This window comes from Callospermophilus lateralis, chromosome 2 (genome assembly GCF_048772815.1).
Source record: "Callospermophilus lateralis isolate mCalLat2 chromosome 2, mCalLat2.hap1, whole genome shotgun sequence".
NCBI lineage: Eukaryota > Metazoa > Chordata > Mammalia > Rodentia > Sciuridae > Callospermophilus > Callospermophilus lateralis.
The window spans coordinates 36,085,213-36,212,426 of NC_135306.1; the positions used below are offsets into that span (position 1 = coordinate 36,085,213).

The 127,214-nt window shown below is 43.9% G+C and overlaps 8 protein-coding genes and 1 pseudogene across 18 annotated transcripts; 7 read left to right on the top strand and 2 right to left on the bottom strand.

Moving 5' to 3' along the window:
* The first annotated feature begins 12,229 nt into the window (after window positions 1-12,229).
* On the top strand, window positions 12,230-13,168 carry LOC143390850 (olfactory receptor 13J1-like). Its single transcript, XM_076843296.1, has one exon. The coding sequence runs from the start codon at window positions 12,230-12,232 to the stop codon at window positions 13,166-13,168; it is 939 nt and encodes a 312-aa protein (XP_076699411.1).
* A 7,887-nt stretch (window positions 13,169-21,055) lies between these two features.
* LOC143385681 (olfactory receptor 13C7-like) lies at window positions 21,056-22,042 on the top strand. The gene has a single exon (XM_076841244.2). The coding sequence runs from the start codon at window positions 21,056-21,058 to the stop codon at window positions 22,040-22,042; it is 987 nt and encodes a 328-aa protein (XP_076697359.2).
* Window positions 22,043-31,427: 9,385 nt separating this feature from the next.
* LOC143385686 (olfactory receptor 13C7-like) lies at window positions 31,428-32,401 on the top strand (annotated as a pseudogene).
* Window positions 32,402-42,460: 10,059 nt separating this feature from the next.
* Window positions 42,461-44,369, top strand: LOC143385697 (olfactory receptor 13C2-like). The gene is made up of 2 exons (XM_076841265.1): window positions 42,461-43,450; window positions 44,274-44,369. The coding sequence occupies exons 1-2, from the start codon at window positions 42,461-42,463 to the stop codon at window positions 44,367-44,369; spliced, it is 1,086 nt and encodes a 361-aa protein (XP_076697380.1).
* Window positions 44,370-45,938: 1,569 nt separating this feature from the next.
* On the bottom strand, window positions 45,939-70,220 carry Tmem8b (transmembrane protein 8B). Of its 9 annotated transcripts, XM_076845817.1 has the most exons (14): window positions 70,077-70,158; window positions 69,483-69,561; window positions 64,613-64,802; window positions 64,031-64,238; window positions 57,692-57,825; window positions 57,099-57,367; window positions 56,156-56,481; window positions 54,862-54,955; window positions 54,548-54,671; window positions 54,332-54,474; window positions 53,980-54,158; window positions 48,838-48,984; window positions 48,556-48,672; window positions 45,939-48,301 (listed from the first exon to the last, which is right to left on the bottom strand). In XM_076845817.1, exons 7-14 carry the CDS (start codon window positions 56,432-56,434, stop codon window positions 47,618-47,620), a joined length of 1,767 nt encoding a protein of 588 aa, XP_076701932.1. In that variant the 5' UTR covers window positions 56,435-56,481; window positions 57,099-57,367; window positions 57,692-57,825; window positions 64,031-64,238; window positions 64,613-64,802; window positions 69,483-69,561; window positions 70,077-70,158; the 3' UTR covers window positions 45,939-47,617. The 9 variants fall into 9 exon arrangements, with proteins under 9 accessions (XP_076701932.1, XP_076701930.1, XP_076701929.1 ...); XM_076845815.1 differs by having other exon boundaries at window positions 48,556-48,627; window positions 69,483-70,167; XM_076845814.1 differs by having other exon boundaries at window positions 69,483-70,167.
* A 144-nt stretch (window positions 70,221-70,364) lies between these two features.
* On the top strand, window positions 70,365-80,061 carry Fam221b (family with sequence similarity 221 member B). 2 transcript variants are annotated; one of them, XM_076843298.1, is made up of 8 exons: window positions 70,365-70,728; window positions 70,820-70,928; window positions 73,040-73,691; window positions 73,846-73,989; window positions 77,887-77,997; window positions 78,209-78,406; window positions 78,596-78,715; window positions 78,859-80,061. In XM_076843298.1, the coding sequence occupies exons 3-8, from the start codon at window positions 73,079-73,081 to the stop codon at window positions 79,038-79,040; spliced, it is 1,368 nt and encodes a 455-aa protein (XP_076699413.1). In that variant the 5' UTR covers window positions 70,365-70,728; window positions 70,820-70,928; window positions 73,040-73,078; the 3' UTR covers window positions 79,041-80,061. The 2 variants fall into 2 exon arrangements, with proteins under 2 accessions (XP_076699413.1, XP_076699414.1); XM_076843299.1 differs by having other exon boundaries at window positions 70,365-70,723.
* Window positions 80,062-82,711: 2,650 nt separating this feature from the next.
* On the top strand, window positions 82,712-85,159 carry Hint2 (histidine triad nucleotide binding protein 2). Its single transcript, XM_076843300.1, has 5 exons — window positions 82,712-82,890; window positions 84,361-84,501; window positions 84,588-84,692; window positions 84,798-84,870; window positions 84,983-85,159. The coding sequence occupies exons 1-5, from the start codon at window positions 82,810-82,812 to the stop codon at window positions 85,072-85,074; spliced, it is 492 nt and encodes a 163-aa protein (XP_076699415.1). The 5' UTR covers window positions 82,712-82,809; the 3' UTR covers window positions 85,075-85,159.
* Window positions 85,160-85,904: 745 nt separating this feature from the next.
* On the top strand, window positions 85,905-88,426 carry Spag8 (sperm associated antigen 8). Its single transcript, XM_076845826.1, has 7 exons — window positions 85,905-86,016; window positions 86,118-87,150; window positions 87,272-87,446; window positions 87,653-87,698; window positions 87,781-87,895; window positions 88,014-88,076; window positions 88,180-88,426. The coding sequence occupies exons 1-7, from the start codon at window positions 85,943-85,945 to the stop codon at window positions 88,372-88,374; spliced, it is 1,701 nt and encodes a 566-aa protein (XP_076701941.1). The 5' UTR covers window positions 85,905-85,942; the 3' UTR covers window positions 88,375-88,426.
* Window positions 88,427-88,594: 168 nt separating this feature from the next.
* On the bottom strand, window positions 88,595-107,203 carry Npr2 (natriuretic peptide receptor 2). 2 transcript variants are annotated; one of them, XM_076845825.2, is made up of 22 exons: window positions 105,746-107,203; window positions 104,706-104,911; window positions 98,095-98,208; window positions 97,654-97,789; window positions 97,324-97,418; window positions 96,977-97,109; window positions 96,662-96,746; window positions 96,046-96,166; window positions 95,809-95,883; window positions 95,524-95,601; window positions 95,204-95,308; window positions 94,990-95,061; window positions 92,904-93,063; window positions 92,592-92,747; window positions 92,344-92,512; window positions 92,051-92,197; window positions 91,468-91,591; window positions 91,198-91,266; window positions 89,585-89,759; window positions 89,416-89,514; window positions 89,052-89,143; window positions 88,595-88,928 (listed from the first exon to the last, which is right to left on the bottom strand). In XM_076845825.2, the coding sequence occupies exons 1-22, from the start codon at window positions 106,410-106,412 to the stop codon at window positions 88,863-88,865; spliced, it is 3,144 nt and encodes a 1,047-aa protein (XP_076701940.1). In that variant the 5' UTR covers window positions 106,413-107,203; the 3' UTR covers window positions 88,595-88,862. The 2 variants fall into 2 exon arrangements, with proteins under 2 accessions (XP_076701940.1, XP_076701939.1); XM_076845824.2 differs by having other exon boundaries at window positions 96,046-96,175.
* Window positions 107,204-127,214: the final 20,011 nt, after the last annotated feature.

Sequence of the window (127,214 nt, forward strand, 5' to 3'; positions counted from 1 at the left end):
AGCATTCTAAAATTGACTACAGTGATGGCTGCACAATTGTGAATGTACTAAAAACCATTGAAATGCACATTGTAAATGATTGCATTGTATATGAATTATTTCTCAATAAAACTATTTCCTCCAAAAAATAAAATATTTCAAATAAACTTGAAAACTCAGATGAAGCAGATAAAGTCCCCAGGACATGCAATCTACCTAAAGTTATTTGAGATGTAATAAAAAACTTACAACCATTTTAAAAACTAAGTCAATAGCTAAAGTCTTCATATAAAGTAAACTCTAAATGCAAATAATTTCAGCTTGCACAAACTCTTCCAGTGTGGAAAAATTTTATAAGCTAGCATAATCTTGAAACCATAACCTAATAAGACCCTGTTTAAAAGGAAAATTATGAACATGACTTATGAATACAGTTCTAAAAAAACATATTAGCAAATTAAACCCAGAAGCGTATGGAAAATTTTATAAATCATGCCAAAGCTTAATGTCTTCCAGTAATAACAAGATGATTTACCACTAGGAAATCAATTAATGTAATCATTATATTAACAAAATAAAGAAGAAAAATCACATCATCATCTCAACAATTGCATACAAAATACTGGACAAAATTCAACATTTATTCATGATTTTTAAAACGTTTAGAGAAAAAAAAATCAAGTAACAACATATATGTCTTCATTTGGGTGGGAAAAATAAAGGGAGAATGTGCGCATGCGTGTCTGAGTAAAAAAGGTCTCCAATGACTGATACCATTAGTGTGCTCAGGAGGGGAAGTAGGTTATAAAGTGACGTGAGCAGGAGGGAGACTTCGTCTGTACATCCTTTTCTACCTTTTAAATATTATACCACAAAATAAACTGCTTATTAAAAATAAATTTTAATTTAACAAGCAGTTAAATTTGTAAAATTCTTAGCAAATTAGAAACAGAATCTTTCTTAACAAAGAATACCTAAAATTGCAAATCATTCTAAATTTGATATTGGAGAAGATTCTGAAAGAGCAAAAGCCTGAAAAAGGAGGCTGGTCTTGCCATTTCTTTTCAACATTATTCTCAAAGACCTTAGCCAATTGAGGAAGCAAGATAAAATGTATACCAAAAAATAAGATTGAAAAAGAAGAAACAAATTTGTCATTACTTGCAGATGATGTTATTATCCCTAGGAAATTCCAAAATAAACTGTAAATTATTGCAATTAATAAGACAGTGTAGTGTCTTATTACTGTAGTGTCTTTTACGTTAGAATCAATAAATAAAAATTAGTTATATTCCAATAAAACAGTAATGAACAGCAAAAATCTAATTTCTAAAAATATTCCCTTTCCAATTTCAAATCACTGAAATACATTGAAAGAAAACAGAAACAAATGGAGCAATATGCCATGTTCATAGACTCGATCTCATAAAGATATCAGCTATTCCCAAACTGATTTATAGTCAATGAAATTCTAATCAAAACTATAAGAAGTCTTTCAAAGTTTCAAGCTGATTCCAAAATATATATGAAATCAAGTCTCTCACAAAAAGAGAATAAAAAGTGAGGGTACTTTTTCTTGCCAAATATCAAGAATTATTCTAAAGCTCTTGTAATTGAGGCAGTACAATAATGTTGCAATAATAGAGCACAATAAAGAACTCAAAAAAGATCCACACTGTCAAGAAAAGTTGATTTAGAGCTAGCATTGCAAATTATCAAGAAGGGTGAGATTTTTAACAAATCTACTGGGAAACTTGGTTTTGCATATAGAAAAATGATACTGTGAACGTTTTCCTGATGTGTGCGAAAACTTTTGAGCTGAGTTCTGAATGAAGAGTCAGACAAGGAAATACCTAGAGTCAGAGGTGAGGGTTCCAGGAGTTTTCCAAGTAGAAGGGGCAATTTTTTTTTTAAGCTATGAATGAGCTTGGCTTGTCATCAGGCAGAAGAGAAGGACTACATTGTTAGAGGAAGAGAGTGTCATGAAGTACATAAGGGAAAGATGGAGGGAGATGATCACCACCAGTCAGGTGGTCTGGGATGGATGACATTGGGTGGAACTGGGTGGTAATGAAAAAGGAGAAAAACAGGCAGAGTCAGCAACATGGTTTGCTGGTACAGTCTGTAAGCCATGTCAATGGAGTAACTGGAAGGATAAGGAAAAGAGATCAGCATAGGGGCTGAGGATGTGGCTCAAGCGGTAGCGCGCTCGCCTGGCATGCGTGTGGCCTGGGTTTGATCCTCAGCACCACATACAAACAAAGATGTTGTGTCCGCCGATAACTAAAGAATAAATATTAAAGAATTAATATTTATATATAGTTTATAACTAAAGAATAAATATTAAGGAAAAAAAATATCAGCATAATTACTAGGATTGTAGCTGAAGGCTACACTGAGCTCTGGAGAGGCGGGAGATTGGAGAGAAACAATAGTTTGTTTTCAGTCAAGTTAAATTTCAATTCTAATAGCTATCCAAGTGGATATGTGATGAAAAGTCTGAAAATGATGATTCTTGATCCATTGTAAGATATTTGTTTCCCTACCTCACTACCTCCCCACCCCACCCCCACCCCGTCACCCCTGGAGTCCTTTGGGAATTTTCTATAATAGAGCTCTGAAATGTGTCTAGGTGTGAGTGATTCAGGGGTTTTGTTCATTTTTTTTTTCTTCAATCTGTGTGGAGGGCTTTTTCAGTCTAAAGAGTAGCTTATTCCTTCAGCTCTGGTACCTTTTCTTCTACAGAGAGAAAGAGAATCCCTGTCCCCAACCCTTATTCTTGTCATTCTATTCAACTGGAGTTTATCTTTCATATCATTTGATATTTCTTTCCACACATTTTCCTTTTTACACTGTGTTTAGGCATATTTTGTACTGCCTTTGACCCTCTGGCTTGAGAGAGATTCTGCTCACCAAATATGTTCATGCATACTCAGCAAATTCACTGAGGTTGTTTGTCTTCATTTCAGCAATCAACAGAATCTTTAATTGGTTTTTCATTTCATATTAAGTTACTGCTCCATGGATGAAAACTCCATGCTTGTCGCTCTGATGGTATCAGTTACACATCTTTAACAGCCTTCTGCATTTCTCAGTGCTATTTCCTCTTTGTTGGTTTGACTTCTCTTTTACAGGGCTTATTTTTCTTAAGTGTGTGCTTATTCTTATTGGTAGGTTTATCTTTTTACTGAAGATTCCCTGTTGAACTGTCTGGGACTGCAGTTTCCATGTTTTGTCTCCCAGAATTATGATGGGGGGATAGCTTCGATGCTGCCTACTCCTCCAAGGATTTCTCTGAGTCTCAGGAAGCATTAATGATGATACACTCAGTTTAAGGGGAAATATCGCTGATGCCCACTACTTCCTGCTGCCTATGTGCTACAAATTAGAGTTCCTGAGCTGTCACCTGATGGGTGCCTCATGCCAATCCTCCTGCTCCTTGTAACTGCTAGCCTGAGCTGGAAATGTCCCCCAAACTGCCCTCCTCATTGCAGTAATCCCCTCCTTCTTTTCTGTTTATTTTTTTATTTGTTTTAATTGGTTACACATGACAGTACAATGATCTTGATATATCATGCATTTGAATCAGATGGGATATAATTTCTCATTTTTCTGAGTGTACAGGTTGCAGAATTACATTGATCATGCAGTCACGTATATACCCACAGCAATAATAATGTCTATTTTACTCTGCTGTCCTAGTAATCCCCTCCTTAATTTGCCTGCGGTTTGCCCCTCCACTCCAACAATCCGATCTCATCTGCTTACCATTTTTCAGGAATCCCTCAACATTGCTGGTTGGCTGGTAGCACTTTTCTCTTGTTTTTCAGGGCCATTAAGAATTTGTTTTTATTTAAGCCTATACACATTCTATCTTTTACAACTTTCCAGGAAGATCTCCAAACAACTGTGAAGCTTCCCAACTGAGCTGGTGCCAGCAATTTAAGATCCTACTTTCTGTACCAAATTTGGGACATAGTTTCCTGATTTGCAAGTTCACTAATATAAAAAGCTAAATTCATGAAATGAAACAATATTTGAGGGTTTGCTCTTGTTGAAACAGACATAAAGATCATGATTAAGCTTAGAGAAGAGGTCCTATCACTGAATGGACTGTTGGATTCTGGAAAGAATGGATTATTTTAACACAGATCACAGATATAGTCCCTTCCCCCAGGATTTTCTAGCAGTGAGAAGCTGGCAGATCCCAAGAAGGCCTACATAGCTGGTGGCACCTAGACTCTGTGTCTACCAGATTCCTAGATCTGTGATCCTGCTGACTAGTGATACACTAGAGCTTTGGAGTCCAGAATTTCACAGCAATTCCAGTCCCCGATCCCAAAGGCTGCAAGAAGTGACCCAATGGCCACCAGGGGGAACCCAGGAGCTAGTCAGGTCACCTCAAGTCAATCCTGCACCCATGGACAAGACTACACATGCACCCCCAAAACACAAAAAAGAATCCAACATTAGGAAAAAATATATATGCTTAGGTAAATCACTTCATTAACATATTAGAAGAAGAACCACATGATCAGGATATGGCAAAAGACCTGGATCAGTGGAGAGATCATTTTGTTGGATGAGAAAATTTGATTTTGTAAAAATGTCATTGCTGTGTCTCAAATTAGCCCAGAAATTAAAGGCAAAATCCCAGATGAATTTTTATGAAATATGAGAAGTTGATTGCAAAATTTATCTGGAAAAGAAAATGTGCAAGAATAGCCAAGAAATTATTGAAAACAGACTGGCAAGAGGGGATTTAGACTAGTAGATAACAATATAAAACTATAAATCACAATAAAATGTTTCTGGAAATTGAAACAGTGTGAGATGAGGACAGCAAGAGAAAATAAAATTTTTCAGAACATATCAGTGGGTGCAGAAAGAGACTCATAAATACCTGTGAAAGTATCTCACAATAAAGGTAGTGCTTTCAAATCAGTGAGAAAACAGTGACCTTTATAACCAAATTTGCTGTCAAAAGTAAATAAGCTCATCCTACCTCAATCAGTGTGTAAATAAATAAGTTCCAGATAAAATAAGAGTCAAATTGAAAAATGAAGAATGAGAATATATTTAAAATCTTGGGAACATAAAGCAAGAGACAAAAAGAAAAAGAAATTTGACTACCCCAAATGCTACAAAAGATACCATAAACAAATAAACAAGGCAAGTGACATAAAATGTTTGCCACAGAGATAATAAACAGAATACACAAAGGACTTCTGAATATCAATATTTTCAAAATTCGGGGAGGGGGGGAAGGCAAAAAAAAACATGAAGAGATAATAAACAATTTTTTCATAGCAAAAAATATAGCCCATGGATATATGCTTAGCGTTCTTGTAATCAAAAAATGTAAAAAGAAAACAATTATATTTTTATTTTCATCCATTATAATGCAAAATTTAAAAGACTAATAATACCCAGAACAGTTAAGGTATGGAGAAGTAGGTACTGCTGTACCCTTGATGGAAAGTTAAACTAAGATATTTTTGAGGGTTATTTGATGACACTTGTAAAAAATTTAAGTGAACATGCCTTTGATCCAGCAATTCTCTATCAAGATAGCTAGCCTAGGGAAGTATTTGATTTGGTTTTTTGTTGTTGTTTTGGTACTGGGATTGAACCCAGTAGCCTTACCACTACACTACATCCTCAGTCCTTTATAAAATTATTATTATTTTGACACAGGGTCTCACTAAGTTGTTGAGAGTCTTTCTAAGCTGCTGAGATTGGCCTCAAACTTTCAATCTTTTTGCCTTGGCCTCCCAAGTTGCTGGCATTACAGGCATACAGCACCACTCCTGGCTAGAGAGGTATTTGGACACGTGTCAAAGAGTTGGGTGAATTCTTTGCAGCATTATTTGCTTGAAAAAAGAAAAATACTGTCTATAACCTAAATGTCTACCAACAGAAAATGCTTAAATAAGCTATAGTATATTCATACAATAAATTATTATGTATTACTTTCTAAAAAGCAAGTAATTATATAGAACTGTCTGAAAGCACACTATGATTTATTAAAAGCAAGTCTCACATATTAAGGAAAGACATAGAAGATTATACAAGACCCAAATAGAACTTTTAAAGGTAAAAAAATACAATTTTTGAGATAAAAATTACATTAGATGACTAAATGCAATATGTTGTCCTGGATTACCTCCAGGAAACAGAAAAAGGATATTAATGGATAAAATGATAGAATCTAAATAAAGTCTGTAGTTTAGTTAATAGTACTGATCATAGCTAATTGTGACAAGGTCAATTTCTTAATTTTGATAAATGTACAATGGTTATATAAGATGTTCACATTAGGAGAAATGAAATGAGAAGAATACAGGAAATCAATGTGCTGTCTTTAGAACTCTCCTGCAAACCTAAACTTTTTTAAAAAATAAAAAAGTCATTTAAAAAGTACATTGGATAGCAGATTAGAACCTACAGGAGAAAATGTTAGTAAACTTGGTGGCCCAACAAAAGACCCTATCAGGTGCTGGGAGATAGCTCAGTGCATGTGCAAGGTCCTGGGTTTGATTCCCTGCAGTGAAAACAACAAACTCTTACAACTCAGTAATACAAAGACAGAAAACCCAATTTGAAAGCGGGCAAATGATCTGAACACATACTTTCCCAAAGAAAGATTCACAAATGACCATTATGTACATAAAAGATGCTCAGCCTTGTTGGTCATTAGGGAAATGCAAATCAAAACCACAAGATACCACGGCACTATAACTAGAATGGCTATTAAAAAAGAAGAAGAAGAAGAAGATAATATTAATTGGTGAGGGTGTGGAGAAGTTGAAACTCTCATAGATTGTTAATGGGAATGTAAAAGGAAGTAGCCATTTTGGAAAACAGTTTGGCAATTTCTCAAAAGGTCACTTATTGAGTGACCCAGCAATTCTGCTCCTAGGAAAATATTCAAAAGAAATGAAAACACATGTTCACCCACAAAATCTCATCATAGTGACCTTATTCAAAACAGCCCGAAAGAAGAAACAACACAATGTCCATCAAAATGTGGAATATCTCTGCAATTGAATATTACTTAGCAATAAATAGTATACTAAATCAAAGAAAGTAGTCACAAGTGGACACATATTTTAGGATTCTATTTATTTTAAATGTCCAGAATAGGCAATTTAAGAGAGACAGTAGATTGGTGATTTCCTGAGATTGAAGAAGGTTTGAGGAGTAAAGCAGAGAGACAACTGATAAGTATGGGGTTTCATTTGGAAGTAATGAAAATGTTCTAAAATTGGCCAGGTGCAGTGACACCTACTTGTAATCCCCAGCTACTTGGGAGTCTAAGGCAGTATATCAGCTTCAGCAACTTAGCAAGACCCTGTCTCAAATGAAAAACTAAAAACGACTGGGATGTAGGTCAGTGTTAGGGCACCCCTGAGTTCAATACTCACTACTGAAAAAAAAAAGTTCTAAACTTGATTGTGATGATGGTTGCACAACTATGTGAATATACTAAAATCTATTGAATTGTACACTTTAATTGGATTTATGATATTTAAATTATAGCTAAATAAAGATACTTTTTAAAAAGAACTATTTAAAAATGTAAGGTGGATGACTCAAAATAATTATGCTGATGCAAAAAAGCTATATACATGTGTGTATATATATACACACATAAGCACACACATATATATACATACATAGTTTTTTTTGTTGTTGTACTGAGACAACCCAAGCACACCACTGAATTATATGCCTAGCCCTTTTTATTTTGATTTTGAGACAAGTGCAAGTTCCTGAGGCTGGACTTGAACTTACTGGTCTTCCTGCTTCAGCCTCACAAGTAGATAGGATTGCTCTTAATTAAACCAGATTTAGAAAAGAGTACATGCTGCATAATTTCATTTACGTAAAATACTAGAAAATACAAGTAATCTAGAGTTACAGAAATCAGATCAGTGGTTGCTGTTTGGAGCCGGGAAGAATGGACCAGCAAGGGCACAAGAAAACTTTGTGGAATGATAGGTAAGTTTATTATCTAGATGGTAGTCATGATTTCATGGCTGTATACATATATTAAAACTCATCTAATTATATGATATGAATATGTGCAGTTGTACATTCCTCAATAAAGCTGCAGCCAAAAAAAGCATACTAAAAAAAGTACATATGATCACAAAATCTATTTCTATGTATAGATCTACATATGCAAATGACTAAAAAAATGTGTATGTGGGTGTGGGTGGGTGTGCATTTTATAACACTGGTTACATTCGAGGAAGGGGGCTGTAGGGGACATGGAAAGGAAGTGTCACTTTTATATTACATACTTCTGTATTTAAATTTTTTTACAAGAATGTTTTATATGTATTACTTTTGTAAGTAAATAAAAAACTAATAAAATTACTTGTTTTTAAATAATTAAATAAAACTTAACAACAACAACACCCAGTTACAAAATAAAATGATGATTTTTATTTTATTTTTGCAGTTCCAGGGAACAAGCTCAGGCCTGAGATCATGCCAGGCAAGCACTCTAGCACCACCAAGCCACATCCCCAATCCTATGATATCGTTTTAAAGAGGCTCTGAAGCCTGCAAAATCATGGACTCTGTAAACTAGAAGGAACTTCCTGAAGGAAACATCAGGATGGATATTCTGAACACAAGGAAGTGGGAGCTGCTGAGGATGGGGGGAAACAATCACTGGCTCCCAAGGGCAGACCAGCTCTGCATTGGCTGAGGGACATAAGGTTCAAGAGTGGACAAATGGGGGGCTGGGGTTGTGGCTCAGCAGTAAAGGCGTTCGCCTAGCACATTAGAGGCCGTGGGTTCAATCCTCACAGAGAAATAAATAAAATAAAGGTATTGTGTCCAACTACAACTAAAAAATAAATATTAAAAAAAAAGAGTGGGCAAATCAGCGTCAGAATGAACAGTACTTCTGCCTCATTGATGATGCTGAGCTGGTTCCTGCACCTCTCAAGGGCAGTCTCTGGTCTGTATAGTGAATATCAGACAGGATGACCTTTAGGGACGTCCTGCTCTGATATTATAGAATTCTGTCTGTGTCTCTTCATCCTGGTCATTCCCCTGCCTCACTCTTTCCAGATTTTGCACTTTGGTAAGATCCTTATGGGAGCTGGACCATCCCCCTGACTCCCAGGAAAGCAACTCTACCTATCATTTGTTCACTTACTCATTCATTTATTTTTAAACTTGTTCATAGAGAATTGCTTATGCATTCATTTAATTGATCATTTATCCATTCATGTATTCATTCTGTGAACACTCCTGGACCAGCACTGACTAGGGACTGACCTGTGAGGATGGATCCCTGGTCGTGAGCCACTTTCTCCAACTTTTCCACGCCAATTAAAATCTCTAAGTAGAGTGTGTAATTGGGTCTTTGGGACATCATCCCTGAAGCACCCCCAAAGTTTCTAAACTGGGCACATTTCTTCTTCTCCTCATAAATTGCCTTGAGAATTGAGCAGTCCCTTGGTACACAGAGAGCTTTGAAAAGTGCCACCTCCATTTGGCCTGCCTGCTCCCCCCATGCTGTCCGTTAGCCAGGATGGAGCTCGAAGCTGCCCAGGCCAGGGACTTCCTGCTTCCTACAAAAACTGTTCAGCCCTGAGCCCACCAGAGTTCTACTGTATCTGACACACTTCAGAGAACACCACCAAATTCTAAGCACTTGGGATATTCTGCTCAATTCTAAAAGCTTCACTTAATTAAATCAACTTTCAAATGCTTCACTGAATTTCATGAGAGTAAATTTTCTGTTTTGGAATCTTGGCTGAAGTATACCCACCATAATCCTTTGCACAGAAGAGGCTCAGGCCAACTTCATTGACCTGTGACCCCCCTAGGGCTAGTCAGAGACTCTGGTCTCAAACCTTCAGAAACATCTTCCAGGTAACCAGGGACACAGATCCAAAAGAGCCTGAAGGTAAGTGGGAAATGGGGAAGTGCAGGTAGAGGAAGCAGTCAAGATTCTGAGGAATAACTGGGACCTTGGCTTCCATTCCCACTCACTGTGTTACTCTGGGTAAGCACCTTCCCCTCTCTGGGCCTGGGTCTTCATATACAACAAGGGGGTAGTTCAGCTAATCCATACAACCCCTCCCAGCTTTGCCAGAGTGTCATCCAAGCTGGGAGAAACCCATGTTTGGCAGCCACCTACCCATTCAGTTTATCCCAATCCCTGGAAGTCATTACAAGACAGGAAGAAGTTGGCTGTGGACAAGCTGGTGCCCTAAATGTGGCCTCTAGAACCTGAGAGAGGAGAAGAAGGAGATGACAGCCCAGTGGGCTGGTAGGAGTGGGCAACAGGCAGAAAGAGAGTGAGAGAGGCAAGCAGCAGCCTAAAAGTACAAATGTAAGACTATGGAGCCCAAAGGAGAAGGAGGACTCCTTATTGGGTCTCAGAGTGACCTCCCAGTTCACACTCCCCCTGACAACTCTAGACACAGTCTGGTTGAGGCCAAACCTTCCACCTGAGGCCTAGGACTAAATCAGAGATCTCTTTTGCTGTAGAAATGGCCCTTAATTCCCAAAGGTAAGATTCAGGGTATAGGGATACATTCTGAACCTGGTGACTTATCATGTGAGAGGAAGGAGTATTCACGGGAGCCACCTTGCCTGGTCACCTGACAGGCAGGAGAGTCCTACTGTACCCTTCAGGTGGTGTGTTAGCAAAAGAAAAGAAGAAATGGGCTTCCCATTACTAGGAGTGTGCAAAAAGAAGCAGGGTGAGGCCAAACCTGGGAAAGTAGAGGGAATTTCTTCCTGGAAAGTATTTGGATTCAGTGACCTGGGAGAATACTTGTCCTGACTTATCCCCTAATGCCTTGGCACATAATAGTTCCTCTCCTCAGTTACTTCTTGATTTTGGAATGGATAAACAAGGGAAGAATGAAAATAGGAAAGAATTGCACACAAGTAAGGCAGAGCAGAACCTCCCCACCCAAGGCTTTGGCCAAGGGTCTCATAGGGTCAAAGGCACCATGCCAGGTGCTCTGAAACATTGAGGAGAGATTGAGTAATGCTGCTTAGCAGGTGAGAAGATTGTGGGGAGGACATTGGAGAAGGGCCATCATCTAGAACCATAGACGTTTGGGGTTTGATGGGAACAATTGTCCCCTCTAAACATGGTGTTGTGGTCATAATGTTGGGAGGGCTGTATTTGAGATTCACTTCTCCAGAGATCGACCGTGTGACCTCAGTTTCCCGGCCTATACCAGGGAGAGCCAAGTTAACCTCTCAGGGCATTTCCATGAGGACGTCCTCAGAGTACACACAGACAAGCAGCCCTGGCTCTGGCCCGGAGGAAATAGGGATTGGGGGTAGGTCAGGAGGTCTGTTAAATTTTAGCTAGAAAGCCCATAATGAAGACAGATTCTGAAGGTCCAACACATACAAAGTAAATGACAAAGCAGGCCCTGTGGGGACAGGTGGATGTGTCCACTGATAGACTTAGAGGCCAGCAGCCCCACTGAAGCAAGTCACAATGTACAATTTGTACATGGAAACCTCAGTACCTGAAGACTAGACCCACTGCTGCAACTGAGGGATAAAGGACGTTGCAGACCATAGGAACAGTGTAAGCAATGGCTCAGAGGTTGCCTGAAAACCAAGAGGACCTTCAGAGACCATCTAGCCAAGGGGTTGTCAAGTGTGGTACCTGTGCCAGCAGCATCGCTCACACCTTCTCAGTCAGAACCTCTGGGAGGGAGTGGTGTCAACAACATGTATTTTAACAAACTTTCCAGGTGATTCTAGTGTTCATTCAAGTTGCAGCCCCTGGGTTCCCAAACTATGTTCACAGAACACTTATCTACAGCAGATTAAGAAGTGTTTTAAAATGGGTACCCAGGGTCAAATCAGCTTGGAGAGCACAAGTTCTACACTGCATTTGGAGGATGCTGAATCACATTAGCATATCAAAGGCTTCCTATAAAGAGCTTTGTTTGTTTTCATTAATCCAGCCTGACCTCAAGGTGATTTTTAAGATTGACCTCCCCCACCCCCCCACCCCCTCACCCCCGCTTCCTTTAACACTCTCTTAGGGAATCATTGTTCTGAATCCTCATTTTTCATATAGGTAAACTGAGGTCTACAGAGGGTGAGGGGATTGCCCCAAAGTCACAGAGAGTGTATCTGAGAGCGGAAGACCCTAGCAATCCACTCCATCCCACAACAGGCTCCGTGAGCTCCCACCACATGTACCCTCTCTCCTTCCATCCCAGCTGTGTGGCCTACCCACATGGAGTCTGTCAACAGGACCGTGGTCTCTCAGTTCTTCCTGAAGGGATTTTCTGGCTACCCAGTCCTGGAGCATCTGCTCTTCCCACTCTGCTTAACCATGTACCTGGTGACCCTACTGGGGAACACGGCCATTGTGGCAGTGAGCATCCTCGACGCCCACCTGCACACACCCATGTACTTCTTCCTGGGCAACCTCTCCATCCTGGACATCTGCTACACATCCACCTTTGTGCCTCTGATGCTGGTTCACCTCCTGTCATCTCAGAAGACCATCTCCTTTATTGGCTGTGCCATCCAGATGTGTCTGAGTCTGTCCACGGGCTCCACAGAGTGCCTGCTGCTTGCTATCATGGCCTATGACCGATGTCTGGCCATTTGCCGACCACTCAGGTACCCAGTGCTCATGAGCCCCCGGCTCTGCTTGCTGCTGGCGGGAGCCGCCTGGGTGCTCTGCCTCCTCAAGTCAGTGACTGAAACAGTCATCGCCATGAGGCTGCCATTCTGTGGCCACCACATGGTTAGTCACTTCACCTGTGAGATCCTGGCAGTGCTGAAGTTGGCCTGTGGTGATACATCAGTCAGCGAGGCCTTCCTGCTAGTGGGTGCCATCCTGCTGCTGCCTGTGCCCCTGACCTTTATCTGCCTGTCCTACATGCTAATCCTGGCCACCATCTTGAGGGTACCCTCAGCTGCCGGCCGCCGTAAAGCCTTCTCCACCTGCTCAGCACACCTGGCTGTGGTGTTGCTTTTCTATGGCACTGTCATCTTCATGTACATGAAACCCAAGAGCAAGGAGGCCCGCATCTCTGATGAGGTCTTCACAGTCCTCTACGCCGTGGTCACACCCATGCTTAACCCCGTCATCTACAGCCTACGGAACAAGGAGGTAAAGGAGGCTGTCAGGACAGTGTGGGGCAGGAGAAAGGCCTGTAGGTGAGAAAGGGAAGGGCTCTGCATGGCAAGGGGCTTGGTGTCGTGGTGAGGTTACTGTATACCAATGGCAATGTGGGGCAGGGCACAGGGTTACATGTACCTTCATCCTAGGATGGAAGCACCAAGTCCCACTAATCCTGCCACAGAATAGCTCACAAATCACCCTTTGCTCCTCGCCTTGCTATGGTCCCAGGCTTTCACTCAGCCTTTACAACCTACTGTCTGGTCTTAAGACTTTTGCCTTATTCCTCCTTCTAATCTGTCCTCATATGGGCATCCAGAGAGCAAATGGGATCATATCACTCTTCTGATGGACACCTGGGATAGGCCTTCAGGACACTGGGGGTGCTCTTCAAGGCCCTCACAACTGACCCCACCTGATGTAGCTCCCTAGGCTTGCACCCCACAGTCTCCCACCTCACAGCCACACACCAGGTAAATGTGAGCCTTGCCCTTCCTTGCTCTCCCCAACTCGGAGCTCTTTTTGGGTTCTCCCCATAAGGCAGCCTCCCCCAGCACACACTACACATATAAATGGACTGCCTGGCCCTTCAGGCTCAGCCCCATGCCACCTTAACCAGGAAGCCACCCCACTCTGTTCCTTTCACTGTGACTCTCCTGTGCTCTTGGTTTCCCGTAATTACTCCAAAACCAGCGAGTGTCTGATACCACTCTGTCCCAGAGTCCAGTCTTGCTTGACCCCAGGCCCCTCACAAGTTTTCTAAATATATAAATGAGCACAGGTGTAGCCATTATATTGGCAGAGCCTAGTCCTCAAGTATGAGCAGAGCTGAGATGGAGTTGGATGACAGGCAAGGCCTAGCCCCTCTGGGAAGGCACAGTAGAAGCAGCAATGATGCCTCAAGTCCAACATCACCACACATGTCTGACCCTGGGACACCAACCACCCAGAGCTGCCCCAGCCTGGAGCCCTGAACTTCCTACTTTAGAAGCAGCAGCAGCAGCCCCCGTTTTCAGTACTCCTACCTAGAAACATCACCTGGCTCTAAGGGAACTTGCTCTTCATCAATCACCCACCCCTGGGACCTAGACTGAAGTGGACTATCTCCTTCCAGGATTGGATATATGTATCCTATTCTTCATGCCCAACCACAGAAGTGTGTTTAAATAAATTCTGGTGAAGGTTCAGTGATGAAATGTGATACAGTCGCTAGGAAACCTATTTTGTGAAGAATTTGATGATGAAATGTTCACAATACAATAGAAAAAAAAGCAGATCACAAGACATCATATTTAATACATTCCTGATTTTATTTTTTAAACGTATCTTTCATAAACCGATGCAAAAAAAGTATGTAGAAAATTCTGGAAAACTATGAAAAAATAGTAAGAGATAATTCCTCTGTGTGATAGGATTACAAATAAGTACTGTTACCTTATTCTTTTCAATATCATCCCATATTTCTGAAATGAATATGACTTTGGACTTAAAAAACATTATTTCTTGCAATAATATTACAAGAAGGAAGGAAGATGATATGTTCGAAGACAGCCCAGGCAATTTAATAACATGCTGTCTCAAAATAAAATATGAAAGAAGAACTGGGAATATAGCTCAAAGATAGAGGGTCCCTGGTGGTGGGGGGTAGTGGGGAGAATGAAGAAAGGGAGGGGGAGAGAGAGAGACAGAAAGAAAAAGAAAGTAATTAAGAAATCTATTTTAAGAAATGGGAGATCTTCTTGCTCTACAAAAGAGGACAAAGGATAGGGCCTGAGCCAAGGGCTGGGAATTGAGGAAGACATAGCAGTTTCCAGACACTTGATGAGGCTGAACCAGGCAGACAGTGAAGCAGACAGGGTGGGGCTGAGAAATATGTGGAGGATGTTGACATATATGTTATATATGTGCAGTGATATTTGGGAAATAGAGATTTAATACATGACAAAATACATTATATATACAATCTCTGGGATTACAGATATGGGTGAGAGAGAGGGAGGACTGTGGGCTGATGCCAGTTTCAGGCTTGACTGTGGGCATTGACTTGCCACCACTGAACCCTGAGATGGGGAAGATGAGCTGAGCAGGAGGGGACAAAGGAGACAGAATGAGTCTGTTGAACTCAAGTGTCCACAGGGCAATCAAAGAGCACTGTCTGTGAACAGATGGAATAAGTGCGAATAGTCTTCCAGTTGTTTACCTTGACCTGTGCTCCTGATAAAATTCCAGAGCACAAATCATAATATAATGTGACAACAGATACCTTCTGCTGTTTATTAAAGTCTGCTTTTCAGTATCTGAATTGTGTGAATTTGTTTACCCTTATGGTGAAAGGACAGGAAGAAGGGGGGCAAGGAAGAAAGAAACCTGTACACACCCACGTGCCTGAGTAGATCCTGGCTAGAAAAGCTCCCTCTCACACACTCTTGGTCTCCACATAATGAAGCAATGGATTCTCTTTTGGTTTGAATAAACTCAGGTCCTGCAGCAATCCTGGAAGAAGACAGCCCACTTCAGTCCAGGTGACCAGGGCTGGTGAAGGAGAGACCCACTCTCAGAACCTGTAGTATCCAGAGGGCTGGACTGCAATGAGACCATCATCAGATTCTCTGTCCAGTCTCTTTGCTGTGGCCACTCAAGGGACAGTGAAAGGAACTTAGGTCCCTCAGATGCCCAACCTGCAACTTTGTGTCATTACAGAGTTTGAACTTTAAATTGGGCAGGGACTACCAGGTCCCTGAGAGCAAAATGCAAGCAGGCTGTCTGCATGGCAGGGGACCAGGACACTAGTCCTTGGGGCCCGTCAGCCTGGCCTACCCCAGCACAGTGCACCTGCTGGTAATGAACTCATCAATTCTTCCATGGCTCCCCCAAGCCTCAGGTCATCTTACCTGGCTCCAGCTCTCTGCATACAATTCTGCCACAGGCCAGTGGTTAGGAGGAGCAATCATCTGGTGTGTGAGTCTCACAAAAGCTTTTTAAAACATTTCAAAGCCAGAATATTTGCTTGGAGAAGGAGACACAAGAATAATAATAATATCATCCACCACTTGCTGCATATTGAACCCAGGCCAGGCTCTGCAGGAAGAGCTCTACTTCAGCTCACTGGATCCTCAATTGACACTTACCCAACAAGGAAATGCCACTACCTCCTGTTACAGGTAAGGAACTGGATTGAGAAAACTGTTAACGAGTGACAGGGATGGGACCCCCAATCAGTGTGACTCCAAAGCCCACCCCAATACCTCTGACACATAAGAGGAAGTGGTGACGCAGGAACCCAGATCCCAGGCATTACAAAATCTGGACCTGTGCTGGGCAGGCATTGCACACCTGTAATCTGCACAATCCAGAGGCTGAGGCAGGAGGACCCTAATTGTAAAGCACAGCAACTAAGGGAGGCTCTAAGAAACTTTGTGAGACCCTCTCAAAATAAAATTTTAAAAATAATAAAAAGGGCTGGGGATGTGGCTCAGTGGTAAATTGCCTCTGGATTCAAACCCAAGTACCAATTAAAAAAAATAAATAAAAAGCTGGACCTAAAGCTTCCTGCCTGTAATGTCTTTTCCTTTATTTTAAAATGATCTGTGAAGCCTAAAATAAGCATTATGTGGGTAAAGTTAGATTTACCAGTCAATGAGATTCATGTGATATTTACCTTACAAAGGAACCCTAGTTTCTCTGACCTCAGGATTGGAGGATTCTAGAGAGTCTGATTAAATGTTTGCAAGGTTACAGAGTCCAGAGGTCACCTAACTGACCAGCTCATTTCTCAGAAAGAGGAGCTGGATCCAGTCAGACTGCAGAACAGGAACAAAGCTAAACAATCAAATCTGGGCTCCATCTACCCACTCTAGGGCTCATTTCATGCTCACCCCACCATTCAAGAGGTGTAAAATTGTGAAATGAACTGAGACCATTACTTTCAGAGCCATTCAGTGTCCTATCATTCTGTGAATCTGGTCTTCTGGAAGACGACAGAGTGTGTGACATTGGCCGAGAGATGCCCTGGAATATACAGTAAAACAACATGGCACCCAAAGGCAGAGGGGCTGCTCAGCTGCTCTAGGCATGTGTTAAGAATACTTTGGGCCAGAGTATTGTGGGCAGGTGTGAAATGTGTCACAGCATTTCACTGCTGGTGGAAGATGCTCCAGGTGTCATTCCCTGGCCATAATAACTGGTAAAGCTTTTGATGGTGGAGCCTCCATCCACCAGGGTCTCTGAGGATAGGCCCCTGAAACCCACAGTGGACATACAGCATGAGAAGGTAAGAAACCTCTGTCATGTTGAGTCATAAAAAATATGAACCTGTGCATTAGCACAGCATAACCGAGTCGTCCTAACCTGTTCTCCTCAAAGTCCTATCCTTTGCCTGGGTTGTAGTCAAAGCTGTTGGGCACCTGCAACATTGGCTTTTCTATACTCAGACTCCTTTCTTTGGGCTGCTTTTATTTGCCAGGAATGTGCCACACTCTGACCTTTAAGCTGCAAGGAAACTCACCATGCCCCTGATGTAGCTCTCCAGAAAGAGCAACTCTTCCCACAGGCAGGAGCCTGGATCACAAGGCTCATCTCCCAGTAATCACAATGGTGGCATCATTCTATTGAAGAGTATGATGGACAAGGAAGTGGGTAAGGAGTGTTAGTCCCAAGGTGAGACATTGGGATGAGATTTTGGGATGAATAGCAGCTCTGGATTTCAATGAATGCTTAGTTCCATTAGAATGGCAATCACTGATACTCCTGGGCAGGGCACTTGGAGGGTGACAGTGATGAACAGACACAGCACTTTTGCTTCAATTGCTCATTATTCAACAGTCTAGTCAGAGAGAATCAGCAATCTAGCCAGAATTCAAGGCACAATGAAATTAATCTGTGTTAATGCAGGGCAACCATCCTGTAGTTTGGGTGGACAGTCCTTCAGAGCCATCAGAATGAGCTGCATGAAGAAAGTGCAGGGTGAACTCAGCCTATAAGAATAAGTAGACAACAAAGGACCGTCTAGCAGCCTTTGTCCCAGCAATGGCAGTAGTCTGGCCAAGCAGGTGTGTGTGAGGGGCTGTGTGGAAGTGAGGCAAGAGGGCAGGCCACAACAAGGAAATGCCACTACTTCTTGCCAGAATCCTCAAATGCCTGCACCTCTCCCTCTTGGGTCTTTGGTAAGAGACCAGAGTGAGGACAGAGATGCATACTCAGGGAATTACCACCTTCCTCTGCCTAAAAAAAAAAAAAGTCAGAATTTGAAATGAACATGTCTGTTGTAAGTGCACACAGAGCTGAGACAGAGCCCTCCCAGGGCTTCTTTCCAGATTTCAGATTTGACAATTGTCTTTATACCCCAGACTCATGGACAATACTGGAGGTCTAAAGCAAAGGAGGAAAGAGATGTGTCCAAGGTTGCTGGGACCCACAGAGTGAATAAATGAATATAAACTCCAGGAGGGTAGAAGACATGACTATTTCTGCTGTACCTGGCATAGGCATCAGCTCGTAGTACTTTCCCAGTGACTATTAGTCAAGTAGGAAATGAAGGACACAGCACACTGGGCATTTCTTTATCTTTGTGACAATCTAAGCCCAAGGAACTCTGCCTTCAAATGTTCATATGGATAATTTAAGGGGAATTACTGACCCAGATTGAGCAACTGCCATGTAAATTGCAGATTACAGAAACTGTCCCTTAACAAGCACCTTAATTCAGGTTAAAGAAAGGAAAACATGCATCAGCCCTCCACGGAGCCCTTGTCTTGAGAGGTGACAAGTACAGGCCAAGCAGGTACCTGTGGTTGAAGTTTCAATCTTCCATCTGGAGCCCCAGTAATATGTGGCTGTACCACCCTGGGTGGCTTACAAGCATGTCCATGTGTGTCTCCTCTGTGCTGCACAGATCTCCGATTTTCAAAGGGAAAGCAGTTTCAGAGGCAGTGAGTCTTGGTTAATATCATACAGCTACTACGTGCCGAAACAAGGAGACCATCTGGTGGATTTCTTAAACAGGCATTCAAACCTATTGAGTGCCTGCTCTTGGCAGCACCAGGTATGGGTAGTGCAGGAAGAAGGGCATATTGTTCTGCCCTCAAGGTGTGCTAGGGAAGGCAGGCAAATCACCTGCCACATAGTAATATAAAAGGATGGCTATGAGACAACAAGAAGGCAGCAGGTAACTCTGCAAGGAACAGAGGAAAGAAGAAAGAGGAGATCCAGAGCTGGTCTCTGAAAAATGAGCAGGGAGGCCCCTACTGGCAAGAAGGGAGGACATGCCTCAATCTTGGGCAAAGTAATATAGAGTTGGGAAAGACATGGTTCACTGGAGCATGGGGCCCATACAAACGGCAGATATGATTAAGCAGGAGCAATGAGAAAATATTCCAGCCCAAAATGAAAGACAGGCTCTATCTCTGTCCTAGTTTGTCTGACTTTACAGACAAACCAAGAGTGAGGGGGGGGAGCGGGAATGCGTTATGTCTACTGAACAATCAAAGTTCAACCTCACCTCCTATTTTTCCTTCACACCAGGGGCCACCTGACCCATAAGACAGTTTTTCTGTCCTAACAACACTATTATGCTTTGGGGACATATAGGCTCCCTCCTGTGAATATTGACGCTGTCCTTTCCCAAGGAGAGCTTGACACCAAGCTTGGCATAGCAGTGAAGGCTGCCTAGCAGCAAGCAGTCCCTGCCCACAATTCCCTTTTCTAAAGCTAGTCAACAACTGGCCACACCAAGGCCAGATTAGCTCCTGGTGTCCCCTGCTGGACTGACAGCTCTGCCAATCACACTTAACCTAAAAAGTAATATGGATGCTGTGGTGCAGGGGCTCTGATCCAGGAAACAAAGTTCTGGGCTCGGCAGGTGGAACGATTTACAAGATGCAAAGCCTCCTGCCTCCATCTTCAGTTTCAGCCCTCATTTTGCCCCCTGAACCCCCAAGTCTTTTCCATAGGCCTTTTATATGAAGGACAGATAAAGAAAGCACACTGCCAAGAGGCTACCTAAGGGGGCACAGGACACAAATTAAGGTTTATGACTTTGAGTATACAAGCAGAATCAGAATGTTTCTAGCATCGACTAAACATAAAATTGCCAGTTCCCAGCCCTGGAAATCTCAGCAAGAGGGCCCCAAAACAGCCATTTTGGGCTTGCCCCAACAGAGACACATAAGTGAGTCACTTGTATCTCATGACCAAGGTTAAATCCTGTGACCAGCAGCTCCACTGGGGTATATATGTTTATGTGTGTCTTTTCAAAAAAAAAAAACACACAATAAATGGTTTATGATTCCTTAAGGAGACAGGGCCATTATCGATTTACACACCCTATGAAGGCAAAATGTACCATCCTCAAGGCCCAGAGGGACACCTTCATGATCATCTATCACATACCTGCTTCTCAGAGATAATCTCACCTCAGTCAAAGAAGACAGTCAGCAAGAGGGATGGGATAGAATTTATTGATCTTATTTTTCTTACTGATGTAGACTCAGCACCTGAAACAATACCTAGCACATACTGAATGAATCAGCAAATGAAGAAATCCGTAATGCTGAGGACATAATTCAGTCATAAGAAGTCATAATGAAGAAAAAATGCTTACTTTAAAAGGTTAGAATACTTTGGATTAAAAACCACAAAATATGTCAAAGATTCTCCTCTGAGAGCTTCAGACAAGAACAGCCAGTAAGTAGTCCAGGAGGCTGAGATGCACCACATCGCCCCCTAGATAAGGTGGGAAGAACTGCAAGCTGGGAGGTCCAGCTGCAGGCCTGAAGGCCAGCCACTCTCTCTTGTACAGATGATAAAACTCGGTTCCATAGAGGGAGGCTGACTAACTGCAAGTCACACATCTACCACCCTTGGTCCCAAACCAGCAAGAGCTTCTTTCCAAAAGCTCTGTGGTCCAGATTGTTAAAGAGCAAAGACGATGATATGGAGGAAACAAACCAGACAGCCGTGATGGACTATGTCCTGCTGGGGCTCCATGGGCACCGTGACGTAGAGGTGGTCCTGTTGGTGCTTTGCCTGGGCATCTACTGCATGAATCTGCTGGGGAACTCCCTCCTCATGGTGCTGATCATGTTGGACCCCCACCTGCACAACCCCATGTACTTCTTTCTCAGCAACCTCTCCCTCATAGATATCTGTGCCACCTCCTCCTTCATACCTCTCATGCTCACCAACTTCCTACAAACCAGAAGTACCATTTCCTTCCCAGCCTGTGCCCTACAGATGTTTTTGACCCTGGCTTTGGGCACTACAGAGTGCCTGCTCCTGGCTGCGATGGCCTATGACCGTTATGTGGCTATCTGCCACCCACTCAGGTACACAGAGCTCATGACTGGGCAGATGTGCATGCAGATGGCAGCGCTGAGCTGGGGGACAGGCTTTGTCAACTCACTGCTACAGTCCATCCTGATCTGGCGCCTCCCCTTCTGTGGCCACAATGTCATCAACCACTTCTTCTGTGAGATCTTAGCAGTGCTGAAACTCGCCTGTGGGGACATCTCCCTTAATGCCCTGGTATTGATGGTGGCTGCAACCATCCTGACAGTGACCCCTCTCTTGCTCATCTGCCTCTCCTACATTTTCATCCTGGCTGCCATCTTTCGGGTTCCCTCTGCTTCAGGCCGGCGCAAAGCCTTCTCCACCTGCTCTGCACACCTCACAGTGGTGGTGATTTTCTATGGGACCATCTCCTTCATGTACCTCAAGCCTAAGGCAAAGAACCCCAACGTGGATAAGATTATCACATTGTTTTATGTTGCCGTGACACCCTCACTGAACCCCATCATCTACAGCCTAAGAAATGCAGAGGTGAAAGCAGCTGTCACAGCTCTGCTTGGGGGAGGTCTGTTCACTAGAAAATTCTCCCACGTTTACTGTTGCCCTTCAACTCTGTCAGTCAACATGAGCTAGCCTATCTTGTAGTAATGGAATCATTAATTAAGTGGCTTAAAACCAACAGATTTCTCACTTATGTCCCAGGTCCATAAGGGTTTGGCTGGGGTTCTGCTCTGCTTCCTTTTATCCACCCTCACCCCCACCACAGGACCCATGATGACAAAGTACTTACCATCTGTAACATGGCTGGGCACCATTATAAAAAGAGAAGAGAAGGTGTCCTTTCTCTCCCTTCACACCCACCTTCTTCCAGACTGTCATTCCAGGGTCCTGGAGTACCTTCGTGCCCACCACAAGACACAGAGTTACCAAGTTTCATTGGTGTCTCCAGCTGCTCCCAAGGCTCTGTCCCTCTAGTCTCTAAAAGAAATTCCTCACATTCCTCATAGTGGTTCTGCCATTGAAGTCTAGCCCCAATTGATCCATCACTCTTTTGATCGAGACCCTTCATGGCTCCCCATCACCACAGCATTAAGTCCAAATCCTTGCTGAGTCTTCAAGGCCCCCAGAGTCTGGCAGCATCTGCTTCTTCAGCCTGACTTCCACTTCACCCTCCACACAGGCTGGCCCATCACTACATCCTCTGCACTGCCCCCACCTCCAGGTCTTTGCTCCTGCTGTTCTCAGTCACACTGGGATGAGTTTTCAAAGCCAGCTCAGACACCATCTCTTTCATGCATTCTTCTCTGATGCACTTTGAGACTGTCCCCTTTATATCCTACAGCACCTTTCACTTTACCTGTCTCATCCTGACATGTGACATTTCCTCATCATCAGAGCTCCTTGGGGGCAGCATGCCACCAGGTCTCACCTACTGCTGTAGCTCTAGGAGGGCTTTCTCTACAGCAGATTTCCTGAACTGACTTGTTACCCAGAAGCTTTGAGCATTGAGCCCAGTGGTGCTGAGTATCTCCAAGCAGTGGCAGGTGGACAGGGGTCCTGGTGTGGTTATGTACAGATAGGTGAAGGGAACAGCAGCATTGCTGGCCTCAGTCTTGTCCTCGATGCAGGCAGGGCTGCTCTGGACCTTGGGCTGTCTCCTGTGAGACAAGTCAGGAGACAGCCAAGGGCTGCTGACCTGCTTGGCTCTTAGGCCCGGCTCTGTCTTATGGTGGTATTCTTTCCACCAGGGATCCCACAGGCACCTCACACTCAACATGTCCAAATCGGAAATCATCCCCAACCCCCAAGTGATGGCACCATCTTTAGAAATGACACCATTCTAAAACAGTACAGAAGATATCACTTATTCTCTGCTTCAATGACCAGACACAAGTACTACAGTCCACTAAGTTACCCAGAATTCATTTAGGATTTGGGGTGTTTTTTCAAACATCATTTTACCTTTCAGGCTCAATGAGGCACTTGCTCCACAAACCATATTTTCAAGTGTATAGAAGGAAGGAAATGACCAAAAGTTTCTGGAAAAGGGACTTGTATTAAAGCCTTCTATCTTTGATAAGGCAGGATACAGAGCATGGGGGTGGGGAGTCAAAGCTGAATCAGCAAATATTGAAGACACACCCAGCAGAATCACTGAGAACTGACTTTCTCCTCTGAAATATTCTATGCTGAACAAAGACTGTGGGAAAATCTAAATATTGTTTCTGGAGTGTGGAGATTTGGGGAAATCATCTGACTGATAGTCTATGACTGATAATGTTCTCCAAAAAAATTCTAAAAAGTCAGTAATTTTTTTTAAGGTAGTAAAAATCCACACTGGTATAGTTCATTCAAATTGCTCTATGAGGCAACTGGTCTCCTGAAACATGTGAAATAATTTTTAGGTTGGTATTTGTTTTGTCAACAAGAAAAAGAAGGCTGAGTTTGGCTCGATGGTAGAGCACTTGCTTAGCATGTGTGAGGCACTGGGTTTGATTCTCAGCACCACATATGAGTCAATGAATAAAGTAAAGGTCCATCAACAACTGAAAAATAATATTAAGAAAGAGAAGTGTTAGAAATAACAGAGAAAATTCGGGGGATTTAACAAAAGAAATTTCTACTTCAAATTGGATTCTTTTAATAAAATTCTAATCTAATTGATCACTTTCCCAGCTTTGGAATTATTTTCTCTACAGAATTTGATATTTTAATAATATAACTACAGAGTTCATTTAAGGCTCCAAAATGAATAAACCAGGCATCAGAGAATGTCCAAACTCAAAATGCAAACTTTGGAATATCTGCACTGAGGATTTAGTGGAACTACTGTCACTCTCTTATCTTTGGTTTCCTAATCCATTTACTCTTAGGAACACTTTTGGGATTTGCTAAGGGTCACTGAGATTTACATGTGATGGGATGACAACAGAAAGAGTAATGAAAAGGAGAGTTTTCAGCCAGGATGTCAGCAATCAGCAAGACTGCACAGCCCAGAATGTGAGTTCTAACTGGGCCTTTGCAGTTTGCACAACTGCCATGCTGGGATTTTTATATTTGGTTTGGTTATATTTTTGATCTCCTGATTGGCTCTTATCTTTGAAGAATTTGGGGAGAGCTGGGAATTTGTCTCAGTGGTAGAGCACTTGCTTAGCATGCAAGAAGCACAAGGTTACATCTCCAGAACAAAAACAGAGGGGGGAAAACGATGCAAAAATTTGGGAAGAACCTCTAACTTAAGGTGATTGTTTCCATACTCCAACACTTATGAAACACTACAGTCATAAGAGAAATATATCAACACCTACTCACTGCTGTGGGTGTGAGGGGAACAACATAGCTTGAGGGACCTGGAGTCACGCTGAGTGAGAATCTAAGCTCTACCATTGACATTTTCCCTTAGGCAAACTACATAACTTTCCTTAATCTACAAAAAAATTAAATGATAAGAATAAAACTGCCTACATTTCATTACAGGATTTGTGATAGTAAATCTGAGTGTCCTCTTGCTTAGACGAGAGATGATTAGTTAACTAGTAAAGTATATTTCTGACAGAGTCAGTGAGTGTGTTTCCAGAGACAACTGAAATGGGGACAGCAAGCTGAAAGTGAGCAGCATGGTCCTACAGACCAGGGCCCCAGATGGAACAAAAGCAGAAGAGGAAGCCACACAGTACCTGCAGGCTCTCTTCTATGAGAGCAGGTGTGTCTGTTGCTTTGCCCATCACCCATGGACATCAGACTGGCTTCTTCAGCCTTTCATCCTGGAATCACCTCCAGTAACCCTTCAGGAGGCTTCCAAGTGTTCAGTATAAAGCCATGACTACATCGTTGGTCCCTCTTACCCTGAGACTCCAGCTTCTTAGCCAGAGGGATTCAGATCCTTCTTAGTTTCTCTGGCTCTCCAGCTTTCAGACAGTCATTATGGGACAATACAGCCTTGATGATGTGAGCCAAACTAATAAATCCATCTTTAAATTCATATATACATATATGCATATATGTATATATGAATTTATATGTACACACACATGTACTTTACATATAAATATATCACATGTCATATATAATATATAATATATTATATATATAATATATATTCTATGGATCCTATTCCTTTAGAGAACCCAAATACAGTGTTAATGTGAGGACTAAAATAGCTGTGTCTGAAACAGCACATGTTCAGTGGACATCATTTTGCTGTTATTATTATTCAAACTCTTTGGCTATACACAAAATCAATTGCAAGTTTGTGGACTGTTTAGGAGTATTTCAACAAGTTTTATGTTTGTAAGCACTGAATTATAAACCTGCTGTCTCTTCCTTGGCCCTCAATAGGAACCTGTTTGCCAGTCCCAGGAGTCCAGTGTCCTAGACTTTAACAGGGACCAGACTGTCAGCTACTGTCTTGGTACTGTCAACTGCAACATGACCAATGCTTCCTCAAATAAACACTGCTGCAGAATAAAACAAGTCTAAACTCCTGAAAGAATGGGAAAGGAGAGGATATAGGGAACCTTCCCTGGAAACTGAATGACTAGAACCTCTCATTTTGGCCCATGTAATAAAAGAATAGGAGTCAGAGAAGGATTCCAGCCAACACCTAAAGCCAGAAGCTCTTCCTTACTCTCTTGCTTCTTGCCTGGTTTGAGAGAGTAGGAGCTCTCTTTGTGGTACCAGGTACTGGAGGCTCCCCTAGCACTCCAACTAGAGAGAAGGTCTTTTGTTTTCAAGTCAATATGCCATTGTATCCAGAAAAGGAAGTGTCAGCCAGCCTAACACTCTGGAGTCAATGCCCAGGATGCTTGTGCCAAGTCCAGGGGACTGAATATGCTCTCCCCACACACTCCACGCTCCTGACACACTGAAGCACTCATGCTAGTTGTGAATCACATTCCACCTGCATGTAGCCAAGAGTGGGCTGGTGGAACAGCTGTTGCTATAGGATTTGGTGAGCAACAGTATGGAGGGCATCTGGCAATGAGAAAGGGAGACAGTGTCTAATATAAAAATAAAGTGAGCCACTATCAGAGCAGGCCTGAAAAGGGACCCAACCAAGAAAAACTGGTATATGTTCTTCTGTACAGCATGGTTGTAGCCCACACTTCCTCAACCAGGGACCAGGCTGGGGAGTCAGGGAGTAGGACTCTCAGTTTCAGCACATTGGACCTTTTCTTTCTCCCAGATGAAAAGTAGGTTATTGTAACATGGACATATGTCTGATCTAGTAATGCTGGACACAAGAGAGGCACTAGTGGTTTCTGTGGTACCCTTGTTGCCAAGACATGAGGACAGTCTGAATCCCTCTAAGATTCCTGCAGTACCCATGGGCAGGCACTCTATGTCACAAGATGACAAGAACAGATGAGATGACAAGATCGCTAGATGTAGAATCTTGGTGGGGCAGAAAGCCTACTTGGAGGGAAATCACATTAATAGACTCACTTTTCTACTTTTTCTGATATCCAAGATGCTGATTCACCAATAAATATTATGGAAAAATCTATAATATCTAATGCTTGTGTGTGAACATTTCTGTATAAGGTGGAGTAGGAAAATTCAGGAGAGGAATCATGAAAATTCCACAATGAGAGTTCAGGGGATTCCAACATAAATCTTGCTGAGTGTGGTGGCACACAGTAACCCAAGCTACTCAGGTTAAAGCAGCAACATCTTTTGATCTCAGGAATTCCAGATCAGTCTGCATAACATAGTGAGACTCCAATCTCAAATCAATAACAACAACAACAAAAATCTAGAAATCTCTGTCAAAATGTATTTCTTTGAGCTGGGATTTTATATTACATTGCCATGTCCCATGATGCCTCAGGACCAAGAGATCCAGACTTACCCACACTTTGTCCAGAGACAAAGAGAAATCCCTTCTGCCTTCCAAAGTTTCCTGTGAGAACATGCAGGTGCAGTTGTACATGACTGCAATCCCAGAGACTTCTGAAGCAGGAGGACAGCCTCAGCAACTTAAGGAGATCCTATCTCAAAATTTTAAGAAATGGAATGGACTGGGGAGGTCACTCTGATTAATCATCCCTGGGTTCAAGTCCGAGTCCAGAAAGAACAACAAACGAATGAAGGAACAAAGGAATAAAGGAAGATTGCCCTTGCCTGTGCTCTCCTAGTGTCTCTCCTGTGCCCACTCAATCCAGCAAGGCACTCCAGAGATAGCAAAATGGACCTGAGTTTCTGAAGCCCAGGCCCCTTAGTTGCCTAACCTGAAATTTTGTTATAGTTGGAGAGTGTGAACTTTAAATTGGGCAGGGACTACCAGGTCCCTGGGAGTAAGAGACAAGCAGGCTGTCTGTGTGTCAGGGGACTAGGTCTCTAGTCCTTGGGGCTCCTTAGTCTGGCCCACCCCAGCCTAGTGAAGCTGCTGGTAATGAATTCAGCACTTTTTCCATGGCTCTCTCAAACCTCAGAGCAGTTCACCTGGCTCAAGCTCTCTCTTACAAGCCAGTGAGTAGGACAAAAAGAGCTGTCAGTCTGGTGTGTGAGACTCACAAAAGCTATCTCAAAGTTAGAATATTTGCTTGGAGAAGGAGACACAATAATAATAATAATATCATCCACCACTTGCTGCATATTGACCCCAGGCCCAGCTCTGCAGTAAGAGCTCTACTTAAGCTCACTGATCCCCAGCTGATAACTCGCCCAACAAGGAAATACCACTACCTCCTATTACAGGTAAGGAACCTGGGTGGAGAACCTGTTAGCAAATGACAGGGTCTGGACACCCAGTCAGTTTGAATTCAAGCCCATGCCAACTCCTCTGCCATACAACATGACATGGTGATCCAGGAACCCCAGATCCAGGCATTTCAAAAGCTGGACCAGAAGCTTCCTGTCTGTGATGCTCCTTCCTCTTTTAAGATATCTGTGCATCATAAAATAAGCATTAAGTGGGTAAAGTTAGGTTTATCAGCCAATGAGAATCATGTGATATGAACTTACAAAGGAACTCTAGTCTCTTTGACCGCACAGTTGAAGGATTCTAGAAAGATTCAGAGAAAATGTTTGTAAGACCACAGAGTCCACATAATTGACCAGCTCATTTCTCAGGAAAAGGAGCTTGATAAATCTAACCTGGTCTAATCCAACCTCAATCAATCTAACCTGAATCTAAGCTGGTCTCCACCTTCCCACTCCAGGACTCCTTCCATGCACTACCCAATACAAAGAAGTTATAAAATTGTGAAGTGAAACTAGACCATTACTTTCAGAGGCACTCAGTGTTTTATTGCTCTGAGAATCTGATACAGGGACATGTCAGAGTGTGTGACATTGGCAGAGAGATGCTAGAATAGCATTTGGAATGTGCTGGGGAAAAAAAGTCACCCAGAGAGAAGCTACTCAGTAATAGCAATGTCTTCCTTCATTCTGGACATACGTTACAAATACTCAGGGTTAGTGTGTTGTGGGCACATGTGAAGTGTGTCACTTCTGTGTCAGAGCATTTTATTGTTGGTGGAAGATATTCCAGGTGTCATTCCCTGGCCACATAACTTTAAAGCCCACATTGTAGAGCCTCCATCCACCAGGGACTATGTGGACAGGTCCCTGAAACCCACAGTGGACATGCAGCATGAGAAGGCAAGAAACCTCTTCATGTTAATTCATAAACATTATGCATCCCTGGGGGCTGGGGCTGTAGCTCAGTGGCAGAGCACTTGCCTAGAATGTGTGAGGCACTAGTTTAGATCCTTAACACTACATAAAAATGAAAAAAATATAGGCATGCTGTCAATCTACAACTACAAAAATAATTTTTAAAAAATATACATCTTTGCATTACTGCAGCAAAACCAAGCCCATCCTTAATGGTTCTCCCCAAAGTCGCATCCTTTGCCCACGTAATGGTCAAAGCTGTTGCTCATCTAAAAAGTATCACATTTTCTATATACAGACTCCTTCTTTATGGCTGTTTCTATTAGACAGGAATGTGCTATGACCTGACCCTTAAGTTGCTAGGAAACCCACCATGCTCCCGATCTAGTGCTCCAGAAACAAAGACTGTCCCTCCAGGTGGAACTGGCCCCCAGAGCGTTTCTTCCAAAAGTATGTATTTTTCTTTTGGGGGTAGAATGAAGACGGAGGGGGGTGATCTCAAGATGAGACGCTGGGATCAAGATTTTTGGAAGAATGGCAGCACTAGAGCTCAATAAATGGTCACTTGCATTAGAATGGCAACCACTGACACTCCTGGGTACAGGGCAATTAGAGGGTGACAGTGATAAACCAAACATAGCACTTTCTCTCCAATTGTTCATATTCAACAATCTAGTCAGACAGAGGGAATCAGCAATCTTTCCAGAATTTAAGGCACAATGAAATTAATCTGTGCTAAAATTGGAAAACCATCAACTGATGGGATGGTCAGTTCTACCTTGTGCCATCAGAGAGGGTGACACACAAAATGTGCAGTGTGAACTCAGCCTGGAAGAATAAGTGGACAAAAAGGGACAGTCCAGCAGCCTTTGTCTCAGCAATAGCAATAGTCTGACCAGGTTGGAACAGGTGTGCATGAGGTGTGGTGTGGAAGTTAGGGCAGGCCCAGAGCCTGCTGCCAGAAGCCTCAAATGCCTGCACCTCTCCCTCTGGGTCTTTGATCAGAGGCCAGGGTGAGGAGAGAGCGGCACACCCAGTGGTTTCCATTATCCCCTGTCTGAAAACATGTGTCAGAATTTGAAATGAACATAGGTCATGTTGTAAGCACACATGGAGCAGAGACATCGCCCTCCCAGGACTTCTTCCCAGATTTCAGGTTTGACAGTGATCTTTACACCCCAGACTCATGGATAATGTCAGAGGTCTAAAGCCAGGGAAGGAATGGATGGTTGCTGAGATTCAGAGAATGAGTACATGAGTGTAAGCTCCAGGAAGGCAGAAGACAAGACTGTGTTTGGCGTACTCTCTGCACCAGGCACAGGCACCAGCTTGTAGTAGCCACTTGACCCCTAAAACAGCTTTCCTGTGCTAACACTACTATTGGGCTTTGGGGACATGAGAGCTCCCTCCTGTGAATTTTAACACTTTCCTATTCCAAGAAGGCCTTGAGACCAGCTTGGCACAGCAATGGAGGCTGCTGGGAACAAACCTCAGCCTCCTTCTTGCCTTTCTAAAACTAGTCAATAACCGGCCACGCCAAGACCAGATGAGCTCCAGGTGTGCCTACTTGCCCGGCATCCCTGCCAATCTCACTTATCCCAAAAAGCAATTAGGAAGCCCACAAGTGAGTCTCTTGGTTCTCTTGACCAGGGATAAATCCTGTGACCAGCAATTCTATTGTACCTCTATATCTACCTCTATCGGGGTACAAATGTTCATGTGTGTTCATTTGAAAAAGCAATGAATGGTTTCTGATTCCTTAAGGAGAAATGACCATAATTCAGAATTACACACCAAAGTGTTCCATCCCCAGGGCCCTGAGGGACACTGGGTAAGATCAGCCATCATACACCTGCTTCCCAGAATGTCACCTCAGTCAAGGAAGTGAGGGTACAACAGAGACAGTGTGGAATCTTTTGTTCTCTTATTTTTCTTACTGGTATAGCCCCAGCACCTGAAACAATACCTATCACAGGGTATGAATGAATCACTAAATGAAAGAATCTGAAACACAGTGGGCATTATTAGGCATAGGAAGTCATAACTGAGAAAAGATGGTTCCTTTGAATGGTAGGAACTCTTTTTTTAAAAAAAGAAAACGTGTCACATATATTTCGTATTCTACTGTCCCCTCTGAAATCCCCTGGGAAGAACAGCCAAGAGTATAGAGAGCCAAGATGTTGCACATTCCCCTCAAAGTCCATAGAACAGCAGAGCTGGGAGGGCCAGATGCAGGCCTGAAGGCCTCTCTCTCCTTATACAGATGATAAAACTCGGTTCCAGAGAGGGAGGCTGACACACTGCAAGTCACACATCCAGCATCACCCTTGGTCCCCACACCAGCAAGAGCTTCTTTCTAAAAGCTATGTGGTCCAAATGAAAGAGCAAAGAGGATGAGATGGAGGAGACAAACCAGACAGCCGTGATGGACTATGTCCTGCTGGGGCTCCATGGGCCCATGACCTAGAGATGGTCCTGTTTGTGCTTTGCCTGGGCATCTACTGCATGAATCTGCTGGGGAACTCCCTCCTCATGGTGCTGATCATGCTGGACCCCCACCTGCACAACCCCATGTACTTCTTTCTCAGCAACCTCTCCCTCATAGATATCTGTGGCACCTCCTCCTTCATACCTCTCATGCTCACCAACTTCCTACAAATCAGAAGTATCATCTCCTTCCCAGCCTGTGCCCTGCAGATATTCTTGACCCTGGCTTTGGGTGCTACAGAATGCTTGCTCCTGGCTGCGATGGCCTATGACAATTATGTGGCTATCTGCCACCCACTCAGGTACACAGAGCTCATGACTGGGCATGCAGATGGCAGCGCTGAGCTGGGGGACAGGCTTTGTCAACTCACTGCTACAGTCCATTCTGATCTGGTGCCTCCCCTTCTGTGGCCACAATGTCATCAACCACTTCTTCTGTGAGATCTTAGCAGTGCTGAAACTCGCCTGTGGGGACATCTCCCTTAATGCCCTGGTATTGATGGTGGCTACAACCATCCTGACAGTGACCCCTCTCTGCTCATCTGCCTCTCCTACATTTTCATCCTGGCTGCCATCTTTCGGGTTCCCTCTGCTTCAGGCCGGCGCAAAGCCTTCTCCACCTGCTCTGCACACCTCACAGTGGTGGTGATTTTCTATGGGACCATCTCCTTCATGTACCTCAAGCCTAAGGCAAAGAACCCCAATGTGGATAAAATTTTCACACTGTTTTATGCCGTCGTGACACCCTCACTGAAACCCATCATCTACAGCCTAAGAAATACAGAGGTGAAAGCAGCTGTCACAGCTCTGCTTGGGGGAGGTGTCTGCTCACTAGAAAATTCTCCCACGTTTACTGTTGCCCTCCAACTCTGTCAGTCAACATGAGCTAGCCTATCTTGTGGTAATGGAATCATTAATTAAGTGGCTTAAAACCAACAGATTTCTCACTTATGTCCCAGGTCCATAAGGGTTTGGCTAGGGTTCTGCTCTGCTTCCTTTTATCCACCCTCACCCCCACCACAGGACCCATGATGACAAAGTACTTACCATCTGTAACATGGCTGGGCACCATTACAAAAAGAGAAGAGAAGGTGTCCTTTCTCTCCCTTCACACCCACCTTCTTCCAGACTGTCATTCCAGGGTCCTGGAGTACCTTCGTGCCCACCACAAGACACAGAGTTACCAAGTTTCATTGGTGTCTCCAGCTGCTCCCAAGGCTCTGTCCCTCTAGTCTCTAAAAGAAATTCCTCACATTCCTCATAGTGGTTCTGCCATTGAAGTCTAGCCCCAATTGATCCATCACTCTTTTGATCGAGACCCTTCATGGCTCCCCATCACCACAGCATTAAGTCCAAATCCTTGCTGAGTCTTCAAGGCCCCCAGAGTCTGGCAGCATCTGCTTCTTCAGCCTGACTTCCACTTCACCCTCCACACAGGCTGGCCCATCACTACATCCTCTGCACTGCCCCCACCTCCAGGTCTTTGCTCCTGCTGTTCTCAGTCACACTGGGATGAGTTTTCAAAGCCAGCTCAGACACCATCTCTTTCATGCATTCTTCTCTGATGCACTTTGAGACTGTCCCCTTTATATCCTACAGCACCTTTCACTTTACCTGTCTCATCCTGACATGTGACATTTCCTCATCATCAGAGCTCCTTGGGGGCAGCATGCCACCAGGTCTCACCTACTGCTGTAGCTCTAGGAGGGCTTTCTCTACAGCAGATTTCCTGAACTGACTTGTTACCCAGAAGCTTTGAGCACTGAGCCCAGTGGTGCTGAGTATCTCCAAGCAGTGGCAGGTGGACAGGGGTCCTGGTGTGGTTATGTACAGATAGGTGAAGGGAACAGCAGCATTGCTGGCCTCAGTCTTGTCCTCGATGCAGGCAGGGCTGCTCTGGACCTTGGGCTGTCTCCTGTGAGACAAGTCAGGAGACAGCCAAGGACTGCTGACCTGCTTGGCTGTTAGGCCTGGCTCTGTCTTATAGTAGTACTCTTCCCACCAGGGATCCCACAGGCACCTCACACTCAACATGTCCAAATCGGAAATCATCCCCAACCCCCAAGTGATGGCACCACCCTCAGGAATGGCACCATCCTAAAACAGTACAGAAGACATCACTTATTCTCTTCTTCAAAGACCAGACACAATTACTACAGTCCACTAAGTTACCCAGAATTCATTTAGGATTTGGGGTGTTTTTTCAAACATTTCATCTTTCAGGTTTAATGAAGCACTTGCTCCTAAACCATATTTTCAAGTGTATAGAAGGAAGGAAATGACCAAAAGTTTCTGGAAAAGGGACTTGTATTAAATCCTTCTATCTTTGATAAGGCAGGATACAGAGCATGGGGAAGGGAGGCAAAGCCGAATCAGCAAATATTGAAGACACACCCAGAGGAATCATTGAGAACTGACTTTCTCCTATGAAATATTCTATGCTGAACAAATACTGTGGGATAATCTAGATATTGTTTCTGGAATGTGGAGATTTGGGGAAATCATCTTATCGTCTACTTAACATTCTCAGTGTTAAGTAGGATTTAGAGCATAAGAAGGGATAGATAGCAAAGACATAAATGTAGGTAACACCCGCAAGCTTTTAGTCCACCTAATACACTTTCTGAATCACTTTTCTTTGAAGGAAAACTGGGTCATATTGCAACTAACGGAGGAAGCTAGATGGCCACAAGGGGGAATTCAAGCCCCTAATGTGAAAGTTCCAGATCTTGGTTGTGTATGTGCAATAATCTGAGGGACTGACCTAAAATTCACCTGTTGCTAGTTAACATATCATTAATATTGTGGTTTGTTCCCCCTGTGTGCATTTCCCAAGGAAAAATAAATTTACACATGGCCAGTAAAGAAAAAATTACACTAAAGTAAACTGTCAATCAAGGTTCCAATGAACCCCAATCCACCCAGGGGAAAAGGGGTAGGTAAAATTATCACAGCCCAATAAAAGTGAACTCCACTGTTTAGTCAGAACCTTGAGCTACTTCGCAGCTCAGCTCACTTTGTTCTCCCAGAATGTATGCTTTTACTTCCAATAAACCTTTGCTTTGCTTGTCAACTTCATAGGTCTTGATCAATTCTTTGTTTGAACATCAAGAACCTGGGCCCGGAAATTTCTGGGGATCCCTGTATCCATGCCAGTAATATCTGGAGTAGAGAGAATTGTGAGATTCTTCTCATTAATATTTTATAGCCGATCATCCTCTAAGCATATTAAAAAGTCAAAGTGATTGTTGAAGGTCATAGAAAATCCACAGGGGTAGAGTTCATTAAAATTGCCATTCAAGGAAATTGTTTTACTGGATTGTGTGGGTTAATTTTTAGACTGGTATTTCTCTTGTCAACAACAATGAAAAGAAGTGACAGAAATGAAACAGAAAATTTGGGGAATTTAACAAAATAAATTTTCACTCCAAGCTGAATTATGTTAATATAATTCTAATCCAAACCGTTCACCTTCTTTGGAATTGTTTTTTCATTTCCCCCTGAGGAAATTTACAGTTTTATAATGTAACTACATAGGTCATCTGAGGACCCAAAATAAGGTATCCAGGCACCAGAGAATGTCAAATTTAAAATGCAAATCTATTTAAACCATGCAAACCTTAGTGGTATATTCACACTAAGGATAAAATGGAATTTAATGTCACTCTCTTATTTTTTGTTTCCTCATTCCATTTTCTTTGGAAACACTTTTGGGATTTGTTAAGGGTCACTGAGAATTATTCTTGATGCTTTGAGGAACAGAACAGGTAATAAGAAGGTGGGCTTGCTTCCAGTATGTCAGCAAATCAGCAAAAAGGTGTGCACAGCCCAGAATGTAGGCTCTAACTGGGGTTTCTCAGATGTGATTATAAGGACTGGAGTAGCATTGTGAAGTATCGGACATTATGAATAAGCATTGCAAGACGGCATGGTTGGGTATCCCCTTCCTGATGGATTTTTATATTTGGTGTGGTTATATGTTCGATCTCCTGATTGGCTCTTTTAAGAATTTTGGGAAGAGCTGGAAATGTGACTCAGTGGTAGAGAGAGCACTTGCTTACCATGCAGGAAGCCCACGGTTTCTAGCACCACAAAAAGGGGGGAAAACTATGCAAGAATTTGGGGAGAACCTCTAACTTAAGGTGATGTGTTTCCATACTCCAACCACTTCTGAAAAACTACAGTCATAATAGAAATTGATCAACACTCACTGTTGTGGGTATATCATAGTTTGAGGGACATGGAGTCAGGCTGAGTAAGAATCTAAGCTCTACCATTCACTTCTTCCCTTAGGCAAACTATATAACTTTCTTTAATCTACAAAAAAATTATAAGAATATAACTTTATACATTTTATTCAGGATTTGTGATAGTAAATCTGAGTATCCTCTTGATTAGATAAAGAGATGATTAGTTAACTAATAAAGCATATTTCCAATAGAGTCATAGAGGGTGTTTCCAGAGACAACTGGCATGGGGGACAGCAAGCTGAAAGTGAGCAGCATGGTCCTACAGACCAGGGCCCCAGATGGAACAAAAGCAGAAGAGGAAGCCACACAGTACCTGCAGGCTCTCTTCTATGAGAGTAGGTGTGTCTGTTGCTTTGCCCATCACCCATGGACATCAGACTGGCTTCTTCAGCCTTTCATCCTGGAATCACCTCCAGTGACCCTTCAGGAGGCTTCCAAGTGTTCAGCATAGAGCCATGACTACATCGTTGGTCCCTCTTACCCTGAGACTCCAGCTTCTTGGCCAGAGGGATTCAGATCCTTCTTGGTTTCTCTGGCTCTCCAGCTTTCAGACAGTCATTATGGGACAATACAGCCTTGATGATGTGAGCCAAACTAATAAATCCACCTTTAAATTCATACATATATACATGCATATATATATACATATATATGCATAAATATGTATGTATATACACACTCTCTTTATATATTCATATGTTACATTTAATATATATAATATATATTCTATGGATCCTATTCCTTTAGAGAACCCAAATACAGTGTTAATATGAAGACTAAATTAGCAGTGTCTGACACAGCACATGCAGTAAACATCATTTTGCTGTTATTATTATTCAAACCTTTTGGCTATACACAAAATCAACTGCAAATTTGTGGCCTGTTAAGGAGTTTTTCAACATGTTTTATGTTTGTAAGCACTGAATTATAAACCTGCTATCTCTTCCTTGGCCCTGGATAGAAACCTGTTTACCAGTCCCAGAAGTCCAGTGTCCTAGATTTTGCCCTGCCCTGGTACTGTCAATGCAACATGACCAATGCTTCCTCAAATAAACACAGCTGCAGGATAAAACAAGTCTAAACTCCTGAAAGAATGGGAAAGGAGAGACATTAGGGAAACTTCCCTGGAAACTGAATGACTAGGACCTCTCATTTTGGCCCATGTAATAAAAGAATAGGAGTCAGAGGACTCCAGCCAACATGTAAAGCCAGAAGTTCTTCCTTACTCTCTTGCTTCTTGCCTGGTTTGAGAAGTAGGAGCTCTCTTTGTGGTGCTAGGCACTGGAGTCTCTTCCAGCACTCCAACTAGAGAGAAGGTCTCTTGTTTTCAAGTCAATATGCCATTGTATCCAGAAAAGGAAGTGTCAGCCAGCCTAGAACACTCTGGAGCCAATGCCCAGGATGCTTGTGCCAAGTCCAGGGGACTAAATAGGCTCTCCCCACACGCTCCAGGCTCCTGACACACTGAAGCACTCATACCAGTTGTGAATCACATTCCACCTGCATGTAGCCAAGAGCGAGCTGGTGGAACAGCTGTTGCTATAGGATTTGGTGAGCAACAGTATGGAGGGCATCTGGCAATGAAAGGGAGACAGTGTCTAATATAAAAATAGAGTGAGCCACTCTATTTTTATATTAGAGCAGGACTGAAGAGAGACCCAACCAAGAAAAACTGGGCAATGTTCTTCTCATGCAGCTTAAAGGATCAAGGCCTGTCTCTGTAGCATGGTGGTATCCCATGCTTCCTCAACCAGGGACCAGGCTGGGGAGTCAGGGAGTAGGACTCTCAGTTTCAGCACATTGGTCCTCTACTTTCTCCCAGAAGACAAGTAGGTTTTGTAATGTGAACATATGTCTGATCTAGTAATGCTGGACACCAGGGAGGCACCAGTGGTTTCTGTGGTATTCTTGTTGCCAAGACATGGGGACAGTCTGAATCCCTCTAAGATTCCTGCAGTACTCATGGGCAGGCACTCTATGTCACAAGATGCCAAGAACAGATGAGATGACAAGATCCCTAGATGCAGAATCTTGGTGGGGCAGAAAGCCTACTTGGGGGGAAATCACATTAATATATTCACTTTTCTTATTTCCTGATATCCAAGATGTTAATTCACCAATCAAAATTATGGAAAAATTATAATACATAAGATGCTTGTGTGTGATATGAACATTTTTGGGTAAGGAGGAGTGGGAAAACTCAGGAAAGAAATCATGGAAATTCCATAATGAGAGTTCAGGGGATTCCAACACAAATCTTGCTGAGTGTGGTGGCACACACAGTAACCCAAGCTACTTAGAAGGTTAAAGCAGGAAGATCTTTTGATCTCAGGAATTCTAGATCAGTCTGCATAACATAGTGAGACTCCAATCTCAACAACAACAAAACATCTAAAAATCTCTTTCAAAATGTACTTCTTTGAGCTGGGATTTTATATTACATTGCCATGTCCCATGATGCCTCAGGACCAAGTATCTCAGGACCCTGAGATCCAGACTTACCCACACTTTGTCCAGAGACAAAGAGAGATCCCTTCTGCCTTCCAAAATTTCCTGTGAGAATACAAGAACATTCAGATGCAGTCGTACATGACTGCAATCCCAGAGACTTCTGAAGCAGGAGGACAGCCTCAGCAACTTAAGGAGATCCTGTCTCAAAATTTTAAGAAATGGAATGGACTGGGGAGGTCACTCTGATTAATCATCCCTGGGTTCAAGTCCGAGTCCAGAAAGAACAACAAACGAATGAAGGAACAAAGGAATAAAGGAAGATTGCCCATGCCTGGGCTCTCCTAGTGTCTCTCCTGTGCCCATTCAATCCAGCAAGGCACTCCAGAGATAGCAAAATGGACCTGAGTTTCTGAAGCCCAGGCCCCTTAGTTGCCTAACCTGAAATTTTGTATGGTTGGAGAGTGTGAACTTTAAATTGGGCAGGGACTACCAGGACCCTGGGAGCAAGAGACAAGCAGGCTGTCTGTGTGTCAGGGGACTAGGTCTCTAGTCCTTGGGGTCCCTCAGCCTGGCCCACCCCAGCCTAGTGAACCTTCTGGTAATGAATTCAGCACTTTTTCCATGGCTCTCTCGAACCTCAGAGCAGTTCACCTGGCTCCAGCTCTCTGCACACAATTCTGTCACAAGCCAGTGAGTAGGACAAAAAGATTTTTGAAATATCTCAAAGCCAGAATATTTGCTTGGAGAAGGAGAAATAATAATAATAATAATAATAATAATAATAATAATAATAATATCATCCACCACTGGATCCACATTGACCCCAGGCCAGACTCTGCAGTAAGAGCTCTACTTAAGCTCACTGATCCCCAGCTGATAACTTGCCCAACAAGGAAATACCACTACCTCCTATTACAGGTAAGGAACCTGGGTGGAGAACCTGTTAGCAAATGACAGGGTCTGCACACCCAGTCAGTTTGAATTCAAGCCCATGCCAACTCCTCTGCTATACAACATGACATGGTGATCCAGGAACCCCAGATCCGGGCATTTCGAAAGCTGGACCTGAAGCTTCCTGTTTGTGATGCCCCTTCCTCTCTTTTAAAATATGTGTGAAGCCTAAAATAAGCATTAAATGGGTAAAGTTAGGTTTACTAGCCAATGAGAATCATGTGATATCACCTTACAAAGGAACCTTAGTCTCTTTGACCACAGAGTTGAAGGATTCTATAAAGATTCAGAAAAAAATGTTTGCAAGACTATAGAGTCCATAGGTCACATAATTGACCTACTCATTTCTCAGGAAAAGGAGCTCCATCAAGTCAGAAGCTAGTACAAAGGCCAAGAATCTAACTTGGGCCCCACACTCCCACTCCAGGGCTCCTTCCCTGCATCACCTAGTACAAAGAAGTTATAAAATTGTGAAGTGAAACTAGACCATTACTTTCAAACACTCAGTGTTCTATTGCTCTGTGAATCTGATTCAGGGACATGACAGAGTGTGTGACATTGGCAGAGAGAGGCTAGAATAGCATTTGGAATGTGCTGGGAAAAAAAACAAAAGTCACCCAGAGAGGAGCTGCTCAGTAATAGCGATGGCTTCCTTCATTATGGACATACGTTACAAATACTCAAGGTTAGTTGTTAGTGTGTTGTGGGCACATGTGAAGTGTGTCACTTCTGTGTCAGAGCATTTCATTGTTGGTGGAAGATATTCCAGGTGTCATTCCCTGGCCACATAACTTTAAAGCCCACATTGTAGAGCCTCCATCCACCAGGGACTATGTGGACAGGTCCCTGAAACCCACAGTGGACATGCAGCATGAGAAGGCAAGAAACCTCTTCATGTTAATTCGTAAACATTATGCATCTATGGGGGCTGAGGCTGTAGCTCAGTGGCAGAGCACTTGCCTAGAATGTGTGAGGCACTAGGTTAGATCCTTAGCACTGCATAAAAATGAAAAAATAAAGGCATGCTGTCAATCTACAACCACAAAAATAATTTTTAAAAAATCATACATCTTTGTATTACTGCGGCAAAACCAAGCCCATCCTTACTGGTTCTCCCACAAGTCCCATCCTTTGCCCATGTAATAGTCAAAGCTGTTGCTCATCTGAAGAGCATCACATTTTCTATACAAAGACTCCTTCTATATGGCTGTTTCCACTAGACAGGAATGTGCTATGACCTGACCCTTAAGTTGCTAGGAAACCCACCTTGCTCCTGATCTAGTGCTCCAGAAACAAAGACTGTCCCTCCAGGTAAAACTGGCCCCCAAAGCATTTCTTCCAAATGTTTATATTTATCTTTTGGGGTATGATGGATAGAGAAGTGGGTTGATCTCAAGGTGAGACACTGGGATCAAGATTTTTGGAAGAATGGCAGTATTAGAGCTCAATAAATGGTCACTTGCATTAGAATGGCAACCACTGATACTCCTGGGTACAGGGCAATTAGAGGGTGACAGTGATAAACCAAACATAGCACTTTCTCTCCAATTGCTCAATATTCAACAATCTAGTCAGACAGAGGGAATCAGCAATCTTTCCAGAATTCAAGGAACAATGAAATTAACCTGTGCTAAAACTGGAAAACCATCAACTGATGGGATGGCCAGTTCTTCCCTGTGCCATCAGAGGGGGTAGCACACAAACGCACAGTGTGAACTCAGCATGGAAGAATAAGTGGACAACAAAGGACAGTCCAGCAGCCTTTGGCCCAGCAATAACGCTATTCTGACCATGTTGGAACAGGTGTGCATGAGGTGTGGTGTGGAAGTGAAACAGGAGGGCAGGCCCAGAGCCTGCTGCCAGAAGCCTCAAATGCCTGCACCTCTCCCTCTGGGTCTTTGATCAGAGGCCAGGGTGAGGAGAGAGGGGCACACCCAGTGGTTTCCATTATCCCCTGTCTGAAAACATGTGTCAGAATTTGAAATGAACATAGGTCATGTTGTAAGCACACATGGAGCAGAGACATCGCCTTCCCAGGACTTCTTCCCAGGTTTGACAGTGATCTTTACACCCCAGACTCATGGATAATGTCAGAGGTCTAAAGCCAGGGAAGGAATGGATGGTTGCTGAGATTCAGAGAATGAGTACATGAGTGTAAGCTCCAGGAAGGCAGAAGACAAGACTATGTCTGGCGTACTCTCTGCACCAGGCACAGGCACCAGCTTGTAGTAGCCACTTGACCCCTAAAACAGCTTTCCTGTGCTAACACTACTATTGGGCTTTGGGGACATGAGAGCTCCCTCCTGTGAATTTTAACACTTTCCTATTCCAAGAAGGCCTTGAGACCAGCTTGGCACAGCAATGGAGGCTGCTGGGAACAAACCTCAGCCTCCTTCTTGCCTTTCTAAAACTAGTCAATAACCGGCCACGCCAAGACCAGATGAGCTCCAGGTGTGCCTACTTGCCCGGCATCCCTGCCAATCTCACTTATCCCAAAAAGCAATTAGGAAGCCCACAAGTGAGTCTCTTGGTTCTCTTGACCAGGGATAAATCCTGTGACCAGCAATTCTATTGTACCTCTATATCTACCTCTATCGGGGTACAAATGTTCATGTGTGTTCATTTGAAAAAGCAATGAATGGTTTCTGATTCCTTAAGGAGAAATGACCATAATTCAGAATTACACACCAAAGTGTTCCATCCCCAGGGCCCTGAGGGACACTGGGTAAGATCAGCCATCATACACCTGCTTCCCAGAATGTCACCTCAGTCAAGGAAGTGAGGGTACAACAGAGACAGTGTGGAATCTTTTGTTCTCTTATTTTTCTTACTGGTATAGCCCCAGCACCTGAAACAATACCTATCACAGGGTATGAATGAATCACTAAATGAAAGAATCTGAAACACAGTGGGCATTATTAGGCATAGGAAGTCATAACTGAGAAAAGATGGTTCCTTTGAATGGTAGGAACTCTTTTTTTTAAAAAAAGAAAACATGTCACATATATTTGTATTCTACTGTCCCCTCTGAAATCCCCTGGGAAGAACAGCCAAGAGTCTAGGGAGCCAGGATGTTGCACATTCCCCTCAAAGTCCATAGAACAGCAGAGCTGGGAGGGCCAGATGCAGGCCTGAAGGCCTCTCTCTCCTTATACAGATGATAAAACTCGGTTCCAGAGAGGGAGGCTGACACACTGCAAGTCACACATCCAGCATCACCCTTGGTCCCCACACCAGCAAGAGCTTCTTTCTAAAAGCTATGTGGTCCAAATGAAAGAGCAAAGAGGATGAGATGGAGGAGACAAACCAGACAGCCGTGATGGACTATGTCCTGCTGGGGCTCCATGGGCACTGTGACGTAGAGGTGGTCCTGTTTGTGCTTTGCCTGGGCATCTACTGCATGAATCTGCTGGGGAACTCCCTCCTCATGGTGCTGATCATGCTGGACCCCCACCTGCACAACCCCATGTACTTCTTTCTCAGCTACCTCTCCCTCATAGACAACTGTGGCACCTCCTCCTTCATACCTCTCATGCTCACCAACTTCCTACAAATCAGAAGTACCATCTCCTTCCCAGCCTGTGCCCTGCAGATATTCTTGACCCTGGCTTTGGGTACTACAGAGTGCCTGCTCCTGGCTGCCATCACCTATGACCGTTATGTGGCTATCTGCCACCCACTCAGGTACACAGAGCTCATGACTGGGCAGATGTGCATGCAGATGGCAGCACTGAGCTGGGGGACAGGCTTTGTCAACTCACTGCTACAGTCCATTCTGATCTGGTGCCTCCCCTTCTGTGGCCACAATGTCATCAACCACTTCTGTGAGATCTTAGCAGTGCTGAAACTCACCTGTGGGGACATCTCCCTTAATCCCCTGGTATTGATGGTGGCTACAACCATCCTGACAGTGACCCCTCTCTTGCTCATCTGCCTCTCCTACATTTTCATCCTGGTTGCCACCTTTCGGGTTCCCTCTGCTTCAGGCCGGCGCAAAGCCTTCTCTACCTGCTCTGCACACCTCACAGTGGTAGTGATTTTCTATGGGACCATCTACTTTATGTACCTCAAGCCTAAGGCAAAGAATCCCAATGTGGATAAGATTATCACACTGTTTTATGCAGTCATGACACCCTCACTGAACCTCATCATCTACAGCCTAAGAAATGCAGAGGTGAAAGCAGCTGTCACAGCTCTGCTTGGGGGAGTTTTGCACACCAGGAAATTAGCCAACTTTACTGTTGCCCTCTGTCTCTGTCAGGATGAACTAACCTATCTTGTGGTAATGGCCTCATATTTCAGTGGCTTAAAACCAATCGATTTCTTAGTTGGGGTTCTGATCTGAATCCTTTTCTTCTCCTTTCTGATACCCATAATGACAAAGCAGTTACCATCTGTAACATGGCTAGGCATCACAACAAAAGGAGAAGAGAATGTAACACAGCCTGAACTGACCTTAGTTCCCACTCAGAAGTGACACATGCTACTTCCACTCACACTCCTTTGATCAACACCAGGCTCATGGTCACATCTAACATCAAGGACAGGAGATTCACATGGAGAATATGTGTGATAGGACAAGAGGACTGAGAGGTTTGTGAGTACCCAATGACCATACACTATGCTGCAGATCCTATCCAGATGCTCGTAGAGATTTGGTTTCCTTTTCCTTCATGGTGTTTCCTCACAGGCTGCTGCCTGATCAATCATCTCAAGAAAGCCCAGCTTAGCTCACTCATAGCTCTCCACTGGGTCATCCAAACTAGATTGGAAATGTGCTTCTTGGGATTTCCTTCCCTTATGGGTGGGCTGTGTTTGCCCATAAGAGAAATGCACATAGGGTGGAAGGCAAAGGTGAACAGCACCAGGCCTTGGGGGATATTGTGTTACCAATGCACTGGCTCTCCTAGTTCTGGCCATGTTTCCTCCTTCAGCTGTCCTCAGTCTGGGCCAGGTTCAGCTCCATGGCAAAAGGTGCCAGCTACTCCCTCAAGTCACCTTTGTCATTGAATTTGAAGGCACTGAGAGCCAGACACTGGTCATCCTGGGTTCTCCGTTGCCCTTCCTCTCCCCCTTTCACACTCAATTTTCCTTTTGACTGCCAGCCAGGAGACCTGGAGCAGCTTTATGCCCAACACCTAATGCAGAGGTACCAGTTTTCATTGGTTTCTCCAGCTGCTCCCATGACTGTGTCCATCTAGTCTCTGAATGAAATTTCTTACATCTCTCATAGTGGTTTTGCCATTTAATGTGAAATCCCAATTGATTTATCACTCTTGTGATCAACAATCTTTCGTGGTTCCCCATCACCACAGCATTAAGTTCAAATTCTTTTGCTTAGTCTTCAAGTTCCCCAGAATCTGGCTACATCTGCTTCTTTGGCCTGATTTCCTCTCCCCCTCCACACAGGCTGGCCCCTTACTACATCCTCTGCGCTTTCTCCACCTCCAGGTCTTTGCTCCTGCTGTTCTCAGTCACACTGGGATGAGATTTCAAAGCCAGCTCAGACACCATCTCTTTCATGCAATCTTCTCTGATGCACTTTGAGACTGTCCTCTTTACATCCTATGGCACCTTTCCCTTGGTACTTCATCCTTTCTTTTGTGCGATTTCACCACTATTTGAGTTCCCTCAGGACTGGAAGTCAGCATATCTTACCTATTTCTATAGCCCTCAGGGCTTTCCCAGGAGCAGTTTTTCTGAACTAAATGTTCACCCAGCAGCTCACCATTGGGGCTTGAGCTCTGTGGTGCTGAATATGCTATAGGCAGTTGCCAGTGGTCAGGAATTAAGAGTGTGGCTGTGTAAAGATATGTGAAATGAGCACTAACACAGCTGACCACAGCCCCATCCTTATAGAAGGCAGAGCTGGTCTGGTTCTTGGCCTGTCACCAATAAGACAAGCTAGGGGAGAGACAAGGGCTCTAGGCCTGGTTTGAGTGCTATACCCAGCCTGGTTTTATTGCTAATCCCCTCCCCCATGAACCTATAGGCACCTCAAACTCAAAATGTCCAAAATTGAGTCATTTTCAACCTCAAGTGGTGGGACCATCTCAGTGGCACCATCACCCCAAGTAAGAAACATAGTGGTTATCCTAGACCTTCTCTCATTCCTCACACCACCTACATGTTCAATCAGTTATTAAGTCCTGCACCATCTATCTCCTAAGAGCCCTTAAAGTGGTCCCCTCCTTTCTACTGATGTCACATAAAGTTTTTACTATTTCTCTCTCAAATAGTGCAACAGTTGTATAACTACACTCTCATCTTCCAAACTCTCCCTAAAACCTGTCCCCTGCACCAGCCAGTTCCTCATTTCCTATTGAGCAAAGATCAGAGCCAGAATGGACAGAGGTACTTGGAAAATCCCCCAGGGAGAAGGCAGGAGTGGGTTTCAAGTAGATTTTGGCTATGGACAGGCTAAAACCTGTCCAACCACATCACTAGCTGCATTCCAACAGCACCCCACTACACGCACGCACAAATGCACATAGGCATACACAAACAAACATGGCCCATACACACTGCACTCTTCAGTTTTCTGAGTAAATATCTTTCCTTCCTGCCTGTGTCTCACCCTCAGTCTCCCCCCACATCCCAATACTCCACGGCCTTTGACTAGCATATATTGGATACAAGTCACACACTAGCCTAGGGAATATGCTTTGTTCTAAGTTTTTTACTGAAAGGGAACCAGATGGAATGATAGGAATCTCGTGGAAGGGATATAACATGGACTTGGCGACCTCAGAGAACACTCTCCCAACATCTTGGCATTATAGAAATTCATTTAATCCTCATTCAAGCCCCTCATTTCCAGAAGCCCCTTCCAACCCATCCTAGCAGAGTGAGGTGTGTCCTAGCTTGGTTGCCTATTCCAGTGTCTTCTGGATTCCACTAACTCTATCCTGAATCCCAGCTAATTGGGTTCAAGCATCCTAGTAACATGGCTCTATCCAAATGAGTATTGAAAGAAAATAAAATTTCTGATGTAAAAACAGACACCAAGGTCATATATCTTCATTCTCACAATTCATTTGGCCACATCATTCTCTACTAAGTAACTCCAAGGAAGAGATGTGATTGTAGGAGGAGAGGATAAAGGGAGATTTTCCTGGCATTTGAGGATCAAAAGCTTAGTCCCTAAAGGGAACAGAAAAAAACTTAAGGCACAGATAAAAGATTTGGGAGAAAACATGGCAAGTAACAATAAGGCTTCCCCCATCCTCTCCTTAAGATTAACAAATGGAGGAAGAGAAAGGAAGAGGAAATGAAGTGATATCACTGCCACAAAAAGATCCCAAAGGGAGGGGCCCTGAGCCAAGCCCCTGGGTGGGTCTGCAGGATTTAAAAGAGCAACTTATGCCTTGTTTGTCAAGTAAAACTCAGAAAAGGACCCCACAGTAGAAATGGCTTCATGGTGTCCACATAGCAAAGGCCTTAGACAATCTTGTAGGTCTTTGCATGTGGCACAGACCTTCAAACCAGAAGGGTTATATAGATAGGAACAAGATCTCTCCCTCATCCAGATGACTTATCTGGAATGCTAACTGGCAACCAAATGGGATGATGGAAGTCTCAGTGGATGGGTGACGCCATTCTCTCTGGAGGCCAGAGAGAATGCTCCTTTCAACATCAATATCTTGGCATTTTGTAAAACCCCCAGAACTCAGCTATGACCCTGATGGAAATTATTAAATCCCAATTAACAAAAGATTGTTTCTGGTACTCAGAAAAAAATGGAGGCTCAAAATAGAAGTGACATTCTTGTGATATTTCTTGCACAGCTGAATTTTGTACCTGTCACTTAATTTCCTGGCACCTCAGCTTCCTTCCTATGATGGGCTTATCAAGAAGGAGGTCTGTCTCACTGATTCAAGCATCTCAGCCTACACAAACACGTGCATGCTTATAGGTGACACACACACACACACACACACACACACACACACACACACACACACACCTCTTAGTTACTGCAGTCTAGGTCCCACAGGAATTGAAAAGTGGGCACCAGGAACTGTTTAGAAATGAACATAGGGACCAGATGAGAGGGATGCAGGAGTGTACATGATAGGGCAGAAGCCTCAGACAGTAGGCTCCCAGCAGCTCCTGTAGGCTGGGGTCCTATCACCCCTTCTATTACCTCAGGGACCCTTCTCCTTCTCTTCTCCCCACTCCCTGAGCCCAGGGGAAAAAGGCAGCACAGAACCAGCACATACTTCATTGGAGACACTCCAGATCCCACCTGCATCAATTCAGGATGCCAGCCACCCAGCCCCAGTTCCAGTTACGTCTGTCCTACAATCCTCCCTTTCCAGCACAGCACAGGCCCAGATGCTGCTTCTGGGAAGGAAGCCTGAGGCCAGAGTTGCTGAGTCTCTGGGAAAATCTTAAGATTCAGTTTCCCCAAGATGGACTCCATTTCCTCTGGAACAATGCCACATTCCTAACAGAGCAGTGTCTCCCTAGGAAGTAATTTTATATGTCTATATAGGAGGGCTCCATATCCTAGGGGCTCTATGCCCCTAGGAGGGACTCCTTGGTCCTGAGGGGGCTCTTTGCCCTGCATAGCTCCAGTCCTTAAGAAGGACTTCATGGTTGCAGAAGAACTCCAAGCCCTCAGGAAGTTCCCCATGTCCTTGGAAGGGCTCCAGGTCCCTGGAAGAGTTTGATGTCCTTGAGAAATGCTCCATGTCCTCAAGAAATACAACCATCTCTTGACACCAGGAGGGCTCCACATTCCCAGGAAAATCCTTAGGAAGGGTTCATAACCCCAGGGGCCTGGCCCAAAGCCCCACTCAGCTGGCACAGATGCTGCTGACAGTGGTCCCTCCTGAGCCCACAAGGCCCAGCTCCTCCTGCTCATTGATGCACAGTTGGTATCCACAGCCCCTGGCCCGGGCTCCAGACGGGACCCGGTGGTCAGTCTTGGCACGAGGAGGCAGTAAGAAACCCACGCTGCCAGCAATAAGCATATGCCAAATGCTATGAATGTAGAAGTAGTTGTCCCGGGTCTCCACAAAAGCGTACAGGAGGACAGCACTGCCTGCAATAAGGCTGCCTGGGCACAAGTAGAAAAGCCAGCGGCGCCACGTGGGTGGGTAGCAGTGCCGGCGGCGGACGCTGCGTACTGTCTAGGGGAGGCAGAGAAATGGGGCTCAGAAATGTAAGGCCCTGGGACCCAAGCCAAAGCCAGTCATGCTCAGGCTTCCCATGAGCCCTAGCTGTGACCTAAAGGCACCTGCCAAGACTACAGTGTACACGATGAATAGCAGGTGGTAACAAGAATCCATGCCCACCTTAAACGGAGAGCAGATGGCCAGGGCCCTACATCCAAGTCTTCCTCCCTTGCCTCCCAACACACACAGCCCTCCCAGCCCTTACCCAGGCTGTGGCCAAGATTCCCAGAGCGAAGAGACTGGGTCCAAGCAGGTTCCAGAGTCCATGTCGGTCAAGCTGCAGAGCCATGGATAGCAGCATAGCCCCCAGTAAATACAGCACCTAGGGAAAGAGGACTCCAGGGCTGGGCTAATGCCAAGTGACAGCACTCTAGGGACTGAGCCAGAATGGACAGAGGTACTTGGAAAATCCCCCAGGGAGAAGGCAGGAGTGGGTTTCAAGTAGATTTTGGCTATGGTTGTCCCCCAGGGCCCAATCCAGACTGACCTGCTTTACCACGGGCTGTAACCGAGCCATGGCAATGACAGTGACCCACACAGACATTAGGGAGCCCAGGAAATCACAGAACTGTAGCACATCGTAGTCCATGATGCAGAAAACCACAATGCCTGGCTGGTCACAGGCATGATAGAACTGGAGGAAGAAATGACAGGTGTTAAAGGAACTTGGGGCCAAGATCTAGGTCTACAAAACTAGAGAAAGAGGCCACAGGGGTGGTATACTGCTGTCAGAGAAGCAGAGGTGAGAGGCCACAGGTGAGAAGAACCAGGAAATGCCCAACTCCCCACTCCTGAGAAGAATGTGGTAAGGAGGCCAGGTCTGCCTCATAAGCCATAAGCATCTGGAAGTTTTGACCTTGGTCCTCGCCTTCTAAATCTTTCCACTTCTGGAATGTGCTGTGAAGTGTGCCAGGCCAGGAATAGGGGAGCACACATCTCTCAAGATGAGGTCAATCCCTTCCCTCTCTCCTCATGCTCATCATAGGTTCCATCAATAATCGCCATCCCTGGCCCATGCTTTGGGTCTAGCTCTGGCCTCTTTGAAAGCCTAGACCCGCCAATTCTCTTAAATGTTCCAGTTTCTCCTGATAGATGGATCGGATTATGAAATGGGCTTCACTTTCAGGACTTGCACACACTGGCCTTCTTCATCCCTTCCCATCCAGTGCCAAGGGGAGCACACAGTAGGCAAAAAAGGCAGTCATCAAGGCCCAGGAGAACAAAATGGTGCTTCATACCACAGGGAACAATATGGGGAAGGGACAGTATCCACCTCTCCTACACTGCGGAGAATTAATGTTTGACTATGCCTGAGATTTGTTTATTTTTCAGATTTTTCTCTTACACATGCTGATTAATTGTTGATTGATTTTGTTCTTAAACAAATCAACATTTTTATCTTTTTCTATTTTAGCTATAAAATACTGATTATTCTCCACTTCTAAGACCAGATTGTAAGCACTACAGCCACCAAATTACCCAAACTATTTCACATTTTAGAGTGTTTTTTTTCAAACATCTTTTTATATTTCAGGCTTAACTAAGCATTTGCTTCATATACATGACTTTCAAGTATGTAGAAAGGAATGTCCCAAAGTGTCTGGAAGAACTTGTAATGAATCATTTGATCAAAAATAAAGGAAGATACAGATCAGCAGTGTTGAATTAACCAAATAGTGAAGACACATTAAGAGCTGACTTTCTCTAGGAATTTCTATGCACTGAAAAAAAAGACTCGGGGGAATGCATATATTGTCTCTGAAGTAGAGATGTTTTAGAGAAATCATCTCACTGATATTCTGTGACTAGAATTCTCCTAATACAATAAAAAGTCATAGTGATTGTTTCAGGTTGTGGAAAATCCACAGGAGAAGGGTTAAATTAAATTGCCATGTGAGGGAACTGTTCCATTGAAATGTGTGGGTTTATTTTTAGATTGGTATTTTTTGTCAACAGCAATAAAAAGTGGTAGAAATGACACAGAAAAACAGGAATTTAAAAATTTCCATTACAAACTGGATTCTATTAAAATAATTCTAATCCAAATTAATGACTTTCTCAGATTTGGATACTATATATGAGGACATTTGTATGTTTTATTTCTTAATTGGTACAGTTATACATAATAGTGGGATTCACTGTGACATATTTATACATGCACATAACACAATTTGGTCAATCTAATTCCTCTTTCACTCCTCTCCCACTTTTTCTACTGGTCTCCCATCTATTTTCAAGAGTTTTGTGCCCCCATCCCACCTTCTTTCCTTTGTTCTCTCTAGTATCCAAATCAACCCTTGATCTTATAAGTCAAACTTATTTTACTTAACATAATATCCTATCTGAAGTAAATTTGGGAAAATTATCCTAAATTCTTTTTTCTATACAATTTAACATTTTTATAATATAGTTCATCTAATGCTCCAAAACAGGGTACCCATGCACACATTGGGATACTTAAACTCAGCATATACTGTAACTTAACTGTCACTCTCATTTTTTTGTTTCCTAAATTCATTTTCTCTTGAAAACACTTTTGGGATTTTGCTAAGGGCCACTGAGAATTACATGTGGCAGGTCAAGGAACTGAAGAGGTAATGAGATGGTGGGCTTGCTGCCAGGATGTCAGCAATCAGCAAGGAAGGCTGCACAGCCCACGATGTGGGCTCTAACTGGGCCTTTTGGGATCTGATTATAAGTAGCACTTTGAAGGATCTGTGGCTTGCACCAAAGGGGTGAGCATTGCACAACTGCAGTGTTCTTCCTGGTTTGGTTTGGTATATCATTTAAGAACTGGAGAAGGGCTAGGGATGTGGTGCAGTGATACAGTACTCGCCTAGCATGTATGAAGTCCTGGGTTCAATCCCCAGCACTGAAAAAAAAATTATCACACTGGGGCTGTAGCTTAGTGACAGAGCACTTGCTTAGCATGCCTGAGGCACTGGGTTCTATCCTCAGCACCATATAAAAAAATACACTAATTAATTAAATATAGGCATTCTATCCATCTACAATTACAAATTTAAAAAAAAAACTATCACAAGAATGTGGGGAGAACTACTAATCTAAGGTCATGAATTTATATATGCCAGGATATCAGAAGAACAGAAGTCAGATTAGAAATTTATGAATAACTTCACTGTCCAGGATATCAGAAGAGCAATATATCAATGATTATTCGTAAGGGACCCGGAGTCAGGCTGAATGAGAATCTAGGCTCTACCATTCACCTTCTCCCTTAAACAAAGTATAAAACTTTCCTTCATCTACAAAAAGTTAAAATTAAAAAAGAATAAAAAGACCTACCTATTATATAGTTCTACTGTAAGGATTAAATTAGCAGAGTGTGACACAACACATATTCAGTACATGTATGTCTTTTTGCTGTTATTATCTGAACTGCTTGGCTACATACAAAATCAACAGCAAGCTTGTGGCCTGTTTTTCCCCCCATATTTCATATCTGTAAACTTTTGAATTATAAACCTGCTCTCTGCTTCTGTGCCCTGGTTAGGAACCCATGTAACAATCCCAGGAGTATAGTATCCTAGATTTTAAGACAAGGAACCCGATTGTCATCTACTGCCCTGGTACTATCAACCGCAACATGACCAATGCTTCCTCAAATGGAACTGCTGCAGAATGAAACAAGTCTAGACTCCTGAAAGAATGGGAAAGGAGAGACTATAGGAAACCTTCCCTGGAAACTGGATGACTAGGACCTCTCATTTTGGCCCATAAAATAAAAGAAAAGGAGTCAGAGAAGGACTTCAGCCAACACCTAAAGCCAGAAGCTCTTCCTTACTCTCTTGCTTCTTGCCTGGTTTGAGAAAGTGGTAGCTCTCTCTCTCAGCACTCCTACTAGGGAAAAGAAGGTCTTTTGTTCTCAAGTCAACATGTCATTGAATCCAGAAAAGGAAAGGTCAGCCAGCCTAGAACACTCTGGAGGCCAATGCCCAAGATGCTTGTGCCAAGTCCAGGGGACTGAATATGCTCTCCCCACACACTCCACGCTCCTGACACACTGAAGCACTCATACCAGTTGTGAATCACATTCCACCTTCATGAAGCCAAGAGTGGGCTGGTGGAACAGCTGTTACTATAGGATTTGGTGAGCAACAGTATGGAGGGCATCTGGCAATGAGAAAGGGAGACAGAGTCTAATATAAAAATAGAGTGAGCCACTATCAGAGCAGGCCTGAAAAGGGACCCAACCAAGAAAAACTGGGCTATGTTCTTCTCATGCAGCTTAAAGGGTCAAGGTCTGTCTATTTGTAATGTGGACATATGTCTGATCTAGTAATGCTGGACACCAGGGAGGCACCAGTGGTTTCTGTGATATTCTTGTTGCCAAGACATGAGGACAGTCTGAATCCCTCTAAGATTCCTGCAGTACTCATGGGCAGGCACTCTATGTCACAAGATGGCAAGAACAGATGAGATGACAAGATCCCTAGATGTAGAATCTTGGTGGGCAGAAAGTCTCCTTGGGGGAAAATCACATTAGTAGATTCACTTCTCTACATTCCCTAATAGCTGAAATTTTTGTTTGGGATATGAACTTTTATGGTTAAGAGAAGTAGAAAAATTCAGGGGAGGAATCATGGAGATTCCATTATTGAGAATGGAGGGACTCCAAACTACAAATATTTCCAGGTATGCTGGCATACATCGTAGCCCTTCACTACTCAAAAGGCTGAGGTGGGAGGATCACTTGAGCTCAGGAGTTCCAGACAAGCCTGGGTAACATTGTGAGACCCCATCTCAAAACAACAACAACAAAATTCTACAAATCTATATCAAAATGCACTCCTTTGAGCTGGGATTTTAGATCACATTGCCATAGCCCATGATATCTCAGGACCAAGTATCTGAGACCCAGGCTTTCCTACCCGTCTCTAGATCTCCTCTGCCTTCCAAAAGTTCCTATGAGAAGTCAAGAAGCCCATGGTGACTGAATGGGAGACATATCTTCATGCGCTACAGATGAACATGCTAAAGATAATAGAAATTCCCCCAGGATGATTGAGAACATGAGCACAAAGGAGCTAGAGCTCACATATCAAGAAAGAACATGAGGGGCTGGGGTTGTGGCTCAGTGGTAGAGCGCTTGCCTCACACCATACAACCCTGGGTATAATCCTCAGCATCACATAAAAATAAATAAATAAATAATAAAGATATTATTTCCATCTACAACTAAAAAATTTTTAAAAAAGAAAGAAAGAAAGAACATGATGGTGAAGACGCAATGCAGAGATATGGGTAAAAGCATAGATTTCCTGTCCCCACCCAGAGGAGATCAGAGTGAAGGTATAGACATACTTCTGTATTGTCTTCTGGCCCAGTGTGCTGAATAGAGTTGTCTTTGGCCCTCCAGAAGGACAGAGTATGGGGCAGCTAGAGTCTCACCCTGTTGTATTCAGTTGCAAACAGCTTTGTTCATTTTTACCCCAAGGTCTTTACCAAAACTATCACTTTCAATGTATGCCATGGGAGGTTGGAATACTACTATAAAAGCCACCCTAAAGGTATGCATCCCCCAGCCTGTAGAGAACATGATGGAAATGCAGACCCTCATGTATCACTATGGACAAGAACATGGTAAAGAGAAAGATGCATCACATACCGTTGAGAAGAACATGGTGAAGGTGTAGACGGCAGCTTCTAGCACATACCGGCTCCGAATGGCCAGGACCACAGGTGGCAAAAACATGAGGTTGCTTAGGCAGAGTAGGAGCGTGGACAGCAGCTGGAATCCATAGGTGAGTGCATCAGCACTGTCGGTACAGCCCCAGCCCCGCCACCCTGTAGGTAGGGAGGACACAGGGTAGAGAACAGGAGGTAGCCACAAGTTCAGCAGATACTTCTGCTGGCCCCCAGAGTCCTAAGCCCATGTTGGGGCCCAGCATTTCCCCACTCCAAGCCACCTCCCAGGGTCAGGAAGGCCAGCATGCCCACTCCCTTGCCAGCATGCTCACCAGCCTTGCACTCGCAGGCTGCATATAGGTAATTGTGTGTACGCAAAAGCTTGCACTGGCCGTAGGGTCCACAATCATCCACACACGGGGACAGGAAAGTGCGCAGCCGCACTTCAGCAGTTGCGTTGTGACACCGCACAAACCTGTACACACAATGACTGTTACCTGGAGCCGGGGTCTTCCCCACTCCACCCCCATCCATGTTGCACTGCTCACCGAGACCCTACACCACACAAGGAGCGGAGAGTCAAGAACCAGGTCCCTGTCTGTGGAAATGGGATACGTAGCCTGGCCATTCTGGAGGTGGCACTGACTGAGAGGAGGAAGCCAGCCAGGGATTCTGAAGAGGGAAGGGAGAGGGAAGAAGGAAAAAGCATGAAAGACAGGGAGGAGAAGCAGTCAGCCTGGGGTCAGGATCTAGGAACCTTCTACCCACCTTTACCCACTGCCCAGAGACCCTGTCCTTCCTCCACACCATCTCCCACCAAGCCCAGACATCAGCCTCCTCTCCTTCCTACTCTTCACCCCACCTTTGGAACAGGTCACTGCAGCATCCCCCAGGCTCAAAGGCACCTCATGAGTCAGGCATCCAAACACTGTCACATTTTCTTGGCGCACAGAGCTCTGTAGGAACAGGTATTGAGATGAGGTTGTCAGATTCTTCAGGTGGGTCCACCACCTCCCACCAGACTCCTACACCAGCTACCCTTCCAAACCTCACTGGACCTCACTTAATCTAAGGCAAGGTTTGCCTGCCACTCTGGTCAGACTACTTCAGATCATTTATTTCAGAGACAGGATGACCAGTAGAAGTATGACCAGAGAAGAAGTGGCAGATAAAGAGAGATCTGAATACTAGGGGCCCAAGGCATCAAGGTTGTTTCAACTTTGGGGAATCTAAAGGGAAACATCAGAGGGCTGTTCAAATACAATAGGGATACAGTGAACACACCTCACCAAGATCAGATGTCAGTAACAGGGAACACTGTGCAGACAGAGAAGGGCATTGAACTGAGTACTTTCTGCTCACTCTATAAACTAAAACTGCGCTAAAAAGGTAGTTTATTAATTTTATTTTATTTATTTATTTTGATGCCAGAGACTGAACTCAGGGGCACTCAACCACTGAGCCATATCCCTAGCCCTATTCTGTATTTTATTTAGAGACAGGGTATCACTGAGTTGCTTCGCACCTTGCTTTTGCTGAGGCTAGCTTTGAACTCAAGATTCTCCTGCCTCAGCCTCCCAAGCCGCTGGGATTGCAGGCATGTGCCGTTGTGCCTAACACGTCTATTAATTTTTTTAAAAGGACAGGGATAGATTTACTAGCTATGACTTCTGAGCAAGACAAAGATCAAAAAAAAAAAAATCTTGCAGGCAGACTTTGACAGAATGTCAGAAATATCACTGGCAAAAGGAGCTACCCAAACAAGGACTGCCTGGCCACAAGAATTGGTGAGCCCCTCTTTACAGAAAATATGCAAGAAAAAATGAACAATTACCAATTACCATTGGAGAGGCCCTCTGCAAAGGCAGTCAGCCTACAAAAATGGAAACTCAGACCACTCTGAGTTGCTCTGGCTGACCCAGTCTGTTCTCAGCAGAGTCAATATGCAGAGCATGCTTTCTGACCAAAACTGGACTGAGACAAGTTCTCTTAAAATGGGAGCACGGTCTTGTTGGATAGGTGGAAGTGACCCATTCAATAGCTTAGGTGGAAGCAGTCTGGACTGGCTTTTTGGAAGAAGCAAGGCCCTCCACACCGCTGACATCTTCCCCTTCAACTCCCCCACAGGACAACCACTCCATTCTACAAAAGAGTACCGCATTGAGCTGGAGCTCCAGGCTGAGGACACCTCCACTGTCCAGAACTGGCAATAGCCTCAGGGCAAACACAGCTGGGCGCTCAGGTGGAAGAGCCACACTGGGTCCAAAGAAGATGTAGAAGTGGACGGAGAAGGTGTCCAGCTCATTGCGCAGAGTCGGGCGCACTGGCCAGCAGTGCTCAGGTGGAGATGTGGCCTCAGGCCCCTCTGCAGGAGACCTCAGGGATGGTGGCTCTGGAGGAAGTGGTTGGTTGCCCAGTGATTGAGGCATGTTCATAGCAGCTCCAGGGACCAGGGCACGGGACAGACTGGGCTGTGGGCACTCTGTAAAGCAGAAGAAACCAGAGCTGACACCTGTAGCCCTCATAGCCCTACAGCCACACCACAAACCAGAACTGAGCCAGACAGGAATTATCAAAGTATATGAGGGGTAAGAACTAGAATATGATCTCTCTTGGGAGTGTAGGGCATCCAGCTTGCAGGACAGGGTCCAGGTGTTTCCCAGTGGACACAGCTAATATAACATCATGTTGAAGGAATCAAGGTCATCTGTCCCTCCCCTAAGGGCAGTGAAACACTGTTGAAACAGGTAACTAAGTATGACAGACCGTCTCACTGAATTGCATGGACTTTGGCAATGATAGTTTCCCCAGAAATCCTAGCTGTTCCTGCCTACCCCAGGAATTGAAAGAAGTTTAAATCAAGAAAAATAATGAAGAGTCATCAACTGTCTCAAGGCAGTGCAAAACAATGATCTCAATGCCATTAATGATTTCGAGGCCCAAATTGTGGGGGCTTCAGGGAATGTGAAGAAACCTGGGTGGGATGGGGAAGATTGTAGAGATATGGCAGAGGGTCACTGAACACAGCAATCCAGATCATTTCCCAGTCATGGATGTTTGTACAGCCTGAGTAACTGCGGTACATGTTAGGGTTCTGACCTTGTAGCCACACACATAGCTGGAAGCGGATGGTCCTGCCAGGGCCCCGGTATGATGTCTCCACACGCACGTAGACCCAGTGCCCCCAGGGGGGCAGTGCCAGCTCCAGCTGGCATACTGAGGCACCTCCACAGGCCACGGAGCTTGAGTTGTGCAAGGGTGGAGCCTTGGGACGTAGGCGCAGTGTCAGAGGGCAGGCAGACACCCCTCGGCCCCCCACACACACCAGCTGCGCTGAAACCCTGTAAGTAAAGCTGGGCACAAAGACCCTGGGCAGAGGAGAGGTTGGGGGCAAGAAAGGACAGTGAGGTGAGAGGGACACCAGAAGGAGCGAAACATGAGGAAGAAGGGAACAGGGAGGGGATAGGAAACACAGGAGCATAGGTGGCCTTTTCAAGTCTTGCCCTCTATGCTAGAGAAAAGAGGAGGCAGGAATCCAACCCACCCTGGGGGTTCTGGGTCACCCAGCCATCTAGTTTAGCCAGAGGATGAACAGGACCAGGCAGGTGGCTGAGAAACCAAAACAACCCTGCCATCTGCTTAAGATCCAACAAGGAAGTGAAAAGGGGCCCAGTATAGAGTATCTGACTTACTTGTACAGGGCTGAGCGATTGTGTGGAAAAAGGGTTTGCTCTGAAGGTCGGCCAGGAACCAGTACAGCCACGTCCAGCAAACGCCGGACAATCAGCTGCGGTTGAAGGAGATACTGACACTCATCCTGGAGACCCTGGGACAGAAGCAAGGGTGGCAGGAGCAGGAGAGACAGCAGGGGTGCTAGTAAACCAAAGCTAAGGAATCTGCTAAATAGATTAGAGAGAACCCTCCCTGCCCATCCCCCTCCCCTGTCCACCTGATCTCAGGGCTCTGACTGGTCTTTCTAAGCTCCGGTCCTTCCTGCCTGAGCAGTCATTTCTGACCTCCTCTGTCCTACCTGGGTCTTCAAAGTCTACTGTGATCCTCAGCACTGACAGATTTGGGGACTTAAGGCCAAACCCACCCAATAATCAGGCCCTTGTGCTTCTCCCAACCCAAACCTCTCTCTTTAACATTCCTATCTAGCCCCGGGATGCTGTAATTTCAAATCACCCCATTCCCTGACCAGAACACTGGCTCTCTGGGGGGTGGGGGTCAGGGGAAGCTCATTCAAGCCTTCCTAGCCAACTCCCACCACCACCACCACCACCATCGGAATCATTCACTGTTTTTATGTTCCACCTTGTTCCCTCCCTTGTCTAGTTTCTGCTTTGATACTCCCAGTGAGGGTTACTCATCATCTCTCAGGCAACCTCCAGACTCTTTGTAACTTGAATACAAGAACCTTTGTTTTATTTTATTTTTGTTTCTTCAGATATAAAGCCAAATGTAGTATACAAAATACATAATAAATGTCTGTTTAATAAATGAATCAATAGGGGCTGGGGTTGTGGCTCAGCAGCAAAGCGCTTGCCTCGCACATGTGAGGCACTGGGTTCAATCTTCAGCACAACATGAAAATAAATAAACAAAATAAAAATAAATAAATTGGGGAAGCTCGAACATTTTTGAAGCCAAAACCTATCATCTTTGAATCCCCTTCCCACCTCTCCGCCCTTAAGACCCACAGTTACACCTGTCTCCTCAGCCTGAGACTATTTATTCTGACATTGGAGGACAACATTTCCCCCAGCTTATCTTGTCTTGGACAATTTACCTAGCCCATTCTTCTCTACTGCACTGACACCACCCCAGCCAACTGAGCCCCATTACTCCAGTGAACACAGTCCCATTTGTTATGGTTCCTCTTCTCCAGCATTTTCAGATACATAATTCCAAAAACCTAACAGTTAAGGGATAGAGTGGTCTCCTAATTTGTTTCCTATAATCTTCTGGACAAATGGTCTTCTGCTGGTCCAAGAAAGTAAGGCCATGACCCACTTATGTGGTTATTCCGACCAGGACATACCTCCAAACCTTGTTCTGAAATAAAATTTCTAGGCCCTGACATTCCATTGAGTTTCATGCCATGGAATAACCCAGTCAAGATAATGACTCCCTGCCAAGGTCCATGAGGTTGGAAGGAGGCCTTGAGAGATGATAGCCAGAAGATCTCACTATCCTCTTCCTGGAACACAGAATGGCATCCCCAGTGCCTAGCATGGATCTGGCACACACACTGGGTGCTGAAGAAAAACAGCCATCAAGTTGAAATAATAGCCATCAAGTAAGGTAAGTGTCAAAAGAGGGTTCTTCCAAAGAGCTACTGAACAATCTAGTTGCTCACAAATTTCCCTCTCTGATATACAAAGCACATGTCTGTCATTTATGGTGTCATACTCTAAGGATCAGAAATACTCTCAACAAGGCATTTTCAGTGGCCCCCCTCTTAAGTTGGAAATCACCACAAAAATCTTTCAGTGAGTGAGTCCTGAGGGTGGGGCTCATGCTCAGGAAGTAGCCCATTTCCTTGCTAGACAGTTCAGGGATATAAACACTGCTCCACATTTTGTTTGCTATTTGCTGTGGGCTTCAGTAAGGATCAGATGTCATGACTTCTCTAGTTAAAATGGGCTCCTTCCTTCAACTGTAAAACATGCATGTCCAGCCCCTTCCCTCAATGTGGAATAGAAAACAGAGAAGTTACAGGGCAGAGAAAGGGCCCAGAAGTCAGGTCCTCAAGAACTGACAAGGCAGAAACCATGTAAGAGAGTTCAAACTAAATCAACAGAGCAAGTCAACATTAACAGCCATGGAAGGAACAGGTTCAAAACAAAGAAGCTCAAGAAACCAGAGAGTCAAGAATTAGAAGTAGATGAGAAACAATCTGAAAGATCCTGCTGTGGAAGACAAGGTAGATGGATTCTGGAATGTCTTTGTATGGGTGAGCTGCATTTCTTTAAAAGATGGAAGATACCCAAAGAAACTTGGCCTTCTCTGTGGAAATAGCCTATTATTGACCCAGCTCCCTTGCCCACAGTTGTCAGCACCAATCAACAGGAAAGTAAATGATGGCCAGAGAGACTGCAAGGGGCAGAAGCAGAAGCAGGGAGACCATTTAGGAGTTTAACATGGTGACCCAGGAGAAAGCTAAGAGAAGGTACACTAAGAGTGGAAATGGAGAAAAATGGAATTGAAACACTTCAGAAGTTGACAAAAAAAATTTTCTTTATCGATTGGTTATGGAGAAAATAGGAATCAAGACAGTGACGTTTACTAAGAAGATAGCTGGAAAAAGAAGAGGCTTGGATTGGAAGAAGTGAAATGGGAATCAAAGAGTTTTTTACCTTTAACTTTGCTTTGATTTGTACATACTAAGCTTGAAACATTTCTTGGACATCCAATTGCAGATGCCAAATAAGCAGTTGAAAATTGAGTTTGAGATTCAAAGAAATTAGGACTGGCTGCCTACTCTTAAAAGGCATTAACTCATAAATGATATTTTAAACAATTGTGCTGGTTACAGCAAGCAAGAGAATAAAAAAATAAAAAGGAGGTGTTCTAGGACCATTCATCGGGTCACTACAGTACATACAGATCAAGCAGAGAAGCAGCCAGGAAAAGAGAAAGAGAGGGGGGTCGGGGGTAGTGGGAAGGAGAACAAGGACAGTGCTATAATGTTACGAAGGTCAAGAGGAGAAAGCACTTCAAGAAGGAAAGAGTAATATAAGAAACTAGTTAACAGCTGATGACAAGTTAACTCTGAGGAGAGAAACTGGGAACTGGGAGGAGAAAAAGGGAAGACTTACTTTTCACTGTATGCCTTTTTGTACCATTTGAATGTTGTACCAGGTGCATATATTACCTATTTGAAATATATAAATACAATAACTTAGAAGGAGGAGGAAAAATAGCAAAGGTACTATTAGTAGATTTGAACCACTTCAGGTGAGATTGAGTCATACTTAGTCCTAGTTAGTGGATCGAACAGGTTCTTTTCCTCCATAAACTCAGCTTCTTTGTTTTCTTTTTGGTTGTTTTCTTTATTTCACCTTTTATTTAGTTTCAAATTTTAGACCCAGAAGAGGAAGGCTTTGAGAAGAACCTACACCCATCCATGTAGGAGAACTTTCTCCTTATGAAGTATCCTTATGAGCCATTTGGGTGCCAGCTGAAATCTACAAGCCAAAGGCCAGCCTCTCCAGGCAGGCTGGCAAATAGGCACTGTAGAACAGGAAAGGCAAGGATATTGGGAACAGGGAAACAAGACAGAAGTAGTTGATACGAAGATGGCAACAAGGGAAGGAGGAGAAATGAAGTCAGTTTGGGATATAAGAGTTGAGAAGGTGGCAGGAGGGCAAAAAAAATTGCCAAGCCTCCACCATGGATCAGACAATGTGCTGGGTACTAGTAATAAATAATGCAGATATGGGCTCTAGCGGAGTGTGGGACTGAAGCTCAGAAGAGCAGCCTATACCAGATAAATTACTTCCTTCTTATAACCTTTCCAGGCTCCTCGACAGTCTCAGGATACAGTTCAAACTTCTCGGCCCTTCAAGAGATGACTTCCATTAATCCCTCCACCTTCCTCACCCAACCTAACACCCAGCCCACACTGAACTACTCCAGTTCTCCCTTCTGAACTTTGGCCTATGTTACTCCCATTATATGGAATGCCTTCCCTCCTCATCCTTAGGTCTTACTTCCTCTAACATTTACCAAATATCACCTTCAACAAACTCTCAAACTGAATTAGCCATTTCTCCTTTGTCCTCTTAAAACATTTCCGGTATCTCACCAATATATATCTTATTTACCCCAGTGTTCCCAGCACCCAACACAAGGCCTAGTACAAGCAGGTGCAAAAGGACTAAGGAATAAAGGCTATCTGAGCTTATCCCCAGAGTTGAGGAAGATCCTAGAAACAACACTGCCTTTTCATTGTTGGAATTCTTTAGCTCTCACCTAAGTCTATTCCTTATTCCCCATAACTTCCTATGTTTGACGAGTCTCACAGGAATTCAGAACAACCATGGTACAAGGACTACACAAGTAGGGAGGATGGAGGAATGTTCTGGGCATAAACCCATGGGTTTGAGTGTGGAAAACTAGCCATGGTATGGAGAGCTTGGAGGTGCGTATAAGAGTTCAGATGGCAATCAAATTCTTAGAAGGATCACACACAACTAACCTCTAGAGCAGGACTGGTTAAAGAGTTACATCTTCTTGCCACCTCATGAGCAAGAGCTATGCCCTTTCCCGCTAGTCACATTGCAGCCTGGGAGCCCTACTGGCTAAGGCTCCAGCTACAGTAGCAAGGACTTGTTCTAAATAGAAGTAAATAAGCATGGAAGACCTGGTTCTTTTCTTATTACCCAGCTCTATTTAATCTGAGCACTTTGAATCATGCTTTAGGTTTAGAGCAGCCTTTCTCTGTACTACTATCTCTGATTCCCCATTTTCCCAATTTGGCAGCCATAAGAAACCCTGTCCACTTCTACTCAGGCCACAGCTGCCATAATCCCAGCCCAGGACTAAGCCCCAGGATCCTCTGCTCATTTAGGAAGATTATGGATAATTAGAGAAGGGATTGAAGAGTCTCCCCATCAGTTCTCAAAAAGCAAGTCAAGGATCAGAGTTGGGATTAGGAGCAGGTTCTTTAAGATTTGGCCAAAGACCCATGAAGACATTCCTCCCTGGTTCTGATACAGCTCAAGGCCTACCTAGATCCCAGAGCCTTTTCCAGGTAAGCTTCCAGCATGAACTCATCCAGAGGGCTCCCAGGCTCTCTTCCTCATCACTCTTAGGAAAACTAGGCCTATTATCGAGGCCTCCAGAGGCTACCTCATTCCTAGTTCATGTCTCTGCCAACAACAGAGCCAGTGTACTTGTCCCTGTGCAATTCACAGCTCATTCAAAGGCATTATTAACACATGTTCTTAATGCTGGACTCCAACAGGAAGTGAAGAGGTGAGTCTGACACAATCACTGTCTCATTCCTCAAGAAACTTATCCTGGAGAGATATATCAAATATTGACCTGGGTGGGAATTTCTTCCCCTCCCAATTATCAGTGAACAAATTCCACCAGCTTTCTTATTTTATAATGTCCTGTTCTTTAAATATTTGCTCTGCTCATGCTTTGACCTTTGCCCTTACTAACAGCCCCACACATATGGCTATCCCACTCTGACAATGTCCAAATCATCATGCCCTCCTCCCTTCTCCAACAAACAGGAGTAGGAAACTTACAGCTCTCCTTACAACTGCGAGGAAGCCCAGCCAAACACATGAGAGTGGCAGGAAAACACTGTGACATTTCCTTCCTCTCCCAACCAGAGAAGCACCCTGACCTTTAACCTGCCCTTTAGACTTTAATAATCTCTGCTTTGTAAAATCAGTGCTGATATTTAAATGAAATAAAGGCCAAGTCATAAAGGATACTGGCCACCCAAAATCTCCTTTTAACAGAAGAGGGCTTCTCGTATGGTTTCCACAGGGTGAGGAGTGCTGTCTGAAACTATGATGGATGAGCAACATACTCCCTCTTGTTCTAGAGATTAGGCTGTGAACTAAGAGAGACTTCAGGGATCTCACCAGCCAAAATGTAAACAAGATCCTAGAAACAACACTGCTAAATTTTTACAGCAGATTTGACCAGTGCTGAATTTGTACAGCAGATTTGACCAGTCTCTTGTTGGCTTCTGGTCACCTTGATTAACCCTAGTAAGTTCCAATAGGAAGGGACACTACACCCAAGTGCCAGAACCTCTAATTCCAGGTTATGGACTTTGTCTTCATTTTCCTGGAACCACTATATCTCCCTAAGGCTCCCAAGTTGTATCTTGCAGACTATCTCACCAAATGACCTGCTGGCCTGAAGCCATGCTCTACCACAACCACCCTTGTGCTGCTGCCCACCCTGGCTCAAGATTAGTGTGACTGGTAGCCCATGCAATAAATTCAGCAGAGATGGAGAGGCAACTCTGATCCCTCCTACCCTGGGCAATATACACCCACCTTGACAGAGATGTGGCCATGCGCCTGGGGAAGGTGGGCAGCCAAGAACCAGTCCCCAGGTAACGGGCTGCTGACATTAAAGATGCCTGAGGTGCGGTTGGGCAGTGTCCAGCTGAGGGTCAGTGAGAAAACCCCAGGCACAGCTGTGTCCCCTGGGAAGTGTGTATGCAGGGGATTGATGACAGGGGGTGCCCCGGACCGGAAATACCTGAGGGACCAGAATTAGGAGAGAAGGAAAGCAGGCAATGGAATAGGAGATAGGAAATGGGGGAAATAAAGGAGAACTGTAACTTATCATCAGAAAAACAAATGGATTCCCTATACTGACCCATACAATAACGTGGTTCCAGGTTAGAAGTTCAGGCTATAAGGGGAAAAGGGTCAGCTCAGTTGCTCACACTATTATACAGTAGTCAGGAAGTAGTTAGATGACAGAGTTCACGGCCCTCAGTCACACTCCAATATGGATAAGGGTCAAGATCAGGGTCAAGAGATCAGTTTACACACTCATAAAGTCACACTTTAGTTTGGAAAGTGTTCTGGATTTAGAAGGGGAAGTGGGAGGGCAACCTAGTCACTTACACAGTCACACTTTGATCTGGGCAGTGATCTCCAAAGGTTCCTCCCTGCTCCTTGAATATGATGAGGTTCCAAACTGCCAGGAATGTGTCTTCAGGAACATGGAAGTGGAAGAGCTCGGTGCTGGCAAAGGAGCGAAAAGGACTCAGCTTTCGGGGTGAGCAGGTGGAGTAATCAGTCAGGAAAAGGCCTCCTAGGGAGTAGGAGAAAGAGAAAAGAGCAGAACAGAACAGAGGGCATTTCCATTAGGCCTGCCAGTCACTCTAACCATAGCACCAAATCAACAAATGTTCTCCTCCAACCCAGGAAGTAGATCTCATGATGCCCTAGTAAGCATTTGGTATAATCCTTATAGGGACCTTGTTAAGAAGGGGGAAAAAAAAGGAAAAAGAAAAAATATCTTATTTTACAAATAAGGAAACTGAGGCTCCTACCTAGACCAAACTGAGGATTTAAAACCAGGGCCCTTTAGATAATCTACAGCTGCCCCCTTACTTAGGAGCCATTGTTTTCTTCTTACCAAACCTAACAACCTAACAAAACAGAGGGATAGAAGGTGTGGTTGTGTGTGTGTGTGTGTGTGTGTGTGTGTGTGTGTGTGTTGGCATGGGCTCTTAAGCCACTGAGCAGGCTAGAACTCCACCTGTGGGGCCTGGGAGCCAGCATGGAACTGTGTAACTTCCTTGTTTATTTTCTGCCCCTTTCTGTTCCCTGGTGGTTAGGAGCAGGAAAATCCCTCAGAAGCTTCACAAGAGCTGTCTGTATACTAGCTCAGAGCAGGAGAAGGGAGGGGAAGGTGTGGTGAGGCTTCAAGGGGGCCTGCTTGGGTGGCAGAGGCAAGAACAGGAGCTGGCAGACCACCAGCAGAGTGCCCAGGAAAAGAGAGTCATCAGGCCCTCTAGGGTTAGAGTAAGCAGCCAGGGGTGTTTACCCTGAGGGAGGCCCTGTGAGGCAGTCATTTGGTGACCCAGTGGAATCTCAAACCACTTGGGAATATTCAGAGCAGACCAGGCTGGGAGGTGGGGAGGAAGCGGTCATCTCCAGCTGAAATACCGAGATACCTGATCATAGTTGTCAGGAGCAGAGCCAAGGTGAGCAGGAACGTGGTGTCAGCACCATCCAAGCCAACATGTGGTGACTAGGACTGCTGTGGTGGTGAAAATAACCCAGCAGTTTATCTGGATAGAAAAAGAGGGTTCTAAAAGACAGGTGAGGTCTTCCAGAGTAAAGCTCTAGGGAGTCTGACCACTCTGGAGACTTCAGACCAGTCCCTATAGAAGCCTAGTAGCATGTCTTAATGACAAGTGAGAAGGTAGGGAAATCAAGTATTTTCAGTACAGAACAGGGGTTAGGGTGGGGAGTTTCTGGAAGGGAGTTTTCAGGCAAGCAGGAAATATCAAAAGGGTGTAAATCTGACAGTCTCTAAAGACAGGAGACACAAACTCCCAAAATGTTATTTCCTTGAAATAACGAAGAAAAAGGCATATAGAAAAGCATGGCTACTGAAGGAGAGAACATGATAAAGGTTGGCCCCACTAACTGAGGCAACTTTAAGAGTCACAGACACTCCAGAGAGCTTCCCTATATAGGTAGAGGCCACTGCTCTAAATTGGTCTGTGCTCATCCTCAAAGGTAATGGTTACACTCAAGCACTACTCTTTCCAGTTCCAACAGTACCATCAGTTTCAACTGTCAGCAAAGATCTGCCACCTTGCAAGCTGAGCACTGCCCAGGAACCCAGAAAGGCTCATACCACAGCACTCAGAAAGCAATGGAGATGCATCCAAGAGTGATAAAGGACATCGGGACCAACTGATGGGGAAGGCAGGTTTTCTAGGAGCCCTGGCTGTGACAACTGTGAAACAGAAGGCCTACAGCTGAAGAGCCTGGATTCTGTTACAAAAAATAAGAGCTCTAGAGCACCCTCTGCTGGGTTTAGGGAAGGGCTGCTCCTGCTCAAAGCTGGTAGCGGAGCCTTTGCTACTCTTAGGAGACATGTTGGTCAGTCCCTCAGAGAGCTAGTGTAAACAGCAGCTTGTGACTTTTAGCAAACATGGATAGATGAGCACAAAGAGTCCTGGGATTTGAAAGATAGTAGTATGACCTGAAGAATCGGGGAACTAGTAAGCCTTCCCCAAAGTGATTAGGGGCTGTGGAGGTCACAGAATAGGCTGGTGGCAAAAAAAGAGTGAACAGCAGCTGAGAATGCTGGGAGGAACCTTGAAGTGGTTCTGGGGACACATCCTTGAGAAAGGGTCCACAGCTCCATTCACCCCAAGCTTTCATATGGGGCTTGAACAGGGCCTATCAGAGCTGTGCCAAAGAAGAAACATAAGTAAGGCCTTAGCCAAGATCAGATGGTCCTATCCTGATGTCCCAGTACTTTTATGATGAAGCTAGGGAGATTTACCACTACTAACCCCTGCACACACACACACACACATGTGCACATGCATGCATACACACACATACACATACATGGAGGCTGACACTGTTCCTAACAGCACTAGGTAAAACAAAATAGAATTTTTAATATATTTATATTATATACTTATACACATACACACACATACACACACACACACACACACACACACACACATATACTTACATGTTGGAGATTGAACCCAGGGGTGCTCTACCACTGAGCTATATCCCCAACCCTTTTCTATTTTGAGACAGGATCCATCCAAGTTGCTGAGACTGGCCTCATATTTGCAATCCTCTGGCCCCAGCCTCCCAAGTCACTAGAATTACAGGCATGTGCTACCACACCTTACCAAAAGATCATTTCTCAAAATGAAAAGGCATGCCCAGGTTATCAACCAGAGTCAGCTAAACCTAAGGAATGACCCAAAGATCAGAGACAGAATCAGAAGATCCAGAAATCAACAATAAGCATTTGTGCAGTCCTATACTATGATGATCCTATGACACTGACAGTTTCTCTTCAAACAAAGCCCATCACCACCACTAGGTCACAGAGCACCCATGAATGCCAGGTCACAATTGTCAAGGCACTGGCTAATAACAGTACTAAGGGAAGCCCCACCTGCTGTTGGGCCTATTTGGAATTCTTTTCCAGTTTCATTATAATTCTCCCCAAAGCAGTGAACCTGTTTCTGGGCAATCATATTTTTATCCACAACTTTCAGCCCTGTACACTGTGGCTTGCAGTCTCCCTCCTCCCCAAGCCAGCCCAGTGGGCTCATGAACAAAGAAACCCTGGTGGCAGGGATGGAAGCTATGGATTAGGCTGACTAACCAGTATGGGTTCCCTCATCAAAACTGAAAAGCTGACAGGCTGCTGACTTTGCTGAGTGCCCAACTTGCCAAATGTAACAATCAACACTGAACCCCATCTTCCTCAATGATTCCTTCCTTCTAGGAGATGGGCTGGAGACCAGTGGATTAGTTCTATATATTGTGAACACTGTCTTCAACCTAGGAACCATTTAATTCTAAAGGTAACACTTCAGTGATAAGTCTGTACAAGCAGCAGATAGAGATGAAGAGGTTTATGCATGGACCACATATCCCCTCATGCTCACACAAAAACATAGGTATTCTGAGGACACTTGGGTTACACGTACCCCACAAAAACCTGTGGTTATATTCATCAACACACAAACATGTACAAACACCGCACATGCCAATATTCTTACAGATCCCTCAGTTAACACACAGCATATAAATGTGCAGGCATCTCTGCAGGGTCTGTGACCTTTGGCTTGCATTGATCTCCTCAGGTCTATACACTAAACCAGACCCACAGGGCTCAATGAAACCCACCTTTACCCACAGCTGTTCTGTTAGCTGTTATTGCCAAAGACTCCACTAGGCACATCTCCATGTGATCTAGAGTGCCATCATCCAGCAGAGGTAGTTAGAAGGTAGTTAGAAGCTGAGGCCATGAAGACTACAGTCATTTCATTATGGAGCCACTGATATGGCAAATCCCCTAGGCCAGGACCCCTTCTTCCTCCCTCATTCCACTCACTAAGAAGCTGGACCTCTTAGTAGCCAAGTTACTTTCTGGGCTAGATGGTGGCCCCAGGTTGACAGTTGATGAATAATAAACAGTTCACTGATGAAGCCCCTTTGTAGGCAGACTGGGGAGAAGAGAGGTTGTACTTTGAACCTTTCCTTACTTCATCTTGTTTCCTATTCAGTGTACATTGCAATGGGGTGGGAAGGGGTAAACACTAGTAAGGACAGAATTTAGGAAATCTTTTTCTAGCCCCAGCACCATTTATAAATGATATGACCTTTAAAAATTGCTCCCTCACTGAGCCTCAGTTTCCCCATCTGTAAAACAGCCTCTGGATTTCAACCATGCTCTAAAATTATCAAGAATTATTCCTAGGCAAATCAAGCTTGTTTGGAAAAAGGCTCACTACAAGAAGAAAGCTCATTATTGGCAACTAATCTAGGTCCATCTATTTGCTACATGTTATCTTCAATACTCTGCACTGAGCATATCCAATATCTCAAAGGTTTAGGCCATATCTTCTCAGAGTGGACTAGAGGCTTCTGATACAAGGCTATGTCTTCCCCTATCAAACTTTGACAGAAGGAGGAGCAAAGCTCCTTGGGAAAGCCAGAATCAAGGGGGATCAAGATGGACACCAGCAGAGAAAACATTTAAGTCTCTGTTCTAGGGACTCTTAGCCACTTGCTGAGTCTCAAACCCAGTTCCACTCTTGATGCTGCCATTTCCTCTGCTGTATAAACCCTCTCTCCTCCCTATTTCTCCCCACTTCTTCCCCAGAGATCTAGCTCCCCAGGTCCCATCTCTCCTGAATCTCTCCCAGCCCACCCAGCCCTACTGGAACCCCATCCTTGCCTCAATTTTTCCTGCTTCCGCACTCACCAGCCCCTGGACCAAGGACAGAGAACAGCAACAACAGCAATAGGGCTGGCGGCAGCTGGAGCCCAGACCTGAGTCGAGGCTGGGAGAGGGGGAGAGTATGAGAGGGGCGGGGGGCCAGCGGGAGAGACTTGGGTAAACACAGAGATGAGGGCAAAGGCTGAGATAATGGATTGGGCTGAGCTGAGCACTGGGGCTTGAATAAGGGCAGGGGGTGTGATGGAAGGTGGGACTGTGGTGGGGACCTGAGCAAGGGCCGAGGTTGGGTCAGGGACTTAAGCGAACCCTGGGAATGGGGTGGGGGCAAAAGCTGGGGTAGAATTTGTGACAGAGGGTGAAACAAGAGCCGAGGCCGGGATGGGAGCCAGGCCAGGGACAAGGACTGGGACTGGAGGGGGGCCCTGGATTGGGACCCGGACCTTGGCATTCGCTGGGACCCAGACCGGGGTTGGGACAGATTTGGGAAATGGGGCGAGGGCGGGGCCGGAGGCCAATACTGGGATGGGGATAGGATGAGGGGCCGGGATAAGGGCTGGGCCATGGCCCGGGGCGGGGGCGGGGCCGGACTGGCCAATGCGGGACGCTCGCAGAGCTGACCCGCGGCTCCGCTCCCCACCCCCTAGGGGTGGCCTCCGGTGTCCTCGAGGGCCTGGGGCCGGGGTCTGGGACCTGGGTAGGAGTTCAGGCCTGGGCGACTCCGGGCTGCGCTGAACCGGCGATAACCAGGCCCCGCGGCGGCGGCCTGGGCCTGACGTCGTATGACGCTCCGCCCCTGTCCCAGTCCGATTGGTCCCTCTCAATAAAGCCCGCCCCCTGACCAATTCTACTGGTCTCTAACTTAGTCCTGCTGGGTTTCGAGAACAGACTCCGCCCAGCCCAATTCACCTGAGACCCTTCGCTTCTCGCTCCTACAACTGAGCCCGTTGACCCCTCAGATCCTCACAGCCCCCACTGAACACCTCATAGGTATCTCACAGGAACCCTAGAGGGACCCTCACAAATCCAGACTCCCCACGGATGTACCCACAATATCGACACTTCCTACCTAGAGACTCGCTGAAAACCCCCTTAGCAGGTCCAATGTAGTCCCCTCAGGAAACCGCAGCCTCGAGAAAGATGTTTAGACTGCTATTTGGCAGGGAGAATACTAGGCGTTCCGGTTGTCCTGGTGACCGATCCCTCCTCTCCCGGCCCGGATTCTAGGGGTTTCAGTCAATCCCCTCTCCTTGACCCTGGACCCCCAGGTAAGGTAAGAGCCCCTTTGCGAAGGTCTGCGGATGTTCAAGTCTCCCCAAACAATAGACTTTCAAGCAAGGCCTTTCACTTTTCACCTCCTGCAGCCGGGCTCATCCACAACCAAGATCATCTCCTCTCTTGAGATCCACACTTTGCTCTTCAATCTACCATAATTTCCTGATCTAAGGACAACAACCAAGCCAAAGCCCAAAGGTATGTAGTTTCTCCAATGGTTCTTCCCACCCAAACCTTCAACCTGTTCCCCTCCTAATACCTGTCCTGCCACCTTCTACTTTTCATCCTTCTCCTCCCCATCCCTCAGTCCCTCCTTCCCCTCTGGTTCCCTTTCCTTTCCTCCCATTCTTTAGTTCTCCAGCCTCCGGTTACTTTTCCCTCTAAGTGACTTTGAGCCTCTTCCCACTTATCACCCTACCTCTGTCACTACTTCCCGTCCCAAACTTTCCTTTGGAAAGGCTCTGATGGATTATGGGTTTTTTGTTGTTGTGTTGTTGTTATTTTTTGTTTTGTTTTTTGTCTTTTGGTACTGAGGATTGAACCAAGAGGTGTTTAACCACTAAGCCACATCCCCAGCCCTTTTTTTTTATTGTATTTAGAAACAGAGTGTCTCTGAATTACTTAGGGCCTCTCTAAGTTGCTGAGGCTGGCTTTCAACTCGCAATTCTCCTGCCTCAGGCTCCCAAACTCCTGGGATTACAGTCATGTGCCACTGCACCCAGCTTCTAATGAGTTTAAGAAATGATATATCTAGTGTCTCTGGAGCAAAGCAAAAAGTAGACAGCAGAGAAAGTACAGGCAGGAATTCTCAGTAGTGTCGCAAATGATAACAGAATTGAATGTCACGGCAAAGAAATTTGGACTTAATCCAAATTTAAATTGAGTCATTGAATGCTTTTAAGCAAGGCAAGGCTAATGTTGGGTTTGTGTTGATTGGATCAGGAAGAAGGACTACCTATCTGGGGCCTCCTTCCAGGAGGAATTAGGCAGCCCCATAGCGTCCTATACTTACCCCAGCATAATATCAATTATTCCTTGTCATTTTTAGTTGACTTGTCTCTCCCAAACTCAGCTGAATCCAAGGCTTAGCACAGTGCTTGAGTAAAAGCATAAGATCAGGCTCTTTGCAAAAAGTGTAAGTTACATAAATTAATAAAATAATGGGTGAATGAATTAATATACTGGGGGTGGCAGTACAGAGGCAAAGTTATTACACAATTCAGGCAGAAAATAATGAGAACATGAACAAAATTGGGGGAATAGGAAAGGAGAGAATGCGTATCAAGACTTTTTAGAAAATAGAAATGCAGTTCTCATTGCCTATTTGAAGATCGGGACTTAGCGAAAAGAAGACTAGGATAATTTTCAGAGTTCAATTTGATGTCTCTGGGATATCCATTTAGAAATGTCCCATGGGCAGTTGGATGAGTGTGAAATACAAGAGTCTAAAGAGGGTCTACACTGGAAATATGGACTTAGAAGTCAGCAGCACACAGCTAGAAGTAGTTGAATCCTTAAATATGAATGACATTATCAAGAGAGGGGATATGTGATCCCTAAACAAAACCAGACTACAGACAGGGCCTCCCTGCCTTAGGCATCATGGCATACTCTTCACTCTTGAGAGCCAACCCCAACTTTGGCTTGATATTCTCAATCTCTGGAATGCCATAGCTTGACCTCCAGGGGCCAAAGACATACCTAGGACCCAGCTCTTGGACTGGCCAAATAGCTATGTTCAGGCTCCCTCCTAGGGCATGGTCCTCTGCTACCATCTACTGATGGGATTCTGACTACTTCGGCCTTTCTTTTTTTTTTTTTTTTTTTAAGTATTTATTTTTTTAGTTTTTTATGTGGACACAATATCTTTATTTCATTTTTATGTGGTGCTGAGAATTGAACCCAGTGCCTCACACATGCTAGGTGAGTGCACTACCACTTGAGTCACATCCCCAGCCCTACTTCGGCCTTTCAAACTTTTAAGTTCCAGCTCCCTAACCTCCCCTTAGCAGCATGTCACATCATGTCTGCCACATGAGTGAACCTCCTGGCATTATACCTGGAGACACTCTTTTTTTTTTTTTTAAGCTACATATGACATTACAATGATCTTGGCAATTCATACATTTGAATCAATTGGGATTGGAGACACTCTTTTTGTTTTCTTCTTGTGTCTCACATGTACTGAGAATCTTCTCCTAATTCCATAACACCCCCGCCCCCAACCCTGTGAACCCTATGCTCTCTGTCCTGACTTGCAGACCCTCCAGTCTCAAACTAACGAAGCCTGTACCTTATTCTACCATTAGATAGAAGCAGACAAGGTCACAGAAGAGCCTCATACCACCATGGATGCCAAGGAACACCCCTCTTCCAAGGACCCTTCTACTGAAGATTTACAGGAGCGCCCCCTCTCTGAAACTACCTTGGAGCCTTCCATCTCCCAGACCCCTTTAGAGGCCCAGGCCTCTGAGAGCCTTTTAGAGCATTCTGTCTCTGAACCCCCTTTAGATAAATCCACTTTCAAGACCCTTTTAGAGCCCCACACCTCTGAAAATCCTTTGGAGCCTTCTATCTATGTAAACTCTTTAAAAGAGTCAGCCTCTGTGGTCCCTTTGGAAGCCCCTACCTCTGAGACTCACAATTCTGAAGTACCAGAGAAGCATATTGCTTTTCAGTCCTCACCAGTAAACCAGCTCTCTTCCTCTGATACATTGAGCAATGATGACCTCTCTGAGTCTTCTTCCAGTGAGGTCTCATGGACAAGGACATCCTCCCAGGAGCTTTTTCCAAAGCACTTCGTTTCAGGCCCTTCAGCCCAGAACCACATGGACACATCTACCAAGCAGAAGGAAGATTCAGGGGAGAACAAGGAGGGAATGGATACCAGTGACATCACTGCTCAGACAGCCCATCCTGAACACCAGCTGGGCAAGAAAAAGGAGAAGAAAGGAGTTGGCCGTAATTGCTCCTGCCCTTTCCCCTGTTCTCATCACTGTCTACTGTCCTTCACCTACTCCAGAAGGAGAGGACTGTGTTCCTCTTGGACATGGCCCTTCTCTTAATTTTAGGGACTTCTCACTTCCCCCTGGTTACTCATTCCCTCCCTTCCCAGGTTACACAGGCAGCCCAGTGGTCCCTGCTAAGCAGGCAGAGCTGATGGACCTGACTAAGGAAATGGAGAGGGAGAAGTCTGGTGCTCAGTTGAATCATCTTTTCCAATGGGAGAAGGATGCATCCCTGAATGCTATCCAGACAGGTGAGCCTAGGAGGCCTTTCAGAGGCCTGTAAGAGGGCCCATGGATATCTTCCAATCCAATAGGATCTGGAAACCTGCCCATTCAATAGATAGCTGCCCCTTGTGGAAACAGCCATGCCATTCTGCCTGGAATCTGGAAGGGGAGCAAGCGGGTAGGCCAAGAAATAGCAGTGTGGGTCTGACAAAAGGTGAGAATATTCATACAAAGTCCAGGCAGGCACAGATGACCCATAATAATTTTAATAAATTTATTAAAAACAGAAGGGCTAGAGGCCAGCCCAAGATCTAGGGCCCAGATCCAAGTAGTCTGTACCAGACAGATCCTAAGGCAGACATGGCCCAGGACCATGGTCAGTCTCCAGGAGACTTGTTGTTCTGATATGGCAAAAACCATTAGCCTCTTTGGTGCAACTCAATTAAAAGCTGTCATCCCACTGAGTGTGGTGGCTTATGATTATAATCCAGCAGCTCAGGAGGCTAAGGCAGGAGGGCCACAGGTTCAAAGTCAGACTCAACTTAGTATGGCTGTAAACAACACAGAAAGATAAGACCCTGACTCAAAACATAAAAAGGGCTGGGAGGCTGGGCACATGGCACATGCCTGTAATCCCAGCGGCTCAGGAGGCTGAGGCAGGAGATCATGAGTTAAAAGCCAGCCCCAGCAAAAGCAAGGTGCTAAGCAACTCAGTGAGACCCTGTCCCTAAGTAAAATACAAAATAGGGATGGGGATGTAGCTCAGTGATTGAGTGCCCCTGAGTTCAATCCCAGATACCCCCAAAAAAGGGAGGGAGCTATGGATGTGGGTCCGGGATTAAGCACCCCTGGGTTCAATCCCTGGTACAAAAAAAAAAAAAAAAAAAAAAAAAAAAAAGCTGCCATCCCTGCTTGTGAAATCCATGATAACTTGTAAATCCAAAAGTTTTGAGTCTCCCCACCAAAAGAGGAGAGCTGTGTCCTCTAGCCCTGTTGAATCTAAGTCTCAGTCCAGAGCTAGTACCTTTAACTGTGCTGTTAGCAGCATGCTCTGAGTATCTCTGTAATGGGTGTGCAGGCAAGCTGTGTAAACACATACCATCCTGTGTTTAACAATGTCTACCTGTGTTATTGAACTTCATATCTATAGGGATTACTGACTTCAGTAAGAGGGCCATCCTGACCTGATGAGAAGATTCTGAGATTTCTAGAATAAATTTATATATGTCACTACATTTAAGTTGGTCTTTCATATTCCTTTCTACTTAAGATGGAAATAAGGCTTAAGATATAAAGATAACCAGGTAATTCCATATCCTTATCCCTTCTCTGTGTAATTTACTTTCCCCATTCCCATGCAGGATCCCTCCCCACTCTACCTCTAGCCAATGAAGTCACAATGATCTAATTTGTTTCTCAGTTTATTTCAGGCATTGAGACAGGTTTTGTTTTGTTTTTTGCTTATTTTAATATCTTCTGTTACTCTTGCTTATTTTCTTGCAAATACAGGATTTGTTAGTTTCTCTTCTTAGACGCTCTTGTCTACTACCTTCTCATTTCTTCTTCTGAATTGAATGCCTTCATTTTCCTATTGAAACAGGAAGTGTAATTTAATCCTGATTAAAGATATTTGGGGCCCCCTTTTAATACTGGGTATCTTCAGTCCCTAGAGAGCAATGACTACATGACAGTACATGTAACATGTTGATAAATGTCAAATGTAAGCTTTTTAAAATAATTCCAACAAATATTTGTGCACCAACTATGTGCCAGTACGAGCCTAGTTGTGGAGGTGGTGGGACTGGAAAAGTTTCAAAAACAAAATTCCTCATTAGAGTCCAAAAAACTAATTTGCACTCTAATAAGTGACACCAATAAGGACAATTATAATTCACTTTAATAATTTCTATACCAAGAATGCTGCAGGGGCAGAGAAGAGGGACACCCAATCTTGGGTAGTAAAGGAACAATGTCTTACAGGGAAAGATTTCTTAATTGATATCTGTAAGATAGTAAGGAGAGGCGGCCAAGTCAAGAAAAGAGTAAGGTGAGACATGACAAGGCAGCTTAGGGAAGAGCAGCAGTATATTATACCTGACAAATAGTGTTTTTGAGGGGGAGTAACCCAGCTGAGCTTTGGAAGGGAAGAACTGTGCAGGCATTTCTGTGCCCAGCTAAAGAGTTGGAATTATATCCTGAGGGCAACTCAGAATCACTAAAAGTCTTTCATACTTCCTTTCCACTTAAGATGGAAATAAGACCTAACATATAAAGATAACCAGGTAATTCCATATCTCAGGCCAAGCCTGACTCTATGGGCACAGACCCTTGTTCTGTACTTCTGTATATCACCTGCTTATCCACTGTGTCCTGTTACTCCAGACAGGGTTCAGGATTCCTCTGGTGGAATCCTGGCTCCCACCCATTTCCATTGTGACACTGCCTCAACCAAGCTTTCTTGGTGTAATAGGGCATTCGTACTACAAGCTGTCAGCATCAAGACAGAATCAGCCAAGCCAAAAGACGCGTCTGAACAGGTTTTAGTTCCTAAGAAGCTATGGGTAAGACTAGGAAACCTGGCCTGAGGCACAAATTTGTGGATTGTAACCCTGGTCAGAGTTAAAAACAAAGCATGCCAATTATTTTTCCTTGTGGAACTTCAGGTTTATGCCTAGAATTGCTCACACAGTCAGGCAGTCTGTGTTCTCTGAGTACCTATTTCAGGCCCTGTGCTAGGAATAGAGATGTAAATGAAAAGACAGGTATTACCCTTAAGGAGCTCACACACTAATGGGAATCATGGTAGGAATAACACAGAAGCTGTGGAATGGGTCCTAGACAGACAAGGGAAATCAGAGGCAACTTTTTGGAAGAGGTGAAATTTCAGTTGAAACTTCAAATGGGAATAAGAGTCCTGCAGCCTCAGGTCCTACTCCATGGGGACTCAGGCAGAATTCTTGGTTAGAAGAAAAAAGGATGAGAAAATCTGAGTGGGAGGTGCTTTCTGGTTCTCCTACCATGTTGACATAGCACCACTCTTGCCTCATGGTGAGACTGGCCATGAAGCCAGAAAGCTTCAGATCCCACTGCTGAAACCAGGCTCTCAAAGGTTGTAGCCTTCTGCTGGTGCCTGCTCTCAGGGATATTTATTAAGCTTGCTTTCCTTTCCATGTCTCCTTTCCCAGTCTCAGAACATATTCTTGGTCTTCAACGCCATAACTTCTGGCCTACATCCTTTTCCTGGGCCTTGGAGAGCAACAGGCAGCCCTTCTCAGGCTCAAAGAGGGTATTAGTTCCTTAACACTAGGAACACAGAAGAGACATATGAAGGAGCCAATCTAGAGAAGATAGGGGAAGTCCTCCTTCTATCTCCTGGTACCAAGGGTGCCCAACCACCTCCTCTTCTTCAGGGTCTGTCACTAACCATTCTCCTTAGGAACCAATCCCTATCACATACTGTATATCTGGCCATGTTTCCTCTTCCTCACCTCTAAGTGTCTAACACTTCAAAGGAACAAAGCAAAGCTGGGTTCTAATGTGGAGAGGGGAAGAGAAAAGAAACCCCACAGTCACAAAGAACTCAGTGAGATTCATGTTCACCTTCAAACAAAATTTTACCTGTAATCTTCCTGCTCAGAAACTGAAGACTCTTCAGTCATCTCTGGCTGACTCATATAGAATTGATCCTGGGATAGGAAGGGAATTAAAGACATGGGATGATCAGTAACCTTGAGGGAAAAAGTCAATGGGGTAGCTGTGAGGACTGTGGGGTGGAGATAAACATACCTGGGGTAGAGGTGAAGCTCCACCCTGACCCCACGAAATAGGTCAAAATATCTGGGAGAGCTTAGGATTTTTTTTTCTTTTTCACTTTTCCATATTATTCATTCCTTCCACAATTACCTATTATTCACCGTTTATAGGTCTCTACATTGGTTGGCGCTGTCCCCATTACCTATGGGACTGCTTCCGGATTGGGGATGAGTCCAAGTGCTTTTGTGGACATTTACTGAGAGAGCACCACATTATCTCAGGTAGGGGAGAAGTGACCAGCCTTTGTCAGGTATGGAGGGACAACTCTGTCATCATGTCTTAGGATATGTGAAACTGTGTGTGTGTGTGTGTGTGTGTGTGTGTGTGTGTGTGTATGTGTGTGTGTGTGTTAATATGGGGGAGGATTTGGCATAGGCAGGCCAGGCCCTGTCAGGTGCTCATCCAACCCCACCACCCATCCTTGTCCCATAGACATAACTGTGCCCTGCAATGTGAGTCAGTGCCGCTGCCTCATGTTCTGCTTCATCCCATCACGCCCAGAAGAGGTGGGTGAATTCTGGCTCAAGAGACGAGCCACTTTTGATCCCAAGGCCTGGAGGGCTCAATGTCGCTGCAAACATAGCCATGAAGAGCATGCAGCCACTGGAACTCATCCCTGCAGGCATCGTGGTAACTTCTAATGCAGGGGAGTATTGGGTGGGAAGAAGTGGGTATAGGATGCAAATAGTTTGGGGAAGAGTGTGGGGAGCTGCTAAAAAAGATACTTGTTTGGTGGGTAAGGAAGAGTTGAGAATGTAGTCTGCCCATGGAGATGCCTCTCCATTCTCTATATTCTCCTGGGCTGTCCTTTTGTTTCAGGTTGTGGCTGCAACAATTTTGAGTCTAATTTCCTCTGTGCCGCTTGTGACCGGCGCTGGGAGGAACATGAGACTTTCTTTGAGACCCAGGAGACACGCCGACGAGGAGGGAGACCTCATGGTAAGGATGCAATCTGGGACAGGGGGCCATCCCAGCATCTGTAGTCAGGAGGCTGGGCAGAAAGGCACCCTAACTGTCCCCTACAGGATTACTGTATTTTCTCACTCCCCAAATCCAATGCCTGTACTGGTTTCTACCCCCAGGAGCAGAATATGTGACATTTGCAGACATGCCTGTCCTCCAAGAAACCATCCTGAACAGCTCTGACTTCGAGGCCCTCCAGATGCAAAGGCTCCCTTGTCATCCCAGTCCCCACCCTAGTTCCCCTGCATTCCCTAGCCCACACAGACTCCAGCCTGGTCCCCCATCTGACCGCCATACCTGACCCTTTAAACATTTACTCTCCCATCCTCCAGGGACATACACTTCAAAAAACGACATAGGCCCTTCTGAGCCTAGCCCAGATCAGCAATAAAATGGAAGCCACTAGAATCTGACGTAGTCCTATATGGGGCAGTAGAGCCAAGAGCCAACCAAAAGTCATTAGAGTTGGCACTGTCTGGGGGCAAGAGACATAAGGATAAAAGCAGGATAAAGGCTGGATCCAGCTATCTGCCCCACATCATGCCCACATTCAAGCTTCTGGCTGTGACATCACAAGCAGAGTGATTTCAAGAAAGCCAAGAAAGGAGGAAATTTCAAGAAGGATAAAGTGGGCAATGATTTAAGATGTAGCTAGGGCTTCTGTAAGATAAAGACTAAATAGTGCCCACTGGATTTTACAATTAGAAAGTGTTTGGGGACTTCAGAGTACAGTTTCATACTGGTATAGTAGAAGGAGAAACAAAATATCTATGAGTTTGAAAGGGACTCTTCCAGAAGCTTGGATGAAAAATGCAGGGAAAACGTCAGACAATATCCAGAGGGAGATATGGAGTCAAGGAAGCAGTTTTTTAGGAAGGAAAGGGGGAAGATACCAGTAGATAAAATGTCCTTGAAAGATGCAGAAGAAAGAGGAAAGATTCCTAGTGAGACAAGATCCCAGAAAAAAAGAAATGGGATGAGATCAAGGCAGAGGTGAAGGGATATGCTCTGAACAAAAAGGAACATCACTTCCTGAAACCAAGAGGAGGAAAGAAAGTTTGCAGCCTTCACTGAGCTTCAAGAAACATATTAGAGAATTTCCCTTCTGATAGCTTCTCTATGAAGTAGGATAAGAGTGAGGGGGTGTTAGGAGACAAGAAGGGAAAGGTGAGAGTTTGGGCAGGCTAATGTTGGGGAATTGGAGAAAATCCTGACCAAAAACTGAGTAGTGGGGCCTGGGGTGTGGCTCAAGCGGTAGCGCGCTCGCCTGGCATGCGTGCAGCACGGGTTCGATCCTCAGCACCACATACAAAGATGTTGTATCTGCCGAGAACTAAAAAATAAATATTAAAAAATTCTCTCTCTCTCTCTCTCTCTTAAAAAAATAATATTAAAAAACTGAGTAGTTTAGGATTCAGGTACAGTTGGAAGTGAAAAACCTAAGAAAAATGTTTAGATTACCGGATAGATAGAGATGGGAGGGTATCAGGGAGGATTATGAGGAAAATGAGACAAAAGGAATTGGCATAAAGATGTGGAGGGTGTGGATGATACAAATAGGGAAAGAAAGTGATTCCAGGAATCAATTGATGAGTTGAAAGGGAATAAAAGTCTCTAATGAGGTCCAGTAGCAGTTGTAGTGGCATGGACTGAATTAAGGAGACAACAATCAGAGCCTGCAAAGCATTACAGCTTTCACATGAGAACAGCTATAGGTGATAACAAGGACTTGGAATAGAGAAAACTGAAAAAAAGTGAGTTTGGGGAAGTAACAAGGAAGTCCATAGGTAATTCTTCCAGGAGTTAGAAAGCCTGACACTGATGGAGCTCTATGCCTCTAGAGAAGAACTTCCCCACTTTGGGCCTTGGTTTCCAGATCTGTAAAACAGGATTAACCAGTGTTGTTCTCTGTGAAAACCCAAGGAAATAACCAGTTTTAACGAGCTTTGTATTCACTATCCCTCCAGGCTGGTTTCCTTCCTCTTCTAGATCTCAGTTCCACTTACCTCTTGCCTTCTCCAGGGAGTTTTAAGGTCTTCAGGGGTCCCAGAGGTATAGAGAAAGGAAGCCTCTGGGATACAGAGAAGAGGTCATCCTACATTTTCTCACATTTAGGGAGGTCCTCTGTCCTACCAAGAGAAGGAATACAGCCTAGACTACTAAGACCCTTAGGGAACATCACAGGATCATATGTCTGCCCTGGGGCTGGGGCTGGGGCTGGGGCTCAAGCATAGCCTGCTCGCCTGGCATGCCTGGCATTCGCCGGGGCTGGGTTCAGTTCTCAGCACCACATAAAAATAAAATAAAAATGTTGTGTTCACCGAAAACTAAAAAATAAACTTAAAAAAAGTGTTTGCCCTTTGGAGAACAATGGACTTTCTAACAATAATATAGTTATATAAAAGAGATCAGGTAGGGTTAGGGATGTAGTTCAGTGATTGAGCCTTGTATAGCAGGCACCACAACTTAAAAAAAAAAAGGAGACTGTACTAACTCTAGAAGAATTTTCCAATACTGATTATATGCTCCTTGATAACCATCTAAAACTAATTCATTTAAAAGTCAGCTACAGAGTGCTATGGTAAACTCATTAAGGAAATTGTATGCAGCCCCATTACCTGATATATTGACATAACCTATGTAATAATTTTAAAGATTGATGGGAGAATAATATGCCATATATTATAAAAGAAAATGTAACACCAAATTTGATTAATTCAACAAACAGTTATTAAGCTCCTGTATGTGGCAGGTCATGTGCTTTTTTTAAAAAAAACAGTGGAGATTTATCCTGTGTTAAACTTCAGACTAAATTCACCCTGTGTCTTGAGTATTTTCGTGACACGATGTTTCTTATATCAAAAGTATGAACCCCAGCAGAGTGAAACTCTCTCCCTGAAAACTCCTGATTAGAAAAGAACATTAGATGCATATTCCTTTGCTTTTTGGTGCAGTAAAAGTAGGACGTTCCCATCTTCACCCGATTTTTTTAAAAAAATTATATACACACACACACACTACTGTCATATATATCTAAAAAGAAATTTTTTTAAAAAACTGACCTGGAAATAATTTATGGTGTGAATGTATTAATGAGAACACAAGAATGAATTGCCTTTTAAAATCTTCCAAATGGTTCCTGCGCGGTGACCCAAGCCTGTGATCTTGGAAGGCTGAAGCAGGAGGATCCCAAGTTTGAGGACAGCCTAGGCAATTTAGCAAGACCCAGTCTCAAAATTTGAAAATAATAATTATCCCCAAAAGGTGAGGGGGGCTGGGGACGTACTTCAGTGGTAGAGCGCCTGCCTAGTGTGCCTGAGGCTCTGGGTGCAATCCCAGTACCACAAAAAAAAAAAAAAAAAAAAAAAAAAAAAAAAAAAAAATCTCTGAAATGGTCAAGTGACTGAAACGCCCGGTGGAGAAAATGCTGGGTATCAACACCACCAATTAGAAAGACCCCCTTCCAGTTCATCTTTAGCCCCACCCAGGTGATTCCTGGAACCACAAGTACCTAATGCCCTCAGAACCTTGCCCGCCGCCTGGCCAACAGTGAAAGGATCCAAAGTACGTTTAGACTTTTGTGCAGCAACTGATGGAGCCCGCCTACTTCCTCCAGCCCACCAGTAGGGGCCAGAACTGAGAAGGACCAGCCGGGAACGTGAAAGCTCGGGGCCCTAACCTAAACCGAGCTATGGCTGTGAGTCAGAGCCAACTAGGAGAAAAATTACACCTCCAAGTTTCTTAATCCTTGGAAATTTATCTCGTAGCGAAATCAGTTAGAGACAACACTCAAGAAGGAACTTTTACGCTAAAAGACGAAGCCAATGGAGTGGGAATTGGCCCTGCGTTGGAAGATGCAGCCAATTGGATGAAAAGATTCCGCCTCTAAAGTGGCGGCGGAGCCAATGGCTTGAGTAGCGCCCGGAACCGCGATCCAATGGAGGTGGCCGGGCCCGCCCCCGGCCGCGGAAGGGGCCAATGACCCCAGCTCTCCCGCTCCGACTGCCCACCTTCCGTAGGCCGCAGAGTTAAGTGCGGGACGAGTGAGTGGTTTCCGCAGCTCCGGGAGGATGGCTGCTGCGGTGGTGCTAGCCGCCAGCTTGCGCGCGGCGAGCAGAGCCTTGGCGGCCTTTGGGCCCCGGGGGGTGCAGGTGAGAAGTGTCCGCGGGGACAAGGAGGGGCTTCCTCAGTTTCTGACGCCCTCTGTGGCGGGAGCCGCGGCGCAAGCAACCCAGCAGCCTTGCAGAGCCACTGCCCCTTCCGAGGATCAAGCTCTAGGATTGTGCGGTGAGGTCGGACTTGATGGCTGCGGGTGTAGCGAACTAGCGATAACCGCCTCCCAGCACAGGCCCTGGCGCCGAGGTCAGGACGGGGTCAGTGCAGCAGCTGCTGCCCTCCGTTGTCTAAAGCCCAGCTGGCCGGTCACCTCAGTTCCCTCAGTAGAAAGTGAGGTCTCTCAGAGCAAGTCCTCTGCCTGCTCCCTTGGGCCTTCTAATAAGCAAAGGTGTTAACCTTTGATCTTCCTCACTTTTCAGTAGCAACTCAGGAGTCAAGAGCCTAATTCGTCCAGTTCTTTTCTCCCCCATTATGACGCACTGACTTTATTTTTCTCTGAGTCCATGGGAAACGGGTATGTCTCTTCCTCCTGGATAACTGGGGGAGGACTGAGTTCATTTAGCTGATTTAATTTATTTTTTATTTTAATTTATTTTATTTATTTATTTTTGGTACTGGGGAATGAACCATCCAGGGACACTCAACCACTGAGCCACATCCCAGCCCTTTTTTGTATTTTATTTAGAGACAGGGTTTCACTAAGTTGCTAAATTGCTGAGGCTGGCTTAGAACTCACAATCCTGCATCAGCCTCCCAAGCCGCTGGGATTACATGTGTGCACCACTGCCTGGCTAAATTAATATGTAATTCCACTGATGTAAGTTACTAAAGTTAAAATCCACGTAAGAGATCAGACATGACACCCAAATGAGGAAGAGCTAGAGTCAAACAGGACATATACATTAAAACCTAAATAAACAGGTAACCAGGCTTAAATATCAGAAAACAAGTAATGGAAAGAAGTGAACACATACTAACAAGGTGGGAGTATACAGACCTTCAAGCTGTGTTGAGATAATACAAACCGCCCCTTTTTATATGAAGCTACAGAAGAAATTTTTCTGAGGTAATTCAGTGGTAGAACAGGAACTGAGACATAAATCTTGAGACTCCCATTTTGGATCCTTTTCCCTGCACATGTTAGATTTTATACACACATTAGCAGAATCAGTTGCACTCCTGAATCTTGCATAATATTGCCAGTTATGTCCCAGTGTCTCATAGTCATTTATTTATTATATATATATATATATATATATATATATATATATATATATATATGACACACACATACATACACATACACATATATATATATATATATATATATATATATATATATATATATACATACACACAAACACACACACACACACACCCTACATATGGAATACCAGCTTGTAATAGGTTGATAACTATCAAAGCACAACTCTGCCAGCTCCAACTGAGTACATGGAAGAGTTATTGCCAGTTCCCTCCCTTGGGTGTATCTGACTCTCCTGCAGGTCCGAGGAGCTGCAGGTGTGATAAATGGGAATGAAGTGGCTAAGGCCCAGCAGGCAGCTCCTGGAGGAGCAGCTCCAACCATCTTTTCCCGGATCCTGGACAGAAGCCTTCCAGCTGACATTCTATATGAGGACCAACAGGTGGGAACCAAACCCCTTAGAAATTTCATAGATACAGCTAGCCTGATAAACTAATGTGATTGTCTCTGGCCTGTCATTGCTCCCAGTGTCTGGTGTTCCGTGATGTGGCCCCTCAGGCTCCTGTGCATTTTCTGGTTATTCCTAAGAAGCCCATTCCTCGTATTAGCCAGGCTGAAGAAGAAGACCAGCAGGTGGGAAGAACAAGGCCAGGAGTTGTTGTGGGAATAGCCCTGGTAAAGCTAGAGGTTTTGCCCTCTGTGAATAAAGACAACTATGTCCCTCCCTTCTCCCTATAGCTTCTAGGACACCTTCTCCTTGTAGCCAAGAAAACAGCAAAGGCTGAAGGCCTGGGAGATGGATACCGACTTGGTGAGTGACTTGGCCCATGGGTACCTCATCTATGAATTCCTGCTCCTCAATATGATCTTCATTCTTTGACCTCTCCCATATCCTGACCCCCTAACTTCAAGCTCTATTTCAGTGATCAATGATGGAAAGCTGGGAGCACAATCTGTATATCACCTTCACATTCACGTACTTGGGGGCCGGCAGCTCCAGTGGCCTCCAGGTTGAACCTGCCAACTGACCCAAGAAACTCAGATCTGGATGTTTGGTTGGAAAAGGAACCTTGTGATGCTAATAAACCTATTCTCCCTCACTTTTGCATGCCTGTCTTTAATAAAAAGGATTTATACCACAAAGGGGAAAGAAGAATGATTCTGCTGTGTGCACCTTTGACAATGATCAAAGAGACACTGAGGAAGCCCACTGTGTGGTCAAAAGAAGCACCTGCCTGTAGATATGCCTCATGACTAGTAATCTGCCCTGGGTCAAACTTTAGAAAAGTAGCAGTAGGAATGAGTAGAAAGAGACTGAAATCCAGGTGTAAGACTAGCTGCATCCTGGACTTCATTCAGAGTCCAAACCAAGTTCAAAAGGGAATTGGGAGGAAGGTAGTCAATATAAGGGCCTAATATTCGAAAAGTAGTAACATACACACACGAACACACCAGCTGTTAGCTATATGCTGCTCCATATGTTCTGTTTTGCTCTTTAGCTGTTTTATATATTTTCATCCTTAAAAACAATTTTAAAGCCTCCTCACTCACTTTTGAGAATGAACCAAGCAAATTAAGAGGAAGCTACTATTGGTCCTCCACAAAACATCAACTAGGCGTTTGTCCGATGCCACGGTCCTATGCCAGTCTCCAAAGTATCCCCATAAAGAATCACCTTAGCCGCAAAGAATCAGGCTTGAACAGGGAAGTCAAGGTCTCAGGCCAATGGAACCTTAAAACCGCGTCTGAGGCAGCATGGAGTCGGGACCAGAAAACGGAGAGCGCACCCAGCTTAAGACTTCCGCCCCGCAGAGGACTTGCCTCCACCTCTTCCCTCCACTTCCGCCCAGCTTTAGTTCTGCGCAGTCTCTTGGAATTTTTTGATGTCTCTATGGCAACCGTGTAGCTGGAGCTTGAAGATGGAGCCCAACGAATCTACAGAGGGATCGCCGTCGCGGTGAGAGCCACAGCTCTGGCTGCAAGTGAAAAGGGACGAGAAAGGTCAGCGGACTTCCTCTGCTGGGCTTTTGATACCTTGACGCTTTTATTTTCTTTTAGATCTTTAGACGTACAACCGTGCGCCGAAGAACTAGGGACTGTTTCGGAACCGTTTCTTTCTTCACATGGCCATGCATCAGCCCTGGCATCCGCAACCACTGCAGCTGATGCAGCTGCATCAGCTGCCGCAGCCGCCGCCTCCGCCAGAGCAGCTGCATTATTTACAGAGACCCCAGCACCCTATTCTAGGTTCACAGAGCCCTCCTCTGACAATTTTCTTGGGGCAGTCTATGCTGGAACCCCACAAATAGGCCGTGAAAGTCTTGGCTTTGACCCTGACTATGTTTCCTCTACTGCTAGGCATCCCTATACTACAACTGACCTTAGCTCTAGCGCTGCTCCTGTTCCTGGCTTCAGCTCTGACCCTTTAACTGGTTCCAGCTCCAGCCCTGTCCCCGGTCCTGGCTTTCGTGGCTATAGTTCTTTCCCTGGCTCCAGTTCTGTTCCTGACCATGGTTTAGTCCCTAGTTCTGGCACTGGTCCTGGAAGTGGCTCTAGCCCCGGCTTCCTCACTGGTCCTGGCCCTGGAACTATCCCTCCCTCTGACCCTGGCACTATTCTTCCCTCTGGCCCTGGCACTATCCCTCCCTCTGGCCCTGGCACTATCCCTCCCTCTGGTCCTGGCACTATCCCTCCCTCTGGCCCGGGCACTATCCCTCCCTTTGGCCTTGCCACTATCCCTTGCTCTGGCCTTGCCACTGGTCGTGGCCATACCTCTGGCCAAGGCTTCCGTCCTGCCTCAGGTCCTGATCCTGCCTCTGGAGCTGGTCCAGGTTCTAGTCCTGGCCCTGAACCCAGGCCCAGCACTCCTCAAAGGTTCAAAAACCTTAGGCCAGATCTTTTGCCTAATTATACTTCCTGGAATCAATACTGCCACTGGGATCCTCAGAAACAACCACCTTGGGAATCTTTGCAAGTCTCAGAACCTGGTGCCCGAGGGCTGTGGAAAACCCGAGAAGATGAAGGGAAGCCTAAGTTTCTCTATGAAACAATGCCACGGGGCCAATGCCTCCTCTACAACTGGGAGGAAGAGGTATTAAGTTTTGACCTTCTTTTCTTTTTTGAAGGCTGACCCAAGTTTCTAGGGGAGCCAGTAGTTTGTGATGAGGGTAGATAACAAGGGATATCACAGTTATTCAACTTACGGCCCACAGAGAGCTACAAACTACCTGGATCAAGTTCCAAACTGGCAGGATATTTCTGAGAGTTTCTTCTTCCGACATGGACACCAGGGACTGCTGACCACCCAACCACCTTCACCCATGCCCTCGAGTACCACCCAGAAGGATTCATACCAGCCCCCGAGAAACCTTTCTCAGCCTCTTCAAGGTGTGAAGCATGACAGCCAGAATGAGCCCATCAGGCAGAGAAAAAAAGAGGAAGGAATTTTTGGTGGGACTGTGGATTGTGTGATGGATATAAGGGCAAAATCTAAGATTACCATTCCTTTTCTCAAATTTATTTCTTTTTCTTTTTCTTTTTTTTAATTTTTGGGGCCTGCTTTGTAATCACACTCCCACTTCACCCTCCCACAGGGAAGCGTGAAGCCATGGTGGAGATGCTCCTGCACCACCAGATCTGGTGAGAAACTAGGGGAGGGGGAGGGGGAGGGGGAAGAGCAAAACTGGGGAGAATGGCCTTGACATCTCCCAGGGCTGCATAGTAAAGAGGTACAGGCAGAGCTGGAACCCATAAAGAAGCCCTTTAAGGCGGAGTCAGTGACACACCATGACTACAGAATGGAGCTGGTGCAAGGAGGGCCTCCTGCCCCAACGAAGGTGAGAACCCATCCTACCCCACTTGCACAGCAGGACTCTTATAGGTGGTGGGAAAGTTCCTAGTCCAGAAGTTGAGAGAAAGGGCCAAAGTCCAATTATTCAGTATTTCTCCCTACAGCCTCATGATTATCGTCAGGAACAGCCTGAAAGCTTCTGGATTCAGAGGGCACCGCAGTTACCGGTGTGTGAGAGTGACTAGGTGTGGGGGGATGGAGAAGAGAAGGCAGGGAAGAGTCTGTCTATTAGGGGGAGAGAGACCTGTCCTCATGTTGGCATTGCTCCAGGGTGTCAGTAACATCAGGACACTGGACACACCGTTCCGGAAGAACTGCAGCTTCTCAACACCAGTGCCCTTGTCTCTGGGTCAGCCTTTGCCCTATGAACTTGAGAATTATCCCCACCAATTAGGGGAAATGTCTTCCCTTGCCTGTCAGAGAAAAGGGCAGGGGCATCCAGGGGACAGTATGGGTCCTGTGTAAAAGTTGAAGGGGGAAGTTGGATATGGAATTTGGAATCTGTTTCTGCTTATATCAGAGAGATGAGCAGAAGGAAGTTAATTCCCTCTGTACTTGATGAAGGAGCTTTACATAAAGGTTCTTCATCCTGAGACTGCTAATTGATTCTGTGAGTCACTGTGTGCATACCCTATAACCTTTCCTTGGAGTTACCTACCCCAGACTATGACACCATGACCACTACTTCTTGTTATTTTATATTTGGCCAAAATATTCTGGTTTAGATATATATATTTACAGGAGGTAGGGAAGAAGGGGACCAAACCAGAGAAGGACAGATATATGTACAAAACTGAGCTGCAGAGGGCTATGACTTCCATATAAGGTGGGGTTTTTGTGCACATTTTCCATCTCATGTGACAACATCTGTTTCTGGTATATGGAGAGATGGTGGCTACTGCTCATCCAGGTGCCAGAAGCAGGAGATTGTCTAGCTTGGGAAAATGTAGGGTTTACAGCAGTCCCGGAGGTCCTTTCCGCTCTCCTATGAGCCAATAAGTTCGCATCTTTCCTTTTCCCTGGAAGCAGAGGGAGTAAACATGGTTCAGACTCTTCTGTTAGTCCTTGATCTCCCTCTCTTCACCCCCAGCCACATAATCACTTTCATTCTCCCTTTCCATGACCACCTCCCCTGCCATCACCTTCATCTCCACATCACCCCGAAGCTCTAACTGGAAACATCCTAGCTCATCCAGGGCATCCTTGGTGGTAGAGGAGACATGGATCTTCAGGGCTGGGGTAGCATGGGGTATAATAGGGAAAAAAAAAAAGTCAAAGAAAAAGGAAATAGAAGAATTGACAGTGCTGAAGAGCACCTTACCCAACCAACCACCCCCCAGGAGGCTCCCAGTCCTCCCAGCACACACATTCACTAGAACCAAAATGTGCACAAGGATGGGCCACTTAGGAATTGTGGTCTCTTGTATTGAAGATTTGGAGGATCTCTGAAAAGAAGAGAGCAAGACAGAGTGAGGCTGAGGCTGGGGTTGAAGGCTAATGTCTCACCTTGACCATTAGACTCCATTCGGGAAGCAGTATTCACTGTATCTCCAAAAAGACAATAGCGGGGCATCTTCAGGCCAACAACCCCAGCACAGACTGGCCCTATGAAAAGAAACAGGTTGGGGAGAGCCTGGGAAACATGGCATCTAGTTGGAGTGAGAGTTAGTCTTACCAGTATGAACCCCTATGCGTAGCCTCAGCTGGTCATGGGGTCGGTGGCGGATACGGAAGGAAGAAACTGCATCTAGTAATGCTAGGGCCATCCGGGCAATTTCTGGTGCATGGCGTTGACCATTTCGGCCTGGGAGGCCAGACACCACCATATAGGCATCCCCAATCGTCTCCACCTGATTTAGAGGGAGATTAAAACATCACTTCTCTCTGTATCAGTAGGAATGAGAAAAAGTACCTGTAGACAAGCTAGACAGTATCAGGCATCATCCTGACCACCTGGGAGGCCCAATTTCAACTAGAAAATAAAAGCTGTAGTCCTGAGAATCTGGGAAGAAGGGCAGTCAAGAAACCCTGGCAAATACTCAGTAAGCATTTGCTGAATGACTAGACACCCTATCCACAACAGGACATGGACAGACAGGCCCTGTTGCCAGGAAATGGGAAGCAAGAAAACGAGCTAACCTGAAGAGCACAAAGGCTGGCAAGAAGGTAAAGCAGACCAATGACATGGGCCAGACCACCCAAACTGCCAGACAGTGAGAAAGCAGGCACTTGATTTTAGTAATTGTACCAAAGTTATACAAGAGAATGCTCTTATTTTTAGGAAATGTGCCATGAAATTTTTAGGATATACACACTAAGAATTTAGGGATAAACTGGTCCTCTATCTGAAACTTACTCTTGGTTTAGAAAATAATTATATAAATAGATTTTTTTATAAAATAGAGGAAAATAGAAACAATTGATAGAATAACTGATGTATCTAATGGGAGTTCTTTGTTACAGAAACAATAGATCAGTAAACCCAAAGGGAAGGGGCAGGAATGGATATTTATTATCTACCATGCACTACACAGTGCTAGGCACTTCCCATACAATCTCATTCTTTTTTTTTTTTTCCTTGATACTGGAGACTGAACCCAGGACCCAAGATTCTCTACCAATAAACTATATCCTAGTCCTTTTATTTTATTCTTTTTATTTTGAGACAGGGTCTCACTAAGTTGCCCAGGCTGGCCTTGAACTTGTGATCCTTCTGCCTCAACCTCCCAAACAGTCAGAATTACAAGTGTGCACTGCTGCACTCAGTCTATTATTCCCATCTTAAAACCACCAAGGATCAGGGAGGTGCTGTTACTTACCTAAGACCACAAAGCTAGCTATAAAGCCAATATTTAAATACAGCTCATTTGTACTCCCAAGGACAATAAAGCTAACTCTCTGCCAAGTCGGTGACTTCAACAAAAAGCCTTACAACATTATTCATACTTGCCCCTCACCCCACTAAATCAATTTGTACCCATATCCTGTAGGGATTGTTCCATGTCTGGAGGAGAAAAGAGAAGATGGGTAGGCAGTATTTATACACTCAGATAGGGACTAAAGTCTGTGATGGTTCTGATTAAAGAAGCTTAAGGGTTCACAAGTTATTAGACCTGAATGTACAATTAGAATCCTGGAGCCACATCCATGTACGAAGTGTACTTCAGCATTGCACTCTAGAGACCCAAGAGTGAAAACTGACCATGGAGTGGGTAATCTATGTGGGGAGGTTCCAGGAGCCTTGATTTTTTAAAGGGGTCTCAGTAGGAAGGCAACCCCAACTCTCACCTTGTAGACATCAAAGTTGTCAATTATGGCATCAAAACAGGTATACAGGTCATTAAGAAGTGTCACCACCTAAATTAAAATAATTTAAAAAGTGTCACCACCTAAGAAGATAGAAAAGACGAGGCCCTGAAGCTCATGCCCAACTTTCTAAGCATTTTCAAACTACAAACTCTTAACAAAATATGGGAACTCCAGAATGAACTAGTCTTCCCTATTAGTGAAGCTCCCAGGTCCTTATCCTACACACTACCTCTCACACACAGCTCTTACCTGCATAGGGGTGCTCTCAGCTGACAATGCTGTGAAGCCAACGATGTCACTGAAGTAGATGGTAACACTGTCAAAGGCCTCAGCCTGTACAGTCTCTCCCCGTTTTAACTGCTCTGCCACTGAACTAGAGAACAAGGGTGTAGTGTAAGCGAAATTCCAAGAAAGATGTGGGAGAGGGAAAGAGGAAAGCAATATGTGGCTGCAGCAGGCAGAGTTAAGTTGTAATGGGAAAGCTGGGGTTGGTGAAGGAAAAGGAAAGTGGTTGAGAAGACATTGTCTAGCACATAGTAAGGTGCATAAGTGGTGGGGACACAGTGTTTCAATTTGGGATTATTTTACATACACTTGCTGAAGCAGAGGCAAGGTAGAACAGTGTCCTAAGGAGGAAGGATGAGAAACCAGAAAGAGCCCAGCTCATTTGGAGACAGAATGAAAGCAATTAGTCTATAGCCAGGAGGGCTCACTATGGCAAGAGATAACAAAACAGGTTTGGAGGCTTGGGAAGTGGGCTTTCAGGAGACTGAGGCAGAATTCAACAGCTGAATCCGAAAGGAAAATTCAGGAAGGGGGACAAAGTTCTCACTGGGGCAGAATTTGGTAGAGCAGAGCTTCAGCTTTGCGTTTTTCCTCTAGATAAGCCTGTGTGCGTTCCTCCACCAGTTTCTCCAGGTTATTGGCATACTGTTCCATGCGTAGCAAGAGGTTGTCCAATATACTTGTGCCACCTTCCCTGCAGGGAGGCCAGGATATGTCACCTGCTCCAAGATTCTCAAGACTCCCCAGACTTTCTATCCAACCCACCAGCCCCACTTCATCCATGAAGAACTGATGAGGCTTCTATCCCTATGGAGCCCTTGCCCTTTAGTGTCTTCTCACTTGTTAAAGCGGCGAATGAAACCCTTGATCTGTCCAAAATCCGGTCGCTCAGCTGAATCCTGGGCCCAACATCTCTCCATCAGCAAAACTAGCTCTTCATTCAGTTGGGTTCTGTCAATGCTTGGCCGGAAATATGGCCGCTGACTATTTCTTACCTTCTGGACAATCTCTGAGGGTGATAAAAGGTTTGGATGAAGAACAGAGTCCCCCAAGGAAGAAAAGACTATGGATAGCAGATCAACTCTCACCTTTGGGGCTGAGGTCTAGGCCCTCCAAGTAGAATGGACCACTGCGAAGTGCTATCTCCTGCAGGATGATCCCGAAGCTGTAGACATCAGCCTTTTGCATGCCTGTGGTTGGCAAGGAGTTCCCACTGAGCAGTTCTGGGGCAGTCCACAGCTTCTCTGAAAAGAGGAAACAAGCTAGCCAGGTCCCCCAAATAGGGTACCCCCACCCACTCATTTATCACTGTAACTTGTCTCCCTCTCCCACCCTCCCTAAGTGAAACTGATCAAGGCCAAAGGAGCAGTATAAAAAGTGCATTATGGGGCAGGCCTCACTGGCATAGAGGGCGTGGCTATCATCAGGTTCAGCAGTTGATCGGAAGCTGGCCAAGCCATAGTCTGTGATTTTGAGCACAAAACGACTATCCACCACACAGTTGGAGGACTTGAGACTTCCATGAGATGAAATAATGCTGTTGTGGAGAAAAGCCATGCCCTGCAGGATAGGATACAGATCAAGTATCTGGATCATAACTGGCTTTAACTACACCCTTTCCAACAGATGGGCACTAGGTTAGCTACCTAAAGATCTTGGGACCATAAAAACAATAAGCTGATTTTGGAAGGCATCCCTTAAATAGTTTCTATACAAGGAAGCAGGAAGAATGGGAGAGTCATTCCTTCCTGGTAATATGAATATATATAGGTACCCAGCGATATAAAAAATGCTTAAGAGCAGGAATAAGAGGAGCTACCACTTACTATCCTGGAAAGGCAGTCAATTTTCTGAATAGTGAAAGGAAAAGAATTATGAAGGAGAACTCCAAGAATAATATGCACTCATGGTGGCCTCTAATGCCTAATTAGGCTACTAAAAGGAAGACACACTTGAGACCCTGTTACAAGAGTAGCTAGATGCACCAAAGACTAACCAGTTGTAAACTTTAACACATAACCATGTATATATAGACATGTGGGTCAGGATGGAGGATGAATATGCTCTACTAGAGGGGATGCTGGACCAGCAGAAAGTGGAGAAAGCAGTAAATTAGAAAAACTTGGAAAATGGACAAAAGTAGAAGACAACTGTCAGGCCAATGCAGAAGCCTGAGGCTGCTGGCTCCACAGGCCCAGAGATGAGAGAAACTTTGCTTCCAAAAACTAAAAGATCTTAAGAGGACAGGGCTGTGCTTCCCCAAAACAAAACTCTGGGAGCCACCCCAGTCAGTGCCAGTAGGACTGTGAGGCACTGTGGTGCATGCCTATAATCCCAGCAACTCGGGAGACAAGCAGGAGAATCACAAATTAGAGGCCAGCCTGGGCAACTTAGTGAAAACTTGTCTCAAAATAAAAAGATTAAAAAGGACTGAGGATGCATCTTTCAGATACAGTATCTCTGGGTTCAATCCTCAGTAACATACACACACAAAGGATATAAGTTCTATATGCTATCACAAAATACCTCTGCTAAATGTTTAGCTCTGGATTTGGAACAACTCAAAACTAGTCCCTGTGAACTCTTCCTTTCCATTCTTTTTTCTAGCCACAAAACTTCAAGAATTTCCCAATTTCTGAATTTACTTGTGTGGAAACTGCAAGGATATTTTCCAAAACCACTTTTCCATCAAATCATTGTTCTCTCAAAAGAGTCATGTTTTCTTATATGTATCAACTTTACCTAATATTTTTCTCTCTCATTTGATGGCAAATTTTCACACACACACACACACACACACACACACACACACACACACACACACACAAATTTTAAACTACTTCATGAGATTTTAGAGAAAACCAAAGCCAGCTTCAGGTACAATGCAGTGTGAACCACTAGACTTGCTTTTCAACACCTGTCTAACCCATGCAGGATTCAATTTTATGCCTCCACAATTCCTTGGCTTCTGGGTATTTCAAAATAGCTGAAACCTAGTATACTGGAAGAATAATAAAGTTCAATCTTCCTTGGTTTCTCTTAGTCTAACCAGTAAATGTTCTTTTTAAAATTTTGGTTTCTGAACAAAAAAAAAAATAGGTGTGCCAAATATTGGTCAGAGAGTAAAATGATGAGAGTAAAAACAGGAGGTAAATGCACTTGGGTATTTCACTTATCTTTTCCCTGTGTAGGGATTTTAATATGATCTTTTGGCTATTAAAAAGTTACTGGAGAAACACCTGAGATATCTAGGGCAGAAAGACAAAAATTCTCTCCAAGTATAGGACTCCTTGTGGCCTATAAATCTCACTCCCCCAAATATAAACCCCAGAATCTTTGCTTATCCACTATCACCCAATGACAGGAATAAGGGGAGATGGAGATAACAGGACTTTCAGAGGACTAGTAAGAGAGAGATCATAGCAAAGACTGAATGATGGAGGTATTTTAAAGAGGATAAGCTCTTAAGGAGTGGGAGAGACTCACCTTAACAAGGTCATTAATAAGTGAATAACGAAACATCCAGTCCAAGTTGATGCTGTCATTTTCTAGAATATCCTGGTAAGTGACATGGAATAGATTTATAATGTGTCTGTCCCAGTCCCAGTGGCTATCATTTGGCACAAAGTCAATGTAACGTTGGGGAATCCCCCCACCCACACACACACACACACCATTATCCCCTACACCTATCCTTCACCTGTAGACTCCCACGAGGACAGTACTCAGTGACAATACAAATGTTGGGAGGGTCTATGCATGCTCCAATGAAGCGAGTAAGATGGTTGAACTGGACATCTCTCATCTAGAAAAAATGGGAAGGAGAACTGAAAGAGCTAAAAATCAAATATAGAAACCTCCCACTATAAGAGGACCTTTCTCTTAGTTATACCTACAACTTAAAATCAACTATAAATAAACCCCTTGTCCTCCTAGGCAATGTTAGTATTCCATAGTCTCCCTCTATCCTTTCCCCCTCCTTTTTTATCCCTCACCCTCAACCCATTCACCATTACATACATGTTTGAGTTCAAACAGAACCTGCCGTGTCAGCTCAATGCGCTTCTTATTCACGTGTTTGATGGCAACAACATTTCCCTGATAGTGAGGGTGGAAAGTGAAAAGGAAAGTAAGTATCAGAAGGAGTTTCTTGGTGCTAGGAAATACTGAAGAACTGTGAGAGCATCCAGGAGACCAGCTGGGTTTAGAAGGGGTTATGAGGGGAAGAGGTTAAGGGGCAGAGGTGGCAGATGGGATGAGTCAGGATGAAATGGTGGGAACCAGAACAAGCAGATGACTGTTCACCTTGAAGTGACCGGTGTTGGCAAAGATCTGGTATTTCCCATGGGCTGTCATGAGCGAGCCGTAACTGGATCCCCGCTGGGGCCAAGGGCAACATGGAGGCGGAAGGATGAAAGGAACATTAGATGATGGTGGTAGTGCAGGAGCTATCATTACAGGCCAATGTGCTGGGAAAGGTCCAGGGTTGAAAGGACAGGAACTCAGAGGGAGGCAGCAGGAACAACAGAGACAAGGACTCACCAGAGACAGTGTGAGGCGACTGCCTGCACCTTTATGATAACGCTCTGAGTTGCCAAACTGCAGTTCTTCCCAGCGAATGCGCCACAGCATGCTAGCCAGCTCCTTCTCCAGCATTAGTTTTCTGTAAGGACTGTACACTCAGTTGACTGGCAAGCCCGATCCTGTACCCCCCAAGCCAACAGTAGGGTTGCAGGGGCTTCCCTGCAGCTCCTAAAGCTACAGTTGTTACACTGGGGACACAGAACAGGACTAGAAAATAAGTACATATTCTCTACAAGTCTGGCATATGCCTATATGTACTCACAAACTTAGAGGTTGGAGATGCAAGTTCGTTCTTAAAATGGTACCATCCATAGAAAAGTCATCTTTGATCTTAACCCCACTCAAAATCACTACTTAGTAACCCCCAGGCTAGAACCAAAAGTAGGACAAACACCTAGGCTGAAAGACAACCAAAGAGAAAGGTAAAAGAGGAAGATGTCACTAAGTCTGAGACAATCACCAGATTAGGTGATCTGCTGCCCCTAACTCACGTTACAGGAACCCCTGGCCTCAGCCAGAGAGCCTGTGGCAATGGGGAGGTAAGAAATAGGTCGGTGGAAAGCCCAGAACTCACCGGAAAATTAGGAAGCTGGAAACACCAAACATGATGAAGGTGATTCCTGTGCCCAGAGCCACAATTGCCAGAGTAGAAAGTGGAGCTGAAGGGGAGAGAGAGACCCTGAGAAAGACTGGGTGGGAGGCTGTAAGAATGGGGACGGGAGAGGCACAGGTACAAGGAGTAGATAGATTTCCTGAGGGAGAGGTAAGGAGGTAGGGCAACGGATATAGAGATAAAATTAGAGCTAAGAGCAGGGAGTCAGCAAGGGTGGAAGTAAAGAATGGAAAGTAAAGGGAGGAAGAATTGCTCCCAGTCCCTGCACACACCCACTTTTATCACAGGATGGGTCGTCCAAGTCAAAGGCACAGGGGGGATTGTCCAAGGGGGGGGCCCCCTTCACCCAGGGAATAGGCCGTCCTGTCCACCAAATCTGCTTCTCAGCTCCTGAGTAGTGGGCTGCAGGCTGTGAGGAAGCAGAACACTGGGCCCACAGGCCTGCTCCCGCCAGCCTCCTCCCCCAGACCCCAGCTATTTTGCTGCTTCTCTCCCAGCCAGGGTGCAGCTCTGGCAGCAAAAATAAGTCACTGCCCCTAGGACCTTTGATTCTGGCCCCACCAAACACTTGAAAGCTGGATTTTACAGGACTGTACTCTCTTCCTTGCCCCCTCCCCCATCACCTGAAAGTCCCCAGAATCCAAGTCTCCCATGGCCCACAGGACAAAATCAGTCTCCCGGTCATTGTTCTTGTCCATAACAACCAGTCCAGTGACACCTAGGATAAAAAAGAGTACCTCTCACTTTGAGATCTACCCTAGGCCCCTATCCTATCCCCCAACTCTGCCCTGCTGCTGCAGAGTCTGTGCCTGCCCCTGTTCTTGAAGTGTGTCTACCTCAGCCAAGATCCCAAACCCTACTGACTCCCTGTGGAGCCTGATGTGTTTCTTCTGCCCACTCCACTCCTGAGCCTGCTATCAACCCTCAGGCCTCCATCTGCCCCTTTTTATTACCGTGATATCTTCGTCCCTGCATCTTCTCCACAATTCGAAGTCCATCTTTTCGGGTGCCTCCTTCCTGTATTGTCTCGTTCAGGACTTCAGCATAGAGCAGGATCCCATCATAGAAGCAGCCAGCAATGAGGTTCATCTGGGGGTGGCAACTTCAGCAGTGCTCTCCAAGTGTCCTGCAAGGGCCCTTTCCCAGCCACCTTTCCCAGTCCTGGAATCTCCTTCTACCTCTTCTCCCTTCTGGTTTACTTTCTTCCCTCCTCTCATTCCTAAAGTACCATCCCTACCTAACTGGTCCCTACAGCAAAAAGAAATATCTTGGATAGACGTGGATAGCCCCCAAGTGCAGCTTGCTCCATGGCCAAGACTTGGTGCTGAGTTAAGGAGGGAGCCCTTTCTCCCAGTCTGCCTGACTCTCAAGGAGAGAGAGATCTATCTACTTACCAGGGATGGAGCCAGCTCCACACCAAAATCTTCCCGGGCTCTGATCAGCAGCCGATTCTGGAATTCCTGATATTCAGGATTTGGGGGTTCTCGATATGTAATCACCAATACAGTCTACCAGCAGCACACAGGAAAGAGTATACAGGATTCAAAGTGAGCATGAGGGGAAGAGGGAAGCAGAATAGGGAAACTTGGTAAAATACACGATATTAAATATACACAGGAGAGTGCAAAGGCTAAAAGGGGCACGAAACTATGTGGAGGTGAGATATGGGTGAGGGGAGTGGCACCCCTCCATGAAAGGCAGACAAGGATGGGAAAGTAAGACTGGGAAGCAACAGAAGAAGCCAACTCCATTCCCAAACCAAGCCCATCATCTTCCTGAACTCCCTACCACCACTAGGCCTCCCAGGCTGGGCTACCACAGCTCTCACAGAAGCCCTCGATCCCATCTTTTCCAAGTACCAATATCTATCAAGGACAACACTCATCAACAGCTCCTCTCCAAAGTGTTAATTACTGTTTAATGTTATTGGTTCAAAGTTGACATTTTCATGTGGGTCACTTGCACACAGTGCCTCCACACAGTGAATTAAAGAGATTTCAACCCCTATGGCAACTGTGGGAAATACTTCGAGACAGAAATTCTACCTGTGAAAAGTTGTGAGTTCAGTCATTCCACATGTATGGAACACCTACCATAAGCAGCATTGTCCTGCTTACTAAATAAATAGCAGACGTGTCACAGGGACAAACTCACAAGTCACATGCCCACACACATTGCATAGATAAGCAAATGATATGTGAAGCCTTGCCCACACTGGCACATGACTCAAAGGTATCTCTTCATGCTCACCTTCCAGGCTCCCTTTAACCCATGAAGTGCTTGCCTGGCTCTCTAAACTTCACGTTTCCCCTTCTTTAGCTGCTGGACCTCTCAGATTCAGGTCATACTGTCACTGAGACTGGCCTCTGCTCAGACAGGAAATAGGTCTTATAACTTCAAGGGAAGACTTCAATTCAAATATTTTATGAACCTAGCTTTGTGAAATGATAGATTAAAATCTAGTCATTAAAAGTTTTGTTGAGGGGCTAGGGTTGTGGCTCAGTGGTAGAGCACTTGTCTCACATGTGTGAGGCCCTGGGTTCGATCCTCAGCACCATATAAAAAATAAATAAAGGTATTGTGTCCATCTACAACTAAAAATATTTTTAAAAAAAAGTTTTGTTCATTTTGGGGATGAGGTTGTAGTCCAGTGGTTAAGCACTACAACTACTGAGGTTGTAGTCCAGTGGTTAAGCACTTGTGAGGCTCTGGGTTCGATTCTCAGTGCTGCATAAAAATAAATAAATAAAATAAAGGTATTGTGGGCTGGGGTTGTGGCTCAGAGATAGAGCGTTTGCCTAGTATGCGTGAGGCACTGGGTTCAATCCTCAGCACCACATAAAAATAAAATAAAGATGATATTGTGTCCACCTATAACTTAAAAAATAAATGTTTAAAAAAATTTTAAAAAAGGTATTGTGTCCATCTACAATTAATTTTTTTAAGTTCTATTCATTCTTGTAGAAAGTACATGTGGATCACAGAGGTACTACATATATCACATATGATCTACAATCCATAAATTCATTCCAGGTAGGAAATAATGAAGTCAATTTCTTTCTTTCTTTCTTTATCACTGAGCTATATCCCCAGCCCTTTTCATTTTTTCATTTTTGAGACAAGATCTCACTAAGTTGTTTGGGGACTGGCTAAGTTGCTGAGGCTGGCCTTGAACTTGCAATCCTGCCTCAGCCTCCTATGTCACTTTGATTATATAAGGCACACACCACCATTCCTGACTGAAGCCAACTTCTAACATGTATTCACTACATTAAATTGGAGTTTGCTTCAAGATGTAATTATTCTTAAAAAACAATAATATTAAAAAGCCAAACCAAAAAGAAAAAAAAAAAAAAAACAGAGAAAAGTTTCTTGCTTGCTTGCTTGCTTTCATAAAGAAAGGAAGCAATAAAAAAGGAATGAAGAAAGAATAACAGAAGGAAAAAAAGATGTAATTATTTTTGCTAAAGAAGTTAGATGCTCTAATATTCTCCCACTCAGGCATAATAATAATAATAATAATAATAATAATAATGTGACCGGGGAATGGGGTTTATTCATTAACAACTGTTCCAAGAATAAAAGAACAATAAAGAGGTAGGACATTATTGATAAATAGTATTAAAAAAAAAAAGAAGGAAAAGACCAGGTTTACATAATTTATATTTCAATAAAGGCCATGAGAGGTTTTTAACACTTTTTTTTTTAAACACTTAGTAATTCTCTAGGTTGGTTTGTTTGCTAGGCTAGCAATAATTGAAATTTTTGGTCTCAGCATGCCTTTATAGTCTTAAAAATTATGATCCCAGGGATGGGGTTGTGGCTTAGCAGTAAGCGCTCGCCTAGCACGTGCAAGGCCCTGAGTTCGATCCTCTGCACCACATAAGAATAAATAAATAAAATAACAGTATGTGTCCAATTACAAATAAAAAATAAATAGTTTTTAAAACTATTTTTTAAAAACAGGCTGGGGCTGGGGCTCAGTGATAGCGCACTTGTCTGGCACATGTGCGGCACTGGGTTCAATTCTCAGCACCTGTGTAAGTAAATAAACGTCTATCAATAACTAAAAATATAAAATAAAAAATAAAAAAAATTATGATCCCAAAGAACTTCATATGGGTTTTATCTATCAGTATTTTCCATATTAGAAATTAAAACTTATAGATTTTGAAGACATAAGAATGCAGAAGCATGCCTTCCATGGCTGTCAGAAACATGATGTCATCACAAGTTGGAAAACTCCACTGTATAACCAGACTGCGAGTGACAAAGGCAAATAACATCTTAGTATTATTTTTTAAATAGTTTTAACCTTATGGTTCCCCTAAAAGGATTTCAGGGCCCCCCAGGATCCCAAAGACCACACTTTGAAAACGACTATGTTAGACTGTTTTGCTGTGGTCACTAACTAGCTTCTAAAAAAAAACAACTCCAAACAGTTTCTGTGCTTGCTCAGGGGCTAGAGAGAAGGTGAAGGTAGGTAAATGAGTCCCATTTCACAGTGGACCCCAGGTGGAAAAAAACAAGCAAAGGTGGCCAACCATGGGTTCAGTGGTGAGTGGTAGCCAGGAGTGCACATTGCACCTAGGAAATGTGCATGGCCAGAGGTGCCTGCCTCCGCCTGTGCCACCCACTCTGCGACCTAATCTGGCCACAGCAGGAGGTTCTGTCAACAGTAGCCTGAGGAGACAACAAATGGTCTCCAAGAAGATGGTCTGCTTTAACTGCTGATTTAGTGCTTTCCTCCATTCTTGCTTGCAGGTATTCCCCATCTGTAAACCAGTCTCAGGCTGGTCAAACCATTCTCTGCTTGGGTTTCTTTTTTTTATTATTTTTTGGTTGTAAATGAATGCAATACCTTTATTTTATTTATTTATTTTTATGTGATGCTGAGGATTCAACCCAGTGCCTCACATGTGCTAGGCAAGCGCTCTACCCCAGCCCCCTGCCTGGGTATCTAACCCTGTTGTCCCCACTTGTCCAGCCTGGGCCTCTGGATCCTCAGACCCTACTCATTTGCTCATTTAGTTTTACTCATCTACTTTTCTTCCCTCTCCTGGTTGATCACCTTGGTTTATAGTACCAAGCTCTACTCCTTTCTGAACCAATTCTTAGTCTTATCCCTGCCCAGAAACACACACTTTAATTCAATTCAACAAATATGTATTAAATGTCCATTACATACTAGACATGTGGAATGCAAATATGAGCATGATCTCTGACCATGAACTGCTATGACTAAATGGGAGAAAAAAAATCATATCAACATATTTAATCTCAGAGCCCTCTCCCCTAGTGGCTGGTATCCAGTCTGTGCTGGCACTTTATGCCATCCTGAAAAGGCTTCAGACACTTACACCAGGGCCACCTTGCCTCACCTATCATCTTTTCCAAGCCAGCCTGGACTAGGACTTCAGTAGGCCAGTGACTCTGGAAGAAGGGCTCTGTTTTCTCATCCTTGGCTGGAGCTGACCACCCAACTTCCCTGTTCTCTGTTCTGTGTAAGCACTGGGAAAGAATTGAAAGAAGCTTTGCCAGAGGGAACCTCACCACCCCTCAACCCATCCTACCCTATGCCACACCTTGGATTTCCCCTGAGCATATTCTTTGGTTTTGTTTTGGTTTGATTTGGTTAACAGAGGGTCTTGCTAAGTTGCCAGAGCTGGCCTCGAACTCATGATTCCTCCTGCCTCAGCCTACCAAGAACCTGGGATTACAGGAGCACATCACTATACCCTGATTTCCCTCAGCATATTCTTCACCACCTACTTCCCTTCTCTTTCTGTTGTAGCAAAATATTTCTCTATTTTCCTATTTCAATAAGACCTGAATTGAGGGGAGAACAGAGGATTGATTGATATAATTGATTGTTAGTTGATTAGGTCCCTATTCTAAGTGCTGGGAACTCTTAGCTGGCAGAAATTCTCATACAAGAAAGAGGTTTTTCTTCCATAAAAAGAACACAGCTCATCTGGGAGAGTAACAGAACTTCCTTGACCATAATCCCCTCATTGTTCTCTTCTCATACCATCTATTACCTTCCTTTTTCTTTCTTATCCACCCACCTCCCCACCTGGCAATACTAATCACAATATGTTCCTATATTTGCTTATATTTGTGTCTGCCTCTCCTATTAAATGTAAACTCCAAAAAGACCAAAAATATATCTATTATGTTCTCTACCAAATACCAGTACAATCATTGAGGCATAAAAGATGCTCAATAATACTAGTAAAATGAGTCAGACTTCAAACAAATCACAGAAAAATTTCTATGATAGAGTTAAGCAAAGGGTAGGAAACCTGAAGATTCAAAGATTGTTTCCTAGAAAAGAAAAAAATGGTCTGAGTCTTAAAAAATATGGAAGCGTTATCCAGACACAAAAGGTGAGAAGGCTGTTTTAGGAAAAAATTATAGCATAAATAAAACCTGTCTGTCATTGCCATGTTCAAGTGTGACAGTCACAGACTCCTACTCAGGCATGCAAACAGATATGTCATTCACAGTCAGACACTCGTCAGTCACAACCAAATATATAATCACAGCCACATAAAACCTTACTCACTGGAGAAGAATGGCCACCCAGGTCCAGCCCTTATACATGTCTACTTAGAACCAAAGAATCTCAGGGTTGAAAAGGACCTCAAGGTATCCCATAAACCACCTCAAATTCTTTTGGGGAAAAACAAGGGATATGGATAAATAAATATGAAACACTTATATAAATGATTCAGAGAAAAAATTAGTGAGGGAACCAGGGAAAGATTTATGGGTCTGAGGATTCATGGGTATGTTTTTTTTTTTAATATTTATTTTTTATTTTTAGGTGGACACAATGTCTTTATTTTACATTTATGTGGTTCTAAGGATCGAACCCGGTGCTTCATGTGTGCTAGGCAAGCACTCTACCACTGAGCCACAACCCCAGCCCCCCTACTCTGCCCCCACCCCCTCAAGGGATTTGGGAAGACGGAAAGAGCACAGCTACTCAGCTGGAGTTCTGGGCCTGAGGACAAGGAAGGTGAGTAGAAACAGTGGGTTAAGAACATACTATATATGTTCTGATGTCATGATGAGCAGTCAGGATTTTATTCTGAGGTAACAAGTCATTGAAAGTTTGGAGCTGAGGAGGGAAATGAACTGTCACGTGAACCTTCTCTACAAATTCTTAAATTCCTTTCTTTCCATTCCTACTATCATTATCCTTGTTCAATCACCTCATTCCTTTCTAACCTAGTAGTTGGTCTCACTGCCTGGTCTCCTTCTCATCTAATGCAACCTGAATTCTGTCACTATATTTAACTTCACAGACAAATGTCAAAGACCCCAAATTCAAGCCCTGCTGCTTAAGGTTTAGAGCCCTGTTTAATCTGATTATACTTTTGCAACTTTATTTCCTGTTTCTGCTTTAAGTAAGCCCTTCTTTCTTGCTGACAAGAAGAATATTCCAGTATTTTCCAGGTCCCTTAAACATACCCATGCCTATCTTTCTTTTTGCCCAGGCAGCCTGGATCCCCTTTTCCACTCTGTGAACATGGCATCTATCATTAAAATCACAATGAAGTCTCACTTCCATTAAAAAAGCCTTCCCTAAACCCTGCCCACATTGAACCATGGAAACTCTCATTGTCTGTTTCAGTTACATACTCATACCCTTTTTTGAATTTTTTCTAACAGTTTACAATTATGCATTGCCTTTCCAGAAAGATTGGAAGGCCTCCTGGGGTTTTGGCTCAGATCTTTTTCTCAACTTTTCTCCCCCACAGTGTAGCCTACTACTGGCACTTAGAAAAATCAGTGTTCTGGGATCTTTGACAGACACAACAAAAGTTACAAAGCTGGGGAAGGAGGAAAGACTAGACTTTGAAAGCCTGTTCCTTTCACTTCCGTAGCTCAGAACTTGTGCTCTGCTTCTGAGTTTCTGTGGGGTCGTGTGAGAAACAGATAATCCCCATCCAAGAACCTCTTCCCCCTCCTCCTTCGGATAGGGCTCAAATGATACCTGAAAGGCCTGTCTGAGGGCCTGAGCCTGTTCCTGGGTGCGATTGTCCTGCCAGGGTCGGCCTGTAGAGCGTGTGGGGCCCGCACGGAGACTCTCCCCAAAGACATCGACGTAAAAGAAGACATAGTCTCCATTGGTCAGGTTCTCTCTCTGGGCCTGAAGCAGGATCTCATGCAGCATCTCCAGAGGGCCGCAGATATACACAACTGGGAGCAGGCATATGACAGAGGAGTACCCTGAGAAAGCATTCAGTCCCCCACACGACCCCCTCTCTCAATCATCTGCAAGTCCCTCTTTAGCAAGAGAGTGCCCTACCTATCGACCACCCAGCAGATGTTCCCCATCTTCCCCCATGAAACCCATGTCATAAGTTCCCTGAGGCCATATGGACCATCTGGCAGAAGTCAGAGCCTGACTCCAGACCCTAGAAAAAAGGAGTGATCACTCAACCCAGACCTTTCCCCAGAGCCTTGCCTGCTGCTCCTCTTCCCTGCCTTTCCTTAGGCTTGAAGATGCTGGCTGCTCAGAATTTCTCAAAGTGAGATTTATCTGCCTTTCCCAACCATATCTGCTGAGCCCTGAACCCATTTAAGGAGTTCTCTCTATTTATACACCACCAAAGGGTCCCAGAGCCCCAGTCTGGTGGGGAAATTGGGGTGTGCATTCTGTGTTCACAAAGAGGCACAGGCTGCAGAGTGGTCATCAACCACATCCACTACTCTAGGGCCCCCACATTGCTTCCCCAAACTCAACATCCCCCAGTCCCACATTCTATCAAGACAAGCTTCACTTTTTTGTGCTCCTATTCTTTGTTTACGTTTGCCTATGATGACCATGAACCCCTCTGCCTATGACAACTAGGAATCTCTCTTCTAACTCCGGAGCCCTCTCCCAGGTGCTCTGTCCACAATCATTTCTCCATTCCAACCATCACACATAGCTTCTGGATGCCTAGTTCCATCTTCAGCTTCCCAGTGCTGAGCTTCACAAACACAGTGACCCTCCTCCCCTGACCCTAAAACAGCCCGGGCCACACTCACTGCGCCCGTTGGCCCGGATGAAGTGGGTGGCCTGCTCAGGGCCCCCTGGCTCCCGGGCATACACCTGGTGCTGCACACTGAGGTTGCTGCCCAGCAGGGCCTCAAAGACGCCCTCGATGGTGAAGTAGTGAGGCCGGTCATCTGTGCGGGCATCCAGATACAGCAAGGCGGCACGGGCAGTCCAATTGAAGTGCCCGTGTAGTGTCAGTACGAACTCACCCAGTTTGGGAGCAGAGGGGCCAGTGCGAACCAGGGTACGATAATGCTCATTCTTAGCCGCAAAACCAGAGGCCACTGCACCAGCAGTCAGCAGGGGAAGGCGCCAGTGTGAGGCAAAGCGGGCCACAGAGGCAGCGGGGTACACACAACCAGGGCCCAACAGAAGGTCAGGGTCATGATACAGCTTAAGGTCCACAGCGCTCAGAGGTGCCAGGTACTCAGAGCAGGCGCCATCTAGTTCAGAGCTGACAAATCGCAGGTCCACGGGCAGTGCCCGGCCCAGCGCCTCCACAGCTAGTGCAACAGCAGGACCCACCCGTGGCCAGGCCCAAGCATAGCTTAGGTTGTGTTCTGGCAGCACCACCGCTAGCGTCAGGTTCCGAGCCCCAGGAGGACGCACCCCACCTGCCAGGGCTGCCACCAGCAGCAGCAATGATGGCAGTGCCATGGGGATAAAGCAGCAGCCCCACCGCCCCCAGAACCTGGGGCCACTCTGGCCTACCGGGCAGGCACAAGCGCCACCCAGCCTGGCGCCTGGGAAAGAGGGCCAGGAAGAGAAACAGGGACAAGCTAAGTCGGTCTGGATACACAAATTGCTGGGGACCTGGAGAGAAGATGGGAGAAAGCCTCCGGGTGGGGAAGGAGTGGGCTACCAGCCTAGGGGAAGGACCTAAGACTAAGGGTAGGGTGGCAGGAGGAGAGAGGGACCAAGGGGGGCTGCGACCGGGATGGGGACAGTGAGGGTGAAGTGGCCTGACGAATCCAAAGCCGAGAAAGAGAAGAGGATGAGCTTGGGATGGTGTGGGGGGTGGGGGGAAGGGGGTACAAAGAAACGGCCTGGGAGCACCTCACAGTTTAAGGGGCTGGGAGGGCAGGGAGCTGCGAAAAACAGCACCAGGGGGCTGAGGTGGGAGGGCACCCGCGCCGCGGAAGGACTGGGACATGGGCAGGCGGGCAGCGAAGCGAGGCCTGGGCCAGAGGGGAGGGAAAGGCAGGGGTAAATCTCCCTGTGAAGGCTTCTCCAGAAGCTCCTGCTTGGACTAACGGGCCCGGACGCTGGTCCCATCCGGAGCTGCGGCGGCCCCGCCCGTGTCCCCGCTCCTCTCCGCTCCGCTTCTCCTGGGCCCCGGCGGCCGGCGCTGCCCGGCGCTTCCTCCCGCCCCCCGCCTGGGCCCCCGCGCGCGCCGCTCGTCCAGGTCAGGTCGCCTCGGCCCGGCGCGTCTCGGCTCGCTGCGCCGGCAGCGGCGGCCGAGTGTGACTCCCCGGGCAGGCCGCCTGCCCCCGCCCCGCCGCCCCTCCCCCGCCCGGCCCCACCCTCCGGCGCCTGCTGTCTCCCCCCACCCCCCACCCGGCGCCCAGGGACCTCCCAGTTCTCCAACCCACCCAGTGAGCGCTTGGGGGCTCCGCACCAGCGCCTCTCAGGCCGGCGAGGTTCCCGGGCGTCCCCATGCTCTAAGGGCCTCCCGCAAGCCCCTGGTCCACCCTGCCGCTCTCTTTCCATCTCACGGGCGACCCCATGGCCGTCTTGCCCCTCCTCTCTTACCTTGCTCTTCTTAAGGTCCCTTCTCTTTAACTCCCTGAGTCCCTCGCTCTCCACAATCTGCAGGAAGCAGTCAAGAATCCCCAAACTTATGGTATCCTCGCCAGTCCCCTTTGTAGAAAACCATACCACCTTCCTAATGACAGAGACCTGTCATTCCTTCAATAGGAAGACAAGCCTGCTCCCTGGAAGACAGGTCCCTCAGGCACCAAGGGGCTCTCACCTTCCGTTCTTCATGAGACCTTATGAAGCCCATGAGTCTCCTTCTTGGGGACTCAACCCTCCACTCACCCTCTTCCTGACACCACGGTCCCTATTGTGCCCTCCACATGTCCTCAGAGGTCAGCCATAGCCCACCAGCTTCCACTAGCCATCTGCTCTGAGGCCTCTTCTTTCTTTTGTCTCCCGGTACAGCAGAGGCTAGCACCTCTGCTGTAGAATGACTTATAGAATGACTATAATGGATGCTTATAGAATGACTAAGCCCAGCTGGCCCCAGCAAAGAAGTCCATTGTACCCCTCCTTCTCCCGCCCCGCCCCCCTCAAGCTTCCAACCTAGAAAGTTCACCCAAGCACCCACATCTGGAGCGCTGATCCCATCCTGAGGAACAGCTTGTGAGAAATGACATCATGGTTGCAGGGGGGACGGCTATGGGACCTTGGGGAGTTTTCTCAAACTGTCACAAAGGAAATGCACATAAGCCCATTCTTTTCCCTGCTGAGAGCCACCGTTTCTCTTCTTCAAGCCACTTCAGAAATCAGTGCCAAGAAGCTAAGAGCTCCTGAGCAGAGGGAGGGGTAGGAGAAGGGGCAGTTTCTCTGAGATGAAGGCGACACCTAGTGGTTCGGGGAAGGATATTAAGAACAATGCCATTTTATTCTTTGATATTATATTTATTTATTGAACTCTGGAAACTGTGCACAATCTGTAGGGGTGAATATAAAGAAAGCAGAATGATACAACCTTTTCCTTTGAGGAATATACTGTTGGAATCTCTAGGGCACAGAGATCAAAGGCAAGCCCCCAATGACAATGTCTGCTGCCTCAAACCCAGGAGAAAAGGAAGCCATAGAACAACACATACAAAGTGTGAGAAAATAGACCCTACTGGCCTAAGAAGCACCCAGCTAGGGTCCCAGCATCCTTTCTGTAGGTACATTATGGTTTCCTACAATCCACAGGTATCACCTGTAATGTCTTCTGGACAGAGTCAACCCAAACACTGATTCATTTTTCTGGATTGGTTCTGATCCATAACCAAACTGCAGAGCATCAAATTGGCTAGCTGTTAGAAGTTGTTGTAGTTTCTAAGGTGCCATATTCTTTAGCAGAAAGAAATCCTAATCCCAGTCACACTCAGGCCAAAGGAGCCTCAAGACTTTAGCAGACTTCTGGAACCACCATGGGATTCAGGCTCATATTAATCTTCTCCATGGTAGGTTGTCCCTGATGCCCCAAACTGACAGCAGTGAACGGTTTTATAACTGACCTGATTTCACAACTAAATCTGGATCCTTGGGTTTACTCTACACCAGACTGTGGCCTCCCATCCCCGCAGGATTCCAGAGAAACAAAACATCTTCCAGTCTTGTCTCCACTTGATCAGTTAGACCTACAGAAAAAGACTTTAACTATATGCAGTTGCCCTCATCACACAGGTGTGAGAGAATAAAACAGGTCCAAGAGAACCTACCAACAGAGGGCAGAGAATAGCCATGAAAAAAGTAAGATCAAATAAGTCATGAAAGGTACATTTTACATGACACATTTCATTAAGGAAAAGGAGGCAACAGTGTGAAAAGAGAAGATCAGTAAAGTGTAGAGAAGGCAAGGAAAGATATTATAATTCTATATTACTGTATTTCTCTCCCTTGCCCCAGCGAGGGAGAGAGGGAATCCTGAAAGCAGGTCAAACCATCATGGTTCCTGCACCACTATCCTCCACTTCCTGCTCCCTTCCAGAACTACATAGCACACAGATCTTGAGTCCACTTCACCTTCCCAACACCCTCAAAAAGCTGCTATGATTGTAAAGGCACCAAGGGTTTTTACTCTGAATTCATACATCTCTTTCTTTGGGGGAGCTAAAAAAGTTTTTAAGGGCTTGGGGGTGCAATGCAAGCTTAGCATGTGCAAGACCCTAGATTCAATCCCCAGCACCACCAAAAAAGAAAGTTTTTAAATTCAAAATATTTTCAGTTTCCACCTTACCTGTCTACATATGTGTAATAAAAGATGAACGGGGGCCAGAAACATCGGCTTTATTGAAAACACACTCCAGGTGAATGGTTTTCCAGTGGAAAATGCATCATAGAGTATCAATGACTCTTTCAAAAGGAATTTAAGAATTGTCAGGAGGAGAAACAATATACACATATATTCTTGATGATTCAACCTCCAGGTGAATGGTATTTTTTCTGTCTATTTATCCAGGCTGGACCAACATCTCTGTGAGTGTTCCAATGGCTTTTCTTCTCAAGTTCATAGACTGCTTCCCTGTGTTCCCACTGTCACCCTTCACCATCATTACCAACCCCAGTATTTATTTGCCACCTCTGAGGAACATCTGATAGTATAAAATCTCTAATGTAATATTCTCTGTTATAGTCTCTGCTCTACTCCACTTAAAATTCCATTTCTTCACAAAATCTTTCCCTGAGAAGTGTCGAGAGGGAAGTGCCAATGGGTTCCCTCACCTTTTAAGTCCTGACAAATTTTCAAATAACTCACCAAAAAAAGGTAAACAGGGTACCTACAGCTTCCAGAGAATGGAAAAGTATCCATCACTATTTTTTAAAATATATATGTATTTTTAGTTGTTGATAGACCTTTATTTATTTATATGTGCTGCTAAGAATCGAACCCAGTGCCTCACACATGCCAGGAAAGTGTACCACTGAGCACCAGCCCCAGCCCCCATCCATCACTATTTTAACCTTCTATTTTGCTTGGAATTTTCTAAAGAAGATGAAAACTGGGGAGAGGGAAAGAAATCTGAAGCAAAATTTTGACAAAACAAAACTATTTCTGCATGTGCTGTAATATCATGAAAAATAGAGTAGTTATGCAACTGCAATGAGGGACTGATTGGCAGGTAAACTGAAAGCAGGAAGAAGAGGTAAGAGTTACTAGAGAAATCTAATCATGAAATAGTGCCTAATGTAGGCTGATGGGATGGAAATAGAGGAAGAAACAAAACTCAAATAACTTAAAGGAAGAAATGAGCCTTGGTGATAGATCACATCTGCAAGACGAAGAGCAAGGAATCAAAGATTACTTTAAGGCAAGGGTCCCAAAGGTAGAGGACAGGGGCAAGATCCTCAGGAACTAGGCAAATGGAGAGGCCACTGGGTGGGAACTGGCAATCCCAGAAGCCCCTGCTCCATCTAAAGTAGATGCTGCCACTCTGGGATGGAGCCCAGAGTTGCCAGTTTTGATAATTTTTCCTTTGGACAATTTCAAGTCTCTGGATATCCAGTTTGCCTCCCTCCTAGCCTCCACAATGTGTTCAGATGCCAAAGTGACCTTTTCAAACAAAAACCTAATTATGTCACTTTCCTGCTTAAAATCCTTAAATGGTTCCCCATGGAAGCTGTGTTTTTCACACTTATTTTTAGCAGCAAAGCCCTTCCTTCAAATAAAAAGTTTAAATGTAAAACAGAATTTAGGAGGGGGAGGAGTAGATGACAATGACTAAAAAGAAAAAATGCCCTTCTGGAAGAAAAAATGCTTCTGCTCCAGATGAAGCAGTAGGAATGGTCCTGAGATCCCTTTCTCTTTCCCCCTTCTTGGAGAGCCTCTGAGGCACCTTCAAGAAACCTCTGGGCAGTGGCCATCAAACAGGGGTAGCCCCAAAAGGTTTTCCAAGGGATATATATACAGAAATGGTTCCAGATCCTCAACTTTCATATGTACCCTTTCCTAAAACTGATCTGTCTGAGTATGACCTGTGCTGACATCAGTCCTTGTCCCACTTTACAAAAGAAAGACATATCCTTCACCCATGCCAAGTCTTATTGTGACTCATTGTCCTAGGGTGTAAGAACTTCCAAAGTACCCAGCAAAAGGATATTTAAACCAAAGCATTGGCCTAGAGAAAATTTTAAAGATTAACCAAGATGCCTTAAGCTATGTGTTTTCTGGCCTTTCCCCATTGTATTCATATTCTTTGAAGGGTAAAGCCTGGCATTAGAAATGGGGTGTTATATGATTCCCAGCCCCATCAAATAAATAAAATAAAATAGAAATGGGGTGTTTTAGCCAGTGTTACAATTCTCTATAACAAGTACAGCCAAAGGAAAATATGTTAGTGACACATTTTTTAAATATACACTAATTATTCAGAATAATGGGTTTCATTGTGGCATATTTATACATGCATATAACATACTTTGATCATTTCCATCCCCTCAACCCCTCTTCTTCCCTCTCTCCTTCCCCTCTAATATTCTCCCTTCTGATTTCACATCCTCTTTTTTCCCCTAGATTTTACATTTGAGGGAGAACATGATACTTGTCTTTCTGAGTCTGACTTACTTTGCTTAACATAAAGATCTCCAGTTCCATCCATTTTCCTGAAAATGACATGATTTCATTCTTCTTTATGGCTAAATAATACTCCATTAATATATACCACATTTTCTTTATCCATTCATCTTTTGATGTGTATCTAGACTGATTCCATAACTTAAATATTGAGAATAACCTTGCAATAAACATGGTGGGCAGGCATCTCTGTAGCATTTTTTTATATATTTATTTTTTCTTGGAAGTGGACATGATATCTTTATTTCATTTTTATGGAGTGCTAAGGATGGAAACCAGTGCCTCACGGGTGCTGGGGGGAGTGCTCTACCCCTGAGCCACAACCCCAGCCCCAAGTGTTCTGACTTTAATTCCTTCAAGTATATACAGAGGAGTGGTATAGCTGGATCACGTGGTAATCCTATTTTTAGTTTTTTGAGGAAACCTCCATGCTGATTTCCATAGTGTCTACTAATTTACATTCCCACCAACAGAATATAATGGTTCCTTTTTTTCTGTGTCCTTACCAGCACTTATTTTGTTTTCCTGATGACAACCATTCTAACTGGGGTGAAACTGAATCTCAATGTAGTTTTGATTTGCATTTTCCTGATAGCTAAAGTCATTGAGCATTTTTCATATAATTACCAGTTACTTGTACTTTTTTGGAGAAGTGTCTGTTCAATTCGTGTGCCCATTTATTAATTGGGTTATTTGGGGTTTTGGTATTAAGGTTTTTTAGTACTTTATATATTCTGGATATTAATTCTCTGTCAGAAGAGTAGCTGGCAGAGTTTCTCCCTTTCCATAGGCTCTGTCTTTACCCCGTTGATTGTTTCCTTTGCTGTGCAAAAAGCTTTTTACTTTGATGCAATCCATTTGTCAATTTTTGCTATTATTTCCTGAGCTACTGGAATCCTATTCAGGAAGTCATTGCCCCGTGCCTGTATCTTGAAATGTTTCCCCTACATTTTCTTCTAGGAATTCAAAGTTTCAGATTTTACACTTAGGTTTTTGATCCATCTTGAATTGATTTTTGTACGAGGTGAAAGAGAAAGACCAAATTCCAATCAGCTACCTATGGATACCCAGTTTTCCCAGCACCATTTCTTAAAGAGGCTGTCTTTTCTCCAATGTAAGTGTTTAGCACCTTTGGCAAGAATCAGATGGCAGTAGCTTTTTGTACTCATTATGTAGAAAAGTTCTGTTCTGGGTTGAGAGTAGGGCTCAATGTGGTAGGGCCCCTGCCTAGTAGGCATAGGACCCTAGGTTCAATCCTCAGCATAGCAAAAATAAATAAATAAATAGCTCTATTCTATCCCTCTAGTCTACACATCCATTTTTATGCCAGTGCCATGTTGTTTTTGTTACTATGACTCTGTAGTATGAAATCTGATAGTCATGTCTCCAATGTTGCCCTTTCTGCTCAGGATTGTTTTGGCTATTTAGGGTCTTTTTTGTTTCCATATGGATTTTCTGATTGTTTTTTCTAGTTCTGCAAAGAATATCATTGGTATTTTGATGGGTATTGAACTAAATCTATAGATTGAACTAAATCTATGAACATGAAAGGTCTTTTCATCTTCTAATTCTTCAATTTCTTTCTTCAGTGTTCTGTGATTTTTATTGTAGAAGTCTTTCACTTTCTTGGCTAATTTTATTCCTAGTTTTTTAAAAATGCTGTAGTAAATCGGAATTATTTTCCTGATTTCTCAGCAGGTTCATTATTCATGCATAGAAAAGCTATTGATTTTATATGTTGATTTTGTATCCTGCTACTTTGTTAAATTTGTTTATCAGATCTTATGGAGTCTTTAAGTATGGATCATATCATCTGCAAATAGGAATAAATTGACTTCTTCCTTTCCTATTTGTATCCCTTTTATTTATTTCCCTTGCCTAATTGCTCTGGCTAAAAATTCAAATATTACATTGAATGGTGAAAATGAACATCCTTATCTTAGACCTATATTAGAGGAAAAAGTTTTCCCCCAATTAGTATAATGTTGGCCATTTGTTTTTCATATATAGCCTTTGTTATGTTGAGGTAAGATCCTTCTGTATCTCATTTCTTCAGGGCTTTTATCATGATGGGATGTTAGATTTTGTCAAAGGCTTTTTCTGCATCTATTGAGATGATTATGTGATTTTATCATTGATTCTACTTATGTGGTATATTATATTTAATGGCTTGAACTCATTGAACCATCCTTGTACCCCTGGAATAAAACCAACTTGATCATGGAGTATGAACTTTTTAGTGTGCTGTTGAATTCAATTTATAAGTATTTCATTGAGGATTTTTTTCACCTGTGTTCATCAAGGATATTGGTTTGTAATTTTCTTCTTCTGATGTTGTTGGTGATGTGACACATCTTCTTTTAAAAATCTAGAATACACCTAAAAAGTTGAATTTTACTATACAAAAATTTAATAACCTATATAAAACAAACAGAAAAATGCAACTGGAAAGTTTTGCAAGCCACCAAAAAAATTTTAGATACACTCAATAAAACCCATGAATTAAAAAAATACTCAGTGACTTATTTCATAATTGGTGTGCTTTATTCAATAAAATAGTTAAAAGTCTGCTTTATTAAATCATCACAAAATATAATTCTCAGTTTATTTGATTTATGATTAATAATTTCTATCTCCTATTCACAATGTGTAAATTTAAACTTGTGTTAATAAGTGTTAGATTTCAACTTAAAACTGTGTGAGGGAATTATTATTTTAAGAAATTCATAAACAAAAATATTTGAGCTCTGAAATTCAAAATAACACCAAAAATCAATGGCTATATAGTGACCCCTGATGCTATCAAAACTAAGTCTTTCTGCCAGGCACAATGGCACATACCTATAATCCCAGCAACTCAGGAGCCTGAGGGAGGAGGACCACAAGTTCAAAGCCAGCCTCAGCAACTTCAAAGCACAAAGCAACTCAGTGAGACCCTGTCTCTAAATAAAATACAAAATAGAGCTACCCTCCCCCCCAAAAAAGACTGTCTTCCCTCTTCTAATAAATATTTTGTAAATGAGGCTTTATTAACCCAAAATGAAATTCATAGATGATGCAACCAACATATACACACAATTTCAAAGCATCAACAAAATATTCTAACTATAATATAAACAAGAAATAAAATACAATAGTTTATAATAAAATAATAGGTATTTCAATATGCAAATGGTTGGATGACTATGTATAGAAGAGATAAGGAAGCTGGGCATAGTGGTATGACACCATATGACACCACAAATAAAATCTACAACTCAGGAGGCTGAGGCAGGAGGATCACAAATTCAAAGTCAGCCTCAGCAACTTAGGGAGGCCCTAAGCAACTTAGCAAGACCCTGTCTCAAAATAAAACATAAAAAGGACTGGGGATGTGGTCAGTGGTTAAGTGCCTCTAGATTCGATCCCAGGTATCAAAAAAAAAAAAAAAAAAAAAGGAAGAAGAAGAAGAAGGAAAAAAAAAAGATTTAAGGAAGTACTCAGATGCTCCCACCTAATTACAGTAATGAGTAAGTCAGAATTTAAAATAAATAAAATCTGTCATGAAAATCTAAGAGAGATCAATAGAGTAGAGTAAAGAGATCAGGGGAAGGAGAAAGGGAAGAAAGGGGGAATTACTGGGAAATGATATTGACCAGATTATGTTTTTTTTGCATGCATGTAATAATATGTAGCTACAAATCCCACCATTATGCACAACTCTAATGCACCAATAAAAAACACAGAGAAAAAGTGATAAATAAGAAGTCATTCCATAAAGAAAGATAATACATTAAACACCAGTGTTAGGATAACAAACAAGATTTTTTTTATATATACCCTACACAACTGTTCAGTGGAACATACAAAGATCTTGCAGAACTCAGAATATCTAAATCATGCAGACTTCAGGACTTTTTTTTACATTTAAAGTGCATTATCAGCATCTAGATACAAAGATTAAGACAAAATTCCTTCTTTCATGAAATACATTCTTGGTTATGTGGAACTGTTTTCACATTGCAGTGTCTAGCATCTGTGGTCCCCAACTACTAGAATGCCAGTAGCCCCCTCCCCTCATCATAACTAAGAATGCCCATGATTTCTAAGATGCCTTTCCAGGGGAAGTCCTACTACTATTTAGAGTCACTAGCCTACAGAATACAGAATAAGAACCCTCACCCACAGGATCTCCAGCTTTCTCTGAAGCCATGTATGTCTTCTAAACCCACAAACCTATGTATAATTTCCTAAATGGGCTGCCTAATTTCATGCCTATGTGTTGTCCATCATCTTGAAATATCCTTTTTTAAGATATTTTCCCCTTAGTTGTTGATAGATCTTTATTTTATTTATTTATATGTGCTGCCGAGAATCAAACCCAGTACCTCATATATGCAAGGCAGGTGCACTACCGCTGAGCCACAGTCCCAGCTCACCTGAAATACCTTTTCTCCTATCTTGTAACTACTCTTCTTTAAGACCTTCCCAGACCATCTTTCATAATCTCTTACTTAGTGCTTTGATTTTAAACTAGGTAGTTACTCTCCATCTTCTCCATTAGGTGGAACATTCCATGACAGAAGGAATTTTACCATGTTTCATCTTTGTATGTCAACACTGGCAATATATTTTAGATGTCAAATAAATGTTTTCTCATTGGTAAACAAGAGTATAGATGGAGAAATTCACATTAAAGGAAAAAAATAATTCCCCTGAGACTTCAAGGAAAGACTGGAAAATGGATTCAGGGATGGATTTAGTGATAGATAAATTTAAATATGGATTTAGTGATAGGTAAATATAATGTATTTTAGTTGGATATAGACTTCAGTTGTTTGTTTTTTGGCAATTCTGCAGATTGAATCCAGGACCTCCTGCATACCAGATAAGCACTCCCACCTAGCTACATCCCCAGATTTAAAATTTTAGACAGTATCTAAGTTGCCAAGGCTGGCCTTAAATTTGCAATCCTCTTGCCTTGCCTCTCATGTAGCTAGGATTACAAGTATGTGCTACCACTCCCAGATTTACCACAGGCTTCATCCATGCCATGACAAACACCTTATATGCATTTCTTCACAACATTATGGACAGGGTCCATAACACTCTGTACCTTTTGGCTTCCTACAAACTCAGCCCATCCTAGTTTAAAACACCAGTCTCAGGTCCAGTGAAGAGCTAATCTCCTCCCTTCTTCCATCCCAGACTTGAGCGGTGGCATAAAGAACCTGAAGTGGGGAGGAGAGTAAGGTCCCTTCTAATGCTTCTCCTCTTCTTTCTAATCCTCTGGAAGTTTCTCTAGGCAGGTTCTAGTTCTTCAGTGGTTGAGAACTGGGAGGAAAGCAGGAAGGAAAGGGACAACTGTCTATTTAATGGTGGCAATTGCACTGTTCACAGATGTCAAGATGCTAGCTCCAATATGGGACATTTGTGCATTCTTCAGAAGGTCCTTTGGGGCCTCTCCACTGAGTTATGTCCTAACATAGACAATTCTACTCCAAGTCATCTCTTTTTTTCTGGGGGAGGGGGGTACCAGATATTGAACTCAGGAGCCTCGACCTCTGAGCCACATCTCCAGCTCTATTTTGTATTTTATTTAGAGACAGGGTTTCACTGAGTTGCTTTACACCTCACTTTTGTTGAGACTGGCTTTGAACTTGTGATCTTCCTGCCTCAGCCTCCAGTCATTGGGATTACAGGCATGCACCATCTCTTAATCCTCCTAGTTTCTGTTCAGCAAGCAACTTTTGAATGGGTTTCCAGCAAGATGACTCAAGTTCAGCTATCTTCCTCAGTATCCCTTACATCATAGAAACTTGCATATCCTTGCTAAGCCAAGCAGAAGGAGTACAGATAATTCCCTCACTCTGCCCTTCCACCTCTCTCTAATTGCCTTTCTTCTCAGCTAGGTACAGCGCTTGAGCAACTGCACTGTCTAAACTGTCTAATCAAGGAACACAAAGTCAGCCTCTCCTTCATGTAGATTCTCTTTGATATCCACTTGCTTTGTTTGGGACGGAAAGAAGGGGAACACACTCCTGGCAGGCTCCTGATTCCCTCCCTTAAAGTCATATCTTAGATAGGTTGGGAATGGAGGTTGGGTGTAAGGGACGGATTGTATCAGTGATTGGAAGTAGCAGGGCCAGTTCTGCTACTTCTTTGTAAGCCTTAGAAAGTTATCTGATCTAATTTATTAGCAACCATCTCTAAAATGTGTACTTTGTGCTTCCTTGGCCCCAGTTTTTGCCCCCAATTTCAGGGCATTAATAAAAAAAATCTCATTTAATATCTTTACAATACATTGAAACAAAGGGAGGGTCATATGAAATAAGGATTTCAACTATATTCCTAATGAGGAGGTAAAGTCATCTTCTAAGTGAGAAAAAAATACAGGTATTGTCAGACAAAGAAAGAAGACAGATTGAGGGTAGAATAGCAAATAAAAGCTTTCTTTTTGGTGCTGAAAATTGAACTTGGGCCACACTTAACAACTGAGCTATATCTCCAGTCCTTTCTATTTTTCTCTTTTGAAATAGGGTCTCACTAAGTTGCCCAGGATGACCTTGAACATGATCCTCCTGCCTCAGCCTCCTGAGTCACTGGGATTACAGCTGTGCAACATGGCTCCCAACAACAGCATTTTTTTTAGTTATGATGGACACAATACTTTTATTTATTTTTGTGTGGTGCTGAAGATTGAACCCAGTGCCTCACATGCTAGGCAAGCGCTCTACCACTGAGCCACAACCCAGCCCAAAAATGGCATTTTTTAATTTAAAGGCAGGTATACAAAGATCCAGGATCATCTGACATTCTCAAAGGGGCCAAAGGACCCCACATTAACAAGTTCTTGGGCTAAAAGTAAGCAAGCAGGAAGTTGACAGTTCATTATTTGTATAACTCAGGGAGGTCAAGTATTGAGGCAGGCAAAGCACATGCATGGCATGGGGGTCAGACATCTAGGAGCTTGAATACATCCAGAAGCAGTGCATGTCAATTTTCTAAATGCAATGTTCTAATATAAAAGTATTCTGGTGGGTCTGGGGCTGGGGCTCAGTGGCAGATTATTTGCCTAGCACATATGAGCATTGGGTTTGATCCTTAGCACCACATACAAAAAAAAAAAAAAGAAAGAAAAGAAAAGAAAAGAAAGGCATGCTGTCCATCTACAATTATAAAAAAAAAATTATGTTTAGAAGTATTCTGGGGCTGGGGCTGTAGCTCAGTGGTAGAGCACTTGCCTAGCACGAGTGAAGCCCTGGGTTCAATTCTCAGCACCACATAAAGATAAATAAATAAATTAAATTAAATAAAGATGATGTATCCATCTGCAACTACCAAAAAAATTTTTAAAGTATTCTGTGTCTTCAATTTATTTTTCAATATTAAGCCATGATATATTCTACTACATAGTAAAATATGTTTAATAATTGAAGGACTTCAGAAAAGGGGCCAGAAATTGATTATGCCTTACAAAATAGATGTTGGATTTGAAATTGCTAATATTGATAGCCTACCTAAAAGGGAATGAAGTATATGAGGGACAAGATGCAAAGGAATTTTTTTTATTATTTATCATTTTATATTTCTTTAATTTTGTAACATGTGCAAGTATTACCTTTCAATGTTTAAAAATAATATTTTCATTATTTTTATCAGGTTAATTTTTTAACCTGCCTCTCCAAATTTTAAGTTAAACTAATATTAATCATAAATAAGAAAATATAAAAAGATACCTTCAATAAAGGATGCTTGCTATTTTGAATGTCTTAAAAGAAGACAATGGACCTCAAAGGAAATTATGTCCTTACATAGATAAACCCATGTGATAAATCCCTCATAGTGAAATGAAAGAAATCCTGAATAAGCCCTCTCACTTCACTTGCTATTAGCTACTTGCTTTTACTTGACTTTAAAAATCACTAATTTTGGAGGGAACACAGCTGAACAATGTATTATTAGTCTTCCACTAGCTTTGCTGTAAATGACACCTCTGACATGTGCATTATGATGATAAAAGTTGCCCAGGTTACTTTTCAGAAACTTGTAGGCATTTTTTTCTTCTTTTTTTGGTCTGGGGATTGAACACAGAAGTGCTTAACCACTGAGCCACATTCCCAGCCCTTTTTATTTTTAGACAGGGACCTGTTAAGTTGCTTAGGGCCTCACTAACTTGGTGAGGCTGGCTTTGAACTTGCAATCATCCTGCCTCATCATCCTGAGTTGCTGGGATTACAGGCACACACCACAGCACACCCAGCATGTAGGCTATTTTTGTTGAAACCACCAGCTCTTCACTTGGGTCTGCATGGGTATATGGTAGGTGGCCTTTTGGTGTCAGGAGGTTGAAATTGCCCTCAGATCATGCTAATGCCACCATTTCTGAATATGCATCACAAGAAGAGCCACAAAGATGAATTATGCACGTGCCTACCACTAATATTCCTCTCCAATCACCTTTCCCCTTTCCTCCCCCTCCCCCTCCCCCTCCCCCTCCCCCACCAAAAAAAGTTAGTGAGACTCTGTCTCAAAGTTTTAAAAATTATAAAAGGAAAAAGAGCTGAGAATGTAACCCAGAGACAGAGCATCCCTGGGTTCAATCCTTGTTACCAAACAAACAAAAACAAAAACAAAACTGAGATAGGTTGGGTCTTTCTGGCCCTAAAACTGAGTCAATTGTTTTGATTTTCCATGAAACAAATCTGGATCAAACACCAGACAAGATGAACTACAAGACTTGATGTATACTCTTCCTTGAGAATCATGAATGATAATCTAAAAATAAAACATGTGTTTACATGAGAATAGGATTCTAAAAACAACAGGCATTATCTATATGGCTGCATAAACACCATGTGAGCAGTAGGGTATTCAGTCATTGTCCACAATACCTGCTAGATCACTGGGAAAGGAAAAAGTGGTAATGTGATACTGGCCTCTCCCACCAAGTGACAGCTGAGAACACTCCTGTCAGCTTTGGAGAGTAACTCAACTGCTAACAAAAAGGTCAAAAAAGTCTACCCATCACCTGTGGCTCACAAGAAAAAAAAAATCAAAACAACCCTCAGGTTTTCTTTTCAAATCTAAGCTTCATAAAAGTAATAAATAAATAAATAAATAAATAAATAAAAATAAATAAAAAATAAAACAGATTCCAGGATCCCCAGAGTAAGACCTATTTATACTGAAAATAAATATTAAAGAAACTTGTGTGCTGTAAAACATTATGTAAATGTTAACTATTATGGTAATTTTAAAGGGTCTTTCCTATCCAAAGTGAACTAAATCCCAGTCCTCAGGATAACATGGGAAGGGGGCTGCTGACAAAGAACAGAACATGATTGACAACCCTTAAACATTGGGATGAGTCAGAGAAGAGATCAGTCTTACATAAAAACTCCAAATAATACCTGTAATCCCGATTACTCAGGAGGCTGAGGCAGGAAGACAACAAATTGGAGGCCAGCCTGGGCAACTCAGTGAGACTGTGTCTCAAAATAAAAATTTAAAAAGGGCTGAGATGTAGCTTGATGGCAGAGTGTCCCTGAATTCAATCCCTAGTGTCAAAAAGAAAAAAAAAAAATTCTAGATCTCTCCTAATTTTTCATTATTATACACAGTATATTATTTCCTAAAAGTCTTTGTTATAGGTGAAAAAATAACATCGTTATTTCATCTTTAAAAATATGCATTTATTGGTAACAAATAATTATTCTCTGAAGACAAATTTTATTTAAAAAGCCAAAAATTGCTGGGCAAGGTGGCACATTCCTATAATCTCAGTGACTCATAGATTATAGGAGGCTGAGGCAGGAGAATTCCAAGTTCAAAGCCAGCCTCAGCAATTTAGCAAGACCTTGTCTCAAAAAATAAAGGGCTGGGGATATGGCTCAATGCTTAAGGGCCCCAGTACCAAAATAAATTAATAAAAAAAGTAAATAAAAATAAAATCCAGAAATTATTCTAAATTACTTGAATGAAATAAATGATTAATATGGGTAAAGTTGTTTTTTGACTAACATAGATGTGACTCTGAAATGGTAATATCCCAGTTTTGTCACATACTAACTTGTCTTATATTTCACCACCTACAGATACTGTATAAATTTTTATGCCTGTATATTAAAATCTAAGCAACCCACTAAATATTTTTTTAGAGATATATCAAAGACTTTACCATACGTCATTAAAACAGGTTGAAAATGTACAAAATATTCACTTTCACCTAAAATATACATACACATAAATCAAAATATTAAGAGTGGTTATCTTTTGGGAATATCAGAGGCTAACACCCCCCCACACACATACACACACACATATTCTGGATTTTCAATGATTATTACTACTTTTGTAATGAAAATGTCTGAGAGTTTTCTTTTAAAGATACCACAAGGAGGGCTGGGGATGTAGCTCAAGCTGTAGCGCGCTCGCCTGGCATGTGTGTGGCCGGGGTTCCATCCTCAGCACCACATACAAACAAAGATGTTCTGTCCGCTAAAAAATAAATATTAAAATTCTCTCTCTCTTTAAAAAAAAAACTCTCTCCTTTAAAAAAAAAAAAGATACCACAAGGAGGAGCTGTGATTATGGCTCAGTGGTAGAGTGCTTGCCTAGCATGTGTGAGGCACTGGGTTCAATTCTCAGCACTACATATAAATAAATGAATAAAATAAAGGTCCATCAACATCTAAAAGATTTTTTTTTTAAAGAGAGAGAGAAAGAGAGAATTTTATTATTTATTTTTTAGTTATCGTTTATTATTTATTTTTTAGTTATCGGCGGACACAACATCTTTGTTTGTATGTGGTGCTGAGGATCGAACCCGGGCCGCACGCATGCCAGGCGAGCGCGCTACTGCTTGAGCCACATCCCCAGCCCTAAAAGATTTTTTTTAAAAAAAGATTCCATAAGGATGAAAGAATAAAGAGTTATTTTAAACATCACTGAAATAAGTTCATTTAACAAATATACCAGTGCTCTGGTTTGAATATATCACCCAAAGTTCATGTGTTGGAAATTGAATCTTCAATGCAACAGAGTTGAGGGGTAGGCCCTTTAAGAGGTGATTAGGTCCTGAGGACTTGTCCCTTCATGGATGGATCAAGATTATTATCACAGAAGTGGGTTCCTAACTAAAGAGTAAGTTTGGGCTGGGGATGTGGCTCAAGCGGTAGCACGCTCTCCTGGCATGTGTGAGGCCTGGGTTCGATCCTCAGCACTACATACAAACAAAGATGTTGTGTCCGCCAAAAACTAAAAAATAAATATTAAAAAAAAACTCTTTCTCTCTCTCTCTCTTAAAAAAAAAAAAAAAAAAAAAAGAATAAATTTGACCTCTCTCTCCCTCTTTCTCTCCCCCCACCCTTCTACTTTCCACACAGGGAATGATGCAGCAAGGCCCTCACCAGCAAGACCCTGGACCTGGGAGAAATGGATCTCTATGAATCCGTTCTTTATAAATTTCCTACTCTTGAGCATTGTCACAGCAGCACAAAATGAATTAAAGCAACCATTAAAAATTGATAGAGCTTTCATGTATAAATGATCAGTATACTCGTCTACAAAGAGGTATAATTGGACTGGGGATATGGCTCAGTGGTAGAGTGCTAGCCTGGCATGTGTAGGCCCTGGGTTCAATCCCCAAAAGGAGAGAGAGCGAGAAAGAGACAACACCTCCACAGCTTGCATTTAGCTCAATAATAAATACTTGTTATAGAGTTGAATAGTCAAGTGTCAAATTTTAGTAAATGATCTAAATGAGGAGAACATAGTAAAGTTACTAGTTTACAGGTGACATCATGTCCCTCCAGTGACACCTCAATCATTTGACACTGGTGATTGTCACTTCCTTCCAAAATCTCTTACAATAGTTTCTACAACAACCCAGACTCCTACTCATCCTCCTCTCTCAAGGTCCATCTGATTTCTCACCATGAAGAGCCTCTTCATCCTCTGAACTACAGGCTTTTCCCCTGAGCTCCTGTCCTCCAGTTTCTACATCCTTCTTGCCAGACTTCCTTGGTGAGTTCATCCACAATCATGGTATTACCTACCACACACACGAGTTCCATAGGAAATGACTTTGCTTCTTTGGGTGTGGGCATGTGTGCTGCTGATGCTACATATATAAGGCATTTTGACATTGTGCAATAGTAATGATTAGAATTTTATGGGACAACTCCCCAAGGAAAAGACTGAAAGATTTGAGAGAGTTGACCTTAATGGCAGTAAACTTCCCTCCTGCTCCATGAAGCAAACTATATAAAAATAATACATAAATAGAAAAAAGAAGTCAGCAAAGTATATATTTAAAATTCTTAGGTTAATGTTGTTAGTGTTCTTCCTTCCCCTGTTTGGGGAAGGAAGAAGCTAATTAAATGCAATAATTGGCCAAAGGAAGTAAGAAATTAGGCTTGACTAGAACTTTAAAACTTCTACTCTTCAAAAGACACCATATAAAGAAAATAAAAAAGGCAAGCCACCAACTGGGAGCAAATATTTTTAATTCATATACTCACAAAGGAGTTGTATCCAAAATAAAGTACATTTAAGACTCAATAAAATGAAACCAAACATTCTACTTTTTTAAAAAATAGGCAAATGATTTGAGTAGACTCCACCAAATATGAGATAATGATGGCATCCATGAAAAGATGAACATCCATGAAAAGATGTTCAATATCATTAATCATCAGGAAAATGCACAATGAGACATCCACCACTATACACTTACTAGAATTATTCTTTTAAAAACTAAAAATACTAAGTGCTAAGGAGGCTGAAGAGTAACTGGAACTCTCACACAATGCTGGTAAGTGTAAAATTGTCCAGGCACTTTGTAAAACAGTTAAGCAGCTCATTCTTTATCAAGTACATTCACTTACCACAGGATTTAAGGTTTCATTCACAGGTATTTATCCAAGAAAATTACAAATATATTTCCACAAAAAGACTTGTCTGTAAATTTTCATAGCAGCTTCCAAAAAGTGGAAATTAGCCCAAATACCCATAAACAGATGAATGGATAAATAAACTATGGTATAGGACACCCCATGAAACACTGTTCTACAATACTTTATGTTTGATATACACAGACACATGAACAACAACAAAAAACAGTGTGCTGAATTAAAGAAGCCAAACACAGGATACACACTCTGTGCTTCTGTTCAGAAAGCCCTACAATAGGCAAAACAAAACAAAACAAAACAAAAAAACAACATCAAACCTACAGGAATAGAAATCAGATTACTGGGTGAGGGAAAATGATGTGAAAGGTAATGGGCTAGGCACAGTAGCAAGCGCCTGTAGTGCCAGTTACTCAGGAGGCTGAGGCAGAAGAATTTCTTGAGCTCAGGAGTTCAAGGCCAGCCTGGACAACATAGTGAGACCATTTCTCCAAAAAAATAAAAAATAGGAGCTGGGGTTGTAGCTCAGTGGTAGAAAACTTACCTAGCACACATGCAGCAATGGGTTCTATCCTCAGCAGCACATGAATATAAATAAAGGTGTTGTGTCCATCTATAATTAAAATTTTAAACAAACAAACAAAAATGATAATAATAATGAGGGGATGATAAGGGGTTCTATACCATGACTGGGGAGATAACTACACAGGTATCCACCATATCTGTGAAAACTCACTGAATCATACGTTTACCATAGGACCTAAGATGGTCCTTTAAGATTTGTGCACCTTTTCATGTGTAAATTTTATTTAAAAAAATGGAAAACATAACTATTTTGAGACAGTTAAGGAGTTACTTACAAGTCTTTTTTGTGCTGTAATCCCAGCAACTAGGGAAGCTGGGGCAGGAGGATCACAAGTTCAAGATCAGCCTCAGCAATTTAGTAAGGCTCCAAGCAACTACTGAGACCTGTCTCAAAAATAAAAATAAAAAAGACTGGGGATGTGTCTCAGTGGTTAAGTGCCTCTGCGTTCAATCCCTAATACTAAAAGATAAAAGAGAGAGAAAAAATGTCTTTTTTGTTATCAATGGTAGCTGTCTAACAAATCATAACAGAGGTTAATTAGTTCATTGGCAGCATAGGATTATCCTTGCTCTTTTAGCCTTCTGAAACATGCCAGAGTAATGGGTGTGTCCATCTAGTGGAAATGGAGTGGGTTAGGGAATTTGTTTTCCCATCCAAAGAACTCATAGTGTAAATTTGCATACCCTTTCATGATTAACTCAAATTTAAAAATCAGACCCAAGCTATGAAAAGGATTGAAATGAGCCATTTTTTATCAAAAGGTCAATAGTTCATAAGTAAAGAATCCCTGCTGTAGGAAAAACAGAACACTGTTACATAATCAGCTTAGAGCCTGGACCTTCTCAAGATGGCAGAGAATCATCTAGCAAGACACTACCACCACTCCACACACAAGCACAGGAGATGGTCAGAGATGCCCCTTTGGCCACTCTGATATGGCATAGCAAAGAATGGCTCCACCATGAGATGTAGGTTGTTAGAAAAGCTAGATGAATACTTTTTTAAAATTTGTATTTCAAAAAAAAAAAAAATTTGTAATTCAACTTACAAAGTTTAAGTATCAGGCACCAAAAAGGCTTTTTGGCACAGGCACAGGAAGGGAATCAAAGCAAATGTGAACCCTAACTGCTCTACCTGCCCATCTTGCACTTCTCCTCTTTCCTGACCCCTTAACACATGGTCTGTCAATCTTCAGGAAGTGTTAAAATCATACCAGAAGGCTTGGGTTGAGTCAAGGGTAAAATAAGTCCCAGGATCAAGGTATAGATAAAAAGTGTGTGTGAAGGGGGTGGATTTAGTGAACTGGAAATTTGTCATTTTTAGCTTCCAGCATCCATGTTCTTCCTCTGAGTATTCTGGTGTTCTTTCAAGCAATTAACTCACCACCTCTGTTGTATAGCCCTTGTTGGAAGATTAAAATCAAGTGTTTTCCCTCCTGTAACAGAAACCAAGGAGTTCCCTAGGAACTCTTTCCCTTAGATTCTTTCTCTGTGCATCTTGATAGAACAATGGATGGCACTTGACCAACCAAATTATCTGTTGGGATTTTACTTACTTCTTTAGCAATAATATAATAACCAAAGAAATAGTGAGAATGGAGCCAGGCAAATCAGTCGAGCAGTTTCTGCTACCAAGCTCTTCTCCATCAGTTCCAAGATGGGTTCTTTCAGTTTCCCTCCTATCCT

Excerpts from the sequence above, each read along its gene's own strand:
- LOC143390850 (XM_076843296.1), top strand. The coding sequence starts at position 12,230 with ATGGAGTCTGTCAACAGGACCGTGGTCTCTCAGTTCTTCCTGAAGGGA.
- LOC143385681 (XM_076841244.2), top strand. The coding sequence starts at position 21,056 with ATGGAGGAAACAAACCAGACAGCCGTGATGGACTATGTCCTGCTGGGG.
- LOC143385697 (XM_076841265.1), top strand. The coding sequence starts at position 42,461 with ATGGAGGAGACAAACCAGACAGCCGTGATGGACTATGTCCTGCTGGGG. Across the intron at positions 43,451-44,273 it reads ATGAACTAACCTATCTTGTG|CCAGGAGACCTGGAGCAGCT; the intron begins GTAATGGCCTCA and ends TTTGACTGCCAG.
- Tmem8b (XM_076845814.1), bottom strand. The coding sequence starts at position 70,020 with ATGGCCCAGCCCTTATCCCGGCCCCTCATCCTATCCCCATCCCAGTAT. Across the intron at positions 64,803-69,482 it reads TGTCCTTGGTCCAGGGGCTG|GAGGCCTTTTCCTGACTGAT; the intron begins GTGAGTGCGGAA and ends CCTACTCCCTAG. Across the intron at positions 57,368-57,691 it reads AATCGCTCAGCCCTGTACAA|GGTCTTTGTGCCCAGCTTTA; the intron begins GTAAGTCAGATA and ends TCCTCTGCCCAG.
- Fam221b (XM_076843298.1), top strand. The coding sequence starts at position 73,079 with ATGGATGCCAAGGAACACCCCTCTTCCAAGGACCCTTCTACTGAAGAT. Across the intron at positions 73,990-77,886 it reads CCTGAATGCTATCCAGACAG|GTCTCTACATTGGTTGGCGC; the intron begins GTGAGCCTAGGA and ends CACCGTTTATAG. Across the intron at positions 78,716-78,858 it reads ACGAGGAGGGAGACCTCATG|GAGCAGAATATGTGACATTT; the intron begins GTAAGGATGCAA and ends TTCTACCCCCAG.
- Hint2 (XM_076843300.1), top strand. The coding sequence starts at position 82,810 with ATGGCTGCTGCGGTGGTGCTAGCCGCCAGCTTGCGCGCGGCGAGCAGA. Across the intron at positions 82,891-84,360 it reads TTGGGCCCCGGGGGGTGCAG|GTCCGAGGAGCTGCAGGTGT; the intron begins GTGAGAAGTGTC and ends ACTCTCCTGCAG. Across the intron at positions 84,693-84,797 it reads CTGAAGAAGAAGACCAGCAG|CTTCTAGGACACCTTCTCCT; the intron begins GTGGGAAGAACA and ends TTCTCCCTATAG.
- Spag8 (XM_076845826.1), top strand. The coding sequence starts at position 85,943 with ATGTCTCTATGGCAACCGTGTAGCTGGAGCTTGAAGATGGAGCCCAAC. Across the intron at positions 86,017-86,117 it reads ACAGAGGGATCGCCGTCGCG|ATCTTTAGACGTACAACCGT; the intron begins GTGAGAGCCACA and ends ATTTTCTTTTAG. Across the intron at positions 87,151-87,271 it reads TCTACAACTGGGAGGAAGAG|AGAGCTACAAACTACCTGGA; the intron begins GTATTAAGTTTT and ends TACGGCCCACAG.
- Npr2 (XM_076845824.2), bottom strand. The coding sequence starts at position 106,412 with ATGGCACTGCCATCATTGCTGCTGCTGGTGGCAGCCCTGGCAGGTGGG. Across the intron at positions 98,209-104,705 it reads CCCTCAGACAGGCCTTTCAG|ACTGTATTGGTGATTACATA; the intron begins GTATCATTTGAG and ends TGCTGCTGGTAG. Across the intron at positions 93,064-94,989 it reads TTATTAATGACCTTGTTAAG|GGCATGGCTTTTCTCCACAA; the intron begins GTGAGTCTCTCC and ends CCTATCCTGCAG.